Source organism: Pangasianodon hypophthalmus, chromosome 2 (genome assembly GCF_027358585.1).
Source record: "Pangasianodon hypophthalmus isolate fPanHyp1 chromosome 2, fPanHyp1.pri, whole genome shotgun sequence".
In the NCBI taxonomy this organism is placed as follows: domain Eukaryota; kingdom Metazoa; phylum Chordata; class Actinopteri; order Siluriformes; family Pangasiidae; genus Pangasianodon; species Pangasianodon hypophthalmus.
In genome coordinates, this window is record NC_069711.1 from 8339163 (window position 1) to 8446859 (window position 107697).

At 37.6% G+C, this 107697-nt stretch overlaps 4 protein-coding genes and 1 long non-coding RNA gene across 8 annotated transcripts; 3 read left to right on the plus strand and 2 right to left on the minus strand.

Annotated features, from left to right (window-relative positions):
* Positions 1–9319: 9319 nt before the first annotated feature.
* Positions 9320–83580, minus strand: LOC128317199 (uncharacterized). 2 transcript variants are annotated; one of them, XR_008300733.1, is made up of 3 exons: positions 83441–83580; positions 56803–57018; positions 9320–16530 (listed from the first exon to the last, which is right to left on the minus strand). It is a non-coding gene; the product is annotated as an uncharacterized LOC128317199 (long non-coding RNA). The 2 variants fall into 2 exon arrangements; XR_008300734.1 differs by lacking the exon at positions 9320–16530 and adding an exon at positions 53289–54074.
* lrrn1 (leucine rich repeat neuronal 1) lies at positions 25911–47633 on the plus strand. Of its 3 annotated transcripts, none has more exons than XM_026928421.3 (2): positions 25911–26399; positions 40651–47633. In XM_026928421.3, the coding sequence occupies exon 2, from the start codon at positions 40888–40890 to the stop codon at positions 43033–43035; it is 2148 nt and encodes a 715-aa protein (XP_026784222.1). In that variant the 5' UTR covers positions 25911–26399; positions 40651–40887; the 3' UTR covers positions 43036–47633. The 3 variants fall into 3 exon arrangements, with proteins under 3 accessions (XP_026784222.1, XP_026784294.1, XP_026784363.1); XM_026928493.3 differs by lacking the exon at positions 25911–26399 and adding an exon at positions 31184–34305; XM_026928562.3 differs by lacking the exon at positions 25911–26399 and adding an exon at positions 34408–35108.
* On the plus strand, positions 83504–91114 carry glyctk (glycerate kinase). Its single transcript, XM_026921820.3, has 4 exons — positions 83504–83847; positions 84346–84497; positions 84696–84871; positions 89948–91114. Exons 1-4 carry the CDS (start codon positions 83504–83506, stop codon positions 90830–90832), a joined length of 1557 nt encoding a protein of 518 aa, XP_026777621.2. The 3' UTR covers positions 90833–91114.
* A 56-nt stretch (positions 91115–91170) lies between these two features.
* On the minus strand, positions 91171–94254 carry tcta (T cell leukemia translocation altered). The gene is made up of 3 exons (XM_026921828.3): positions 93735–94254; positions 92186–92240; positions 91171–92058 (listed from the first exon to the last, which is right to left on the minus strand). The coding sequence occupies exons 1-3, from the start codon at positions 93943–93945 to the stop codon at positions 92016–92018; spliced, it is 309 nt and encodes a 102-aa protein (XP_026777629.1). The 5' UTR covers positions 93946–94254; the 3' UTR covers positions 91171–92015.
* Positions 94255–103235: 8981 nt separating this feature from the next.
* si:ch73-361p23.3 (tumor necrosis factor receptor superfamily member 4) lies at positions 103236–105910 on the plus strand. The gene is made up of 7 exons (XM_026913013.3): positions 103236–103407; positions 103505–103609; positions 103936–104070; positions 104174–104255; positions 104363–104577; positions 104689–104778; positions 104894–105910. Exons 1-7 carry the CDS (start codon positions 103314–103316, stop codon positions 104950–104952), a joined length of 780 nt encoding a protein of 259 aa, XP_026768814.3. The 5' UTR covers positions 103236–103313; the 3' UTR covers positions 104953–105910.
* Positions 105911–107697: the final 1787 nt, after the last annotated feature.

A 107697-nucleotide genomic window follows, 5' to 3' on the forward strand; every position in this document is an offset into this window, starting at 1 on the left:
ATGTGACACAAAGCAACTGCATGTGTCTGATATTCAATGTTCTATCTGTTATCTCTGTATCACAAAGAGACAATGAAGGGTTTAGTGTAGAAGGGTTTATGTTTGAACAGCATCATAAGCCTGAACTAAATGTGCACCAACCTAAACAACTGAACTGTGTGTGTGTGTGTGTGTGTGGATAAAGCAGTTACTCACACTAAGTGAGTAATGTATCATTCATTATATGATATATATATATATATATATATATATATATATATATATATATATATAATTTGCTTTTAATTGGCAGAGTGTAAAATTTATAGCTCAGTCACCTTTCTGATAATGGTGTAAAATAAAAACAGCTAATACAACCCAAATTATTTTACCAAACCAACAAGCTGTATAGGGTGAACATAAAACTAGCTTTATAGGGTGAACATAAAACAATAGTAAATGATTTAAAAAGTTAATATCTTACCTCAAACTGTTTTTTTTCCCTTATAAATCTGGCTGTGCTTGCTACAGGGTGCTGCTTCGTCACATGTTGAATAAGGAATAATCCGAGCATGTGCAGAGTGAATTATGTGATTGGTAACCTCTTCATGCCTATAACCCATGAAATTGAAAGTGTCCTGTGTTACAACCATCCCCGGTCTCACCTATTGTGGCATAGCAGCATAGCAAAATGGGCGATAGAGAATATAGAGAGAATTGAAAGTGTTAAATAAATTTTAAAAAGAGCTAGTATCAGTACTTTACAATCACGAAAGGATCATTATTATAAGATTAAAATAATTACTTTGAACAGATGAATAATTTGTGCAAATATGATGTACTCTTTTTTGTTTTTTTTGAATATGATGGCACCCCTACCCCCCACTGACCCAGTGTTAAAAGCCTTCACTAGAAATCAGAGATAAGCCTGTGAACAGCGTCTTTGTTAAATCCCTCCTGAAGATTTTCACTACAAACCTATTGATGTGTACTGTTTATTACTTTGTTAAACTGCAGCTTTGAGAATCAGCATGAATATTTTAGCACCCTAATTCTACCACATGTCTTCTTTCCCAAAGTAGTGTAACTTCAAAGCTGAAGAGTATTACAGTAAAACCCCAAATCACAGGCAGACCCTTGACGGTTGTCTAGAGATTATTTTTCTCCTACGCCATAAGTACTTTAGAGGTATTAAGGAGCCATGAAGAGAGAGAGGCTTTAGAGTGAGGAACCTGACAGGGCTGTGCTTACTGTAGTTATCAGATTGCTTCCAGTTCTCTGCAGCTAACTGAAATGTTGGGAGGCCAACCTGCACATGAGTGACACAGGGTGCTTTTGGCTAATGTCAATGGGTATTGCAGTAACAGAGATAAAAGAAGGTTGGGAGGTGAAAAGCAAATAGTTTCAGCTTGGGAGGTCTGTCAGATAAGTGGCAGGTTCTTTTCAGCCTCTTTCCTGAGCTACATAGCAGGAGTGAAAGGCCAGATAACAGAGCACACAAGTCACTGAAGCCTGCCATGGCCATGGAATACTGATGTGGACATAGTGCTAAAGCTGGCCAGATCACTCTCTCTGTCTGTCTGTCTGTCTCTCTCTCTCTCTCTCTCTGTATGTGTGTGTGTTCTGTATACACCATAATAGAAGCCTGCTTAATTAAATGCTATTTTACTAACTACCAGCTGCTGGTGAGAATAAGAATTAACTAAATTAATACAACATTAACACAGCAGTAATCCAATGAACCCAAACAAACAAACAAATAAAATTATGTAATTCTGTACTATATAGATACTATTTCTGAATCGTCAATATGCCTTGAAAATGCAGAATGGAAAAGAAAGGGACAGTGCAAACTGATTTATCATTGTTGGCCCTGAAATTACGCTACTGCCCCATTGTGTATGCGTGATTTTTAGTTATTTGTTTGTTAATGTATTTAGGGCCATGGAATTGTCACTCTTTCTTGCTAACTCTAGACATAACTGCCAGTTTTTAAATGTCCTTCACCATGAGTTGCTATGACATTTCATAAGTACCTAAAGTGGCATGCTTTTGGTTAGGCTTTCTGTACCAAATTCATTACACATACTTTAATGTTCAACTGCCAACTTTAACATAGGGCCCAACAGTGGCAGCTTGGTGGTGCTAGGGCTTTAACCCCTGACCTTCTGATCAGTAACCCAGAGCCTTAACCACTGAGCCACCACTGCCCTCAACCAAGAGCCCTGAAAGTAAGTGTGTGTGTGTATTTACATAAGGGAGACAGTGACAAACTGACCTTTTGAATTTCACACTTATGTATTCTGTCCAGATAATGGAGCATAGCTGTTTCTCTGCCCATCAACTTCTCTGTATGGGCTGTCGTTCACTGTCAGACAGTATTTCCCAGAGGCTCATAAAGAATGTCAACCCTTTGAAACACTAAGTCACAGCATATTTTACACTATTGTTCTGATATGGCAGGAATATACCAATAAAGCAAAGCAGGAAGAGCTGTAAATGTGTCCACACCAAAGTAATTCAAGTGCAATACATAGGTATTTGTGCAGTGGCACAGTTTTTGTTGTTTTGTGCTATGTAATCTGACTCTCAGTCAAATGAAACAATGATGTTAAAGTGGAAACAGAATGTATTTTGATGGAGTTAAGGGAATGGCTCTTGTTTCAAGTCCTATCTGATTGACCACTATCAGTTAGAAAAACTAATGACTTTGTTATATATATAACAAAATTAATATTTGATGGTAACACAAGGTTCTATTCTACGGACACTGATTTCCCCCTATATGTGTGCGGCGCTGGGAAACCCTGTTTGAGGTCACTGTGACTGAATTTTGAAAACCCTTTTTTTCTTTCTTTTCTGTGATGGAAATTTGCAAAAATGGGCTTTACTGCCTATAACATCATTTACATCAACCACAACTATATATGACACTTTTATTCTTACCTAAGCTATCCATCCCCAAAGATCATGCTGGATAAGGAGCCCCCTAGCAAATGCTTGGTATACTATAACAACAACCTTGCAACCACTTAGAATATGATACCAACCTACTTGCAAAACCCTAGCAACTGCCTGATATACCATATTTACCACCTAGCAACCATCTAGTGTACCACGGGATGACATAGCAACTGCTGAGCCACACCAAAACAACCACCTAGAACACCATTGCAACCACCTAATATATCATAGCAACTACCCAGCAACATCCAAACCCTAGCTTAATATGCCCTAGCCAACCCCTCATAACCACCTGACATATCACAGCAACCACTTAGCACAGGTGCACACTGTAGGGCCTCCTTCTCTCATTCACTCAACACTCTAGAAACCACCTGGAACATCATAGCAACCACCTACCAACACCCTAACAACCACCCATAATACCAGATCAACCATCTAGCACCCTAGCAAACACCTGGAAAACCATAGCAACCATCTGTCAACAGCTTAACAACTACCTTGATATCTGGGATATCGAGCAACTACCTAAAACCATAGCGGCCACCTAGCAACTACCTGAGATACCATGGCAACTGCCTAATGGCACCCTGGAACACCATGGTAAGCCCTTAGCAACACTGAGGAATTGCTTAACCTGCACAATCACTTGTTTTTTCTTTTTCTTTTTCTTGATTTTTCTTCAGCAAATGCACTTTTCTAGTAATTTTTTTTAACTCTTAAAATTAAACATTTTGCTTGTTTTTTTTTTGCTCACCATGATGAAATGTGAGAGGAAGATGTTGCCTCCATGAACTTAGACTGTACAGATTTAATGCAACTTTGATTTTATTAATCTTTTCTATGTACTTTTCAAAAGTCTTTACATTACACTCAGTCTACACCCTTTTTATGTGTTTGAGCTTTAAATATTCCAGAATTGGAGCAAGCGTACCTCATACCTAATGTCCTAGTTCTTTTTTGTACTGTTTGTTTTCTGATCTCATTCATTACATGAGCCTATTATATTTCAGTTAGGATGAAACCCAAAGACTTGACTGAGAGAGGTGTGTGGACAAACTGCAAAATGCTATATCAGTGGATAAGCAAAAGTAGCTGCTTCCTAACACTACAGGAAGCATTTTAAAACAGGCATAAATTCAGCACAGGACAGGGCGACTCTTTGCCTCAGCAAGATGCTGTCACATCCCAGTTCAGACAAGGTTTGACAAGGTTGTAAATTTTTTTTTTGTGTGTGTGTGTGTATGTGATTGTGTAGGTTGTCTCATAAGTTGAGTAGGGTTGAATTAGAATTGTACTATTTCTAATAATAATAATAATAATTATTATTATTATTATTATTATTATTATTATTCAGTATGTTGAGGAAAAAACAGTAAAATATAATACAGTGAACTTTAATAAGGTATATGAATAAAATCAGTATATGTAAAAGGAAAAATCATTGAAATCATTAAATATTGCTCCAATGTTAAAAAATAAAGATAATAGAAAAACTGCTTCTTTAACTTGCCTTTGCACATTTTAAATAGGCTTTTAGGATTTCATATGAACCCCATTTTTGTTTTTATTATTAATAAGGGTTATTAATTATTAGGGGTTATTAATTATTAACTAATTACAGTGATGCTAATAATAAATGTATGTAGTTACAGGAGAGGTGAATGTAAGTCTGGACCCACCAGCGGATTCTGGATTCTTATCACCTTAAACAAGATTTTATAATTCACACTGACAGGATGTTTTTATTTGTTTCGCATTCAGGTAAGAATAGACATGTTAGGAACATCAACATATAAGCTGTGTCTATGCCCTTTCCAGTGAGCATAATTGTGAAAATGCTGGCTGTAATCTCCAGTCTCCTTTAACACTGTCTGGCTAAAGGTCACATGATCAATAAACTGTCCTCCAGGCAGGCACCTACTGTATCGCTCTTCTGAATGCTGCACATACACCCCTGATATTAGAGCCTGTCTTTGTCATCTATTATTTTCTAAAAGTCCATGTCCCTCCCTATCATCTAACACACACAGATGAATATGGCTGCAGGACCAACTATGACACATCATTTATCTTGGTGAATGCCACAAAGAAGCAACAAGCCAGGTATCAGAGATCCAACAAAACAACAGAGTACTCAACAATAAGCCTATGTCCTATTGGTCCTTATTTACCTTGTGAGGTCATCTCACCTTTATTATGAACTCCCCATGGAGTAGGTTACCAGGTCAGGGAGTATCCCTGAGTGTAAACTTGCTTTGTTGCATAGACAGGGGCAAATATTTGGTGTCATCACTCCCTGCTTAGAACCCTCAGAAGCCTAGTGTGTCTCTGCAGCTAACAGGTTACTTGCAGAATATGTGTTGCAGTCTTTAGCTTAGTATAAAGGTTTAAAGAAACTCTAACTAAAAGCATTGATAGATGGACTCATGTGTAAAGGGCTTATTTGCAAAATTGCTAATTAAAATTTTCCAAGGGCAGCTCTACCTTAGCGGTAGATGTAAATTCATTGAACCGAACAGGTTTATTTTTCAAACATCAGAGTGACAAGCCTCAGCATGCTCTTGGCTTGCTGAATGGCAAACTTTGTGATTCATAATTGGTTTTGGCTTTAATGCTCTGTTAAAAAGTGAACTGTTTATATACTGTTAGCAAAAACTGAATATGTTTACTCATTTTCTGTTAGTGGTGTTAAACTAGAAAACTATTCAGCTATGTGGGTAGGTAGTGTTAGCTAGAAATGATGCACATGTTCAATAGTGGTATCAAACTAGAAAAAGAAAGGTACTTAGCTATATAATGTTATATAAATCATAAAACCCCTTAGCTGGCTAGTTAATTCTAGCAAACAACCTTTTCTATATAGCCTGATGGTAGTTTTAATATTTTGTTGGAGAAATGTTAAAGTGTACAGGTGTGTCAGCTGTTACATAGTGGAATGATGTGCGTTGAAGTTCCACCCAAATGTTGTTAATCAATCAATTTTATTCTGCCTCTGAGGTGGAGATAAACATCTGATGGATTGAAAATGAACCAATTGCCAAATGATTCAATTTTTAAGCAGTGTAAAGCACTGAAAATGAATTATTTTAATGACTGTTGAGAATTTAGTTCATTTTCCCAGTTGTTTAATATTCTGTAATTTTGTATACTTACAACTTACAAAAACTGGTAAGACTGATAAACCTTACTCCAGCATACTGAAACATTTTACTGAGTTAGTGCCAGGGGTGCTCAACCTCAAGTCAGACCCTGCAGTTTGATAATACTTATTAACAAAGTACAATGATTTCCACAAGTATTTTCCAGCCTAATACACAAGTGCACAGAGCACATGGCTTGGGCTAGACAGCACAGTTGCACTCAGTCAAATTTGTGGACTCCATGATTTCTTACTGTTGACCCAACTCATAAAGCACCATAAACCCTGTTGGCCACAAATGTAGGGCTGCAATGATTAGACAGTATAATCAATTACATTGATTATGAAAAATTATTGACATGGATTTTTATAGGACACATGAAGTCTCACCTGTTTGCTGATCACCTGACCTTCTGCCTGTTTATACGAGTACTGCCAGCTCTTTCTGGTTTGTTTGGTTTGATTACTTTTAATAAAATTCAAACCTGCACCTGCATTCTCCTGTCTGCACTTTTTTACTTTGCAGAAGTGTCAGTGAGGTAACCGTGGAAACTATTGGCAGCATGTAGAAATAATTGTCATAAGGGCACGATTCATGTCTTAGCTGCTTGGGTTGGTTCACTGCTTCAATTCATTATGTTAAGAATTTTCTCAAATGTCTATGAAGATGAATAATAAAATTATTTTCTCTTACCAACCTCTTGCAACCAAGGCCATTGAACGAGTGGGAGGCATATTCAGCTCTAGCATATTCCCCTTTTCCTAACCTAAAGTTAGTTAGCTAACCAGTAGGTAACAACTGGGTAAAATCTCAAGCACTAGCTATATTGACCATAATTTGGCAGAAATTCATACTGTATCTAGGTCTCTTCACTCTGTAACTACTTATTTTTTCACACTGTACATGACATATTTAGAATAAGTACAGCCAAGGCATTGCTGGATTTGAGTAGCAGCAGTTTCGACCAGGTCACAGAGCCCTGCTATCTCAGAGTATTGTGACCACAAGATTGAATAATGAAGGATGATTGAGAAAAATAAAACATGTATGTAGTACTAAAACTGATTTTAGTTTGTTGTGATGGGGCTAAAGAATATTTAGTAGGGACCAAAGGGGGCTTTTGACTACATAGTTTAAAGTGTGACTTTTATTTTCCTAAACAGTATTTGCTAACCCAAAAAAACCCCAGATGTATTAATATCAAAATTTGACAGCACTTACATACTGACTATATAGGAACTGTCTACAAATTTAAAGGATAACTTCTATATGAAGTTACTCACACTCAAAAAGTCTTATCAGAAAACCAATAATTCATATAAATGTAACTACTCTGTTACACTAGAGACCTGATGTCCTGTTCCAGTTGACAAGGGACACATGTATACTAGCATGAGCCACAAATGAAGTAGATACAGGTGTATATTTACAGATGTACTTCTGTGATTTCTCTATAAATGTGCATACAGTCTCAGTCGTTACATTATAGTTATATGTTTATGTGACTACATAGGTAATAAAGACACTTATTTTAGGCAGTTTTATATTTATATTTACTTATTTTTTTTATTCTTATGTCTAAATTAGGTCTACATTTATTGCACCTTTTAAATAAAAAAATGAACCACAGAACAGCTGCATAAGGCTTCCATGCTACAACAACAATAAAACAATAAATAAATTTACTTCAAGTTTGTGGTCATCATACATATACACAAGTGTACATATTGCAAAATGTGTTATACCTTACACTAACTGAAAATAACTTTGCTATCCCATCTTCCTCTTCTCTTGGAATGGCAGTATTTGTTGTAAAATACAATTAGTCAACATTAAGTTACTGTTAGGAACAAGAAAGAAAACAACACAAACCTGATACGTTTACACTTGGTTTATATTGCATTATATCTTGTAACCTAATATAAGCAACATTATGCTGACCAAGGTAATATTACATTAAAGACAGTGTCTTGGATTCATAAAATTAGACACTGATGACTCTGAAGAGATGATTAGAAGATTTTAGAAGATAGACTTTTGTGTTTGCATTTTACTTAAAAATCCTGATGTCAAGAACTTCACTTCGTTCTTTTTTTTGCCTCTGGTTCTATAGCCAAATCATTTTCATAAACACTATATGGTCAAAAGTTTGTGGACGCCTGACCATCACACTCATATGTGGCTGTTCCCCAAACTGTAACGACAAAGTTGGAAGCACACAGTTGTCTAGGATGTCTCTGTATGCTGTAGCATTACAATTTCCCTGCACTGGAACTAAGAAGCGCAAACGAATTCCAACATGACAATGCCCCTGTGCACAAATCAAGGTCTATTAAGACATGTCCTACACCAGCCCTCCTCACCCGACATCAGAAGCTGACCTCATTAATGCTCTCGTGGCTGAATGAGCAAATCCCTACAGACACACTCCAAAATCTAGTCGAAAGCCTTCCCAGATAAGTGTAGGTTATTATAACAGCAAAGAAAGACATAAAAGCACATATATATGTAATGATCAGGTGTCCACAAACGTTTGGCCATATAGTGCACATTGGTATAGTAGCATTTTATCCTCAAGAAACTTCCTTGTTACCCTTCAGTGTAGGTTTTTGTCCAGTAGTATGCATTTGCACTTCTTGTCATTAGTTCACAATGCAGTTGTCTAGCAAGCTCCATATCTCCACATTGTCTAGATATAATATGATATGTTTCCTCTCCTAGGGCAGGGATCTAGGGCACTTGTGATCCTCATACTCCCTTGGCCATACTTCTGTGAAAACCCTGTGCAAACAAATTACATGGGATGAGGCTGTTCATGAATAATTCAGTGGGTAATATCTCTCACTGCTGACATAGCAGTGGAGTGACTCTGAACTGTGATGTTCCATTTGTAATATGAGAAATGCTTGGGGCCCTGTTCTTAATGTAAAAGGCTAGCCCTTAATTAGGGGCTCTAATGTCCTTTAATATCTAATCTAATATCACACAACACCATTCTTTATCAACACCTATGATTATAGAAAAAAAAAAAAAAAAACTATAGATGTGATTATGTGGTTTTGGTATGGACATAGGATGTTTGTGTGCAATTGTCAAATCATTATGGAATGCATAAGGCAGTATTATGGAATTCCTATTTTACACATGTGGGAAAATGTTTTTTTTATTCCTTTTACACACACATACACACACACACAAACACACACACACACACTACCACCCAGGCTTCACCCATCTGCAGCTTCCTGTCAGCATGTCATATCCTGTCTGAACTACTGCCTGTCTCCTGAAGGGTTCCAAACACAAACATATGGTGTTCATCACACAGAGGAGAAACAGAAACAGCAAAGCCTGGATGAGACAACCCTGTTCTCTTTATGTTAGCCATAAAATTGCATATCTGTGGCCTTGCCTTGTTTTGATTAAAATCTCAGTGTTACCGCTGCTACACTTTCACAATATAAGAGTGTACTAAACTTTCCTTGTTGCATGGGTGGTATAATTAATATACCATTAAAGGTACACCATGTGTACCTTTCTAGCTAAAAGATACATACTAAAGGTACCAAATGTGTATGTTGAGGGTATCACCCCAGCAACAAGAAATGGTACAGTTTAGTACCTGTTTTTCTGTGAGTGTCTACACTTGTCAAATCCTACCAATAGGAGGACAGCGTACCATGAAGCAAAATGCACAGGACAGCTACAAATTCAGTAGTGCCAACAGAGAAACGTAAATAAACATGCTAATGGACAAAAAATATTTTTTTACCTTATTACCTCATGCTCAGTTTGAATAATGTTTCTGTTACGCAAACCCATTTTCTGCTTCACACTCATTGTTGACATAAACTTAGTAATTTTTGTTTAATTGCAGGTCTATCATTAGAGGATCTTCATTGTATAGTATGACATGGTGGACACATGATATGATGGAGGACACAGTTTGTTATAGAATTCAACCAATATTTTATTGGGATCTCATATAATATGACAAATATTAATCTTGAAAGACTGCTATAATCACATGTTCTAAAACTGGCTTAACACTTCCCAATCATAGTAAATAGATAAAAAATAAACTGCTACTCTCCTCTACACCATAGGCTATCATTTTTAAGATAAATGGCTCTTGTACATTTAAATAAAATGACTCTGGCTCTGTTTGATGAATGTGGTTGTGATGCAAACATTAAAGCATGTTTAACGGTAGTATTTATGAGAAGCCAGCTCATGTTTACTTCCTCCCCATTACCACCAAAACCTTAATGTCACTGAGATTGAAGTTAATCTGTTATGAAGTTGTAAATATAATTGCTTGTGCATTTAAAAGGCCTCAATTTCAATTTCAAAGGGACAAAGACTTTTTTTTGGGTTGCAAGTAACCTGAGCTCAATTCAGCTTAAGGATGAATGGTATGGAGCCATGATATTAATAGATAATAATACATTTTGCTGCAGAATGCATTTCTGAAAGCACAGTGGACATTGCTAACACTTTTACCACGCTGACCATACTGACTCGATTGCTTCTCACATTATCTTGAAGCTTTCATTTTTTTATTTTTTTTATTTTTATTGTCACATTTTGTTAGCAAACCCAAATATTATGCACATTGTGTATCATGACAATACACTCAACCACTCAGCTTAATAAGAACACATGTACACCTGCTCATTTATGTAGTTATCCAATCAACCAATCATGTGGCAGCAGCACAATGCATAAAATCATGCAGATACAGGTCAAGAGCTTCAGTTAATGTTCACATCAAACATCAGAATGAAGAATAAGTGTGTTCTCGGTGACTTTAACTGTGGCATGGTTGTTGGTACCAGATGGGCTGGTTTGAGTATTTCAGAAACTGCTGATCTCCTGGGATTTTCACACACAACAGTCTCTAGAGTTTACACGGAATGGTGCGAAAAACAAAAAAGCATCCTGTGAGCAGAGGGTCTGCAGGCTGAAACACCTTGTTGATGAGAGAGATCAGAGGAGAATGACCAAGCTGGTTTGAGCTAATAGGAAGGCTCACCAAAACCGGACAGATGAAGACTGGAAAAAGGCCAGGTGATTTTTTTTCCTAATCTTCAACTGTCCAGTTTGGGTGAGCCTGTGCCTTTAATAGCCTCATATTCCTGTTCTTGGCTGACAGGAGCAGAACCCAATGTGCTCTTCTGCTGTTGTAGCCCATCCACCTCAATGTTCGATGTTTTGTGCATGCTGAGATGCTTTTCTGCTCACCATGGTGGTAGAGACTGTTGTGTGTGAAAATCCGAGGAGATCAGCGGTCCTTACGAAATCAGACATTTTGATGGCATCACCCCTGTTTTATCCACATTACATTTGCACCCAGTAGAATTTTGCACTGATTATAAAATACTTACTGACTTACAAAGCACTGAATGATCTTTTCCCACAGTACCTGAGCAAACTTTTGGTCTATTGTTAACCACCATACCTGCTTAATACAGTTTATTTTTATTTATTTATTTTATAGCAATGCCAATAAAGATACTACATTTGAGAAGAGTTTTTTTAATATATATAACTATGGAATAGGCATGCTGTTAATGTTCAGAACTCTGACACGGTCTCAAATTGAAAAACTTTGTTTAGTCAGACATTTTGTTAAATAGAATTTCTCTTTTGTAAGTTTGCAGATCTGAGAATTTCATCGGCATAGAGAGTTCTGGTAAACTGGGATGTTTTGATGCTGTCACCCCTTAACAGGTTTCTTGATTCTAGCCTATGACCAAGACTCAGTGTTGGTACAGTGGATAATCTCAACTGCATACAGAAAATTCTGACAGCATTACACTAATTCATACTGTATTCCAGATCTTTGTGCTAACAAGAATCTCAATAACAATCAATAGATCCATAGAGAAACGTTTGCAAGTACACAAAAAACTTCAAGCAAAATGAATAAATAAATAAATAAATAAATAAATAATGACTTAAGGAGGACACTTTGATTTTGCCATGGACCACAGTCAGTCCAACACTATTGACATAAGTATAACCTAGTTCTACAACCTAGGTTAGTAAAACTGTGATTTCTAATATTGCCTGCAAGTTGTAAAGGACTGGGCTAGTGGTGGGGACTAGTGGATATACCATGGACGGGCATAGACTATTGTGGTGAACTGGGATGTTTGGATGCCGTCGGCCCCCCACTCGTACGCGTTCACTTAGGTTTGTTGACGGTGGAGTGGCTGGCCAGTTAATGTCCCAGGGCACCCTCATGTCTGTGTTACCTTCTGGCTCTCCCTTTTAGTTATGCTGTCATAGCTAGTCTTGCTGGAGTCCCTGCTTGCACTCTACACACCATGTACATTGTCCTTAACCATTACCCCCCCCTTCTCTCTGTCAAGCTACACATCCTACTCCTGAGATACCAGTGATCCTGACCCTTTCTACTCTCTGGACCTGCCTGATCCACCCTGATGCCCTGCTTCTGGTTGGAGTTCTCATCATTTGGAAACCACATGCTGCCCCACATGGACAGCCTAAAGATACATGAGATTACTGTGGATGGTACCACTTAGAAACCATGAAGATGGCTTTGGAATTCAATTGATAAGAACAGTTTTGCTACGATGACTTAGGACTACAATTGTAATGATAGTTTTAGGACTGCAATTCCCAAGAACAGTTTTGCACTCAAGTCGCCCTCAGTGAACAATTTGATAACTTCAACAAAATAGACTTAATGTGAAAACTATAATGAATTTTCCTGTTTACACAATTGTACTTTTTTACCATACAGTATACAGTTATAGACAGGAATTATTTATAATTGCACTATACAGTGTCACCCAGAAGAAGATGGGTTCCCTTTTGAGTCTGGTTCCTCTCAAGGTTTCTTCCTCATATCATCTTTTTCCTTGCCACCGTTGCCTCTGGCTTGCTCATTAGGGATAAATTCATATATTTAAGATTTATTTCCTGGATTTATATACTTCTGTAAAGCTGCTTTGTGACAATGTCCATTATTAAAAGCACTATACAAATAAAATTGAATTGAATTGACATCATGCTGCCTATTGATTTTTAGGAGTTTATCCGTTCCTACTACTCAGATAGACACAGACACGTTAAAGTCATTATAAATGGTTTTGTTGGAAACAATCTTACAATCTTACACAGTAGAAATCACAATCTTACATGGTAGAAATCTATATTTTGAAAATAGTCAGAAATGACTGTCCTCCATTAAAATATTGTGGAGCAAGTGGTAAGCATCTTTGCTATATCAGCAATTTCTTTAGAGCCTTGGAATAGGGAGAGCACAGCCTTCTGGACAGGAAGAGGGAAATGGATGCATCTCAAGGGAACCCTTGGCTTCATGCTGCAGCACCACTTGTCTAATTAGTGTGGTGTTTCTTCTGACCAGCTTAAATGCACCTACTAAATGTGATTTATTTTCTAAGTGAAGACTGAAAAATAGTAGGTTTGTACATCGTTACCAGTGTAACATGGCAATGTGAAATGAGCAAGCTTAAACAAAGAGATGCACAATATATTATTTCATGTCTATTTGCTTCAACAGCTGATGGAAACAAGCATGATACAGTTCTCTAGCTCCTACCTTTGATTGACTGGAATGAAGGCTAACATCCCAGGATGGAAAAAAAAATGTTGATTTCTGGGCCAAGGTGTGTCTTAGTGATTGAACTCATATGTGGGGGTTATTGAATATTAAAATGGGTGAGCCAAAAGCTCTTGCATGTTCCTAAAGGTGTGCATTAGTGGCAGCATGCCAAGGGAAACATGGCCTGTGATAATGAAGGATGTTACTCCCGCTGTGTTTGAGCCTTGCACAGCTGAAAAGCTGAATAAGACCTAGCTGTGAGACAGTGCATGTAGCAGCGTGACCCTTATCACCGGCAATCTGCTAAAAACTTTCTGATTTAAATAAAAGGTTGTTGATTGTAAAGATTCTTCTGTAGGGTTAGACTGAATGGCTAAGTGAGCACTCATATGTTTGTGCTAATGGGTATTCCCTTTGTCTATGAGGGTGGTAGATAATGCCTAAAATATAATGGTAAAAACAAAGACGACCAAGAGTATTTTTTGAGGGAAATCTTAAAATGTGCATGATAGCCTGAAGCCACTGGCTCAGATGAATAATTTTCTCTCCTCTCTTTTAACTAGCACAACTTGAGGGAAGGGAACCATTAACAAATGATATATTAAAATGTACATTTCCACATTGTGTTAGCGGACCTGCTATTTTTATCTTTCACTGAGTAATCTCTTGATGGTTGCAGTGGTGGCTACTTCTACTATATTTGCATCATCTACAATTAAAACTACAAACTACAACTGAATGCAATTCATCCATTCACATTTATGACTAAATATATTTTTTGAAACTTTACAGAAGTATCCCTTTGCTAATTGTCCATACTGCCTCACATCACAGAATGTTATGAGGTGCTCAGATGTGTGGTCAGATAATTCTTTTGAAATGGTAAGAGATCTTTTACCTCGCCACAATGACCAAGCCTTATTCTATTTTATTTTTCTATTTTATTCATTATATTCTTTTATTATATTCAGGTTTTATTATATTCTGTTTTATCATGTATCACAGTTGCACTGTGGGATGAGGCACTAAGGAAAAACATTTCACTACATTAATACATCACATGTATGTAATGTATGTGACAAATAGAGAACCTTGAACTTTGAACCTTATTTGACATGACAGGCTAAATTGGCGTCCTGCTTCAAGGACTGCTGCTGACATTTCAAACTAATGGAAAATGAACAATTGCACATGGATGCTATTTAACTCCTACTTATATAAAAATAATTTATGCTATTCACAAATGTGTTTAATTAGTCATATAATGAAAAATAGGCTCATTAGATTTCTAAATTTACGTTAATGGCACCTGCTGTCAGTAAAGTCCCCAGGCATGTGAATGTGTCCATTACCTTAACTATCATGCTAATAACAGAAATTAAGATATACTGGATTTTTAAATTGTAGATATTGTTTTCAATCCTTTCCCTGTCCCCCTCCCACTGCTCCTCAAGAAAGCTCACATCAAGGTTATGCTTCTTTGTGCACTTCCAGCTTAACTTCTGCTGTGCAGCAGTTCATTTTTGTATGGTGTGTGGTGTGTATAAGAATGACATCATGCTCTCGAATATCTACTCTCTAACATTCCCATTTGCAGACACTGCAGTGCTCAAAATGTGCCAGATATATTTCAGTAGCTGAGAGAGAAGACCATGACAATTTATTATGGTGACATCTTCCACACGGGAATCCATTTTGAGGAATGCAGTAAGCTGCAGTATGCATGAGGGAAACACTAATCCAAAAGTTCCTACATTGACATACAGTTCAAAGTCCTGCAGTTTGAAGTAAATTTCAATCTTTATGCTGTAATACTGAAGGCTGTTGTCATTTTCTATTCATCCTGGCCTAATTTGCAGTGACTGAAAAGGAAGTACAAAGCACTATAGTAACATAAATCTTGCCTTCCTTTAGGTTGCTACTGCTTCTGCCTAATTAGTGACATTTGTGGCCCACACAACCCTACCTTTTCACCATTATTCCTCTGTGTATAACTTCTGAGTGAATTATTACTTCATGAACCATTGCTGAATCTTACAATGGGCTACATTTACTTTTTGGATGTGTAAAACCAGTGTAAAATCTTGTCTTCTAATTTTCTCTCCTAATCCATTTAACCAATTTATTAAATCTATGATCAGTATGTGAATCTCTCACAGCCTCCTCTCCTCTCACCCTCAGCTTAATTATACTACAACGAGGGTAATACTATTGCTTAGTAGTGCACAGACTGACTTTTAGTCCTTGCTAAATTTTGGCATGGCTTCTCTCTAGCTAGTGCAAGCTTTCCGTAGTAGTTCCTTAGTCCAGAGCTTAACCATTTGATAAGAATGGATGTTTCTCACCTATAATCCTTTATTCCTTTCTTCCCTGATTGATCAGTTTTGTGATTTTGCCTCAGTCTACTCTCCCACCATTGTCTCCTTAGACTTCCTTCATTTATCATCCACACAACTTTAAGAAAGCCCCATTAGTGGGGCAGATGTTCCATTCTTGAGGGTCTTGCTTGAGAATGTGAGTGTCGTAATGCAGATTTGGAGTTGGGATGGTGGGGGATTGTTGGGGAAGAGGTTCTTCGTGTTTCCCAGCCTTTTGGATAATAAACATGTTCTAGGGGCCTTGCAGTAGCCCCAAGTTGCTTCTATTGAGTCCATGAAGAGAGCACGGATGGGGAGCTGGCGTCAGGGTCAAGGTGGCAGACCGAGGCTAATGAATATGGATGCCATGGCCCCATCTGCTGCCTTCAGTGCATGTAAAAAACAACTTTCTGGCTGGAAGAGGGAAGCCACACTCCTGCAAAGTGACCCTTGTTGAATATGCACACATAGGATCACAACTTTCCCAGCCCTGGAAAAGAAGAGCATGTGATGAGGTATGAAAAGCAAATACATGCTGCTTGTGCGCATTACACAAGGAAGCCAGGTCTACATTGTTTCAGCAATATTATGCAGTTCAGTATTATGATTTAGTTGACTTTGATCACTTTTTCCTTGTCATTTTCTTTTGTGTGATTGTTCTAATAAGGATGCATCTTTAAGAAATTTATTTTTACATGTATCCTGCCTGTTGATACCTAATACATTTAAAAAAAAAAAACATTTTGATCTGTCTTTGTACTGACAGTCTGCTACTGAAATTGATGCCGGTGAGGTTCTTGTCCATAGAGAAAACCTACTGTTATGATGTTACAATTTTAATAGTTTTTCAGTCTCAGAGAAGATGTGCAGTATAAAGTAAATGAGTTTAGTTATCATATGTAATTGCCTTCATCTGCACTGTATTATTGGTGGTTATTGCCATTCTAGACTAAATATATTCTAGACTATATATATAATAAAAATGTCAGAATGTGGATATTTAAAGGCTGTAGTAATTTAAAAACATATTGTAAAAATATGAGTAATACAATTTAGTGATGACAAATGTGTCTTTTTAATATTGCACACTTGTACAGAAAATACAGTTCCAGGGCACTATGTTGTCTTAATATTGTTTTGTTCTGCATTGTGCTTTGTGCAATGAGGCACACTGAAGGAAAATCAAGACAGTTCAGTGAACAGCCAATATTGTGTGCTGAATAGCAGTCAACTCTCTCTCTCCCTCCCTCTCTCTCTCTCTCTCTCTCTCTCTCTCTAGTTGTTGGTTATTATCTTTTCTCTACACCCTTCTAAAACCAAAATGTGTTCACTGAGTGCACACATGGAAGATCTGCTGAATATTTAAACTACATGTCAGGGCTTGTATATGAGGAACCATCAGTTATCCAGCAGAAGAAGTCATCTCTCAGGAGAACAGATGATGCACATTGAAAAGCTCCTGTGCACAAATAGAACAGTTATCCTTAATTACATTGCTATGTAACATTACTATATGTTATGTTGTAACCCTCTTGTAGTTTTTTTTTTATCTTCATTTATAAATATATTTTCATATTTAACTGAGATTTGATTTGAAGGATTACATTCTACTGGCAACATACTATATATATATATATATATATATATATATATATATATATATATATATATATATATATATATATATATGTATATACTGTATATATAATTACTAGAGAACATTTTCAGTCAAGCATTCACAGTTCACTGACTAAAGTGGTGTATTGCCAGATCTCTAGGGTTTCTGGTTTGAATATGGTAGATACAGTCATTTAGATTTATACTGTTAGCAGAGAGAGGGTTGTCTTCTGACATGATACTGATGGTAACATTTAAGACTTGTTTATGCAACATTTCTAACTGCTCTTAAAATAGAGGTTCCTTGTTGAAATGCTTACTTTTTTACTTGTTTGTTTTATTCAAATGTAGCATTTACACACTTCAAGGTCTCTTCCTTGGTTAATAAGGCAAACATGCATGGCTGCTCTGTGTATTTCACATACGTACATATACATACAGCCATCTCACTGTAAGAAGCATTAGTTTATCCATTAGTTCAGCCTAGTGAAGCAAGTCACCCCATGCTGAAGTCACATATGATAATACAGAGAGTGGGAGAAAGATATGTCCAAAATGTTTAAATATGCCATCATTAGGAAAGACAAATTTCTTCCAGCCAGGAAAAGAACTCACTTATCATGTAAAATCAAGCCAGCCAATCTTCATGGCAACAGATTCTGTCAGAGTTCAGTGCTCTGTGCGTGACTATGTATGCTGTGTGTGAGAATTTCTGTCCCTGAAAGCATTTTCCCTAGCTCCTCTTTAACCCCGTGTCACCACCCTGCCCTATCTTCTATAGAAAAGGTCAGCACTCTCTTTTGACCCCAACACAAGAGATATTGCCCTTGTCCCCTACGTTTCTATCTGCGTCTTTTTGGGAGGTGTCTGAATGAAAACACACATACAGCTGAGTGGAACAATAGAGTACCTTTTAGAAATCTTTCTCTTACTACCTTCCTCATACCACACAGAATTAATATAAATTTTAACAAGCCTAATCATTAGATTTCATGTGAATGTAGAAAATATTATGGCTGCTAAACATGGCCCTAGGCCTAACCATTTATAAATTTATATGCAAGTTGGTTCAGACATACTCTTGTAATATAGATATTATGAAGCAGCTATGTAAAAATACTCTGGAAAGTGAACCTTTTTTTATAATTTTTTGATGTGACACTATTATCAAGCACCCCCATTGTTTAAGACTATCAGCTCTCCTGTAATTATTTCCGGGCTGTATTTTAAACCTAGCCTAACAACATGCAGCTGTACAATTCCCGAATTGAACAAGGACTCCTGATCAGATGTATTTTATTACCCCATTTTAACTGACACTGTGCCAGTGCTGTTGCCTAGAACTGTGTCCAGGTTTTAGACATGGGGTGGTAAAGTTGGGGCAGAACCAACCTATGAGGTGGTACAACATAATTAGAGGAGTAACGATTTATAATCGTACATGTATAATCTGGTGTTGCCCAGATTATGGTTTCCCTTTTGGGTTTGGCTCCTTTCAAGGTCTCTTCCTCATGTCATCTCTGGGAGCTTTTCCTTGCCACTGTTGCCACTGTTGCTCATTACTGATAAATTAAAATTTTAAAATTGATATCAGGATGTCTGTAAAGCTGCTTTGTGACAATGTCCTTTGTTAAAAGTGCTATATAAATAAAATTGAAATGAATTGAATTATAGAACAAGGATGCATTTTCAGAAAATCTGATTTGTTTCTCGGTGCAAAATTAATGGACACAAAATTCCATTACAGTATAGGTTTCATAGCTCCACTCAATAGAAATCATTAATCATTGATGATCCAGAGCTGATCCAGCTAGACCTGATCCATTAAGTCTGCATGAAATGCATAATATGTAATAGAGACATATGTAAATTCTCAGACATGTGATGTGAAGACAGAGTTGGGGTGGCATAGAGGGTAGCAAAGCTTGTTTCCGGGGAGTCAGTTGTCAACCCACCCATGTGGTCATGTTGAGGGAAGTAGCACACCTTTTTAAGAGCTGCTCCACACTTTTGCCAGTTGAAAAGCTGAACCATTACCTTGCAAAGTCAATTCCATCAGCATCTGTAAACAGCATAATGATCAATGATCTTCACAGGTGGTGGGATGAGCTTGCCCTGGCCTTCTGAAAAGTGGAGTCACTAGCTGTCTTCAAACAAAGACTAAAGTATTAATTTCTCCCTAACAGGGTTTGAACTAGCATGATGGTATATTTTTGATTACAAAGCACTTCTGAGAGTCATTCTGGATAAGAACGTCTGCTAAATTGTAATGGTGAAATGTTTCTATTGCTTGTAGCTATTTATTTTGAGTACATGAATTTTCTCTTTAGACCACTGATAAATTTTTTTTCCAATAATAATATTTAAAAACAAACAAACAAACAACATCAACAACTGTATTCTTTATGTGTCTTTTGTAATGGTGGTCATGTAAAAAAAAGCTGCTCTTATTGTTGTAATGGCAATTAAATTGTCCAAACTCCCCCGACATCACCAGTTCTTGGGTCCAGATCAGTGGTGCTGGTTACTGAGATGGTTTTTCCAGCTATGTTCTAGCCCTTTTGTGGTGGAAATGTGCAGAATAGTTCGAGATTAGGAACTCGATCTAGGAACAGGACTGACACTGTCTTGCTTCAAACGGGTCATACAACTCATCATTAAAACCATCTTACCTGGCAAAAATTGTGTTTTTCTAATAAGTCAGTACCAAAGTTTGTTTTTTTGGTCTGAGACAGTAACAACAATGTAGGAGTGTGTTTTTCACAGCAGTCAGCTGACACACAGAAGCATGAAATTGCTTAATTTATGCACAGCTGCTTTAAAAGGTTATAATGATGTTAACATTGTTTTCATGCAGAAAAAAAAATACAAGCAAAACCACTAAAGGACAAATATTTCCATCTTAACCTCCTCCTTGGTCACTGTGCTTTTGCTGTGTTCTGAATGTCAGATCCACTATGAAGTTGCACGTGATGCATTTGTTATTTTACATAATGGTCAAGGGTTCTGCAGAAATACGAACCAGGAACCTGGAACTTTAGCAGTTGTTCAGGATAGTTCAGGAATCTTTAGTTCTGCCAGAGAGAATGTGCCTATAAATAAGCACTAAATCAATCTTGACCCAGTCATATTTAATCTTCTCCTCCATCAACCCTGAGTAGAGGGCACAGATTCCCACACCCCTTAATCCATCTTCATTACAGCCTGTGATGGACAGCAAGGGATGAGAGATCTGTGACTTCAGTTTCTGGTGTTTGGGCTATCTGTGCCACATGTCACAGAGAGAATAGCAACAGAGAACAAAAAGGGCTTTGTGTCTCTCTTTCTCTCTCTCTTTCTCTCTCTCTGTGTATGTGTGTGTGTGCGTTGGCATTATGGAAATGATGCAGCAACAGAATGAGATCTCATCACAAGAACATGGGGTACTCTGGTATAATGCATTTCTAACAATTAAATAGATCATTAGTTCAGTTATAAGAAAAATCTTAACTTCAACATTCTTTACTTCTATTTTTAATTCCGCAAAAACAAAAGGTTTTGTACCGAGAAAAGCATTTGCACCTGACTAAAGTCAGTTTTTCACTTGGCTTGCTTTTATCCAAATCGATGACAAGAGAGATAGAATCCATTTCAAATGTAGCATTGTTAAAGGAGCTATATATATTTGCCTGGTTTCATTTCTCTCCTATATATATATATATATATATATATATATATATATATATATATATATATATATATATATATAGCACTGTGCAAAAGGCACATGCAAAGAAATGCTGTAGAGAAAATATGCCTTCAAAAATAATTAAATTAAATGTTTCTACATTAAAAAAATACTATAAAGAGTAGTAAACAGTAATAAATGAAATAAAGTCAATATTTGGTGTGACGATCCTTTAAAAAAAAATTGTAGTCTCAGGTACAATTTGTGCAGTTTTATAGGGAAAATAGCTGTAAGTGTTACTGAGCATCTTGCAGAACCAGCCACAGTTTTTCTGGAGACTTTGACTGTCACACTTGCTTCTTATTTTTGCAGTAAAACCCAGCAGCCTTCATTATGTTTTTTTGTCTGAAAAGTGTCTCTTATGTAATATGCAGCTTTCATTACTGACATACAAACATTTTTCTATAATATTTAATTTTGTGCTGGAAAACTAATGTTTGGAAATCTAAAATGTTTTTGTACTGAATCAATAATGTAGAAGTCATAAAATAAAAATCTATAACAAATTTTGTGTGTGTATATATATATATATATATATATATATATATATATATATATATATACATATATATATATATATATATATATATATATATATATATATATATATATATGAGACAGAAATGAAACCAGGCAAATGTCACTTGGTGTTAAGATGTGTGTGGCATGGCCGTGTGTCTGTCTCACAGAGTTAACTATCAAACATGAGGTACAGTGAGTATATTTAAATTGCAATGCACCTAAACATCATTGTAAGGAGATGGGGAAGAGACACAAAATGCAGGATTATGGGTAATTTGCCACAACAAGTTGAGTGGCATTGTATGGTGGAAAAGTACAACTGGTGACCACAAACACTCACTTTATACTGTATTCTATGTTCTATTAACATTATTTTTCTCTGTTTATAGGAGTATCAATAGCCAAATATTACCTTTACATTTATATGAAACAGCAATTATTGCTGTTTAAATCTAGCCTATCAGGAACATTCTGATTTGGCAGGGGAATCAATTTGGTCGACTGATTACTTTCCACTATTTGACTAGGGCTTCTAAACCCCAGTGGCTCAAACTGTATTGAACTTTACTGAGGCCTTTTTTGTCTAGTCATGGTTAGAAAGAAATTAAACCACAGCACCCAGCTGTGAGAGATCCCTGTGGACTGATCAAGATGCAGTTTAGCATTCACAGGGAAACCTTCTCTGCGGATGAGAAAGAGCTTGATAAACAGCACTGTTTAGCCCTCATCTTATTACAACTAATCAATATCTCCTATCAATATGCTTAAGTGTAATATCATGGGCATTAATGCTGGGCAGGCTTCCAGAAGAGTCCATCTCTGCTATTTCAGCTAGCTACAGGTGGCATAGTTATGTGAAATATACACTATGTTTTATGGCTTTGTGTGTGGGTGTGTGATAGGAGACACAAGCTGAAGGCATTTTCCACCGCAGCACCTGCACATTAAAGCTTTCAGGTTATGCAGACACCCACTTTCACAATGACATCTGACAGGCTGCCCATCTGTCTCATTGTTTTCCACAGCAAAATCACTGGCATGAGGAGATAAGATTCAGATATTCATTTGGTTCTGATGTAGTTTGAAGAAAACTCCATGAAATTGCTATCGTTTGATAGTTCCTCAAGATAAAATGGTTAAAAAATATTTTAAAAATACTTAAAAATATTAAGTAGATTATGAGTAAAATGACTACATCTTGATACATCCAATATAACCAGAGGTGTATTGAGATAATCTGTTACTGTTGCATGTCTCCCACTTCATCCTTTTCAGACTCAGATCTCATCATTCTCATGAACTACTCATGTATATACACTCATAACCTAGCTAATATGAGGATCCTGGGTGTGGCTTGGTGTCTTCCTTGTGCATAATACCAGTGCGACAAAGGCAGTTTAATCTTCTAGGATTATTCACACCATATGCTCAAACATTCTTCACACTCCACCACTAGATTTCTAATATTGGCGCAGCATGTCTGATGCTTCTCATATAGTGTGCTGAGTAAAAGATGATACCACCTGCACATTCCTCACCACCAGGACTGCCAAGACTGGCTGTAATCCTGCCTTCCTGCAGATTTAATATACAGTGTGTCATGGAGCAATACTGAGTTCTCGCACGCTATAGATACTTAAAAACAGTGTACGAGTTTTTATTACTCATCTGAAAGCATGTCTATATTGCATATAAAAATTCTGGGGGAAAAAAAGACCATCTTCTGCACTTTTTTTGTTATTGTTTGGGTTTTTATTATTTCCTTAGCTAGCTGTATAATGGTGCCACTGTATAGGGAATGATTTTTGCATGTCAGCTTCTTTTCTCCATATTGTGATATAAGTTGATACAGATTGCAGCTTTCTGTCTTAGCCATGTTTGTCAGCTTTCAGAAATGGCTTGCTGAAGGGGAGAGTTTGGTGGTGGGGTGGTGTTGTTTTGGGGAATTCTCGACTCCTACACTAGCTGAGAAGGTCATGAATATTAATTAGGCAATGAACAGACAGAACATGTCATTGGCTGAGGCATTTCTGTTCCAACTGCTCCACGCTTAAGTTTGTTAGGTTGACTGACAGCAATCTCACAAGGGAAGCAAATGTGTTGCTGTGAAATAATCCAAAAGAAGAGTAGCACAAGGGCTTGTGTGAGAATTTAATGAGAAATTTGAACAGCCAGTAAACAGCTTTCAGAGAAACAGATGGTGGAGTTGTGTGAGTTGCTCAATGGAACAATGATACAGAATGCACAAGCTGGCAAATAACATTAAAAGGTTGTTTAACAGTAACAATAAAAGGGTGTCTAATCTCATCACACTGGATATACATAAAAGAATTATATTTTTTCTATAGTAATCTGATGTGAAAAATCAACAAATTCTTATGTCTATTTATTGTGCAAATGCATTACATGATGTATGTTCAATATATATTGTTAGAACATACTGCAGAAAAATATTTTGTGTATTTAATTTGACAAGAGAGCTGTCTCTGGGGCTTTCCAACAAGTCACAGAGGTCTGCCTGATATGATATTTTTTCCCTGAAAAAACATCCAAGAGAGTTGAGGAAGTACATGCATCTATCTAGTGGTTTCTTCAGTTTAGAGGTGACAAAAGCTCTTTCTATTTTTACATGCCATTTAAACAGGCTTTAGCTTCATCACACAAGAGATTCACTGAAACACTGGAATAATTCTCTGTGATTGGCTTAGCATGGTCATCACCATATAGCATAACTGACACTCGATAGGAAAGGCAGAGAATATCAATCTAAAACAATTTAATAAAAATATATAGACAGGGTAAAAATCGCTTGCGTTTCACAGTCACCCAAGACTAATACGAATGCCTATGCTATAGGCTTTTATTGACTAGCCTCAAACAGAACCTCACAGATTATTCCCAGTCTACTTCTGACACTTATATGCATCTATCTTGTCTTAATGAGAGTACAGCACAGCATGTGTGAGAACACATCCAGATTACTTCAGTGATTTTTGTGATATTTGGATTTTTACAGCATTATTATTTTTCAGTATTATACAGTATGCTATTATACATATATGCTATTTAAGTCAGTGACTCACCACCACCTAACTTTCAATAAGAGTGTTTATCATCGGTTGGCAGTGAATTTCCTTTTAACACTATCTGGTTCTATAAGTAGGTTATAAAGGTAGATTGGCTACACTAAATTGCCTCTAGGTGTGATTGTCTGTGGTGCCCTGCAACTGACTGGGGTATCATACAGGGTGTATTCCTGCCTCACAAATAGTGTTCCCAGGATAGGCTTCAGACCACCGTGACGCTGACCAGGATATAGAAGTTACTGAATATGAATGAATGAATTACTTTGATTACATAACCATAAATGTTTACACTAGATATCAAGTTTAGAATTGCCATACACACTGTTATACCACATATGCAGAAAGGATCTAATTATCTAGGACTTTCAGACTCTTTCAGAAGTTGAGATCTGGATTTGCGTCGTAATGATCGTAATGACCCAATCAGATAAATATTCCAAATTTAGCAAAGGTGGCAGTGTGAGTTCATCCTTACCTAACTTTATAACATTAATGCCAATAAGTATTAATATTAACACTGTCATTTACACCTTTAAACTGTTCGTTAAGTGATGTTTGGAATAAGTAAATGAAAATGAATGATTAAATGAATAAATAAGTAACTCTGAGGATCAATAACAAGGTTAGCCTTGAGGACACCTTTCTGTAAAAAGTGCTTTCAAAGGCTAAACAAAGAGAAGATGTCTCATGGGGACAGGAACAGCACGCAGTCTTCTTCCATCACAACGACTAGGAAAAGAGGGTGTGTGTGTGTGTGTGTGGTGGGGTGTGTGTGTGCGTGTGTGTGTGTGTCTGTGGTGGTGGTGGTGGTGGGGGGGGGGGGCGTTGGGTGTGTGTGTGTGTGTGTGTGTTTGTGTGGAGGAGAGGGGGGGATGGGGGTGTTGTGTGTGTGTGTGTGTGTGTGTGTGTGTGACAGAAGGCTTGGAGGACGCTCTCAGTAGATTGCCCTCTTTTCGGCATTATCCCCTCCGCGCGTCTTTGTTCGAATCCCAGCAATTCTCGCGAAACAGATGGTGTCCCGCTCGCGCTCCCCTCCGCCAATCGCGTGCGCCAGAATCAGCTGACTCGCGCGGACAGCGCCAGGTGCGCGAGCCCGTTATTTTCCTTGGGAAGCGCGTGCTGCTCCAGTGTGCGGAGACCACCGGTGGCATAGCGCTCTTCTCTCTAATCGGACCATGCGCTTTTCTACGGGGAATCCGTGTGGACATTACGAAGGGGTGCCAGAATAAACATATGGCTGAAGGGGTCTCGTCGTATGGAGCTCAGGAGCGACGTGATACAAACAAATACCTAATTCTCACATCGCCTTCTGGATTTTTCCCCTTGTTTGTTGACGTTTCGGTCTGTAAGGACACTGCATGCACTGAGGGAGGAGGCCGGTGCAACTGAAACCTGCACGCTGAAGAGGTAATAACCTCTATTTTTTAATGAATATAGACTAGTTCTTTGTACGCATATAATGTTAGTATTAATGTACCAAATGCACCAAAATCCACATAATATGCATGCGTACATATATAAATCCTTAGAGGCTTCATTTCGTTTACAGATAGGTTCGTTGCAGTAGGAAATGTGCACGGTGCAGTACAGCCTACATTACCCTATTAAATCACAACCCTATTAAAATAGCCTATATACCTATATTTTTTGCCCTTGCCCGCATATCCATCTCCAGTTGAGGAGCTGGTTTTCCCATGCAAGTTGACAGCGTTGCATTAATTATAGTTACCTTTGATCTTCACTCCTAATGTGATTTGCATCCAAATATGATGGCACTAGTAGATGTCTCGAAGGCCCCCTTGTTCGTAATTAGGAGATGCAAGAACTTTGGAAGAAAGAGGCAGACCATGTTAAACGTGAGAAGGCGTGTTTAAGTGCAAGGGAAGGATGCATAATGATAAGGGAGGATTGTGAGTTGTGCATATTGTCCTTGAGGGACGCCTCCGCCTAGTTGCAGCTGTTGCGTCTGCAGAGCTTGCAGAACTTCTGGGAGGCGGTGACGAGCATATTAATGAACCTGGCGTCCTGAGGCAGCTGGGCTTATATAAACACTGTCGGCATTAATTCCACATGGAAGCTGCTGTGTAGACTGGATAAGAAAAGTGAGAAGTTGCACATACGAGGGCATCTTTTTTTTTTTTCATGAGCTATTTTTGAGGACGTTGCTTAGTTTCTATACTTAACAGAAGCCAGTATGTGTGGAAGAAAATTCAAGAAGGCTATGAAAATCAATAGCATTTCTACCAATACCAAATGACTAATGAACTGTATAAATAATCATGTTTATTTGCATAGACTGAGCTACAACAATTGCTTATTTATTTATATTTTTAAAAATAATCTGTCAGTCTTACTTTTTTTTTTATAAATAATGGAGTAAATCTAAATTATTACATTATTCAATTACAATAACACATATATCACAAGCAGAATTTAACAAACTTAATCACAAAAGAAACTTAATTTATGAAGATTGAAATGTTTATCTTTTTTTCTAGCCTACACATAGACATTGCCTTACCAATGCTTACCATTTATCTTAACAAGCAAAAATAGGCAAAACCTAACATGCCTAAATAAATGATCCAGTTAGTATTTCACATATTTTACTACTTTGACCATTTGTTTTACGATTTTGTTGAAAATAGCTTTCATGAAACATTAGTGTGAGCATAACAATGTTGTGTTACTGTATACACTTCAGTTACAAAGCAGAAGATTTTTGGTGCATAACCTTTTAAATGTCCATGCATCATCAGTGTGGTGCTATGGAAAGAGTCTCTGCTTTACATACATTTCATTGCATCACACTTGTTCTTTTTGAGTAAAAAACCCAGGTTTAACATCTTCGGTAGTGCCGTCTTTGACTGCTCTCTTGATGACACTCAAATTGCACATTCAATGTGTGTGATATTCTGTTTTCTCTATGTTATGTATGTCTTTATGCTGATGGAAGTGGTCACAGTGCCTAGTGCTATATGGAGAAAAGAAACAACAGAAGCAGAGCCGCCGCTGCTCCCAAAAGCTTCAGTATTGTATTACATTCTACCCAAAAATAGAGGCCTGTGTGGTTTTACACTCTATCATGCAGGCCTAGTAGAGACATCGATAGAGTTAACTGATATCAGCACTACTGTACTGTGAACGCACGAGGATAGGATATGATGTGGTTTTTGTGTTTTTATGTATGATTGTCACAACTACACTTTTTGGGAACCTAAGTACCTCATAAAGAAAAATCCTCATGATTTCAAACCCTAAGAGTACAAAAAGAAGAGGTGACAGACTTCTAGTATCCTCTTCCGTTCTCCTTTTCACTCCTCTTTTCTTTCACTAGGGTCCTAGGAGTCCTTTGTCCACTATATGAGAGATACCTGGGTGACAAAGACCCATAAACCTAAAGTGTACATATTCATTAAAATGACTTGTGCATAGACATTAAAAGCAGCACAATACCCCCCACCAAAAGGTAAAGGCACAGTGTAGGAGGGGAGCAACAATCTGGGCTTTATTCTATTATTTCCCTAAAAAAAAAGGGGGTGAGGAGTTTGCAGAAGTAGGGAGTAGAACAGGCCAGGCAGCTTTTTGACTAATACTGCCACCATAATGTGGTTGAGAAGTCTTCCTGCTAAGTGTAACTCAAAATGCAATGGTTCTGGCAAGGACATGTCACTGCACAGTCAACTCCAGAATTAGTACCGTTTATTAAAATGAGCAAAACCAATTACATATTCAGTAAACATATGGAGGCATTGTAGTATTAGTTTAACACAATATGTTTTTTGGGGAACCCTTAAATGTTCTATATGCAGAATCCTACTACAGAATGTTTCTGTCTTAGGGTAAAAAAAAAACAAAGCTTCCAAAAGGCTAACAACCTCTTAAAAAATCCTTGCGTGTATATTATCAGCACTCCTACAGTTAATACTTGGTGAAGTCATCCTTGGAAAGAATACCCTTCCTGTAATGTCTAATAAAGTTAGAGGCACTTGTAGAGCGATCTTGGAACCTCCTCCATTTAACGTTGCTTTTCATGTTTACGTTTGCTTACGTGGACTGCCCTCGTCCAATCAGCTCATGGGTTTTATTTATTTATTTTTTTATTTAATTTTACTAGGGTCCAAATCTAGAAATCTAGAAACTGGGATGGCCATTCTAAAATGTGGATTCTTCTTGTTGATCCTTCAGCTACTTCTGTATGATTTGGATTTATCTTTGGTTTCATTATCTTATTGAAAGATTCATCTATGCACAAGTCTTAATCTAGACAGTACACTTATGCATCCTCTTCCTCGCAGTCCTGTCCCAGACTTTTGATGTTTTTTCCCCATTGTTAGACCAATGCATTGTGAATAATAATATTTATGTATTTTTTACAGTACAGTTTTTAGCAGTATTAAAGGATGCCAGTAGTTCTGGAGATAAGCTCAGTTCTACTGGAACTACATTACAAAATTCACCTTAGGAGTTTTCATTTATCAGATTACATCAAATGACAATACAGATTTTATACAGCCTAAGCATAGAATCCTGACTCCTTGCTTTTAGTAACATTTTCAGTATCTTATAATGTACAATCGGTGTGAAGACCTCAGGGATGGTAGAGCTGATTTTAAATAGCTAAACCAATATCGTGAAAAAGAAATTAGAGTTGGACATTTAGGGACCCTTGGGGCCTGCCTGTTCTCCACTTTACCCTCCAATTCTGATGGTTCCCCTGTCATCTGCAATCAATAATTTTATGCAAACTCCAATACTCTCAATTAGCAAATACACCATCTTACCAACCATAATCCTAGTATTTAATACTATAAAGTGTTAATCAATATCGTGCAAGCCTTGAGAATCACACATAGATACTCTATCTGCTCTATTCCCCATGGCAAAGCCTCTGGGATGCTGAACAGATTTCCATTAACATTCATTTCACAAACTACACTTTTCTGGAATGCTGGTATCAGCTTCTACCATGACATCCTTTTTTGTTCAGGATGTGCTGTAGATGTGCTGTAGATCTCCCCTGTATTTCATTTTATTTTTTATTTTCAACACATTTCTGCCTCCATGGATTAGTGTTTACACAGGCATGGAAAAATACTGCTTCCTGAGAAAGGTGAAATGTGTGCTTTTAAACATTATTTTTAGATCTGACTAGAGGATACCAGACCATGATTCCTCAGCACCTTTCTGCCCATAACTGCAGTGTAGTTTACAGCTCAATCTGCCAATCTATTCACAAGTGACTTACTAAAAATGTGCTTGGGGTATGTTTTCATTACAGTCTTCTTGCACAAGCTGTTTCACTTGTGTGTTATAGTTGACAGACACAGATTATTTGAGCCCAGTGTAACACAAAATCCATACCCTAAATTTGCTGATTTTACTTACCAAAGATAATCTGTTAAGCATTGCCTGTGATGTATTTCAAAATTTAGAAACATTCCATTGTATTGAATCTTTGCAATTTGGATGCATTGTATTTATACAATGTAATGAATTACGCATACAGCATGTATAAAAGTCTCCCGAAGTAGAGACTGTTGTAATTACACTTATATACTTATACTTTCAGTAGAAGGTGGTATTGTTTTAGTCCACTGCCTGCTGGGTCATTGTGTAATACGGAGATAACGTCAGCCGGTGAATGTAATGTTTCTTTTCTGCCTGTCATGCGGCTATTCAATGATGATTTGGTGTTCAAAGTGTTAGTACATGAAAATAAAGTAAGTGTTCTTTGTTTTCTTTAAGTTTTAACTGTGTTTGTGATGTATTGTTCAACTTTATGCGCTTGCATGGGCTTGCACGGACATGCCGAGATTCACACGTGATCACATGCTCGATAAATATTCATCAGATAATTAGTTAAGCTGTGTAACTTGGTCTGTGCTAAATACTGAGATAAATATCAGTTTACCTTGTAGTTTACCTGCCTGTAACCTGTGGTTAATCTGCATTATTTTCATTTGATGATGTTGACATGGATTTATTGATCATAACATCTCAATGCTGAATTCATTTCGGTCAAATTCATTTGCACATTCTGTGTGTATGAAGCTTTGACTGTTATGCAAATGTGAAACAGAATATGTTAGTATTCTGGATTGAGCAGTGACAGATATTTGTGGATATGTAAACATTCGTTCTTTATTTTAAGCTAATGTGTTTAAATGTTATTTTTTCAGACTGTTATTTAATACACTTTGGAAAGAGGCTAAAGTCTCCTCATTATTTGTGTCCTGACCGATACAGAAGAGTCTTTACAGCTTATATGAGTAGAGTCAGAGCCTATCAGTCCCTTTCCTCTTTAACAAAATGGTTGTTCAAGCTGGATAGCAGTGTTCATTCCTGGCACCTTCGAATTGGATGATGAGATCATTGGGGCAACCAGACCAAAGTGCCAAACACGTCCACCAATCTGACTCAAAGATTTTGAACATGCAATATGTAAGGGGCAGACCCGAAACTGAAAATGCTATCTCACCTCCCTGGGAGGCACCTGTCCATGTGACACCTCCCCAGTTATCATGGAACTATCCTGACCACCTCTACGGTGATGCTGCTCCTCACACAGATCGCCGGTTAGGTCCACCAAGCTTCAGTAGTCCAGAGCGCAGCGGAACCCTACATCAATCATTCATGTCAGCCCAGCAGTACAGTTACCCTGATCCAAGTGAGTTTGCCAGACTTTGAATAGCTTTGGAAAACCTGCTCCCTCCAGATGGGACTGAACTCTTTAAATATCAGATATTATTGGAGCACTTAAAGTTAGATGAGGCTAGGCTGATAGCGGATGCCTATTTGAATTTGCTTATCCCCTTTACTGTTATCATGGTGGCCCTCCAGGAGAAGTTCGGTCAGCCCCACTAGCTGGCTTTGAAGAAAATTGCAAGTGTCCTGGAAGCCCCTGATGTAAAGCGTGGGGATACAGTTGCATTCCATAAGTTCCAGAAACTCTTCAGGTACAGTCATTGGTGGGTTTGATGAAAACCTTAGGATCTGAGGTGACATTGAACTGAATTGTGGATCCCGTGTCGCATGTCTTTTGAGCAAGCTTCCTTCCGACCAGCGAGCTGAATTCCGCCGTCACATGATCTGGCAACCTGGAACTGCACCTACCTTATATGACCTCTCTAACTGGCTCCGCTATGAAGCCATAGCTTTGAAGTAGAGACTGCCTCAAGAGGAGTTCAAGACCGACAGACCTCTAGGTCTGAACAGAGTAAGAGGACTGTAGTCATTCTTCCTGGGGTTGGAGAGACTCAAAATGTACCTTCCCTGTCACCTCAGAAGGGTACTAATCAACAGATCAAGTCATTCAGCGTAAAACGATTCTGTCCCTTCTGTGATAGTACAGACCATTATTTGAGTCAATGCAAAGCATTTGTTTGTTTTGCATTTGCAAAAGTCATTATTGGGCAGTTGTGGAATAAACAATGGACGACCCAAATTTACCACCTGAGCTCCTCCAGTCATGGTGCATCTGGCAGAATGAAATTCAGGACCTACCCAATATCACTGTCCCTAGGGCATATGTCTCTCCTGAGATTGAGCTGGATAGTGCTACATATGACGTCCACACATCTTCAGATGCTTCGGAGCAAGCATATGGAGCTGTGACATACTTGAGGGCCATTGACAAGAAAGGCCAGATCTATTTATTTTTCATTGTAACTTGATCCTGAGTGGCCCCCAAACAGTCTCACCCCAGTCCTCGATTGGAGCTTTGTGGAGCCCTTGTGGCAGCCCAGTTAGCAAGATTGCTGAAGAGGGAACTGACCTTGCAGATAGAGACTACAGTGCTGTGGACAGACTCTACCAAGGTCTTTACTTGGCTGAACTCAGAGTCCTGTCACTACTAAGTCTTCACTGAAAACAGAATAGCTGAATAGCCGTCCAGGAACTAATAGAGAAGTGTTCCTGGCACTATGTGGATTAAGCTAATAATCCTGCCGATGACCTCACTAGAGGCAAACCTCTGAGTGCTCTTACCAAACTGAAGAGGTGGTCTCAATGGTCTCGCTTCTTAATCCAGGATCCAGCTATTTGACTATAAGAATAGTCCTGACAGATGACCACACTGGACTACATAAGTCTGCCTTCAGTGGCGCCACCACAGTGTCTCCTCAATCCAGCAACCCTGATGAATCTTAAGATTATTGCCAAGCTGAGATCCTTATTCCTAAGCAGGTTCAGCAGGAGTCCTTCCCTGATGACTATCAACGCCTGGTAACTGGGAAATCAGTGTTCTCATGAAGTCCCTTTAGCCCCTGAGATTGAAGGATCTAGTGGTTTTTATCAGAGCTAGAGGTTGATAAAGTAGAGCTGAGTCCACTGAAGTATCTACCATACACCCCATTGTCTTGGATGGTTATCGCATTATGATCGCAAACTGCATCATCCAGGACCTGGAGTGAGTGTTTGCCAAAATGCGGTGGTATTATTGGACCGTGAAGCCATTTGTCGGATCCACTTCCACTTCAACCCCCAGCAACTCCACATTTCTGAGGAGTGTGGGAGAGGGAAGTACGATCTGTAAAGTCAGCCCTTTATACTACAGTGGGAGCTCAGTCAGCTCCAGACAGTCCTTTTGACAGTCCTTCTAGAGCTGGATGCAATTCTGAACTCAAAGCCTTTAGGGTATGTGTCATCGGATGTTGTGGACAGTGATTCAGTGACACCTAACAGTTTGCTCATGGGGCAGCCATACAGTTCCTTGCCTACCCAGAGTCTGAACTGTTGATTCACAGATGCTGTAGGCGTTCACAAGTCTTAGCTGATAACCAGGTTTATTTGAAACTACCTTCCTGGCCTCCTGACACGGGAGAAGTGGTAGTCCTCTTCCCTGACTTAGCAGAGAAAATGGTTGTCATGGTTGTAGATCCATAAATGCCTAGGGTCTTCTGGCCTGTTGGACATGTCATCAAGACACACTGTAGTCCGGATGGATATGTCAGGTCTGTTGATGTAGACATAAAAAGGCAAGTTTACACTCGGCCAATAGCACGATGGGTGATCCTACCAGCTCTGCCAGATAATGGAAACAATCCTTCAAGCCCAAACGGAGTTAATGTAAGTTTCCTTGTATAAAAGGCTCCTGAAGGAGGGACTTCAACTGTAGAATATTCATGTAAGTTGCAATACTTATACTTCCAGTAAGGGGCAGTATTGTTCTAGTTTGCTGCCTGCTGAGTTATTAATACGGAGTGTAATACTGAGATAATATCAGCTGGGTGAATGTAAAGTTTCTTTTCTGCCTGTCATGTGGATATTCATTGGTGATTTGGTGTTCAAATTGTTAGTACATGGCCATAAAGTAAGTGTTCTTTGTTTTAACAGGTAATTGCTCACAAGAGTTTTAAAAAAATTTTAGAGTTTATTCTAGATGCACTTGGAGCCTGCTGCTGCTGTAAAGATTTGGAAAGAAGACTTATTGCCTAGTATTCATGAGTTTATCAGTCAGAAAATTCTGAATAAATCAGTCATAGGCACATACCATTTCATGAGTTAAAAACAATGGCACTGTACAGTCTTAAGAACCAAGAAATTATTATTCGCATTGTGTTGATGCTACAGATCAGATCACAGCCAGATTACAGTAGTGGGTGTCTGGACTATGTCTTACCACGAAGAAATACTTTACATATGAGAAGAATGTTGAGAAGGGTTGTAATTTTAGCTTGCATTAGCTGCATTGTTTAAATTACCATTAAGAATGTGCATACAGTCATCATTAGAACACAGGCACTTGGACAGACACTATTGTTCTATTTAGTATGAAATTTGGGACATCTTAATGAAAATACATGTTATTAGAGAGAGAGAGCCATATATATATATAAAGAGAGATAGAAAGTATGAATTCTTTGAATTCGTTGACTGTTTTCAGTCTGGCAGTCAGTATTTGGTACTATACTAGTCTGACAGACACAAGGCGGAAGCCCCCTCACCACCCCCCTGAGGGGGACAGAGTTTTGTCTCGCAATCAAATGGCAGATGGCGCCAGCAGATTTTTATGGTTGTCAGTTATGATTTAAGGCAGAAAGATGCAAAGGAAAATGGACAATACAGCAGGCAGCCAAGGTCTGAGTAAAAGACCAGCCTAATGAGGCTTGAAAGGTAACAATCATTTGCTCCTAAACTTAAAGATGACAACTTCTAACATTCAACAATTGACTGGATGATATGAACAGACACAGTGGCATTTTAGGTACCCTATCTTTATGAGCTGCCCAGTGATATAGAAATATATTATATGTATATTGTAGAGTTGGATAGTAACAGTGATCTGGTGTAGTTTATATGTGTCTTGTTACCTCAGGCTTTAACTACTTGATGTCACCAAAAATCTATGTTTACATTGTCTACTAACAGGTTTGGATTGAAGTACAAACAAATCAATAGCTCTTTCTAACAGAGCACTAAAAGCTTTTTTTTTTCTCTGGACTGCTGCCAGACAAGTCCAGCCTCCAGGCTCACATTACATAGCTCACTACAGATCTTAACTATATGTTTTATCATTACTATATATATATATATATATATATATATATATATATATATATTTTATTTATGCATTAGAGATCCAGACTAATCTGGCAACACTGGACTAATCTGGCAACACTGAACCGGTTGCTGTTAATGTTTAACTGATTCAGCAATGATTGGTGAAAGAGAGTCTTATTAACCATTAAACAGTGTCTTATTAACCTATTCCTATTTTTCTACTAAAAGTATTTGTAAATAATATTTGTTCTATTTAATTTTTTTAAATGGCATAATATTTTTCGTCGAAATATTCTGCATTATTAATATATACTTTGAGCCAAAAAGTATGACCGTTTTCCAACCAAAATTGTGTGGGATGCTTTGCTATTTTTCGTCCTTCTGTGTGAAGGTTTTATCCCCTTTTGTGGGAAATACAAGTGCTGAATCTGAGATTATCCTCACTATGAAGATAGCATGAAAATTGAAAATAACAGATGGTGCTGAACATGAAGGCATGCATACATTTTGTTTCGCACTGTAAAAACTGAAACTCAGATAGTTCAAATTCAAATTTTATTGGTCACATACACCACCATACACAGTACGACATGCAGCGAAATGCTTTTTTCGACTGTCCCTGACATAAAAATAGAATTTACATAAACAAGAATTTACTTCTATACAGGTAGGAAAGAAAAAATATAAAAATAAGAAAATATGATATAAGAGATACAAAGATTGGTGGCAGAAACTGTACGACTGTATTTTGAATAAGGTGCAGATATGTGCAGTTGTTTGTGCAATATATGCTGTGCAACATCAGGTTGAGGTAATGGGTGTTGTGCAAACAAGTCCAAGCTCAGTTAAGTATGTAGTCAGTGATTTTGCCAGATGGTAACTATAGGTAGCTGTATTGCGACTTAAAATTCAAACAAATACAGCCCTCATTTTAGTGTCCGACACCCCCTTTGAATGCTAATGAAAGAGGGGACGCTTTCTGAATTAACAGGCATCATTATTTATGGCTATGTAGAGACCGCCTCCTTTCTCTGAGTAAATATTTAGGGGCAGTCGTGGCCTAATGGATAGAGAGTCGGACTTGCAACCCGAAGGTGAACCTGAAAGTTGTGGGTTTGAGTCTCAGGTCCGGCAGGGATTGTAGGTGGGGGGAGTGAATGACCAGCGCTCTCTCCCACCCTCAATACCATGACTGAGGTGAGACCCTTGAGCAAGGCACCGAACCCCCAAACCCCCGGGCGCCGCGGCAAAAAAGGCTGCCCACTGGTCCGGGTGTGTGTTCACTACTGTGTGTGTGCACTTGGATGGGTTAAATGCAGAGCACAAATTCCGAGTATGGGTCACCATACTTGGCCACAAGTCACTTCACTTATATATTTCATAGAATGTGAGAAACTTGCCCAAATATTACAAGAAGTAATATTAACCTACCTATTAACCTGAAAAGGAAAGAGACCCCTCATTATCACACATCATTATTAGCTAGTGAGCTATCTGTAAATGTTTACACACTAAACTGCTTTTGTCCAACATCATGACTACCATGGCCATATGTTTTTGCCAAGAGCTTTCCCTAAATTCCTTTAATTGCTATGAGACTGAGTAGAACAGTTCACTGACACACTATATAATCTATTCTGACAGTGCTATAAAGAACTGATTTTTAGAATATTTGCAAAACATCCAATCCTCAACATGCAGAGGGAAAAAACAACCAAGAAAACACAGCAGTAGTCTAAAAGTAGCCCAGGAAATCTGAGGATCTGGCAACACTGGCTACTGGTCGGACAGCATCAATCAGACAGCTGCTATGGTTGACCCGGCTATGATTATTTCATGATATCCTCCACTCAGTGACGCAAATATATTTTGACGACCAGGGACATAACAGCGAGTGTATACTGTAGGTTGTTGCTCTTCAAGGATACAATTTGATAGGTTACCCTACAGAGGGATCACAGAGGGTACCAGGTAAACCCCCTCAGGATTCTAAAAACGCCTACTATTCAAAGAATACGAGTAATCTTTTTACCCCTTGCAATATTTTGCAAGTTGGAATAAGTAACCCTAGTTTGTAACCACACTAGGGTTTGCAGGATGAAGATCACCTCTTGCAGGCAGTTTCTGGCTTGTTGTTTTGGTTCGTACTGCAGTGTGACTGCTGTATTCACCCTTCCAAAATTATTTGCACAGGTTTCTTTTCAAATGAACCGAAAACAGCATATGTGCTATCACTTGTGTGTTCAGGTGTGTCCCTATGTTTGTGCTTCATAAGAATAAATGTTAGAAAAGGAGGGTCAAATCTTTTTTGTTTTCAAATCGTATTGTTTTCCACTCTCCAAAGGGACTCGCCCACAACTGCTGCATTATCTTATGTCCACTCGTTTGTATGGAAGTGTCTGTAAATCACTGTGTACTGTAAAAACATGGGAGTTAAGAGTTTAATGAGCATTTCAAGGGAGACTCTAAAGCACAATAGTAGATTGTAGCCAAAAGCTTGCTGGAAACTGCTGAAAGACAGTTTGATAAACTTAATGAAATATTAATGAGATTTAGGGGCAGGAACACATGGATCTCTCACTTGTTCCACAAATTAGGTACCAAATCAGTGACACTTTTTTAGTTTACTCTGTGCACTGCTTTCAAATGGAGCATTCATTTCTTGTTTTTTAGTTCACTGCTTTAGTAAATAAAACTTTTATCTGTGCTGACCATCACATTATTTAAACATGCATTGATGTGATGTGACAACATTTAGTATTTTTGATTTTTTTTTACCCCTTGCTATGGCAACACATGAAAATGATTCTTTTCTGCATTTTCAGCTAAAGCTAAGTTTAGACTGGATGTGAATACAATTAGCATGGTGGACAGGACGATCCACTGTAGGGGAAAAGGACATGGGACTTGAAATGTGCATTTGTGGTTGCCTTCGCTTTGACCTCTGAATTTCCCAAATCTTCATCTTGTGAGCCAAAAGTACACTTAAGGATGTGCATCAAAACAGAAGCAAGTACGGCAGTTAAAGTCTCCAGAAGATCTGTGGCAGATTCTCCAAGATGCTCAGTAAAACTTACCAACCAATTCCATTATAAAACTGCACAAAATGTACCTGAGACTACTGATGTTTTTTTTTTTTTTTTTTTTTTTTTTTTTTTAAAGCAAAGGGTTGTCACACCAAATAGTTTATTACTGGTTATTGCTTTTCATATTAGATTTTTTTTTTGTGTGTGTGTAGAAACATCTAATTTCAGTATTTTTTAAGACTTCTTTGCTTTACAGCATTTCTTTATCTATGATCCACAGTACATTAGTGACGCATAAATAGATGCTTTTCCCAAATGGCAAATGTAAATACACCAAGTATAAATACTTGGTATCTGCAAGAAGCATTTCATTCAAGTGAGTTTTCAAAACAGCAACTTTTTTTTTTCAGAATATCATCACACTCATCACAGATTCAGATTGGGAAAGTAACTAGATTTAAATGTTTACATGCCATGTAATCTTTTATTTAACAGATTATGAAATGGATTATCCATGTTGAATGATTGGGTATAAAAAATGTGTTTGGATTGGATTGGACACATTTTTATTTGGGCATAAGTCAGACTGTTAACAGGTTATTGGGTTGCATGTAAAAGTAGCTAACATTACAAGAAATCCCTCAAAGACAAAGAAGACCAGCAATGAGAGAAAAAGACCAGTACTGGTTTTTTGGTAGGCCACAAAATCTGTGTTGTTTAACTTTTTAAAATAATTTTTACTTAGTTTTGTACTTATTTATTTATATATTTTATCTATTGGTTACATTTTGGCCTGCATTTTCCCTATATTATTGTTTCTCTGCTGTAATAAAATAAATCTTGCTCCAATAGGCTTGAAAAAAATCCCTCTAGGCAAAATCTGATTCATCTCTAACTGTGTTTGGATATGATGTGCAATTCAGAGTAGGCAATTTTAAACAAACTCTCTTGGGCCACTTTGAGCTTGAAAATGAAAGCGTCAGTGGAGAAAATATGCAAGCCTACACTTAAATTTGTAAGCTAAAATCAGCTTGAGTGTTATCATGTGTTAGACAGACCAAGCACCTGGATGGTGAGCATGGACATTTGCTGTACCATATGGTGCTGATGCTGAGTCAATCATTTTAGCAGCAAGAGTATTAAGGCAGGAGTCCAGGAAGCATTAGAGAATGCCAAATGCTACTTGTGATATGAATAAACACAACTGTATTTCACTGAACACTGTCCCAAACCTCTTGATGCCTGCATTATATTAACAGTTTATTCTAAATCTGCAATCAGAATTTATTCAGATAATTTTTGCATATAAACATAGGCATTGAGAGATGACTCTTCATTAGAATTCTCAAAAGTGAGATTTAGTTATGTAACAATTAATAATTTTCAGATTTAATGAGGTGATATTTACTCATGGCATTTAAAACCACTTGGATGTGATATTTGGATGAATAGGATGAGCTGACAACCTATTAGGAAAATAAGTATCCATTTTTTATAGCACAAAAAAAGGAAACACCCTGACCTGGGATATTTTGTCTGATTTTGCCCTATTTGGGTCCCCCCTTTGCTGCTATAATAGACTCCACTTTTCTGGGAAGTCTTTCCATTAGATTTTGGTATGACTGTGGGGATTTGTGCTCATTCAGCCACAAGAGCATTAGTGAGGCCTGGTTCACAGTTCTCATTCCAGTTCATCCTAAAAGTGATCAGTGGGGTTGAGGTCAGGGCTCTGTGCAGGTCACTCGAGTTCTTCTACATCAACCTTGGCAAACCATGTCTTTATGGATCTCACTTTGTGCACAGGGTCATTGTCATGCTGGAACGTAGTTGGGCCCTTTAGTTCCAGTAAAGGGAAATTTTAATGCTACATATACATTCTAGACAATTGTGTGCTCCCAACTTTGTGGCAACAGTTTGTGGAAGAACCACATATGGCTATGATGGTCAGGTGTCCACATACTTTTGGCCATATCATGTATATTGATTTGATTTATTTTGATACATAGATGTATTAATATTTTGATTTGATAAATAGAAATATATAGAATATAGAAAATTCCATATAATCTGTCATGTCATCTATGCTGTTGTATCCTGTATTTTGACAGAACTTTTTCTTTTGCTTCCAGACCCAGTTGCACTTCCTGATATCAGACTGTGAGTCAGAAACAACCCGGTCGGAGTCTACAGGGAATCTACTGGGAAATTACTGCTTTGAATTTCTGTGCCACTGTTACTCAGTTTTTTACAGGATAAAAGGTTGATGCAGTTGCACTTCTGAACACTTGATGAAAGTCTCACCATACAGTCCAAATCTTTTTGCTTCTTTGGGAATCCAACCCATTTTTGATCAGAGTGGCTAAAAAATGGCTATAGGAACTGCATTCTGTGTTGTTCAGCCTTGCTTCATTTTTCTGCTGGCATTACTTACATTCTCTTCTGTTGAAGCTACAGAGTGTCCTCAACTATGTGTATGTGAAATCCGGCCCTGGTTCACACCGCAGTCCACCTACAGGGAAGCTATAACTGTAGACTGCAATGACCTTCGTCTTACACGCATCCCTGGAAATCTGTCAAGTGATACGCAAGTGTTGCTATTGCAGAGTAACTACATTGCCAGAACCAGTGAGGAACTGGAGCAGTTGCTAAACCTGACTGAACTGGATCTTTCCCAGAACAACTTTACCAACATTCGTGACATAGGCCTGACCAACATGTCCCAGCTCACCACACTCCATCTGGAGGAGAACCAGATTGTTGAGATGCCTGACTTCAGCCTTCAGGACCTTACAAACCTTCAGGAGCTTTATATAAACCACAATCAAATTAGTTCCATTGAACCTAATGCATTTGCTGGTTTGCGCAACTTGCTAAGGCTACACCTGAACTCAAACAAGCTCAAAGCTATTGATAGCCGTTGGTTTGATTCAACCCCTAACCTTGAGATCTTAATGATTGGGGAAAATCCTGTGGTTGGTATACTGGATTTGAATTTTAAACCACTTGTTAACCTTAGAAGTTTGGTATTAGCAGGGATGGAACTTACTGATATACCAGGCAATGCTTTTGTTGGACTGGACAATCTTGAGAGCCTCTCTTTCTATGATAATAAACTTGTGAATGTTCCTCAAAATGCTCTACAGAAACTATCAAACCTGAAATTTCTGGATTTGAACAAAAACCCTGTACACAAAATCCAGGAGGGGGACTTTAAAAATATGTTGAGGCTGAAAGAACTTGGTATTAATAATATGGGGGAGCTTGTCTCTATTGATCGTTTTGCCCTGGATAATCTCCCAGAATTGACCAAACTTGAGGCCACCAATAACCCCAAGCTCTCGTACATTAGCCGATTAGCATTCCGTGATGTTCCATCTCTTGAGAGTCTCATGCTCAACAACAATGCTCTAAACTCTGTTTACCTGGCAACAGTAGAATCTTTACCCAACCTGCGGGAGATCAGCATTCACAGCAACCCACTACGGTGTGATTGTGTTATCCAATGGATGAGTTCAAATAAGACATCCATACGATTCATGGAACCTCTTTCAATGTATTGTGCAATGCCACCTGAGGTCAGAGGCCAGCGCATGAGAGATGTACTTTCACATGAATCTGCTGAGCAATGTTTGCCAATGATATCCCATGATACCTTCCCTAACCATCTTAACCTGGATATTGGCATGGCTGTAGACCTTGACTGTCGTGCAATGGCGGAGCCTGAACCAGAGATATACTGGGTGACACCATTAGGTAACAAGGTCATGATGGATACTGTGTCTGATAAGTACCATCTGAACAGTGCTGGAACACTACATATATCAAACATTCAGGCTGATGATTCCGGTCGCTACACCTGTGTTGCTCAGAATACAGAGGGTGCTGACACTCGGGTGACTGCAATCCGGGTCAATGGTACTCTCCTGGACAGCACTCAGCTTATGAAAATTTATGTGAAACAGACAGAATCCCACTCAATACTGGTGTCCTGGAAGGTAAACTCCAACGTGATGACTTCTAACCTCAAGTGGTCTTCAGCCACCATGAAGATTGACAACCCCCATATCACCTATACTGCCAGAGTCCCTGTAGATGTCCATGAGTATAATCTGACACACCTTCAGCCAGCTACTGAATATGAGGTCTGTCTCTCAGTTTCCAATATCCACCAACAGACTCAAAAGTCTTGTGTAAATGTCACAACTAAACATTCCACTTTTGCTGTGGAAATATCCGACCAAGGCACCAACACAGCTCTTGCTGCTGTCATGGGTACAATCTTGGCTATCATCAGCCTGGGGTTCATCTCTGTCTATATTGCCAAGAGATGGAAAAGGAAGAATTACCACCACTCCCTCAAAAAGTACATGCAGAAAACCTCTTCCATTCCTCTGAACGAGCTATACCCTCCTCTCATCAATCTGTGGGATGTAGACACTGAAAAGGACAAAGATGGCTCCTTGGAGCCAAAGGCAAGCCAGGTTGACACTACAAGAAGCTACTACATGTGGTGAAGTCCATCAAACTGTTGTTTTGGAGCACAAAGACACGTTTGACTTATTTGTGCAAAAATGAAAGTGGATTTATTCTCTGCTTTGCTGATTGGTAACAACTACACTGCCAGTCAAAAGTTTTTGAACACATTTTTTTTATGTTTTATTACAGTTTTACAAAATTAAACAAGTATGTTAATTTTGCTTTATTATAATGCTTTATTGAAGGCAAGTGCACTTGTTTAGTGAACTACTTACTGCAAGACTGTAAGCCTATATAAGTGTGCATCGAGACTGGGATCCTGCAGAACCCAGCAAAAAAAAAAAGCTGTGGGAGCAGATGGTTTTTACTTTCATGTGCGTGGGAGCAGGCAATGAGATATGTAGCTCACAGGAGAAAGCAAGGCCACATTCCTTAACATGGGAGCATACCGAGTGCTCACGTGGCACAGTGTTCATTAATTTAGTTTATTAATGTTCAGTAACTGTTTTAATTTAGGGTGACGATGGTTTAAATGACTAATTTGTATATATATTGGGAAATAGAACCAACTAAGTTCCTTAGAAAATATTGTGAGTCAGTGCAAAAAATAAATAAATAATTGCGAAAACAGGATACATTGGTCTGCAGCAGCAGGCAGGATTAGTCACAAGTGCCTGCTGGATTGGTAAGACTTTCTTCAGGAGCAGACGGGAGTGGGATTAAAAAAAAAAAAAAAAAAAAAAGAAACAGTCCCCCAAACACCTCTACTACAAGTGCCTAATTAGAGTTATCCAGGCTTTTTTCCAGTTAGAGCTAAGTTTTTCCCAATAAAATAAAATGTTTTCAGTGTTTCTCAGTTCATTTATACATATTTCTTACTTAGAATTTCTAATTCTAGAGTATTTACCTTGAACCCTTTTTTTTTTAAGTTTAACCATAAGTTTTAATAGAGGCATTCAGAAACTTTTGATTGGCAGTGTAAATGGACTAACGATTCAGATATTTTAGTAGAGCATATTACTTTTTTCTTCTTAGCTCAATATTGCAGCTTTGTTTAGTTTCTGAGAAATGTTAGTAGCTGTGCTTTTTATGTTCAGTATATTTTAATAGCACAGCATAGATATTGTCAAAGATTATTTTTGGGTCAGTTGATGCTGTAGCAGTTTGATCCAGTACTGTACAAATGTCTTTGGCAGTATTCACATAGAATGTAAAGTTTCTTTCTTTCTTTTGTAAAACAGTTTATCTGTTGTGCACTGAAATATATTAAGAATTTTGTCCATGGACTACAGTGTAAGCTGACAAAATGATTTTAGACTTGAGATACTGTCTATTAAATGATGTTAGCAATTGTTCTGTAATGTTGTATCAACTATAATTTTAACTTTTTGGTTTTTTTTATTAAACATTAAATTTTGATTTAGAACTTAAAGGAGTAGTTCTACATTTTGGATTTTTTTTTTTTTTTACATTTTCAAGACCTAATTAATTAATCAGTAGCATTTTCTACTTCTCTGCATGTAGTTTGATTATCAGAGAGGCCTAGTTCTGCTTCCACCAGGGTGCTTTCTTTCTGGAACTAGTGCTCATTTCCTAGAACACTAATAGCAAATTTGTCACCTTGTTATCATGACCTCACAGATGTAGCCTATAAAATCCTATAAAACATCACAGTGACATCATGGTAACTTTAGTATTCATTTATTGATATTCATCACTGACTCAGAGGGCAGTAATGTGGCTTTTTTGTGTTGGCATGCAGCAGCTTGGAGTTAGTCTGGATTGATTAATAGCATAACTTTATAAGTTCATAAATTTTAACTTGTGAATTGCTTATTTTTTCCAATTTCTTAATCTCCTGTATTTAAAGGCACAGTGGTGAGCTGTTTGTGCAGCTGAGCCCTAATGGAGTTGGATGATGGACATGAACAATGAACAAGCATCTTCAACAAACACTTTCACACCCTTGCCCTAATTGCAGCATAATGCCAATTGCGATACAAGAAACATGCCTCACAGGCCATGGAGGAACTGCTGCCTATTCAGCAACCTTCCCCAACACTGTAGGAATGCAGATGTGACTGCAAGGGTCACTAGGAAAAGAAAGACAAGCTTTTTTGTGGCACAGTCAAATGAAGAACTGCACCCAACACAGGGTTCACAGCTGCTTACCACCATGGAGAGGAGAGCGCTCTTACTGTATTGTAACATAGAGTAGAGGAGATGATATCAGGCATAAGCTGTTAGCGGCAATGCAAAAGTGCAGAGCACTGTGGACCTTAGTACAGCTGCCTCGTATGTAGAGCCAGACCCTGACGTACTTACCCTGGCTGCATCTCATTCTCTAAACTTGAAGACCATCTTGGAGAAGAGTTCTGACAGACCACATGAAGGTCAGAATGTGACCCCAGAACATGGCACATCAGCCATTAATGTGCTGAGAGCTGGCAGCAAGGCTGCCTTGGCAAATCTAAAGCTTGATCCTCTACCTAATGCAAGTATCTTGCATTACCTTGAGTGATGTTCATCTTCAGTAGGTACAGAATGAATAGATTGAGAAATTGTCATCCTCAGTAAAGTACAGTACCTATAGATTAACTGAACAAGGATCAGCATCACTAAAATGACTATCATCTTTAACAGGGAAGAATATCAGTGCTTTGAGCAGGCATCATTCACCATAAAAAAAGGATCAGCACTTATTTTAAGTGCTGTCAAGGGTATACATTTTAAAGGGAATGCTTTAGGAAGTGTTAGGAACCATTGTGATGACTTTGATATGTTGTTTACGCAAATTCCAAATGGAAAATGTTCTGGTTGTCTGGAGCATAAGGAAGTAGAATAGTAGGTTACATGTGTAACTGTGGTTCTACGACTAAGTGGAGGACTGTCCAGCCACCTGAGTCAATCAGGTTGATAAGAATGGCCAGAGGATTTGCATAATGTAGCAGGGGCCTTTCATAGGCTACACATGTGCGGGCACAGTCATAGTCAGGAGGTGATCCATCATACCATCATATTTGACAATTTTGCCATTAGAACTCGCCTAGGAACACGCACACAGAAAAACTCTACTAGTTCTGGAAATAAGCCACCCTGGTGGTCCTTCACATATAGAAACCACGGTTACATTCATAACCTACCATTTGGCTTTTTAGCTTAGTTCCCCTCATAAGTGTAATTATGAGTTTAGCTTGTAGCAAAGCAAAGACGCAATTCATATTTTATGAGCAATTTTTATGCAAAGTTGTACAGTATAGGTTATGCTGGCATTTCATAAAATTTGTCATAGTCACTACAGAGGTATCAACACTTACAGTTGTTGCTGTAGCATTTATGATACAGGAGACATCTGAAAACTATGCTTTTCTTCTAATGCTATGCTTTTTTATATTTTTTTAGCGATACCAATGTTCAGACCAAACAAATAATATTCAGCTAGTGGAAAAGGCAATTCACTGAAGGGGAAAGGATGCAGGACAAAGGATGTTTCTGTTAGTCATTAATTTGGTGTGAATTTTATGTAGATGAACTTTTTACCTGTGAATTTGAAGACCTTTTTTTATTTGAGGTGGGACTGTTGTCTTTCTAGTTGGTAAGAAATGGAGGCGTCACTAATTAATAAGTAGCGGTCATACCAGACATTTGCCTTGTTATTTTCTTAGGCTAGGTATCCAGTTGCATGTTTATGGCCACATGCTCGGCATGCATCTCTCTCTGCTTGATGTCATTTCTATAACATTGACATGGATTTGGCCAAACAAAAGGATTACCCTTCATGAAGCTCTTGCCATTTTGGCTAAACCCAATGCAGCAGCCACACTCATTTGCATAATGTTCAGCTTTGCTGAACTTTTGCCATCACACAGTAATCCAGGATTCTCTGCAATGTAACCATCATGTACTGCACAGATTTGACAGAACTCTCCACTGTAATGAATAGCATCCGGCTCAGCAAAGATGCACATGGACATGTGCCATTATAGTTGCATGGCACACATCTAGGAAAAAGACAGCTAGCTATAATTACCCCTACATTGCACTTCTGTATCAACAGACAGATCATTCAATAATAAACGTGCAGGGTAGGATATGTCATGTGTCACCATTTAATATTTTTTTCAGTATGTAAGCCATCATAATTTTCCTATTTAGGCAGACAAGTTTGATATTTTCCTTTCATGCCAGTAATAAAAGTGTAAATACCAATTTTTATACTGTATCTGATGCTCAGATCTACAAATGTCTACAAAAAAGTGAGTTTATGAACAGTAAAAATCTTTCACTACAGTTGTAGACATTTTATTATTATGTGTAATATCTGCCATGGACCGGACTGCAAACTGGACATGTGCTTCTGTTAATTTTGTAACAATTGTATAAAGTAAGCTTATACACTCAGCTGGTTGCTTATAAATCCAAACATTATAAATATCAGTTCAACCAACTTATGTTTTATCAGTTACGCTGTTAGCATAGAGCCGTCCTGTCCGCCGACATGCGCTAAGGTTTTTGTGGTAAATTTTTTTCTATTTGCCTGCTAGGATTTTCTTGTTAGCAATGGTGGCACCTCTGCCACTACGTAGTACTTACTACAGTTTTGCATACCTGTTAAATAAAATATATAATTTGGTTATATTATTGTCAGTTTTTGCATTTAAATAACTGCACACAGACAGAAATAGTGTCATATTTCAACCCTGAATACATGGGAAAATGATTAATTTAGAAATGTATTTATTAGTTCATATTTGCAGGTATTTTAAAACAGCAATAGAAAACTGACTGTTTAACAATTAGGTGAAAGTACTGCTTTTTACTTGTTTTTTTATTTGCCAGGGTTAGTTATTGGGCCCTTGATTTGCTGTGATTTATACATGCTTGCATATTAAGGTGCATAAAACAAACAAAAATAAAATACTGTTTTGTTCAAATATTTTCATACAAAAATGTTCAAATGAAGTGTCTTTTTTTTTTGCTTTATATCATATTAATCATTGGGATTTACCTTCATTCAGTGCTATGGAAAATGGTCCCACAGTCACCAGACCTCTCACCAGAGAAGCTGCTGCTAGATGAACTTCACCACTTAATGAGACTTATAATGCCAGCATCATACCTGCTGAAACCTAATGAGGGAATGACTTGAAAATGTCATTAAACCTGAAAGTGAATATCTTAAGAGTATGCTTTTGCTCCAGACATTTTGTGAAATCATTTAGGTGAATGTCAGTAAAGGACACCTATTTTGTTCTGATATTTTTGTACAAACAAACATTAATTTGAAGTGAATTTGATACAGTACAAAAGTATTGACATTCTTTACTGCTCACCTAAAATAGCACAGCTCCTGTGTGCTATGAAGGAAGACAGCATACTACAATTTTTTTAATCTTCATTAAATATCATAATATTAAAATAAAGCAATAAAAGCCCAGTGGCTGCTTTTAATGTATATCAACATTAGTTGCTCATGAATTCAAAAGAACTCCCATTGTTCAAGTCCTGCCCACCAACATTCTCCTTTTGATGGAGTTTCATTATGGTTGTAGAATGGAGCATTTTAAGCTTGACATGAGAAATAATGTAATACTACAGACAATGTCACTTAGTTTATGCAATCATCGATGACAATACTTAAAGAATTCTCCCAGTGGAAACACCCAAGATCTTTGCTAGAACAGAATATAATCACAACTTAGCAATGGAATATGTTTAAGCTGTTGTGGAAGACTTTTTAGATAGGAACAATAACCTTTACTTTATGCCAAGAACAAGAAAGCTTTCATACAGGCATTGATGTCTTCAGATAGCTGCAATGCAGCACATCTATTTGAAGAAAGGCAAATCATTGGGGAAATACTTGGCAGGAACGTGGTGCTCTCTTCTTGCTCTTTGAAACCTGAATGCTTTAGTGAACGCATAATTGAGCACTGAATAATTTCAAGAGTACAATTACTTATAACCTGCTGCATGTACCAGATTGGCAGTAATGACTTGGAGTAAGTACATTGAACCTGTCCACTAATGTAAATAATCCAAATCTAGACCAAGAAGAATTATTAAAGAGTGTGACCAAAATATTGCAAATATTGATAAACCTACCATAATTGTCATACCAAGGAGTTATGAAACAGTTTTCTGCTTTTGTTTCAATAGTAATACATTAGTACTGCTTCTGCACTGGGGCTGATTTTGTGCCTTTTCGCCTCACATTTGAGTGTCAAACTAGTGAGAGGTTTGAAATGCTACATTTGCCCAAGGGCTTTGTTAACATTTGAACTAACACCTGGCTGGGCCTGAGAGGTACACTAATTGACAGGTTATCCAGGCTGTTGTTTTGTAGTGCTGCCAAAAGAAAAGGAAAACGGGTTCTTAATACAGCTGGATGTGTAGGACGTGACCTCAGGGATTCTTGCTGATTTGTCTCAGCTCCACTGTTATGCTGATGTCAATGTTCTGCAACACTAGATTATAAAATATTCTGTATGTTGGGCATATCTTACCTCACATCTAAATGTCCATCTCTTAATAAAAATAAATTAAACACACACACACACATTATACAGATTATAAGACGCAGGGCCTTTTTGTTGTCATGGACCATAAGGTCCCACAAGATAGAAGATTTGAGTATTTATAAAAACACAGAAATTAAATCTATAAGCAGCATTGCACATTAACGTTCTGCTGACAGGGCTTTGCTGTGTATGTCCACCCTAGTTGCTTTATGCGTCTCTTGATGGTGCTGGTTGATACTCACAATTGCAATCAGGACTGAAGCTTACTCTGAATATTTCTAGCATTCTGCTCATCATCCTCATTCAGTATATCATCAAGAGCTTGTAGTGCTACACTATAAACAAACACACACAAAGTTGTGTATGATATCAGCTTGATCAAGATTATATACTGTACGCATCAGCTGGATCGAGGAAAGAAGCTTACCCATACATGTTCATTTCAGTACAGTTGGTTTTTTAGTTGCAGGAGTCTGACAACGACAATATCGTTTAATCATGCTGTTGGAGACACACACACCTGACTGCAACAAGAAATCCCTGATGTCAGCCAGGAAGTGTCCACATAGACCTCATCTTGTCACTAATCTCAGGAGAGATCTTCGTCATGGCTGAATGTCTTTTAGAAAGACTTTTTTAAATCCCAAGCTCCAAGAGTAGGACTATAAGTAGTTGCCATTCTATAGAGGCTGCACCATCATTTAATGTGGTACTAAATGTTATGATAATTGTGCAATTGAAATGATGAATTGATTTCAAAGAAGTGGTGTAATGTATTACAAATCACACAATTATGCAGCTATTCATTAAGAGGCATTTCAAGAGAAACAGTAGGCTATAGGCCATTTGGTGAGGGCCAGCTTTACATACAGTATTATATACAACAATAAACTTTTGAGAGCCTTTAAATAAGTGTACTGCCTTCTATTTTTCTCATTCATTAATAAACTGAGTAGACATTTATTAATTATCCATTAATAAATTATTCATTATTCATTAATAAATTATTAACTATTCATTAATAAATTGCAGCAATGTAGTCATATGAGTGGATTTTGTAAAAGCCATTTGAGAATTAATCATGAAACATGCCTCCAGCGTTGTTACCAGATATCTGAATGTTTTCTTCTAAATGTTTTTTAACATTTCTTTCTAAATGTATTAGAATATCTAAAATTTTTTGAACATTTAACAATGCGTTGAAATACCAAAAACATTTATCATGGATTAAGGTATAATGATAAATTAATAATAATTTTGCTGTCTTGTTCATTATAATGTGACTAAGTTTATCATCAAATGCATTCTACTGTAATTCACACCTTTGTGTAGGCTTATGTCAGGTAAAGTGGGCCACAAGGTCAAAAGGTTGGAATATCTTAAAATTGAAAATTGTCTTAAAATTTAACACCTAAAATAAGGTACTGGGAATGCTATCTTGATGATCTTAGAAAAAAAATGTTGACACAGAGGGGTTTCTGACATTTCTTCAAATCTGCTAGCACAAGACAAAATATAATTACAGTATTTTAAAAACATTGATAACTGCTTATATCAATACTGTTTGCAATGTAAAAAATTATTTCTCAATAAAACACTGGTGTGTAAATCATCAAGAACATTCATAATAATATAAACTTTCATAAAAATCCATACAATTTGTACATAGATAAAAATATAAACCATTATAAATATTTTCCTGTGCATCCACAGATTTTCCCCCAATTTCAGTCTAAGCCACCTAGACCTACAGTACTTAAGGGTGACGTGTGCCACATTACTAAATCAAGACAAACTAAAGAGTACCTGTACCATTTCAGTGAGGTGAAAATGTACACCGCATTGTTTTATGGTGGCAGGCTAAGGAACACAAAGAAGGTGATAATTCAAAATGCCTATAAAAAAAGATTATATTGACATTGGTTATTGTTTTCATATTACCTATGAAATGCAATGTTGTAATCATTCCACTATTTTGACAGACACCGTTGGTGGAAAACAGACCCCCCTCCCTAAACCAACAGCAGAGTGGTGGATGAAGCAAAAAAAGTGCACAGTCCAGAAAAAGCAGTAAATTCCCTGTTATTAGTGTATAATACAATGCATATAGTGTATTAATACAAAGCGCCTTCTTCCAATAGATGCAAGTGTTGTGTTTGAACAAGTTTCAAACACTGGACACCAAGAGAGAAAATGTGGTGGAGGACTTGAGGCCTGAGCTAGCGAGGCAGAATGCTGAGATTGGGGCCCTGAGGTGGGAGTTCCATGTCTGTAAGGAGGCATATGCAGATGTAACAGCAGCTCTTGCAGATTTAAAAAACGACACACACCGGGCTCGTCCAGGCCCACACACTTTTGTGATGCAGCTAAGAGAGGCACACACAGCAAGAGAGGCAACAGAATTGAGGACTCAACTCGACTGTGCCTGCCCCCCAACATCAGACTGTCCGACTGAGGTCACTGCTAGCCTGCGTGGAGATGCAGACAATAAATAAACAACATCTTCTGTTGTCACCGCGTGTCCAACGCCAACAAAACCAGCTGGAAGTTGCCATCCAGAACTCCAGTTTTCTTGTCCCTCAGCAGAGCAGCTAGAGATCCTAATGATGCAGAGTCAGGGATGGCTGGCTCAATATGGTTGCTTGCTGTTCCTTGCCATTTTACCAGAGCAGCAGTATAAAGAGTGGCCATTGACCACCAACTGGTATGGTTCGAGGGACAGATCTGCATTGCTAATGAACCTAAGGCACTTTATCTTGAAGACTGTTTCCCAGATGTTATCGCCTAATGTGTCTTAATGGATTAAGTAAATATTTAATGTAAAAATTGACAATGTAATTTATCATTTCTACATTTTAATTATTGCTATGTATTTTGGTAGTGTTGCTATGGATATTCTCCAGGCACCATGATATTTTTAAATGTCAGAAAATATCACAAATCCAGCTGGGAGAAAAAGAACAGCTGACCAAGGACTAATGTCTTGAAGTATTGTGCATACAAGGATAATCCAGCATGGTGTAAGGAGGCTTTTGTCAGGGGCCAAACTTTTTAGGTTTAGGCCTCCAGTAGATTCTATGACACTAAGAAAAAAAATCATCCTCATCATCATCATCACACAGTCTTAATGCCTTGTAATTCTTACATTTTGTTAATCTTACTCTTTTACTCGTTCTTTTTCTTATTCGTAATTGTAATTCTTACCGTTAGTGCTTAAGAATGAAAAGGACATTGGCTTCAACAACAGTGCAACAGCCACTAATGAAAACAATTCAGTATGACTGTTAGAAAATCACCAGCCAGTGGACCAACCACTAAGAAAATCTCTTTAAGGCCCATTTTCGCCAGAGGTTTCAGCATTTGAGCACCACTTTATTTGATCATATAATGCATGTCAATATTAATGTGGCAGTGCTGACATTTGCAGCTCCTATTTACTTCCCCATTGTGATAAAGCATGGAATTGGACACTCCACTTTTTTTTTCATTGACACAAAATATTCAACTGATTCGAATCACTCTGCCATTGAGAAGAGGTTAACAAACATAGCTAACCAAATTAGCATGTATCCATTAAAGCAGAAATGAAATAAAACTCTCAGCCAGACACAGCCGTTGGCTATATGTGTAAAGCAAAATATGCCATAGGCTACATTCATGCTTTCAGTTAGTGATATTTTTGTATCTCCGTAATGCCTATAGTGCCTTATCACCATGGAAAATCCCAATCGGAAATCAAAACACAATGGGTTAATTCAACTGTGAATTTGCAGTACTAAAACCATTGATGGTGGTAATCTTATTCTAATCTTAAATATCCGACTCTAATTTGTAATTTTAGTCTAACTGAATAATTTGACTCCAATTTATAAAGTTAATGTAACTAGTTTCAAATATGTTGGAAAAGTATTCTTAAACATTATACTCAAATCACAAAAAACAAACAATAAGTAGAAAAAAAAAACTTTACCACAGCTTATATTTACTATATATACATAGATATATATATATAGTCAGGTCTGGAAGAATTTGGACAATGACAGTTTTTGTGATTTTGCCTTTATACACCACCACAATGGATTTGAAATAAAATAATCAAGATGTGATCGAAGTGTAGACTTTCAGCTTTATTTTAAGAGGTTCCACAAAAATATGGCATTTACCATTTAGGAATTACAGCCATTTTCAACAAAGTACCTCCATTTTCAGGGGCTCAAAGATATTTGGACAAAGTGACATAATTGTAAATATAACCATAATTTTAATACTTCGATGAAAATCCTTTGCAGTCAATGACTGCCTGAAGTATGGAGACATCACCAAATCCTGAGTTTCCTCCCTGGAGATGCTTTGCCAGGCCTTCACTGCAGCCACCTTCAGTTGCTGCCTGTTCGTGGGTCTTTCTGCCTTCAGTCTTGTGTTCAGTAAGTGAAAAGCATGCTCTATTGGGTTGAGATCAGGCAACTGACTTGGCCATTGAAGAATATTCCATTTCTTTGCCTTCAAAAAGTCTTGAGTTGCTTTCACAGTATGTTTAGGGTCATTATCCACCTGCACTGTGAAGCGGCGTCCAATCAGTTTTGTAGCATTTGACTGAATCTGAGCAGAGAGTATAGCCCTATACACCTCAGAATTCATCTAGCTACTTCTGTCAGCAGTCACATCATCAATAAACACCAGTTAGCCTGTTCCATTGGCAGCCATACATGCCCATGCCATAACACTGCCTCCACCATGTTTGACACATGATGTGGTATACTTTGGATCATGAGCTGTTCCTTTCTTTTGCCATACTTTTCTCTTCCCATCATTCTAGTACAAGTTAATCTTGGTTTCATCAGCCCAAAGAATCTTATTCCAGAACATGGGAGGCTTTTTAGATGTTTTCTGGCAAAGTCTAATCTGGCTTTCCTGTTCTTGAATGTTACCAGTGGTTTGCACCTTGTTGTAAACCCTCTGTATTTACATTCATGAAGGCGTCTCTTGATTGTAGATTTTGACATGATACGCCTACCTTCTCCAGAGTATTCTTGACTTCTGTTGATGTTGTGAAGGAGTTTTTCTTGGCCAGGGAAAGGATTCTGCGATCATCCACTTTAGTTGTCTTCCATGGTCTTCCAGGCCTTTCAATGTTGTTGAGCTCACCAGTGCTTTTTTTCTTTTTAAGAATGTACCCAGCTGTTGATTTGGCCACACCTAAGGTTTTTGCTATCTCTCTTATAGATTTATGTTGTTTTTTGTCAGCCTAATGATGGCCTCCTTCACTTGCATTGAGATCTCCTTGGACTTCATATTGGTAGCTCCAGTCGAACAGCTGCCAAATGCCAACTCAACTCCAGACCTTTTATCTGCTTCATTTGTCTTGAAGTAATGAGGGAATGGACCGCACCTGGTCAATTAACTTCTTATCAGTCAATTGTCCAAATACCTTTGAGCCCCTGGAAATAGAAGTACTTTGCTTAAAATGGCTGCAATTCCTAAATGGTAAATGCCATATTTTGTGGAACCTCTTAAAATAAAGCTGAAAGTTCGATCACATCTTGACTGTTTTATTTCAAATCCATTGTAAAAGGATTTTGTGATTTTGCCATCAAAAAATAAAAAAACTCTGTCATTGTCCAAATACTTTCAGACCTAACTATATTTATATACATATATATACATATTTCCTTATTATGACAAATTAAGGAGATAAAAGTTCTGGAGTTGATTCCAAGCGCTGAATATGCATTTGGTATCTGTTCATGGGAACTCTCAATATACGGCCCAAAGAGGAGTCAATGCAAATGAAGGAGGCCATTATTAGGCTGAAAAGACCTATCAGAGAGACAGCAGAAACTTTAGGAGTGACCAAATCAACAATTTGGTACATTCTTAAAAAGAAGGACTGCACTGGCGCAGCAACACCAGAAGGCCTGGAAGACCACGGAAGACAACAAAAGTGGATGATCGCAGAATTCTCTCCTTGTTGAAGAAAAACCCCTTCATAACATCTAGCCAAGTCAAGAACACTCTGGAGGAGGCAGGTATATCACTGTCAAAGTCTACAATCAAGAGAGGCCTTCATGAATGTAAATACAGACAGTTTACCTCAAGATGCACACCACTGGTAACACTCAAGTACAGAAAGGCCAGATGAGACTTTGCTAGAAAACATCTAACTATAAATCCTGCCCAGTTTTGAAACAAGATTCTTTGGACAAACCAAGATTACACAGAAGAGTATGGAGAAAGAAAGGACAGGCTCATTATCCAAAACATACCACATCATCTGTCAAACATGTGGAGGCAAAATTAGCCTGGACAAGCTAGAGTGCGTAGGATTTTTTTTTTCTTACTTGTTAAAAATAAAAAACATGATTACTGAGTCAAGAAAGTCAAGAATTGCAAATGTTTTCACATCTTCATTGACGTGTAGGTAGAAGACACAGGTAACACTGCCAAATTAAGAAAGACCTTCTTGGAAATTACCATACTTTCAACTATATTGGTGACACTGATAACATCACTCTATAGAAAGTGGTATACTTGGCATACCTTCAGCTATATGTTGACATTTGAATGAAAAAATGGAGGTCTGATGAAATTAAGCTTGTCTAGCATCCTTATTTATAAATGATCCAGAATTATATTTATGTGGTTTAAATTGGTTTTGTCAGGAGAGAACACAGCGTGAAATGCTTAGAATTTAATTATAATATTTTCTGACGTTATTATGGGCTTTTTTCTTTTTTTTTGTTTTGTTTTCTTTTTTCTTTCTTTTTTTTCTTTGCAGTTATTGCTGATCCTCTCACTAAAAATATCCCACTGAAAACAACAAAAACTAACAGGACAATGTTATGTCATATGTCAATGTCAATGTTATGTCAATGTCAGATGGATTTTAAAAAATACTGAATGTACTGTATTTCCAGGCAGCACTGAGGGCAACTCCCCCGATTTTCGTAAAATTTTGGTACTGTCATTAAAACATCTATATTCCTATGTTCAGTACATTTAATTCACATACATTCCTATAGTCCAGTTCATTTAATTCACAAGTAAATAGTGTCAAAATAAAGCCAACTTTGCACTTTGACCTCATTGTATCAGTTCAATTTTAAGTCCTTTGAGTACAGACTTAAAACAAAAATTGTTACTGTAGTATTTCTTGTAATTACCTCATTTTGCAGACATTTCTGTGGATAAAACGTCTGTACTGTTTATATATGCATATGCATATGTATATTTAAAGTCATTTAATAAACACATGATACCAAGATTGCCATAGCAGTTTTTGTTTACCTTTGAAAATGATGGAAGGTGTTTTGTGTTCCAAGAATCTGCTGCATGTCCCTTTTCCAGAGGCCCTGTTTCCAAGGCAACCCTTCATGTCTCCACTTGCCAGAACTGGCAGCAATGTCTGCAGGATGCCCCCAGGTGCACAGACAGAAATATCACTGACAAGGTCAACTTGAGCCAGGTAAGGAGCTTCGAAAATCACCAGGTAGCCTTTCAAAACTGTGAAAAAAAAACCACATTCACAGAGGAGAGAGCCTGAATGGCAATACCAAGAGGCTAATTAGACATTCTAGCACATGTCATGTCCCTATGAACAGTGAATAGAATTCCAAGGGGAATGTGGTATATGGTACAAATGGCATTTCCTGGGGTTGGCAGGTGTGTTAGAATAGGAATAGTCTAAATATGCACCGGGGTTGGGATTAAGAAACACCATAAGTGTACATACACTCAAAACCTCTTACAGCTTATGTAAGCTGATATAACCATTCAGCCTCCATGCCATAATGGAACAATAATTAATATAATTATTCCAGCAAACATTTTGACATCTTAGGGAAGACCACAATGTCTGGGTGGACTATCACTTATCATATTAGGCAAAAGCTTATCTTCACATGCCTCATTTTTCCTCAAACTGCATATATCAGTAGTATAGACTTTCATAGACAAGCAGGGTTTAGTTGACCTTCTGGCTCCACTCCGGATTACAGCAATGCTATCATCATCCCTGAAACTAGGCTGGAGCCACCGGCTGAAGATGGCAGAAATTAATCAAAATTTAATCTTTCTCCACAGTGTGGGGTGGGTAGGGGGGAAGAAGCTAAGACTCCAATCCACAGCCTGAAACCTGAGAGAGCTGTTCTCAGGTCTCTCTCTGTGTCTCAGTGCTGTAAAGATGGAGAGATTGAACAATTTTATGAAATGCAATACTGTAGATACAGCAAATGAATGTACTTTAATGATCCTCAAAGACTGTGGCACTGCAGTAGCTGAACAACATGGGACTGTAAATACACAGGCTACATACACCTAAATACATAATCTATACATATTTCCATAAACACGCAGTGCAAATCCATTAATCCACAACCAAGACAAGTGCAAAGGCACAACACCACAGCTATTTATGTTCAGTACTGGTCTCAGTGTTAGTCATGTTTCATTTTGAAATTATATGGTTATGGAAGCATATGAATTGTTTAACCTGATGGCCATGTTTCAAGACCACCAGAAAAAGTCACTAGGAAACAGACTTTAAATGTCTCATTTAAACTTTGATTAATTTAATAATGAAAAATTATTATTCTCCCCATGTTCTAAAAAAGTTTCTTTTATCAAGCTGTCACCCACACAGAAGTATTCCTAAAATTAATATAAATAAATAAATAAATAAATTTTAAAAATCTTAATTATTTTATAAATGTTATTCATATTATATGCAATAGACAATTTAAACTTTTATTCATGAAATTTGATTTTCATAAAATTTGTTTACTATGAATTATATAATGTATAAATATGGCTCAAACATAACCAGTCTATAATCCCAAATTATATGTTTATATAAGCATCATATACATAAACAATATGTATATCATATACATTTTAGCATTTGTTTCAGAGTCAGCTAGAAGCATCTCTTTCTGAATATACTTAAAGATGTATGTCCCACACTGGGATCTGGATTCGGTGCTAAGCCATTTTGTGCCACTTGTCATTTGAATCCATGAAACATACATGTGTAAAATGTCTCTCAATTAATCCTTTGTTTAGTAGTGTTTATAATTAATTATAAATACATATTACATAAGGAAGAGGGATAAAGAATGAACTGAGGCTAAAATACTGAAACAATAATATGCTAATATCAGTTAGTTCCAGTATGTCCAATAATGTAGTATTTCATCATCTCCACCCATTTTAGAATTGTAATCAACAAGATCGAGGTATGAATTTGAAGCATGGCTTTTTCATTTCTTGCCCAAAAGTGTTAGATAAAATGAAGAAAACATTTTTTCGGATCCCTCTACCTGCACACTGTAATGTTATCACTGTCACACCATTTGATGCACTCCCCTCTCTTCAGCTTTCCACTTCTGATGAGGTAACTCAATATAACAATATGCATCAGCTTGCAGCAAATTATAACTCCACGAATGACTGCAAGTTTTCCTTTCCAGTGTAGACATTAAAAGTAAGACCTCAGAAAACATTATTTTCAAGCAAAGGCAATATCCTGCAATTGCATGATAAATCATACAGTATACAACAGTGGGTTACACAACAGAACACCCTGAAGGCTGGGGCATTTGTTGCATTAAAGTATGTTTAATGTGTATAAAACCTTAAATGTAATATTAAAAGAAAAACTGAAATGTAATATTAAAAGAAAAATGTAATGTCTAATTGTCTAAAATATAGTTTGTGACCAGTTGCTGTTTTCTGTGAGAAATGACATCAGTATATTGCGGCTGGGTCAGTGAAACGCAGAGCGATCAGCAGAGGCCACTGTGGGGTCTAGACAGTTAAGACAGCTTTCTTCCTGGCTATCACTATGGCCAGATAAGTCTGTGTATAGCTTGCCTTATCTATCAGCACACACTGCCTGTGTTGAAGACCAGAGTTCAATCATGTCACACTGTGGCTAAGCTTTCCTGGCACCACAGCATGTTAATAAACCTATCAGCTTTTCCAGGCCAGCCCTGAGTCCAGCAAGGGCCCCCAAGTGTTATGTAGAAGTGACTGCCAGCTGGAGGTTCAAAGACCAGCTGTTTCTAAAGACAGGTTAGGCCATTGGTTAAAATAAGTGACTGTGCACACAAACATGAATACAGCTCAAGAGGCACCTTTTCCCATTAAATTCTACGTGCACAGTGGCCCCGTTGGCTGCACTAAAAGGAACATCTCCAGATTTTCAGACTGAATGTTGCTTCATCGCTTTGTGGTGAGTTTGTTTGTTTCTCCTCCACAAAAGAGTAGAGTATCAGGCGTTTGGCCAATTCTTATCCTTAGTAAAGAATGGTATCAGCACCTTGAGCAACCTATACCCAATGGAGAACAATATCAGTATTCCAAGTGATTTTTATCCTCAGTAGAAATAGTATCAGAACTTTGAGCGATTCTCATCCTCAATAAAGCACAGTATCAACACTAGTTCTGAAGGAAACGGTCCCAGTTTGTTTAAGAACAGTAGAACATAAGGAAGTACACACTTAGTTGTAGAACCATGTTTAACCTTGCGATATACTGCACTAGTAATCGATTGTAGGTGGGGGGAGTGAATGACCAGCGCTCTCTTCCACCCTCAATACCACGACTGACGTGAGACCCTTGAGCAAAGCACCGAACCCCCAACTGCTCCCCGGGCGCCGCAGCAAAAAAGGCTGCCCACTGCTCCGGGTGTGTGTTCACGGTGTGTGTGTTTGTGTTCACTACTGTGTGTGTGCACTTGGATGGGTTAAATGCAGAGCACAAATTCCTAGTATGGGTCACCATACTTGGCCACAAGTCACTTCACTTCACTTCAATACATATGGAGGAAAGTGGAGAATTTTTGGAATATACAGTAGATTTTGTTACATTTACACTACAATGAACAACTTCTGATATTACAATGAATGTCACCTGTTAAATCTACTATTCTCTACTTCTATAGTGAAACTGTTCCACATTCAGACACATAATCTGTAATCAACACTAAATTAAAATCAGGCTTACAATGAGCTGGCATTTAAAACTGCTAATCTTTATTAGCAAGAACAAAATGTATTATAGTGATACAATAACTCCATTTCATACAGTGAATGGATTTAAAAGTTTAAAATTTTCCTTGTGAAAGGTTTTGATTTTGTAGTGCCTAACATGATGACAAAACAAATCCTTAAATGTTTAAGGAACAATTATTGTGATTGTGCTTTTGAGGTAATCTCTCCAGGGGTCTAATTAAAAGTGGCTGTGTGTTTTTCCTCTCCCTGCTAGTACACTTAGATTAATCAAGCATTCATACACAGCCTGTGGTTAGACAGCCTAATTTATTCCCATCCAGTGTGAAAAACTTTGCTCCCCTCCTATATAAAAAAAGACAGATTTAGTGTTTTGTGACATGATCATTTTATATTTTCACACTTCACAGTGTAAATATACAGTACATGCAAAACACTGTTTCCTCTGCTGGGTGGTGAAATGTTGTTTACTCTTGCCTGTCAGATCATGCTGATAATATAAACTGTGCGAGTAGGTTTATTAAATTCATATGAATAATTTTGCATCTCACTAGAATGAATTAATAATGAATGAAACTAAATTTGTCTAAGTTAGGCTACATATTTGAAAGAAAATGTAATGATTTTGAATAAATGTTACAGCAAGTTCATAACAACAAGAATATTACATTATATGATCTTTAATTCACACCAAATGATTGGGTTGGGCATACCATGATTTTCATTTATTGCTGAATAATATGCTTATATCTGAAAATAAAGAAGATAAAAAAATACATGTATGCTAATTGTACATTCAAAACTGAATATTAAATACTGCTGCATTTAGGGATGTAGCATAATTGAATGAAGCATAAAGTATGAAAATCATATAATTTCACATTTTCAAAAACATTTCAGCATCAGGTTGGCATGGGAAATACTAATATACTGTAATATATTCTTATTAAGAGGTGTACTCTCTATTAGGGGTTGTAGTCAGGGACTTCTTTAGCTCTAAAAAGAAAAAAAGTCCACAGTCCCAGATTTATTTTTTGAACTATTCAAATATTAGGCTTATTATCAAATACAAAGATACAATGATATTCTGGCTATTTATTGGAGCTTTTTTATTCCTGAACTTTCCACGACACCTTAGGTCCAAGGTTGCTATTATTTATAGATTTGTTTTTGAGTTATTGAGGTTTGCATTAAACCCATTCAATTAAAGTGACCAGTCAAATATGCTAATAACTGTAAGAATTTATACAACTTTGATAATTATGGGAAGTGATTTCCACCTCTGTACAAAAGTTAAAAAGTCACTGACACCCTGGCTCTGCTTCATGGACTGCAATTTGAGAACCACTGGTCTATATTTTATTACTTACATCACAAGAAAAGACCTCAAAGAACTATAAAGTTAAGACAGTGTCTATTTGCACTAAAGACAAATAGCTGCCCTTGCAGGCAGCTGTCAGTTACACTAAGTCGGTCACCATTAGTCAGGGGGGTTAGATAATTGTTTGTTGATATTACAGCTCATCGGCCCCATTAATAGAAGGTTATGTAAAATGGAAGCCAAACTTTTGAAATATATTATTCAGTATTTTAATCAACAGAACATAGTTTACTCTTAACATCCATTTGTATTAAAATATTTCATGTGAATGAGCAGGTCACTGTTATTATGTGTGTGGCTTATGATAATTATACATGCCACTTTGGTAAAAATTCTTTTAAAAAATTGCATTTTGCAATTTGCAAAGACGAATTTATAAATATTGTGACATTTTATGTTTCTTATGTTTATTTTAGAATTGTGATATTTAATGTTATTTTACTTTTCTTTATTTTTTGATATTTTGTGTTCTGTTGTGTTATAATTGCGATGTAATCTTGTAATCACAAATAGCATTTAAAACTTGTAATCACAAATAGCATTTAATCTGTCTTTTCACTTACTGCAAAATAGATACTGTCTAAAGTTGACTCTATAACTATTTCAAATTTGCTCACCATAGTATGCTGCCAAACCCTACATGTAATACATAAAGTACATTTCATCTTCAGTTTAGGCAGATAAAAAAAATAGGCAGATAAAAGACATTGTTTGAAATTATACATTAATTAACAAATCAATGTATAATGCAATGTATCAGCAATTTCTCTGTTATTTCTGTGATCTATGTCTAATATTGATCCGTGAAGTTTCAGTAAAAAAATAAATTTCTGTAAGACAGTGAGTATTGGTCAGTTTTCATACAACTCATACAGACCATACAGACAGTAGCACAGAAACATTACTTGCTGTACCACCAATTGGATACTCAATTATCCCCAGGATTATTTTTGTTTGCAGGTATAAATTATTATCATAATTAGAGATTAGAGTGAGCAAGAAGGTCACAAGAGAAGTAATTAGAGGTGTTTTCATATTTTGGACTGATAGAAACAAGAGTGAGAAGAGACTTTCTCACTGGTCGGAAAGACAGATGCATTTAGTTTATTTTATACCATATTTCTGATTCAATGATGATACAGATAATTTGAGGTTTTCTGTTTGGACTATTACTTCTGGAAATATTCCAGAACTCTTACATGGCCAAGGCATGTCTCAGAGCTTGATTATTGGATGGGGAAGTGAGTGGGAAAACCTTTTTTTTTTCACAAGCCTTCCCTTGATGATGAAACTGCCAAAATGTAGGGGAGAGTCATCAATCCTCACCTCCCACCTTCCTGAGAAACTGTCATTCACACCTGTTCTTCTTACTGCACTGCAGTATTTATGGGCTAGAAGGCTGAATGAGAGTTGGCTCCACTCCATTACACTTTTGATTCCCCAATTCCAGAGGGAACGCAGGAAACTTTTAATGTCACTTATGAAGGAGATGGGGAGAGATGCGTCTTCTTTATTTTCTCTCTTATCTCTCTCTTATCTCTTCTTCTTCTTCTCTCAGTTTCTGAATGTCTGTGTTTTCAATCATGGTATGTGCAGTATCTGTGTGCCTTTAATAGCATATACATGTCAGGGTGTAGCTTTGAAAGAGACCATGGAGTGACTTCTTTGCCCTAGTTTTGCTTAATGAACTGAACTCTGCATTTGCATGCCAAGTCTGAGAGCTTTCTGACAGATTACTTTGCCTAACCATGGATGCAACTGGTTACAGTGAATAAAGGCAGGCAGTTCCAAACAAGGATGAATAGCGAGGAAATAGCAGTAGCTAGCATCATCCATACCACACTAGACGAGTTGTCTAGTTGTCTGCCACAGTTGATCCCATTACCATCATACCATCCACTCCAAGCCACATCGTCAGGTCAACACCCAAGTGTTCCAAGTGAAGTGCCACATTTTTCTCCTGCAATGCTCACTATCTTTGTCGTAACAAGATCTCATGTCAAAATTGCCCAAAAGATTACTCATAGGCAGGGTGGTACATGGGCTACTGCAGTGTGTTATGCTCTTCTGCAGTGTGTTTGATCATCCTTCCGAGGGCATAGAAGCTGGTGAGCAAATATTAACCTTCTAACGAGGTCAAGGTACACTAGCAGAGCTCACCCTTGAGTTCCAAACGCTAGCAGATGTAGATGGTATGAACCAGGTTTAGAAAGATGTCATTATTGAGTAAGCTTGCAGAGATAGCCATTTGTCACTGGACTCTCTCATTGACCTGGCCATTTGTCTTGATTAACTGTTAATGGAAAGAACACAAAGTGCCATTACTCAATGCTCCTTCCTCCAAGAAGAGAATCAGACTCAGAAAACCCATGGACATTGGTCACACTCAACTTATTCTATCTGAGCACCTACAATGCCCTGAGAGGGGTCTATGTTTTTACAGTGTAGAAGCAATCCATATCAACTCGCAGTATTCTACAGTTCAAGAGGTTTATCAATATGGACTGTGCTTGGTGGTCAAACCACCTGCTAATGTAATGAGTCAATTTTAGTCTTCACCTGCTAAACCTTTTCTACTTAATGTGATATTGCATCCCTCATAGATCAAGGCATGGCTCAACAATTTTGTTTGAGCTGCAAAACTGGAAACATTCAAGCCCTTGATTGTTGACCCAAAGGAAATGGAGTCATCATTTCCTACACTCGACCAGTCATTCTGGAAACAACTGCATTATAATAATTTCCCTCCTTGTAATCTTATCATCCTAGGATTACCCTGGATCCAGTCACACAGTCCACCCAGAATAAAAAGGACGTTGGCCATGTAAAGATTATTGAGGTCTGAACCAAATAACTATATCCCATGTCCTTTTCCCCCGCCCTAGCACAGAAATCAACCTGTGTATTCACTATACAGACTGCGCATAAGCATAAGTCCCTTAAAATCCTATCAACTAAACTATTTTAATTCTTCATTTCTAAACATCCCTGGTCACACATGGCCATAGATTTTGTCACAGACTTGCCCATGCCATGTTCTCCAATTGGTTATGATTAATTGCCCTTCCTTCAGCATTTGAAACATCTGAACTCCTATTTCAGCACATTTTCAGACACTTCAGCATTCCTGAAGTCATTGTTTCAGAGAGAATAGTTGCAGGTTTGAAAGGTATTCATAGAGAGCACCTTTGCAACAAATGTCTCTAATTAATATTCAATAAGAAGGATGCTGAATGAGAACTTTGGCAAGTTTATACAGAATCAACTATAGTGTAACATGCATTATTTAATATAATACAATAGGTTTTGACTTAATGGAATACATGTTGTTCGTGCATTTGTTCATTCATCCTCAGTAACCACTTTATCCTGGTCATGGTCAAATTGGATCAGGAGTGTATTCCAGGAACTCTGGTCATGAGGCAGGAATACACGCTGGATGGGACACGGGGCATTACAGAGCAGCATGCATGCACACCTTTGCACACTCCTTCATACCTATGGGCAATTTAGAGTAGCTAGTTAAACCTGGGACCCTTGGAGCTGTGAGGTGACAAAGCTACCCGTTTCATTGCCATGCCACCCATACTCCAAGGTTTTTCAAGCTAATCTCTATCAATTGCATCAGTAACATGGACAATTAAGTTAAAAACAAATAGAGTTTTCTTGTAATATTTTCAACACCCTATTATGACCTTCACATTAAATGAAGCCACATTAAACACATTAACATTACCTCAAAGTATATTCTGTGCTACTGTAAGCGGAACAATAGAGAACAATGAGAAGCACGTTCACAATGCCCTCAAACCCTGCAGCTGTGTCCTGCTGTTTTTGCTGACTTCGTCATGATAATTTACACACTATCCTTGGGGAATTCACACTTGCTTCAGCAAAATAACTTTCAGTGCTTAATGTCAGCAGTACGCCAAAGTATGCCTTCATATGTGCTTCATAAAAGCTCTGTGTGGTCATTTAACCAAAAATAGTGGACATGAAAGGCAAAAACTTGTAAAAGACTTCCTCCCTGAGTCTGTAGGGGTTTCATCCAGTTCTCTGGTTTCCTCCCAACTATAAGCACCCCCACCCTCCACCCCAACCCCATAAAAAAAAGAAAAACATGCCGGTAGGTGGATTGGCAACACTAAATTTACTTAGAATTATTTACCAGCCTCAAATTTTGTAAGGGATTGTGTACTTGTGCTACTGTGGACATTCTCATTTGTAAGCCAATTGATAAAGAAAATACTAAAAACGCATTTGCTTTTCATATTTCTGATGAGCGTATGAGGCTCTTCTTTGGACCCAGTGCTGCACAGCATAACATCATACTTCTTAAATTTTATGTTCTCAAATTTCTGACATTAATTTGTGTAAATTTTAGCAGCTATAATAACATTTACAACTCTTTTATATTCCCTGTATGTAGTTGTGTATCATTATGCTGCCACAATTTCAGTAAGCCTGTAAGTAAATATTATTGACTCTGCTGAAGGACAAAACAATTAAGAAACTTCTCTTTACAGTCCTAAACTGTTAGATAGAGATCTGCAATGCTTTCAGTGCAATGTAGATTAAGAGATGTTGGGGAATAAAGAACTGCGATCTGTGTCAGAAAAGGTGAGAGAAAATAAATGCAAATTCTTGTCAAATGGACATCTATAGTGTGTGTGCGTTTTTGCAGCTCTACATTAAGCAAGATTTATAGACATTCTATCAGGAGAAAAGTAGAAAAGCATTTTAAATGATTTCCGTCCTAAGAAACCTCCCTTTTCTACTCATATTGCTTTGTAAACTTTCACATAATTTATTACATGAATTTTTTTTTTTATAAAACGTCAGTCCATGTGTGTTTTTGTGTTTTGGTGCCTTTTTCCCTTGCAGGACAGTTTTAACATCATCGTAAGAGCGGTTTTTTAAAAGCTATTTTTTGACCGTTCCTGTCATGGGTTTCTCCGCTGAGTAAAGTGATGAATTTTTTAACCGCTCTCTGTAGATGAGAGTATCCTGTACACCAGCTGCTGAGAATGAACCTCTCTAGGGGAACTTAACACCACGCACTGGCATAAAATACAATGTAGTGATCCTAGGTTTAATTATGGACTAACACTACATATTTTACGCTTTAGAAAACTTACTGTCTCTTCAGATCAATGTGAACAATGTGTTACATTTATGGAGACCATGCTATGAATTTCTGTACTGCTCCAGACATGATTTTGAGCTGCTCTGAGTGCAATGATTTGGTTGTGATTGACTGAGTGTGAGCATGCTTCACTAATCATTAAGAGTGTATTAAAGGACATTTTCTAAGTAACACTGTTACTGCCTGTTGTACTTACAGTTCATTACAAACAGACGAGGTCTCTTCTTCCCAAAAGTATCATAATGTTAAAATGGTAATATTATCTTATCTATTAGAGTGTGTGTAAAATAATGCCAGCTCCAACTTATGATTTACTGCTTTGTGTTATGGCAGTTCTTGGAAGCTAAGATCACCATAGAATTAACTAAAGGTGTTCAATCTTTGGAGAGAATGTGGGGCAACACCTTTTACTAGTATATAGTTTTATATTACTTTAAGTTCATTCATATTCATGGGGCCTATACAACCTTTGAATACATTTTAAATAAAACTGCTCCTATACTTGGCAGTCTTCACTGATGCATCACTTGACATGAGTTTACATTGTGGCAATGTCAGGTAACCCTACTATATAGGTCACTTTATAGGTATATACATGTAATTAGTGACTGTAACCCATGTGTTCCTATGAGAAGAGCACATGGAAAGGGATCACCATAGGACCACTGCTGCCCAGATATTATAAGGACTCTGATATGGTATTGTGTATTGTGCTGGTACACTAGTGTATTGTGCAGGAGCATCTTTGTTGGAATTATTAAATACTATGTTCTTATTGGCCACTGTATTAGACATACCTACCTTGTTAGTCCACCATGTAGGTTTATAGTTATAGACAATAACTGTAATTTTTTCCATGCAAAATTTCTGTTACTTCTAGCACTTTATCAGGGTCAGTTTCTGACCACAGGACTTCAATTGGCTGGATATTTTTTATGTTATATGTAAAACAATTGTTAATTGTTTTAACATGCCTTTTCTTTTTTTCTTCTTTGGCACATCCATAATAATGTAAAACTGCAAGTTGAACTACGCACGATGACAACGAATGACCTACTAAAGAGTGCCCATGCTGACCCCTATCCACTGCCGAAAGTGGCTTAAACAGGCACGTGAGCATCAGAACTGGACCATGGAGCAATGGAAGATGGTGGCCTGGTCTGAAGAATCAAGCTTTCTTTTACATCATGTAGATGGCTGGGTGCATGTGCGTCGCTTACCTGGGGAAGAGATGGCACCAGGATGCACTATGGGAAGAAGGCAAGCTGGCGGAGGCAGTGTGATGCTCTGGGCAATGTTCTGCTTGGAAATCTTGGGTCCTAGCATTCATGTGGATGTTACTTTGACACATACCACTTACTAAATCTTTGTTGTAGACCAAGAACACCCCTTCATGGCATCAGTATTACCCAATGGCAGTGGTCTCTTTCAGCAGAAATGCACCCTGCCGCACTGCAAAAATTGTTCAGGAATGGTTTGAGGTACATGACAATGAGTTCAAGGTGTTGTCTTGGTTTCCAAACTCCCCAGATCTCAATCTGATCAAGCATCTGTTGGATGTGCTGGACAAACAAGTCTGATCCATGGGGGCCCCACCTCGCAACTTACAGGACTTAAAGGATCTGCTGCTAATGTCTTGGTACCAGATACCACAGCACACCTTCAGGGGTCTTGTGGAGTTCATGCCTCGACGAGTCCAAGCTGTTTTGGCGGTACAAGGGGGACCTACATACTATTAGGCAGATGGTTTTAATGTTATGACTGATGGTGTATATATAAAATATTTTAAAAACCTTCAAAACATTAAAAGTTAAAAGGACCATTCACCACTGCACATCAATGTAACAACTGTGGAGAGAGTCAAAACCTCCAAGACACTGAGGAACTGAGTTAGTTACTGCCTGCCTAATTTCAGCTATCCTGTGATAAATAGAACAAACATTAGAACATCCCTGACCAGAGGATGAACCATCTCAGCCAAGAGGAACAAACCTGTTTATATAGGCCATTGGCCAAGACCGGATGGCTGGTCCACAGAATAACACCCAAGGACCCTCAGCCATAAATCTGAAAACCTAAGGCCAAAAGGGGAGTGATTCACCCAGGGAGATCTCAAGAAAGAATCAATGCTGGCTGGCTTTCTGGACTGAGACCCTTTGTTCTTTCCCCTAGGAACACAATTATCACCCTGTTCTCACCACCAGTCACACATTCCACAGAACCCACATTTAAAAGACTGCATCAGGTTACTTCACATCTCCTAAAAGGGCAATGACTCTTAAAATGGTGCACCATGGTTTGACAACATATTGTCTTTTAATGTCATGCCTTATTTGTATCATGCTTATAACCACAAGGTTGCCATTATTAATTTGATTACTTAGCATGCTTTAGCGTGGTTGAGTATTACTATGATTATTGTGGCTGATTATTAGCAGTCTACAGCTTATAAATGTCTTGTTTGGTATGTGTGTGATCGTTGTGTAAGTTCCTAAGAGTTGGGATAAAGTAATTTTAAGTATAGTGTTATATCCATGCTACAAAATTCATAACCAAAGTCTAACTTTGCCTTGTGAAAAGTTTGCAAAGCACATAACTCAGAGACCAGTATGTTAATTAGTGTCAGAGGAGGAGAATGCAGTTTACACCCCACCCTAAAATCATGCTGATTGGAACAAGCACTTTGGGGTCAGCCCAGCTAGAAAGAGTTAAAACCCCCTGACACAAAGGAAACTCAGAGCTCTCTTTTACAGACATCTTCAGGGAGTTCTCTTCAACCAACATCTTGAGGGAGTCCTTGTCCACTAACAACTTGGAGTTCTCTTCAACCAACATCTTGAGGGAGTCCTCATTGTTTGCACAACACCCACTACCTCAGCCTGATGTTGCACAGCATATATTGCACAAACAATTGCACATATCGGCAACTTATTCAAAATACAGTTGTACTGTTTCTGCCACAGATCTTTGTATCCCTTGTATATTCCTTCTATATTTTTACATTTTTCCTTTCCTACCTGTAGCGAAGTAAATTCTGGTTTGTGTAAATTCTATGTCATAGACAGTCTATGGGAATGTGCTGATCAACTTGCAGATGTCCCTACAGACACCTTCAACATCTCCTTGAGCCAAACAGTTGTTCCTGTGTTCTTCAAGATGACCACCATCAGAAATCATCAGTTAATCAACATCTCTTAATGTTGATAAGACAAAAGAGTTGATTGTTGACTTCAGGAGAACTCAAGTGGACCATTCACCACTGCACATCAACGGAACAATGAGAGAGAGAGTCAAAACCTCCGAGTTTCTTGGTGTGCACATGACAGAGGACATCTCTTGCTCAGACGCTGCAACAGTTTCTTCCCTGAGGCAGTCAGATTACTCAACAGCCTGCTGCCTCCCAACACTCACCTGGGCTAGTCAAACACCTAACCTCGTATGACTCAAAAACATTGCACACCTGCACTTCACAAAGCTGCATCAGACACTTTCTATTTATAAGTCTCTTTTTTTAACTGCTAATATTGCTGCTACATTAGTGCTGCTACACTATTCAGTAGTTTACAGCCCATTGTTGCAACAGCTTTTGCACACTGTTCCTTTGTCACTGCACTGTGTATCTGTTGTACTGTGTATTCACTGTTCTGCGTATTTACTGTTCTGTGTGGTTTGTTCTGTGTACTTATTGTCTCGCACTCATCTCACACTGTTGTGTATTTGCAATTTATGTAGTCTTTTGTACTGTACTACTGTTCTGGTATGTGTTGCACCATGGTCCTGGAGATACAACATTTCTTTCCAGCTATATAGAGGAATAACAATAAAAAAACTACTTGACTTGACTTGACTGAACATAAGGGCAGGCTAAGTCCCACTACGAAGAATGAAGAACTGCATCAATCAAAGTCTACAAGGCAATATGAAGAAACAAATCATAACATAACCAGTTAGATATACAGTATACTGCATTTTGATTTTTGGTTATAAAGATCATTTAGTCCTTTAATACTCAAATAATGAATACACATTTTACTATAATTACTGTTATTACAGTTGACTTTGTAGTTGTTTTTGTTAGTTCTGTGCATGCTTAGTGTCAGTAAATGTCTGTCATTAGTGTCTTCTGTCTAGAAAATATAGTTGTTTTCAGGGAGTGAGATCTCTTAAATGTCTTTATATTTACTTTGGTTGTGCTTGTGGATAAAAATCACAATGGGCAAACCAATTTTATTATTTATGTATTTAACAGTTTGGAATGACATGATCCACAAATATCAAGACAACTGTATCAAACAGAACCATAATAAAGGAGAATGTTGAAACATGACCTATGAAATGGCCCATTGAAAAACATTTATTGTCACTCAGTTTTATCACAGTTTTATCATAGAATCTGATTTATTCAGCTGTGTTCATGATATCAGTCAGTGGTTAAATAGGTTTGGGTTGAGAACTGTGATATCCTGAGGCTCTGTCTCCACACTCACACAGCAGAGGAAATGAGTCTTAAAGCCTCTGGCAATTTCAAATGTCAAAAAAGCTTTGTGATACTAAAGATCAATCATTAAATAAGTATTATCAATGGGAGAAAAATATATACCTGACTACAATTTAATTATAACTAAAAGCTACAAACCCCCCTCTTTTCTGCCTGATCAGAACTGTGTGGGTGTGTGCGTGGATTGTATACTGACTGACAAACAGTGTCTTCTTAGCAAAGTAAACGACTCACAGAGTACTCATGTTAGAAAGTTCTAGCACAAGCACCAGAAAAACATGCAGAAATGACAGAGTGAAACTTCCAAGTAGTGCTCTCAGAAAGCAGCAAAATATTGTGGGTTGTCTGCACTTTACCAATAGTTTGTAGCTACAGATCAACAGCTACAGATGCAACATCCGCTTCTGGGCCTTTTTTTTAAAAGCACATCTATCTATCTATCCATATACCCATCTATCTATCTATCTATAAAACTCTAAATTCAAGTAAGTTCAAGTGATTATATGACAAAGTATCAAAGCAGCACCCTCTATAGCATATCATTACCATTCGTTAGGCATTTACTCCGATATCTTCAGCAAAACCTTTAACCACATTCTGTTGTCTAATTTACTTTTCTAACCCTCTCATTTCAGCAAAGTTCATGGATCTTGTTTTGAAAAACATCGGAGCATGACCAACTTGTCCCAATTGAACAGTCTGAAAATGATGTCATATGAGAAATGATGCATTAGTTGCTTAGCAGCAGATCACCGGAGGCAACCACCTAGGCAGATATCAGCCTCGGGTGTCCCCTGTTGGCACTTCTAAAGCAATGGAGCAATTTTGTAATGTGTTTTATTTATTTCTATTTTAAAACAATTGATTTTTATGCTCTTGCTCTTGCTCTCTGTATACCTCTCTACTTTCCCACTTCTTTCATTTGTTTCCTTGTTTCCTTTCTCATTGGCTATTTCTGTCTTTCTTTCTTCTAATTTGTATACATTTATTTGCTGTTAAAACAAAAGACACTGTGATCAGCTTTGGAAAGCTTTAAAACAGACCTGATGCCCCCACTCTTCTCCTGCATGATCAAGGTGTGGAGTAAGTAGAACCTTTAAAACACTTTGTCTGTCATTCAGTGGTGTTTTAATAAACTTGAACTTCTCTTTTGTACCTGCCAATCTCTCTAGTATAGACATCATTTTAAGCCTTCACCAGTAATAATTCTGGGTTGATACTCCCTGTGGATCACCAGCAGAGGATCCAGGTTCTTTGAAGCTCTTGAAGGAGAGGCTCCACAGGAGGCTACTAAGAAAAGCTAGAGTAATTGGCAAAGGGATAACCAATGTAATCAGCCTCTCAAGCTAATGAGGACAGACAGAAACCTGTTTGTTCTCCAATAGCTCTAAGATCACTGAAAACAGAGAGGTTTTGGTTTTTAGAGATTTTTATAGACAGAGTGCCACTGGTAATTTGTGGTTGAGTCAATCAGCATGGGAAAATATCCTGGCTTCTGAGTGCTACCAGACTTTGATATCCGTCCATGGAGATGAAAGTATTCATCCTGCTTTAGTGTTCAAATGATATTTTATACATGTTGATTTTAATGAATTTGTATCTGTCAATTCATTTGCAATAACACAAACTTGACATCTTCTTGCTTTCATCTGATTCCTGAAGCTATAGTCCACAAAGTGCTTACAAAACATATACAGGATCTTATTGTCAAATGGTATTGATTAGGAGAGGGATAGGGAGGAAAAGACTTTCCAAAATGTTAGATGTACCATGGAACACTGTGAAAGCCATCATCAACAAGTGGAAGAAGCGGTGCACCACAGTGACATTACCACGAACAGGATGTCCCTCTAAAATTGACAAAAGAACAAGAAGAAAACCTATCAGCCATATTAAAGAAGCTGACAAGTACTCATTACTCTCTGCATGTGAGAACAGTCTCACATATTCTTCACATGCCTGGGCTATGGGGTAGGGTAGCTAGACAGAAGCCCTTTCTCATAAAAAAAACGAAAACAAACAAACATCCAAGCCCACCTATATCACCCCAAACCATGTGGCAAATTGTGTTATGGTCTGATGAGACCGAGGTAGAACTTTTCGGGCATAATCATAAAAAATATTTTTGATGCAAAAACAACACACCCAAAGAACACTGTACCCACAATGAAGCATGATGGTGGTGGCATCATGCTATGGGGCGGCTTCTCTTCACCTTGGACTCTGGCTATAGTCAAGATAGAGGGAATCACTGATAGCTCCAAATTTCATTCTCTTTTGGCACAAAACATGCAGGCGTCTGTTAGATAGCTGAAGATGAAGAAAAATTTCACTTTCCAGCTCAATAACAACTCAAAACACAAATCCAAGTCAAGAAAGAAATGGCTTCAGAAGAAGAAGATCAACATTTTGGAAAAGCCCAGTCCAAATCTAAATCCTGTCAGAAACCTGTGGAATGACTTCCAGACAGCTGTTCACAGGAGATCCCCTTGCAACTTTATAGATCTGGTGTATTTTTGCAAGGAAGAGTAGGAAAATAAATGCCAAATCAAGATGTGCTATGTTGGTAGACTTTTACCCAAAAAGACTGAGTGCTGTACTACAAGCAAAAGGTGCTTTAACAACTTATTAATTAAGGGGTGTGCAACCAGGTTATTGTTTTTTTTTTGTTTGTTTTTCGTAAAACAGTTCTACTTGTTTTCCACTTAAATTTTGTTGGTTGTTATAGCACACTAAAGGTGGAAAATATCTGACATGATTTATTTTGGGTTTCATTTTCTACATCATAAAACCTGCACTTTTTATGTCCACTGTATCTTCTGAAACTCTGACAGAAGCGATCTGGCACTCAGTAAATTCCCTCTTCCCTGAAGGCTGATGTAATTTATTTAAGAACAAAATGACTTTATATCTTGATAGCTATCAGTAAAGTAAATGGAATAAGATGTCTCTGTCACTGTCCTGGCCTCTGTAATCAGCTGTATTAACTATCAGGATTATCAGGAACTGTCTCTGCATGGAGTTGGTCCTCTCTTCCCGTGAATAATTTTGTGTTTAAAGTTATTATATATTATTAGATTCACTAGATAGTTAGTAGGTGCATTCCGACAGTAAAAAAAAAAAAAAAGGCTTAGATTAGACTGAATGCTGGTTGATGCTGGTTTTGAACTGGTTTAATGGGTTAGCCACCATGGCAATAACCAAGTTAGTTTTGTTAGTTGCTTGCTTGCAAACAGCAAGCATTTTTTCTCGTATAAGGAACACTGGATTTTCTAGAAAAATTACCAGCAGAATGACACCCTGAGGTTTATTGAGATTTATTGATTAATTGGTTTCCAGACCCCAAACCATCCCCCACCCCTGACTGTTCCCATTACTCTGGTTATCATGTTCTCAGTTTTGTTCTGTCCTCATTTTTTGTTTCCTTAGCTTTAAAACACCACAGTGCAATTAATGTGAAACAGGAAACTCTGTTTATTCTTCACAATGTGTTTATTAAAATAAATCACACCTAGAAGCTTTGGAATAGTCTGAACACAGCCAATAAGGGCACCAGTGGAGAGTATTATGAGCTTGCACAATTTCTCTGTTATGCTGTAGGCTAATGGAATAACAAGAGCAAACTGGTATCATAGAGGAAAACCCATGAAGATGAATCTTAACCTGAGCATGACAAAGTGCTAGCAGTGGCTAATTCTGTTTCCATCCTTTCCAGTTACCATTATTCTCCATAGCCGTTCTAATGAAAAAGAGAGGAGATCTAATTGAACACAGGGAAGTGATACATCTTTGTCATTTATGGAGAACAAGCACTAGGCCCTTGCAGAAGGGGAGCCAAGTATAGCCCCTTACTGATTTGGGGCCACTTTTTTTCTGAGAGTTCATGGCTCACAGCTCCATCTCTGTCAAGACCAGCTAAAAATCAGATGGCTCTTTGTCCTATCCGTATCTTCACACCACAATCACTGTAAAGCCAATGCATTACTGTTTACAGACAGAGAAATCACTCTGTGAGGAAGAGGAACTTATCACTCTACTAATCTTAAATCAAAGAATACAAGCACTGTGTGAAGCTGTGGTTCTGGTCACTGCTGCTAGATCTATAACATTCAAGAACAAGTTGGAGCACGTGAGAATGTCAGACCCTAGCGATGTAACATCCCCTCATCTGCGTATCAAAGCAAACTAAGAATAAATCATTGTACATTATGTATCCATGAGTAAGAAACATAGTGCAGCAGGGAGACTGGCTTCAAACTCATAACATGTCAATCCAAACATGACGTTTTGCAGGCCTGCTTCTTCCCAAATTAAATTAGGTTTATTAAGGTTATGGCTGAAGCTCACATAAGATTGCTAAATCATGTTGCCAAAATGTATTGTCTTAATGTATTTGAATTGATTTTCTAAGAAATTCCCACATATCATCTGATTACTTTTATTGTCTATAACCTTCGTCCATTCTTCATTTATCATTTATCTTCAGTAACCATTTTATCCTGGTCAGGGTTGCAGCAGATTCAGAGCCTATCCCAGGAACACTGGGCGTGAGGTGGGAATGGGCCACCAGTCCATCACAGGGCACCATCCTCAACACACATTTACAAATTCATTGACACCCAGGGGAAATTTAGCTCATTTAGGAATGAACTGAGTGTCATGGAGCTGTCAGGATTGTGCTGCCCTCTCTACATATTGTACAATAAATCTTTATTATACATTATTTTGTGCTTGTTTATTTTCTTACTTTGGATATTCACAAACCCTGACAGTTATTAAACAATTGCTGTGTAATTGGTGTATATGTATCTTGCTTTAACTGAAGAGATCTGTGACAGCTACTAATAATAATTTGTAAAATAATATGAAGGCTGTAACCAGTGGATATTGAAAATGCTTGATGATGTAATAGCTCTTGTCAAAACATGACAGTCCTTTCACGAGGTTCCAAAGTTGCACAATTGTAGATGAGCTCTTTCGCTCTACATTGCCTCACTTCATTGCTCCCATAACAACAACCAGCAGTCCAAACAGAGTTGTTATCATCAATTCAATTCAGTTTCATGTATATAGCACTTGGATGGACATTGTCGCAATGGACATTGTTGCAAAGCAACTTTAGAGAAATCTGGATACAGATTTAGATCCTTAATGAAAAAAACAGAGGCAATGGTGGCAAGGAAAGACTCCCTGAGACAACAGGAGGAAGAAACCTCATCTGGGTGACACTGGATAGTGCGATTAGTCAGACAGTAATGATTGTCTCGAAAGGATCTTCATTACAAGAATCAGAGTTTTTTTTTTTCTTCTTCATTAGAGTTTTTAGCTTTAAATCTATAGTATCCAAGTGAAGTTATCCATATCTTTAGGCTAAATGTGATTCTCAGGTACTGTGCAATAGGCATAAATCTTATTTAAGGGCATCTAAATATATATATATCTCAAGCACTATGCCACATCAAATATGCAGACCAATGATCCACTGTGGTGACCCCTAACGGAAGCAGCTATATATATATATATATATATATATATATATATATATATATATATTATATATATATTATATATAAACTAGGGTTGCACAGTATACCATACTGTAGTAGTATCATGATACTAAAGCTTCAATATACCAATATTTTTTTTAAGAAGTAGTATCGTCAATATGGTAGTACCATAAGTAATGTTGTATGTGCGGCAGATAATACTATTTTCGCTAAAATGACACATCCCACTGCTTTTGCAGAATACACAAAGGCTAGTGACACTTCATTTAACCTCAGTTATTTACCTTAATCATTAAAGATTTCCTGTTTAAAGGTAAGCAAGCTAACGTTACCCTAATTACTGTGTGTAAATGATTAAATTAGCTGTGTTTGATAGTAAGTGAGCTAACGTTCCCAATTTTATGATTTTTTTTTTTTTTTGGAGTTCATTTCCAAATTCAGTTATTTATTCCTAATGTTGTGTTCATTCTTAATACTCTGAGGACAGTTTCTATTTGCATGATTTCATTGCTCTACAGAGAACAGCAGATGAAATATGTGTCATGCTGAATTAGTTGCTTGCTAATTGTATGATTGTTCTTGAGTTTTTCCAATAGCCGGTTATTCATTCTCAAAAATATTCATTTTGTAGATTTGAAATATGAATTAACTCAATATTGCATGGTATCGTGATACTACTTAAGCCTGGTGTCATGATACTTCAGCTGGTATCGTATCGTAAGATATGTTTATGGTATCGTGACAATCCTAATAGAAACATTTCATTTCATTATTTCTGAGGGCCTCTTTGCTACAGCATTTCTTTGCATGTGCCTAAGACTTTTGCACAGTACTGTACATTGTGCGCAAAGTGTAAGCAGGGACTCCAGCTGCTGAAGTGTCTCGCCACTGGAAAGGAGAAATCTGTCATTCTTAAGGTAGCAAACTGACAGCAATGTATGTATAGGGAGGGCCAACATAGCCGCCCGAAATAGATGTTGGGCCAACATCAGTTTGCTACCTGGGAAAGTGCTTGAAAAAAAAAATAAAAATCAGCCCATGCACTTGATTGCATCTGTTACAGGAAAGACAATAAATAACTCCTGTGGTAATGCATGAGTAGTGACAAAAAATCTATCCTTTCAGGCCTGGGACTTTTATGGCTGTGTTAATAAAGTTGATGTGGACCATCTTTACCGGTTGAATCACTGTTTTATTGACTGCTGGTCTTTAATGTTCAACGTTTAAGCAGGTCTTCAATGTAGAAGATGTATCAAGGCTTCATTCAAAGGAAAGCAGCCTTGGGATCGTCCTGAAGAATTTAGAAGTTTTTAAGTTTGATCTGAGCCATTTTTTATTAGTAGGTTTATAAGTGTGCAGTAAAGGAATTCACTCTCTGTCCTAGCAGTGGATTGTTTAAAGGTCAGCACATCCATTCTCTCAGCAGTGCTAAAAAGGGCCATGGCATGATGTATGACCATGGTAAGAAATCCACAATTATGAAATGTAGTAATAATATCCAGTTACTTCCTTTTTTTCTGGAAAAGTGTCCACTCTCAATGCAAATGGTTTTCCAGGCTTAGTAGAAGCTGTTACATATACATTACAGCACAGTGAAATTCTTTTCTTCACATATTCCAGCTTGTTAGGAAGCTGGGGTCAGCCATGATACAGCAGCCCTGGAGCAGAGAGGGTTAAGGGCCTTGCTCAAGGGCCCAACAGTGGCAACTCAGCAGTGCTGGGGCTTGAACCCCCAACCGCCTGGGTTAGTAACCCAGAGCCTTAACCATTGAGCCACCAATTAGTAACGAAATGAAGTGAGCTGGGAATGGAAATCCATCCCATTCTGAAGTCAAGTCAGGTTTATTCACATATGTTTTCAGAATATGGAGCATATGAAAATAAATAAAATGCACCTGACAGTAAAATGCACGTACAGCTAACAGAGCAAATGACAATGTAAGGAGACAATTTACAAGACAGCAACATGGAAACAGTTGCACATATGTGGGGGAAAAGGGATTGCACAATTTTGAGTATACAGTGTAGTGCAAACAGTGATGTGAAGGTACATGGATCATCTGAAACATCCCTGAAGACTCCAAAAAGGTGCATTCATAATATGTAGAGTAAAAATATCTCTTTCTATCTGTTGTAATGACCTGTAATGGGCATGCAATACTTTCGGACATCACTTAGGAATTATTATTAAATATTATCTGAAAATTATTTAGTACTTAAAACGTACAAAACGCGCCATCATTTAGATGACAAGTTTGACCTGAGTGTTACAACAGCGCCACCTCGTGGTCAATATGTGTTACTGTTCAAAATGCCTAGAACACTTTCCACTTTTCAACACTGGTATATTCATACGTTTACGTCTTTTATATTACCATATTTAATTTTAACGTAATTATGGTCACTAAATCCGATACAAAACCCATCCCAGTCTGACCTTTACCTTCCACGATGTTGAAAAGTATGTTAAAACTTTTATTTTGACAGTGAGTGTTGTTCCGGTAGTGACGTCTATTTACAAACCGTTCTCGTGCAAACAGATGAACGGATGAAAATCCTACAGGTCAGTTTGTTAAGCTTTTCTGCTTAAAGCTGCATCACAAAACAGAAAACAGCAACACACACATGGTTGTATAAGCAAATAGTATATAGTAATAGTAAAATATAGAAATACAGTGTGTGTATATGTATATATATATATATATATATATATATATATATATATATAGAGAGAGAGAGAGAGAGAGAGAGAGAGAGAGAGAGATACACACACACACCTTACATATATATATATATATATATATATATATATATATATATATATATACACACACACACACACACACACATACATACATAAGGTTATGTATGTATGTATGTATGTATGTATGTATGTATGTACACTCCTGGGCAAAAAAAAAGAATTAATCAATTTTAAGAATTAAACAAATAGATAAAGGAAGTTAGTATGGGAGAGCTTTTCCCTTTGATTTCTTTAAATGTTTAAGCCTTGTGGCTGCATCAGGTGTGGCAGATAACCAAATAATCACTAATCTTTTAAGAAAAAAAATGGTGCAAATGGTGAAACATGAGCTCTCGGGAGTGCGTTTGTTTAATTCTTGCTCATTTTCTGACCAATGATTTGTCGTTAGACCATTAAAAGCTTAATATTTGCCAATTCTTTTGCCCAGGAGTGTGTGCGTGTATATACGCCTGTACACCTGCTCACTCATGCAGTTATCTAACCAGTCAATCATGTGGCAGCGGCACAATGCATAAAATCATGCAGATACAGGACAAGAGCTTCAGTTAACGTTGACATCAGAATGGGGAAAAAAGTGTGATCTCTGTCACTTTAACCGTGGCATGGATGTTGGTACCAGATGGGATGGTTTGAGTATTTCAGAAACTGCTGATCTCCTGGGATTTTCACAGACAGCAGTCTCTAGAGTTTACACAGAATGGTGCAAAAAACAAAAAACACTGAGAGAACGACAGTTCTGTGGGTGGAAATGCCTCACTGATGGTCAGAGGAAAATGGCCAGATTGGTTCGAGCTGCCAGGAAGGATATAATAACCTATATAGTCACTCTTTAAAACCATGGTGAGCAGAAAAGCATCTCAGCATGCACAAAACATCGACCCTTGAGGTGGATGGTGGATAACTGCATGAATGAGCAGGTGTACAGGTGTTCCTATTAAAGTGGACGGTGAGTGTATATAGAAATAGTAATGTAGTGCGCAATACTCTTATCGTGAGACCACACATTTTACAATACTTCCAAAAGGGCTTGGGAATCAAAGTCATGTCACGTTGTATTATGGGAACTTTCCGCCATTTCAGTTTTAGGTTTAATTACCTATACACACACAGTGAGGGATTAACGGAGTCACTGAAACCAGTGTATGCTGCTAACATTACAGTTACACATTATAGTTACAGTGACAGTTAAACTAGCATATATATTTCAGCATATATTAAATATAAGAGAACAATATTTCATACACTTCAGTAATCTGTACCCTTGACCTTTTCTCACTTAAAAAAACAAGTAAATAAAAGAAGTTAAATAATAAATTACACATGATGGTCATGTATTAAATATAACCTGGTGGGAAAACATTTTTTATCTTGGCCAATTCACATCTGTATACAAGTTAACTACTAATGTGAGGAAATGTATTATATAGAACATAACAATGTATTAATTAAGATTTATTTAAAAGAATTATTAACTTATAATTTCAGTTCACTGTTGCAATTACTTTCAGTCAAAATGCATTTTGTTTGTTTGGTTGGTTGATAAATTTTACATAGCCCAACCAATCATCACAGCCTGGGTATATTGGGTAATCCCGTGATATTCATTAAAGGCCCAAAAAGCCAATATACTGTACAGAATACCATTCTCTAACATTACTTCTGAAACTTTGCTTCTTTAGTTTTTATAGTGGATTGTAGTCCATGGATGCTGTTATTTTATTTAACACAAGAATAGCTTCCCACCTTAATGACACTCACAACACTCAGTTTGTATGAAAAATCTTTGATTATCTAAACTGAATAGATGACTGACTAATGCCAGTTTTAGTGCCATTGCAATCAAAAACAGCTGATGACAAAGTTCTGGCAGTGTCATTCATTTTATTTTTATTAAAATATCAGTGTGACTGCTACATGGTACAAGGACAGCATAGGATGATGCGAAACTCACAGGGCAGCTACAAATACACTAGTGGCATTGGCGAAACATAGAAACGAAACATGGTAATGAACAGAAAAAAATTATGCTTATTACTACCTCAAGCTCTCTGTGAAGATTGTTTCTGTTGGCTATATTTTCTGTACAAGCCTGGATCGCATGGATTGATAACATAAGCAGAATGTATAATTTGCTTTAATCACAGGTCTGTTGTTAGGGGAGCTTCACTGTATAATCTGACATGGAGAACACATGTAAAACTGACTTAACCCTGCCAAAATGGTGGATCACTCATAAGACACTGCATCATGACTTCACATTCCCAAGCTCTATACACTCACTGGCTCTATAATTTGACCATCATGACCATCACTTGGCTTAAACCTTATATAAATTCCTCCACTAAAGTTTACTTCTTAAATATTTAGTAATAATATTTAAATATTATGATGCTAGCTGTATTTGAAAATTCAATCCATGACCTTCCATTGCAAATATAATATTTAAATATATAGAGAGATATAAGTATACATTTAAATATAAATAGACTGATAGCACTGTCTAGCACAAATGATTAGCCAATGATTATAGGTACCATGTTAAATATAGTGTTCTGTCCCTGGGCCTTTATAACACAAGCTTTTTTGCAGTGACTGCCTGTGTATGTCCATCAATCTCTCTGTCTAGTGCGGTTGAAGAGGCCTTCAAAGATGAGGTAATGATTCAACCCTCCTGTTTGTCCTCAATGGCTTATGGCCAGCACAAGTCAATCATTATTCAAACAGTAAACAGGTTTAGTGACATGCAGTTTGGACATAGCCAGATAGATTGAACTGTTTGAGTACAGAGTCTTACTTGTATGTGTCACTTAGAAAAAAGTGCTTTTCTTTACTCCAGGCAGTGCTGGTAAGTGCCTGAATGAGACACTAGCTTCTGTTTTATGAAAGTCGATCATACTGTCTAGGTCATTGTTTATTAGGGTGCTGTCTGTTGTTTGCATTTATTAATCACTGTTAACCAGTATGTCTATTACATAATGAAGCTTAATAGCTTGCTCAGCTGCTCAGTAGGAGCTCTACTGCCTTCATTATTTAGAAATCAAAGTGTTGTTTTCCTTGTATGAATGTCTCCTCTAATGATTTATAATCCCATGATCCAGTGTCACCCAGTAGAGAAAGGGCTCCTTTTTGAGTCTGGTTTCTCTCCAGGTATCTTTCTCGTGTCACCTCTGACTTGCTCAGAAGGGATCTATATCTACATCTGATTTTCTGTTTTGTGCCAGTGTCTATTGTTAAATGTTCTACAGAAATAAAATTTAATTCATCTGAACTTTTATGAAAGTGAGCTGGCTATGATTTATGTGCTTGAAAATGAACTTCAAGCAAAGTAACCTGGCATCGTTTTATGCAGGGTGATTAAAACATGTTAAAACATAACCTTCAACATTTTCTTTATAGTTTTCTTTTCTTTTCTTTACAGTACTGTTGTTCTTTTTGCAACAAAGCAATAAAGTTGTATTTTACATTCCATAATGAGTATCTAATCTCCTTGAGTTGCAATGTTTCCACTACAGCCGTACAGTGTCATATAAGTGTTAACATTATTTGAATCACCCTCACATCAAGTGCTACAACCTATGTAATTGCTATGTAATAATTTTTTTAACATTTCTGAATTTTACCTTTATTGTTTAAAATGTCAGGAGAAGCCTTTTTCCAGCCAGTGTGGATGAACTGATTGGTCCATGGCCCAAGTCCTAACACTCTGTCGCTCTGTTCTTCACTGGAACCCTTTATGGGTCAGAAGCATGTGTTCACTAGAAGAGCAAGGTCGTGCCATCTTTGCTGCCGCTGTGGAGGGAGTGCAGCCGGACAGTGTGGTGCGCAGAGCTCTACAGCGACGGGGCGATGAGCTGGTGGTAGCTGGGCACAGTTTCAAGCTCCATCATAACCTGCATCTGGTGGGTTTTGGGAAGGCTGTGCTGGGGATGGCTGCAGAGGCAGAGAGGATTGTGGGAGATCACCTGGTTCAAGGGATAGTTAGTGTGCCTCATGGAATTCAGGAAACACTGCAACGTCACAGGAAGCTGTAGGTATCCAGTGTATACCTTGTGTTTTATGGTTTAAAAGGTGGATCTAGAGCCCACCTCAATATTTTTCAGGGGCAAATGTACAGTTTTTAAGGGGAAAAACAGCTCATTTGTCATTTTTTCATGCAATTATACTGGTATAAATTCATGACCAGTTAAGTGGAATAAAAAGTATCATTTTCTTCTGCCTTTACTATTTTATATTGATATTATGGACACTATTCCGGTGTGTATTTTTTTCCCCTCATTTGTATTATTACGTTTCTAATGTTATGTTTCTTTTTCCAATATAGTGCTTCAACCTACATTTTGTATGATGTGTTACTATTATTATTATTATTTTAACAATAAAAGATATGTATATATATATATAATATAAAGATATTTTTATAAGATATTTTTATAAGATATATATATATATATATGTATAAATAATCATAAAAATTGCACTTAAAATTGTTAATATAACCATTGATATACCTGTTCTGTAATTTTAGGAATATGTTGCTAGACACCAGCAGTAAAATAAAAGTGATGGAAGGAGCTAAACACAACCTGCCAGACACAGATGCCCAAAGATCAGCGGAGAGCATCCGGGAACTCGCCAGCAGTCTTACTGATGGAGATCTGCTGCTTGTCCTCATATCAGGTACAATCTCAGTTTTATAATCAACAGCCAAGCTTCAACCAGAGCTATACATAAATGTGACTAACAATACGTTTGGCACTCAAGTGGAATTTTATTTTAAAATGTGTGCTCTACATGGCATCCATTTTTATTTTGCAGATGAAATAGAAATAGACATTGTAGACATTTTGTGTTTGTTTGGCACAACGTTTTTTGTAGGTGGTGGCTCTGCTTTACTACCTGCTCCCGTCCCACCAATAACCCTACAGGAAAAACAGGAAGTGACACGTTGCCTAGCGGCTGCAGGGGCCACAATTCAGGAGTTAAACACAGTGAGGCGAGCCTTGTCACTATTGAAAGGTGGAGGCCTGTCCCGTTGTGCATATCCTGCCCAGGTAAGACTATGTAACTCTCTCCACTTAAAACAAAGCCATTAAACAGAGGCTGCATTCATATAACAATGTTAAATTGATTCGATTGAAATCTTTTTAATTCATGTTTGAGCCCCTTTTATGTGGTCCTAGATCAGATACATGTTCAGTACATGCGGCCATAAAGAAATTAATTTGGGTATTTTCATCACACCTCTGGGGCAAATGAACTTTGCAGCAGCTTGTATTTCATTCATTTACTACTATTACTTCTGCAATGATGGATTGCCTCATAGATGTGACTTGTGACTTGTTCATGATGCAAGTGAGTGATGTACAGTTGGGGTCATACGTTTATATACACCTTGCAGAATCTGCAAAATATTAATAGTTTTTTAAAAAACATATAACAGATGTTTACATATAGTTCAGAAGACACAATAATAACTGAATTTATACAGATGAACCGGTTCAAAAGTTTACATACACTTGGTTCTTAATGGATGTCAAGAGCCATCTTTTCACACTGAGGACAACTAAGGTGCAAACATTCAATGATGTCCAAGAAGGCAACACACTACATTAAGAGCCAGGGGAATGTAAACTTTTGAACAGGATGATCAGTGTAAATTATTATTTTGTTTAAAGATCTTACTTTTTTCATTTAGTACTGCACTTCAGATAGCTACACAAGATATTTACATATTTCCCAAAAGACAAAATAACAATTTACACCAATCATCCTGTTCAAAATTTTACTCTTAATGTATCATGCTGCCTTCTTGAGAATCAATGAATGTTTGCACCGTTTGTAATAGTTGTGTACTCAGTTGTCCTAAGTGTGAAAAGATGGATCTCAACATCATAGAGCCACTGTTGGAAAGTATGCAGAAGATGCTGAAAAAGCAAATAATGTGCAGTACCTGAAGGATTTTTCTGAAGAACATTGGGCAGTTTAACTGCTCAGGACAAACAGGGGACTCATGAACAACTATCACAAAACATAAAAACAGTTGCTGATCATCCAGGTAACAACACACAGTATTAAGAATCAAGCATATATGAACTTTTGAACCGGTTCATTTGTGTAAATTCAGTTATTATTGTGTCTTGTGGACTATATGTAAACATCTGCTATGTGAAATCGCTTATTCAGGGCAGTACTAAATAAAAAACAAAATACAAGTTTATGATCCCTGTTATTATTTTAAAATGATTAACATTTTGCAGATTCTGCAAGGCATATGTAAACATGATGACCCCAACAGTATGTTCCACTGTTGATTTCAAAAAAGTGTGCATGCAAGTCACTTCTGGGCAGAGGTATGCTCACAACATTGACAGATTTGAGTCACTGGCACATGGTGAGTCAACAATGCAGAAAAAACAGGATTGAGAACTAATACATATCACTGTCACCAGCTACAAGCAACTGGTACTATACATTAGCAACAAAGAATTCAGAAGGACCTACATTTAGGGTGAAATTTTGCATGTACAGCCCACCTAGTGTTATCCTAGATTTTTCTGTTTTTCTGTCGCTGCACGAAGTATCTCTCTCTCTCTCTTTCACACACACACACACAAACACACACACACTGTGTGTACATACATGTGTGTGTGTGTGTGTGTGTCTGTAGTATATATGTGTACATACTTACATACATACAGTGAGAGTAAAAAGTATTTGATCCCTTGCTGATTTTGTTGGTTTGCCCACTAATAAAGAGATGATCATTCTATACTTTTAATGGTAGATGTATTCTAACATGGAGAGACAGAATATCAAAACGAAAATCCAGAAAATAACTTTAAAGAATATATTTTAATTGATTTGTATTTCATTGAGGGAAATAAGTATTTGATCCCTCTAGCCAAAAGCACTTAATACTTGGTGGCACAGCCTTTGTTTGCAAGCACAGCGGACAGACATTTGTTGTAGTTAACCACAAGGTTAGCACACATATCAGGGGGAATTTTGGCCCACTCTTCTTTGCAGATCCTCTCTAAATCATTAAGGTTGGTGGGCTGTCGATTGGCAACTCGGACCTTCAGCTCCCTCCATAGATTTTCGATTGGATTGAGGTCCGGAGACTGGCTGGGCCACTCCATGACCTTAATGTGGTTCTTCTTGAGCCACTCCTTTGTTGCCTTTGCTGTATGCTTCGGGTCGTTGTCATGTTGGAAGACCCAACCACGGCCCATTTTCAACTTCCTGGCAGAGGGGAGGAGGTTGTCCCTCAGGACTGCACGGTACATGGCTCCATCCATCTTCCCACTGATGCGGTGAAGTAGCCCTGTGCCCTTGGCAGAGAAACACCCCCAAAACATAATGCTTCCACCTCCATGCTTGACGGTGGGCACAGTGTTCCTGGGGTCATAGGCAGCATTTTTCTTCCTCCACACATGACGAATAGAGTTTAGGCCAAATAGTTCAATTTTGGTCTCGTCTGACCACAGAACCTTCTCCCAATCACTTTGTACATCTTTGAGGTGATCATTGGCATACTTTAGGCGGGCCTCCACATGTGCCTTCTTAAGCAGGGGTACCTTTCGGGCACTGCAGGATTTTAATCCATTGCGGCGCAAAGTGTTGCCAATTGTTTTCCTGGTGACTGTGGTCCCAGCTGCCTTGAGGTCATTCACTAACTCCCGCTGTGTAGTTGCAGGCCGATTTCTCACAGTTCTCATGATCATTGCCACCCCACGAGGAGAAATCTTCTGTGGAGCACCAGACCGAGGTCTATTGATGGTCATGTTATACTTCTTAAATTTTCTCACAATTGCACCAATGGTTGTTACTTTAATACCCAGCATCTTGCTAATGTTTTTGTAGCCCATTCCAGATTTGTGCAGGTCAACAATCCTGTCTCTGAGGTCCTGAGAGAGTTCTTTGGTCTTACCCATGTTGGAGAGTTTGGAATCTGTCTGATTGTCTGATTCTGTGAACAGGTGTCTTTCATATAGGTGATTAGTTAGAACAGGTGTCTTCAATTCAGGTAACAAGTTGATTGGGAGTGTCTAACTGGTCTGTGAAAGCCAGAACTCCTAATGCATACTAGAGGATCAAATACTTATTTCCCTCAATGAAATACAAAGCAATTAATATATATTCTTTAAAGTTATTTTCTGGATTTTCTTTTTGATATTCTGTCTCTCCATGTTAGAATACATCTACCATTAAAAGTATAGAATGATCATGTCTTTATTAGTGGGCAAACCAACAAAATCAGCAAGGGATCAAATACTTTTTACTCTCACTGTACATATATACTTCTCTCTATTCTGGAGGGTACCTCAAAGCATTTAAGATCAGAACAGCCTACTAGTGCTTCATGTCTAGGTGGGTAAACTATCCCGGGGTGTATCATCATCTCAGCTATCAGCAATATCAGTAAACTAACAGCAATTCTGCCTGCCATGATAAACCTTCCAGTCATCTCATAACTAGCAATCTAGCTAACATACAGTCATGGAAAAAAGAAAGTACACCCTTTTTCAATTCTATATTTTTATTTATCAGGGCCTAAGTAAGAATTGTGTGGTCCTCACCAGTTTCCATAAACAAAAAAATAACCTCAGGTGACAACAAAAAACAGTCATTTTTTCCCAAAAAGTAAACCAACATTCAGAAACCAAGTGGGAAAAAATAAGTACAATAATTAGCAAATAATTAGTACAATAATTATAATTATTATTATAATATAAGTGTGTCTACTTCTGTAAAAGCAGAACTTTTGATAATTTGGTGTACTGGAGCATTCAGGTGTGCGTCTACATCATGCCACGAAGAAAAGACATCAGCCATGACCTCAAAAGAAGCAACTGTTGGTGCTCATCAGTCTGGGAAGGGTTATAAGGCCCTCTCCAAACTATTTGAAATTCATCATTCTAAAGTGTGGAATGTTTACTAATTGAGAGCCTTCAAGACAGTTGCCAGTCTTCCCAGGAGTGGGTGACCCAGCAAGTTCAGTCCAAGATCAGAATGTTTAATGCTCAGAGACATAAAGAAATCCCAAAGAGCTACATCAGGTGACCTACAGGCCTCTGTAAGCACAATAAATGTTTATGTTCATGACAGCATAATCAGAAAAAGACTGAATAATTATAGCTTTCATGGAAGGGTGGCTAGGAAAAGGCCCCTTCTCTCCAAAAAGAATATGGACCACGACTTAGCTTTGCAAAATTGCATCTGAACAAACCACAAAAGTTCTGGAACAATATCCTTTGGACTGATGAGACCATGGGGGAGAGGTTTGGTCATCGTGCACAGCGCCATGCTTGGCAAAAACCAAACACAGCATATCACCACAAACACCTCATATCAACTGTCAAGCATGTTGGTGGAGGGGTGATGATTTGGGCTCGTTTTGGAGCCACAAGACTTGGGAAACTTGTAGTCATCGAGACAACAATGAACTTTACTTTAAACCAGAATATTCTTGAGACAAATGTGGGGCCATCTGTCCAGCAGTTTAGTCTTGCTGAAATTGGGTCACGTAACAGGACAATGATTCCAAGCACACCAGCAAATCGACATCTGAATGGCTAATGAAGAAAAAAATCAAGGTGTTGGAATGGCCAAGTCAAAGTCCAGACCTCAACCCCATTGAGATGCTGTGGTGGGATCTTAAGAGAGCCGTGCATAAACTAATGCCCTCAAACATCAATAATCTGAAGCAATGCTGTAAAGAAGAATGGGCCAAAATTTCGCCAAAACAAGGAGAGATACTGATAAAATCCTACAGAAGATGTTTACTTTAAGTTATTGTCGCTAAAGATGGTTCTACATGTTATTGAATTATAGGGTACACTTATTTCTTCCCACATGGTTTCTGACTGATGGTTTGCTTTTAAGTAAAAAATGACTACAAATTGAAATCTGTTGTGTTTTTTTGTTGTTGTTGTTACCTGAGGTTATTTGTTTATATAAGTTGGTGAGGACCACACAATTGTTATTTAAGTCCTGATAAATAAAACCATAGAATTGAAGGAGGGCGTACTTTCTTTTTCGCATGACTGTACCTACAAGGCAGCATGACAAAAAGGGTTGTAGTCTTTGTCCAGTATTATCTAATTCCATTTTGTCCCTTCTGTTAGGTGGTTGGTCTGATTCTGTCTGACATCATTGGAGATCCAGTAGATCTCATAGCCAGTGGCCCAACAGTATGGAGTGAGACATCACTGGAGGAAGTTTGGGCCATCCTGTACCGCTACAACCTCTATGCCACTCTCCCGTTATCTGTGCAAGAGGTTCTGAATCAAACTGGTTCCCAGCAGAGAAGCAAGCTGAAAGATCAGCCACAACAAGACAACATTCTCAACGCTGTGATTGGCTCCAATGCTATTGCTCTGGAGTGCGCCAGCCGTAAAGCACAAGAGTTAGGCCTTCGACCAGTAATTCTTTCTCCAGGGGTGTGTGGTAATGTCCAAGCTGTGGCCCAACTCTATGGCTTGCTGTCTCGCTTTGCCTGTTCTCCAGGGAAGGAGCCTCCAGAGCTCAGAGATCAGATTCTCAAACTGGGGCAAGAGGTTGGGGTGGGGAGCTCGGAACTTTGTCGCACAATGAAACATTTGGAAGAGGGCTGGCAGGAAAGCTTGCATGCCACGTGCCTGCTGGCTGGAGGTGAACCCACTGTCCAGCTACTGGGGAAAGGCAAAGGTGGAAGGAACCAAGAGCTAGCCCTGAGGGTGGGACTAGAGCTCAGCAGGGCAGAGGAGAGAAGCACGACCGTATTCCTCAGTGGTGGAACTGATGGTCAGGATGGCCCTACTGAAGCAGCTGGAGCAGTTAGTGATAGGAACATAGAGACAGAGGCCCAAAGTCAGGGACTGGACATTGATGTATTTCTTCGCAACAATGATTCATTCACGTTTTTCTCCTCCCTTTCCAAGGGACAGAAGTTGCTTCTACCAGGGCTCACAGGTACCAATGTAATGGATGTTCACCTGATGATTCTGCCTCCACCACCATCAGCAGTGTAACTGATCCAAAAGATTTTTTACTTGGTATGAGATTCGTTCTCAGGTTTAGGGAAAACAATAAGTTTAAGCATGAAAAGTAGATGTGTCTATTAGGATTGAGAGCATCCAACAGGATGTTCCTAGTGCCAGCAAGATAAGAGGTTCTGGCATAATATGGTAAATGCTACATATGATTGTTTTGTAAGACAAATTTTGTATATGTAATATATTCAGAGCTGTGTATAATTGCTTTAAGACAAATTGTGAATGTACTAAATTCAGCTCTAACAGTGACCAATAAACTCACTCTCATCACAAAACAACTTTTATAACCCAAAAATAATAACAGAACTCATCTGTAAGAATGACCTTTTATTGTTTTTCCACAGCAGAGTGTCAATGGCTTTCACTCAGAGTGCAGTGGCATATGTATAATGTGGTAGACAGTCTGCTCTTCTACAAAAACAACTGCCTGGTTAGTGTGCAGACAAATACATTAGTTATTTGCTTACACCTGTGAACTTGCTGTTATTTTTATTCAGTCAACTATGGAATAAGAGCTGCTGGTGAAATTAGGGTGAAGTCCCAGTATTTTCTGTAAGACTTACAAGACAACACTGCATTGTTATGTTTTTCTGGGTCATCTGTTGAATGCAAAGTAGCTAACAAGTTCACTTTATTTTATTCGTTTTATTATTAGAATTATGTATATTGTTGTAATTGTAGCCAACTTTATCTCTCTTGTGATATACAGTTCAGGTTCAGTTGGTAGGTTAAGTAATGCTAAATATTTTGATATAAATAAAATGGTAATGTAATAGTGGCTGCTCAGAAGCTGAGCAGTCTGAGACTAGGAGAGCATGTGCTATGTGTACAAGCTTGCAACTGAAAGGATGGACGTGAAGCTCAATCCACATCAAGATTCATATAAATTAATTATTACAACGAGTCTTTCCAACAAAGAGCTGCTAGCTGTCTCAAAAGCCAGTCACGGTTCTTCGATCACCAAACCACAGTACCAGTTCCTTGTTTGTTTGTTTTTTTGGATAATCTTGTGTCAGATATTACAATGACCTCTCAAGACCTTCATATGAGCATCTCCGGAATGTTTTTTTCTTCAACAATGTGGTTACGAGACGTCTTAGGTCTTATTAGTCACCGTGGTCCCATCTCAAGCCAAAATATGAACCAGGCTGGTGTCTGATCACTCATGGTGTGACTTTAGGATTTCTCTGGCAGCATTCTCCCTGAACAGAAAAAAATCAAATCATTGTTCTGCCATGCAGCATCAAAGCTAAATAAAAAAATAAAGATCACAAAGACAGTTAATCTGAGAATACGTGTACCTGGAAGCAAAGAAGTCTGGACACCTACCATCCACTCAGGTGAGGTGCTGTATCTGGTGTGCCACCATTCTGTCCCCCAGTTCCTGATTAATGAAAAAGAAAGATGATTGCAAAACAATCAAAAAACATATCCACTAAAGTACGTTGTATAATCCAGAGTTTCCTTGAAAGGTTTTAAGGTCGGTACATTACACTGATGAAGAGAACATCACTTGTCATTTATAACGTTTATAATCAGTGACAGTCATGATATGAGATGGGAGGACTAAAATCTAATATCTATGAATATCTCAACAGTGAAACTATTAGGGTTGAATAATGAGTTAATTCATGACATAATGGCATAATAAGAATGATGTGGGGCAAATTACACACAAACACACACATTTAAATGCAGATAGACAGCTGCATTTGTGATTTCAATTTTTTCCTGTGTTTCAAATCGGTAACATTCTACTGAGTTCGTGTCATGTTTACTCCAAAGATTTGTATTTTGATTGGACAGTGTGTGTTTAGTCTGTCTAATCGTCTCCAAAGGTATTTGGGGTGGGGGAGGGAGACAAGGTAGGGAGACAACCTGGACAGGGTGCCAACTCATCGCAGGGCACACAGATGATGACAGAGTAGATAGTGAACCTCTTTCATTACATGTTCATTACACCTGTGACATGTGCTGTCAATCACTCTTAATGACATCTTAAAGATATGTCTGCAAAATGATATATCATCCCAAATGGAGATCATATCTAGGGGATGTTTCACTCCGTGTAATCACTTGATGTGAATAGTACTGATAAGCTGCACGAATCTACAGTCTGGGCTATCAGCCCAACCTTGCTTCTTCATCCCATTCTGTTCCTACAACCATTGGTGGTGCTGTTGCACTTGGGTCTACCAAAGTCCAAAACAAATGCGTTAAAACATTTGCTGACAGCAAAGAATCTGATCTGGATGCCAAAAATGAAACCTTTTTACATATTTTTACGTCTTGTACAGCTTGTTCTGACCAACTACCAAAACAAAGGCTAGAAAGGAAACTGAATTACTGTTACTAATACGACATAGTAGACAAATTGGTTTCAAGGACTAACACAACAATAAGGCAATTAAAAAATCTAAAACATTTACTGATCATTTTAGACCAGTAATAAGATGGTCTACCAGCTTGAGCATCTGTGATTTGGCAGCTGGAGTTTTCATCACTTCTACAAAGCTGGCCTTGTCTATAATATCCATATAATGGCTATTTGCTATGAGACAGCTGACCAGTCACTGCACAATGAACTAATTCATATCAGGATGATGTATTATGCTGTAAATATTCTATTAATCTGGTATATTACAAATCGAGATTTGTCAGAATTATGTGGCCACTATTTTGAGCCTCTATTTTCAGTAAAATAGTGAAACAGTTCCATTGTACAGTCAAGAAATATATATAGTCGACCATCTCATGTTTATTCAGTTCAGTTTTTTTCGTGTACTACAAACCATAAATAAATAAATAAAATAATATCTGAGCTGTTTGCTTCCCTGTCAGAAACACAATGCACTTAGCTAGCACTTAGCTCTCTCACCTTGCCTGTAGTACATGTCGTTCACCGTGTTACCATAAACTTTCCAAGCGAAATGTATGGCGATTAAACTGAGGACAAGCCAGCTGAAAAGTATTTTGAACACGGCGACTCTCATGTCGTTGGCCAGCCAGTCGTCCACAAATTCAGCCAGAAAAGACACTAAGCTGTCAACGATGCGAGAAAGGAACTCGAAATCCCACGGTTCCTCCATGTTAGTCCGGAGAGCTAATGCTAGTTAACTAAACCCTGTTCGCTAGTTCACATAGCCAGGTGAAGGGCGAGTGTTACAAAAACAAACGAGTATTAGAAAACAGGGCATTAAAACAAGGCCTTAAAGCCATTTTGCCGTTTAGAAAATTTGTTAGACAACCAACGTAAACAAAACTGAAGTCTTATTCTTCTTCGGCGAGCAAAGATAGAGATATTCTCAGGCTGTGGCGCCTCCTGTCTGTTGTTAAGGGTTAGACGGTGTTTCCTAGAGGCCTTGGGATTGGGATGTAGGATCCGCCATTTTAGCAGAGCTAGTTCACTGGTGTTCTGAGTGTGACGTCATTCTGATGGGAAGCTGTCATTGTCTTAAACTAACACAGCAGCAACTATGAAAGTAATATTAAAAAAAAAAAATATATATATATATACACACACACACACACACACACAATGGACTGTAAATTAATTAATTAATTAGTTTATTAAATGTTAATTAAATAGTATCATTGCTTTAAAGTCCAAAGCACTTTTTTTTTTAACTGAGGGTATTGGAGGAGACAGTTACTTCCCTGCTGGAAAAAAACTAAACAATAGAAACCCTCGCAGAATTTGTAATGGTTTTAAAGGTTATAATGGGAATTGCATTGGTTTTAACGGAAACTCCAACGGTCCCTGTGGGTCTCTACTGGTAATTTGTTGCCTTCTGTTGGTGGCATGTTACGTCTAGTGGATACCATTAAGGATGAGAAATGGTAATGATTTTAATGGTTTGTAATGGTATTTGTATTGGAAACCATTAGAATTTCTGTAATTTATTTATTTTTTAGCAGGGTTGCGTTTAAAGGCAGTGGTGTATTGAAAAACACCATCCACAACACTTGTACTCAAAATAAATCAACATCAGAGGTGCAGTCCACATGCTGGTAATTTGCATAATCTGAATGAGGAGCCCAGAAAACTAAATTATGCATAACCAGTATCTAAATACGCATAAATCATTTCTCTGTGTAAATACTGAAGTAACTTTTGGACTTAAGTCGCCAACTCTAAGATATTGCTTATTTTAAATGTCAGTAATACAGCAGGGCAAACATAAATAAACTCACCGTGGAGAACAATGAGGTAATTATAACTGTAATGGTTGCTGCACACATTGGTTTGAATGACTGTCTTACCAGATTATGGCTTCTTGTAGATCTGCAGGTCTTGTCCACATTCATTTATTGAGTGGCTTGACATTTTTGAATTGCTCAAAATAAAATTCAGTCACGTCACACCCCAGATATGAAAAGATGCAAGAGGACTGGAAGAGAATGTCGTATCCAGAGGGAAGCATATCCAGAGCATTACTCAGCATTGTTTGGGAGTTCACAAGGATCCACTTGGTCAGTAAGACTTCCTCATTGCTTGACATCCATCCGCAGTTTGTTGTGATACAACCCCTTCTCCTCCGATTCTGTTTTAAGCATGTCAAGTCAGAAAACCAAAATAAAACACAATCTCTTAAACTCTGAATGTATTTGTAGCATGTGGACAAAGAACTAACTCTACCCAAATGGCAAAACAGTCCTGTAATGCTAATAGTGACATCAGGTCCCAAGCCCTATTTTTCATTTATCATAATATTGGTATTGGGAATGAGATCTTAGACTGGGGATGTCAGATTTCAGTCCTACAGAGCTACAGACTGAGTTTAGATTTCAGTATCATTTAACACACTTGATTCATTTCACCAGTTATTCTTAAAGGCAGAATTTGGTGTAATAGAATAGCGTAAAGACAAATCTCTTGAAGGTAGTGTCTCTACAGTGCCTGAGTGTCTCCTGTGTTAGAAGGTCACAATATGGAAATGAGCACCAAACTACTGCCCTGTGGGGGAAAAAAATAAAGCAAAAAAATAAAGAAATTTCAGAGATTTATCGTGGGTCCTAATGGATTTGAATGCATTTCTGGTAGTCTGTAATGGTAGTTTAATGGAATGTGTTGTTCCTAATGGCTTCTCTAATTTTATTCTGATGGTAACCTGAATAGTAACCTGATGGGATTTCCCTCTGATTGTGATTTATGATTGTTTTTAATTTTAATGTTATTTTCTCAGCATAATGATCTGTGTTGTTAATAATGGTTTATTGTTCCAATGCACAATACTGTGCTTAAGATATAATTCATCACTTCTTAAAATGTTTTTTTTTTTTTTTTTTTTATGTTGGCGAAGTGTTATATTAGTTGAGTAACTGCTGAGGTTATCATGGTCAGGGTGGACTCAAAGCTTATTCCAGGAACACTGGAAAACAGAGGCGAAGCTAAAGGGGGAACTTTCAGGTTTGTTACTAGCATGATATATTAATAATTTTCATTGGATTTTTCATCTTTCATCATTTTTCATCTTAATTCCATAATTAAATAACAAACTACTATTCCCCCCTATACCCTTCCCTGAATTTACTTCCTGGATGTGCCATTGTATTTTTCACATGTAGCATGGCACATCATTTTTTTTTTCACTTGTAGCATGACACTGCATTTTTTTTTTCACACGTAGCATTTAAATGCTTTAAATAAACAACAGCAAATGCACCACCGCAGCCTCTCAGATAGCTAAATATATTTATTATTGAATTATTATATATATATATATATATATATATATATATATATATATATATATATATATATATTTGGGTACTTATTGTACTTTGTATTCATGATCATTTATTGTTGCAGAGAAGAAGAAAATTCTCCTGATTCTCTTCACACTTCTGCTGAGGACTCCTCCCTCAACACCCACATGGAGCTTTCCACTGCAAAACTGACAGCTCCAGCTACCCCTCCCCCAGAGAATCCAGAGAAGAGGCAGCACTCGTGTGTCATCTATTTGAGCCGTTAGGAGAGCCAGTGCGCCTCTGTCTGCAACACAACCTGAACAGGACAGGTGGCACAGTATTAACGAGGATGATGTACCTCTCGTACATCACTTTTTTCCTGCCCACACTTCAGGTATGTACCTGTATGCAGAGTACAAGCAGAAGAAAAGCATGTAGACACCATGGAGTCCTGTAACTAGCCTGAAGATGCGCAAAATCCTGGGCCTAGTCATTTACTGTGGCCTCCTATAAAACCACCAAGAGTCTGAGATTTGTGGAGAAAGGATAAGCTCCATAATTTTCCATTCTCAACCTCCGTCATTGCAGGCTACAGATTTGAGGCAATATTCTGAAACCTGCACGTGAGCAACGTCAAAGACGATGAGCAGAATGACTGGCTAAAAGTCTATGGCTAATGACTGGCTATGATTGGCTCTTTCTTTCAGATGAAACTAAAAGAGCTACAGTGCAATAGTAGCCTAAAAGCAAAGTTCAAAGATGCTGCAATCACTGACGTTTACCATCTCCTACCTAATTCTTTGATGCCACAGCTCCAACATCACACTGCCCATGTCCTCTCTATGTTTAGAAGCACCTACCTGTGCGAACAGCTGTTTCGGTAATGGATCGCAACAAAACAAAACACCGATCATGCATTAATGATGACCACCTCCACTCTGTTTTACGGATTGCTACAGCACAAGACCTAAAGCCAGACATCAGAAGACTGACTCAAGGAAGCACTGTTAGTCATCTGGACAGAAGAGCAGTAGGTAAGCCTTGGTTTTACCCTTCACACATACAACTTCACACATACAACTCATGAAATGCATAACTTTTTCAAGCAAGCTAATATTTACAATATAACAAGGGACCATTGTAATGATTGTGTATTTTGTATGTATTGTATTTATTATGTGCAGGGACTAATCCACATTAGAATGGTGTGTGAGATCCAGGGTGATCACTTGCTGAAGAGATCAATTTTAAATGAGGAGTCAAGGCAGCACTCTCCATTGGCCGCCTCACATGTCTGAGGAACCTGAACAGTAGCTATCTGCACACCTGACACTACCACCTCATTTACCTGTAAGATATCATTTTTTATTGTTTTAATTTCATGTACCTACTGATATTACAAATGTAGAGCACTCAACCATTTCATTGTTAAGCAAATATATGTTTTGGTTTTGAAATGTTGCTTGTACAAAAACAGAAGCAAATGTTATTGTTACAGCTACCTTACTACACTACATTTACATCTATTACTTTGTAATATATATATATATATATATATATATATATATATATATATATATAATACAAAGTAATAGATGTAAATGTAGTGTAGTGTTATTGCATCTTACCCATATATACAATAATATATATGGGTAAGATGCAAGTGTGACAAAGTCTCCAGAAGAACTGTGGCTAGTTCTGCAAGATGCTCAGCAACACTTACAGCTCATTTCCTTATAAAACTGCACAAATTGTACCTGAGACTACAAATTTTTTTTAAAGCAAAGTTTGAAAATTTGTTTCATTTATTACTGTTTAGTGCTATCTGTAGTATTTTTTTAAATGTAAAAACATTTAATTTCATTATTATTATTATTATTATTATTATTTGCCTAAGACTTTTGCACAGCATTGCGTATGTGTGTGTGTGTATATATATATTTATTTATGTGTATGTGTGTGTTATTACTAAAATTAATAATAGTCTGAAGAAGAGGCACTTCTGAATGAGTGATTAAATTAGTCTTACATTTTCAACCTGCTCTTTGAGGGCACACATAAAACCTGAAGTGGCCTGGGCTGAAATTGAGTTTGACATTGAGTGAAGTGAAGTGAAGTGAGTGGTGACCCATGCTCAGAATTTGTGCTCTGCATTTAACCGATCCAAGTGTACACACACAGTAGTGAACACACACACACCGTGAACACACACCCGGAGCAGTGAGCAGCCTTTTTTGCTGCGGTGCCCGGGGAGCAGTTGGGGGTTCGGTGCCTTGCTCAAGGGTCTCACCTCAGTCGTGGTATTGAGGGTGGGAGAGAGCGCTGATCATTCACTCCCCCCACCTACAATCCCTGCCGGACCCGAGACTCGAACCCACAACCTTCAGGTTCACCTTCGGGTTGCAAGTCCGACTCTCTATCCATTAGGCCACGACTGCCCCCTTTGAGTTTGTTTAAAGGTGATAGATACACTATGTGATGGTTATGTGCCACTGTAACCTTGCGACTGCGATTATATTAATGGACCTGTTAGTTGTAAGACTGAAAGTTATTTACTTAGAAAATGGGGCTATCCTGATGCTTGACTGCATAATGGTCTTTTTAGGCTTATCATCTTAAAGTTAAGGGAGTGCTATGATTGCTTTTCAGTGTATTTTTCATTACATTGCTTATTCAAAATATTGTTAGATTTCAGATGGCAGAAATTTGATTCGTTAAAGGATCATTTCAATAAGCAACTCAAACTGTGTCAATGAGAAATCCATTAAATGAAATATCAATGCTTTGTCAACTTAACTAATACTTGGCTAATACTTGGGTCAGAAGCAGTGGGTTCTCATATAAAAATCTTTTATTTCAATTGAAGAGTTACATTCTTAAAAAGCAACACTGTTCATTCATTCATTCATTCATTCACACAACACGCCCAAACATCTAAGATTGCATCTCTTAACAATGACAGTTAGACAAGGACAGGCTCTTGTTCTCCAATAGAACAATTCACTTTCTGTAATTAATTCACACACCCAGTGCACTCACACAACCACCTCCCAAGGAGCACGACACCCGTGAAAGAAACACGGCACCAAGAAAGAGCCTCGGTTCCTGCCAACACAAGAGATATGAGTTAAAATAAAATCAGAAAATCAAAAACAGTTCCAGAAAAGAAACACCGAAGCTTAAACAAACAGAATATAACTAAAAAAAAAGAAAATTAGCTAATCTTAACAAAAATAACAAAAGAAAAGAAAAAAAAATGTAGAACAGTCAACACTAGTACTGGAAATTAGGGCACATTAAAACGAACGTTAAGACTCGCTACTGGTTATTAAGGTTTTACACAAACAGAACGAGTTCGCTTTTTAAAGCCAACGTGCCAATTCACGTTTATTTATCAAGCACGTTAAACTCTATCCGCGGATCGATTAAGTAGCAGCACATGCACTAAAGCAGCATATCAGATGGAAGGTGATGCACTCCCATGCGAAACACTCTTAAAGAACGCTCAAAACACTGGTATAGAACCCTTATGTAGAACACGCATATGGAATGCGGATGTAGAACGTAGAACGCAGGACGTAGAACGTGGAGCACCCAGGTATGCGTAACACTCGGCCCTTGCACCCCCGTTGTGCGCTTCCAAAATGCACACTAAAGGACAGACAGCAGGCTCCTCTAGCGTGAGATAGAGTGCAATCTATTGCCTGAACATGCAAGCCCCCTAAAATAAACGTCTCTCGTGTCCACCAGCGATTTCCAGCACAACAATCGCGCGTCGATGACGTCACGATCCACCAATGATGACGCATACGAAACCACATACCCTTGCAGTTTTTATACCCTCCAATGCTTCTTCCGATTGGCTAAAACTTAACAAGGAGAGTAATCACCTCTCCTGCCACATTACCTTATGTTCTGATTTACGGTGCATAAGTACAGTTGATTTTGAGAATGGTATTAGAAGGTTGTAATATTCAAATGTAATATTTGCTTGGTAATGGTAAAATTCAGACTTCCAGAAAATCCTGAGATTTTCTCAGTTAGTGAAAATATTGATAATAGTAAAAAGGGCTCTTTTATGAAAGAGTTTCCTGGTCTTCTGCTAAATAATTCCCACTGGTTATTTAGTAAAATCTAAAGCTTTTTTACTGCATGTTTTTGGACAATGATAGGCAACTAGAGACCCCAGAGGAAACCCATGCTGACACAGGGAGAACACAAAACTCCTCAGACCGGTACAGAAGTTTATGATCATTATGTGAATAGAATGGATTATAATAGGGGTTAAAAGCTTAAATTTAGAACCCTTAAGGCTTCTTTAATTTGTCCCACCATACAGGTTCTATTTACAAACCTATGTTTATCTGAGATGGTTCCAAGTAGAAACCGTTGAGTAAGCCAAAACACTTAACTTTCCAAAGAACCATTTTCATAAGAGAATGCCATCAATTACCGTTCAGTATGTTTATAGGGGTAATTTGCTGACTCACCATTCAGACCATCAAGTGATTTCAGCCATGTAACATCACATGTCTTTTTTGAAATATTGTAAAACAACAACAATGTCGCAATAAAAACACCAAGCCGTATTTGTGCAGCTCCAGTTATATTGCTCTGGATGCGACCTAAAAAACACCAGAATCAATGCACCTCAAACTGCTTATTAATAAGCACATTATTGGTTTCACAGAAGTGTATTTATAGTGGAGAAACTGTAACAAACCAATATTGCAGGTGTCAGCAACGTCAGGATCAAGACTGAAACAGTGAACAAACTGTGAACTTAAATTGCTATGAAAGTGTGAGAAATAGTTGCTATTGTTAACAAAACCTTATTTCTAATCTCACTGTAACCAAAATAGTTGTATTATTATGTTCTATATATATATACTTATATATACTAATACTAATATATGTATTTTTATGAATGTGCTACATTAAGAAGTGGAACAGAAAAAAATTCTTCAGATAAAATCTACAAAGATGAGGATATATTAATCCATCAAAACATAAATGGTTTTTCCCTTCAAACATAACCATTGTTTTCCATTTCTGATAACCGACTTTTGTCTTCCACCGTGAAAAGCCTACACATTAGCAGTCACCATAAGTTAGTGCAATAACTGACTATGAATTTAAGAAATATATACTGTTACACAACATTTGTAACCTGTTAATAAACTGTCCTAAATTCCCTGCCATTTCTAACCACCAAAACAAGCTAAGGACGGAAGCTCTGCAAGAGTGCAGCTTTCATGATGTCGTGCTGTTTTGAGTAAAGAGGCGTGTTTTTTTTCTTTTTTCCAGTAGTCTGCGTGTGACTTGTTACAGGGAAATGGGGAACCTTCTAAATGTTATTTTTATTATTGAGGATACACTGGAAACAACTAAAGTTAGTTAAAGTAAAAAAATGTTAAAAATGGAAAACTTACCTTGAAATACTCATATCTTAAAAACTTCACTTTGGAAAAAAATAAGTGGTGAATATACCGTTTAAGATTTAGTTTTTGGTCTTTTTTTACCGTAAGGCACAATTTGTTTTGCATGCTGAAGATTTCTTCTGTGTTAGAATGAATTTAGTGTAGTGAATTATTTTTGCCTCTTTGTTGAAAAGGGGAAAGAATCGAATACAACTCTTAAATCTAAAGTTTTAGCCATTATATTCCACTAGCACTAGCAGATTATATAAAACTTACAAATGTGTATAAAACTTACCAATGTGTCACTCTCTCAAAGGCAGAATACTAGCCTATTGGTTGTGAGAACATTGAGAAATTCTCTTTTACAAATTTGCATTCAAAAGAACATGATGTTATTCATGATTCATCATATTCTGCAATCCAAAAATAATCTGTATGTATTTTAAGTTAGTCTTATAATTGCTTAGGAATAACTGGTTATTAAGGTTTCAGTCAGAGAGTCTGATTATTTCATTTGTGCAGATTTGATAGCAATACAGTAACCCTTGCAGCATAATGAGAAAATTGGATATTTGAGGCAAGAATTTGGCCATTAAAAAAAAAAAACCTAAAAACATGTAGAATGATGGAATGGAATGGTGAAAGCACAAACAGGCCAAACAAGCACTGCAACAATTTTCTTAGAAGTATCATCCACTGAGATACTATAAATGAATTTTTGAAATGAATATTGATTGAGTGAGTGTGGGAGAACACTGAATGAGTGCCTGAATTCAGTCAGCTTGCAAAAGAAGTCGTGTTTTCTCACTGTTCACAACTTCTGTGTGAAGGTTTGTAAAATTAGAAGCAAAAGTAGCATAATTACGGGAACTCACTTTGAACTCGTGTCAGTAAACAGATACTGATACACAGATACACATAATCAAAAACAGATCAGGGTTAAATTAGCTTTAGAAATCTGAGACTGAATGAAGTATACATAAGATTATTATATGTCTGTTTTTGTTATCTAAAGGTTCAGTAGCCTACTCTTTTCGTTACTTCATCCTGTGGCTAATTTCAGCTAAACAACTTTGAAGTTTTAAAGTTAGGTTCATTAGGTAACATTAGGTAAAAACCACTTCTTTAAAAATGAACGTCATTATTTAATTACTAAACACATTTATTAACTGTAATCATCTCATTATCTTTTTTCTGTGTGGGTGGATGATGGAACATTTTTCTGTATGAACGTTTTCTCATAAAGAGCAAGTGATCACTCATCTACGGATTTGATTCACTGTTTCTTTTTGAAACAGGCAGCACACCTGTGACTACACACAGCGTGCCACTTAACCAGCGCTGCCATGCTCTGGAAAAGCTGTTACATTATCTGGAGCTTCTTGTGGTTGTTAACGCTTGATCAAACTCATGTTTCACCTGGAATCATTTGTAAACCAGGTAAATCTGTGATATGATTTAGATAGCTGTGATCCGTTATTACCTCTGATGTTGTTTCTGATGTTGTTTTAACTGATTGGATGTGTGTGTCATGCAGGTGAAAAGGCCACATACTCAAGGGACAGTTGTGAACCCTGCCCAGCTGACCAGTACAACCCTAAACATAGTGAAAGTAAAGAGTGTCGAAACTGTGATCCTTGTGGTAGGTAATCGTTTTTCTATCCAGCAAGTGCCACCAGTTTTTCCCAGATGGGATACGATTGTTTTTAAAAATGAAATAACTGCAACTGCCTGTAATTCGCAAACCTATTTTAATTTAAAACCTGAAGTAAAACTTAAAGCCAGGTATTTGTTTCTGTTACAAGTGTATGCTCATATCAGAAGCACCGAGAATGTCTGTGTAAGGCATTGCTATTTGGAGCAGCAATAATAATGAATTTGGATTATAGTGAAATATTGTTTTCATGATATTTTTTCTCTCTCTTCTATTGCACTAATGCTTTGACTACTTTTCATTCTCTATTTTAGGATCGTATAGTGATGAAGTTCAACCCTGCACACCAACAAGTAATACTAAGTGTCGTTGCCTTGAAGGCTTTACTCCCTGGGACGAAACACAAAAAAGATGCAAGTGCGAGATAGGTTCAGGGATAAAGAATTTAGGTAATAATATATTCATCATATCTCATCAATGTATGTTTTTTTTCCACTGAATTTTATTGGCTTGTATTGTTTTGCTGAAGTTTTTGTTTGTTCATTTTTTAAGGAAATGGAAAAATGATCTGTGAGAAATGTCCACCTAAAACCTTCTCTGACAAAATTAACTCTGCATGTCAACTACTGCCACAGTAAGAACTTTTAAGACATCATTAACTTTCTAAAAACTAAAAGGTGCAGGACTAAATGAAGTCTGACAACTACGTGTTCATTTGTACCTTTGCGGTTTCCTTTGCAGGTGCATTCAGAGCAGTGAGAAAATTCCAGGAAATGCCACCTCTGACGTCAATTGTGGAAATGAAGCGAAAGCAGTAGTACCTCCTTCCTCCCCCTCTCCTTTTTCTCAGACATCCTCCAGCACAACAACCATCACTCCAACCACCAGCACATACCCCATCTCTACCCCCACAACCTCCATTCCAGGGCCCCAAGACAGCAAGAAGCATGCCCTCTGTAACTTTCACTGCTCAACTGCTATAACATTAACAACATTTTGAAATACACTTATATGTTGAGATGCTGAACCTTCAGTAGTGAATTTTGATGGTAAATTTTCAATTCCAGGGCTGGCCTCTCTCGCAGCTTTTCTGCTTCTCATCCTCATACTAAAGCTCAGCAGATGTCCTAAGAAAAGGACAGACATAGTACGACAAGGTAGGGAACGACTAAGCTGGTGAATTGAATGACGATTGTGTGTGTGTGTGTGATTGCGTGTGTGTATGTATCAGATACAGTCTCCCACTGTGTCTCTGTTTGTCTGTTTCTCTAGGTAGTGCATGTGGAAAGCCAGTTGAGGAATCTGGCGAGAAATTCTTTCCTCCTGTCTAATCCTCCTCTTCACACGCCTGTCTTTAAAATTGCTATGACTGAAAATCAGCCGTAGGTATTATATACCAGTGACACCCACAGTGTTTTAGCTGCACTTTACATTGCTTTAGTCCTGGAACATTCAGTCTGTTCCGTGACTAAAATAAACTGAAACTGAAATTGTCCTAGAGGTGTTTTTTTCCCCCACTTCATTTAAATGTCTGGCTTGATCTTTGTGTTGGGGCTGAGACATTATGATTACATGTTATCCTTTTATAGGAACTATTTAAGTGTTATATTTTTGAGTTATGATGAAACAGTGCTCATGGAATGATTTTGAATCATATATTAGCATTGGATCATTATTTTGTATACAATCTGTTTGGTTTTCTTTCATTAAAAAAGGCATTTTTTTGTCTTTTATTTTACATATAAATGTCACTAGAAATGCATAGGACATTAAGCCTCATTGGAAGATGTTGACTGTTAGAGCCACCATCGAAACTAGTGTGTAGCTGCTGAAAAAAATATTACTGTGAAGCCATGACCTTTTACTGGCGTTTCCAAAATGCCCTTCTGTTTTACCACCGAAATGGGTCTATGCCTTGTGATGACTTATAATCTCCTGAGGTATCAAACCAGGATAATGTGTGGGCTTAGGACAAATTGAGAATGCTTATTCCGTTTATAGTTTTTTTTTTTTTTTTTTGTCTTATTATGTGGATACAGATATTAGTAAAAGTGGACTGCACAATAGACACATATAAATGTTTAAGAATACAAATAGGTTCAAAATACTTATTTTGTTTTTTGGAAAATTAGGCACAGTTCAAGTAGTCTTTGGTATTATGTTGTATTTTATTTCTTGTCATTGCTCTGACATCATTTACACATTATTTTACTGTTTATCTACAAAAGAGAATTCTATGTTTATTTAATATTTCTTATTAAAACTCATTAAAACATGGCCTGTATTACATATTGTGTGTGTGTTTAAGTGTACTAAATGATCATTTTCCTTATTAGACTGTCTAAACCAGCCAACACACATTTCCTTTGTTAAGACTTATTTAAAGTATGGAGGACTCAAACAGTTTGCTGTGAGCAGTCGTGTTAAGAGTCAGTGGGATCAAACAAACAGCAATCAGACGACATTAACAAAAAATGTATATACTGTACTGTGCAAAATTCCTTGATCGCCCAGAAAATTGTATATTTAGGTGGGCAGAAAGCATTTGTACAATTGCTTTATAACATTAGAATAATTGGAAATACGTTAAATATTGATAAACACGTGACAAACACAGGTTTGGTCCTAAACGGTTGCCACCAAACTAGATCTTCAAGATATACCGTTCATAAATAATTGAATTAGCTGGGTACTAAAAATGGGTGAATTTACAGGTCATTTTCCTAAATGTAGGATCAGTGATTTATTAAACCAAAATTTTTATTATCATTTTTATTTTTGTTTTTATATTTGGCAAAATTCTTACCACATACCAGTAAAATATCTGCTGATGAGAAGAACATCTGGTCTCAGTGGAGCCCCAGGCTCTGTAAACAAAAGATACAATTTTGTGGACCACTATAGCATCAAACCAATCAGGGCGAAGAGGTGGTTCTACTTGCCTGTCAGTTTAGAAAGCCTCTCTCCTGCTGCATCTATTATGAGTCTGTTATTAAGTTATGGGTCTATGGCATTTTGGTTTACAAAGTCAGAAGAGGAGCAGGTGAGCAGTTGCAGGGTTGCATGTCTGTAGCTTTCTGTGAAACAGGCCAACAACTCGGACATGATTTAGAATGCAGTGCTTTAAGGAACCTAATGAAAATGAATAGAATATAAAATTCAGATAATATTGAAATAAATTGATTTAAGATGCTATGCCATTGTGAAAAAGAACTGGTTGGGAAAAGATTACATTAACAAAGATGTTAACAACACTAAATAGAGGTTTTCTTAGGAAGGCCACACTAACTTCACATATAACTTGAAACTCCATAACTCTGTCAGTGTCTGCATAACCATATTTCAGACTCAACTTCCCTGCAGAAAAATGAGTTCTAAGCAATAGTGGGAGTGCTCTGTGACTTCAGGTAATATCCCCTCCTACAGTAAGATTTTTTTTTTTTCGAGTTAATGACCTCCCTTTTTCAAAGCGCAGAAAAAAAAGTTGATCATGGTTTTAGATCTTGTGCTCATAATTTTCCAGCCACATATGTAGTCACGTTTGATTGTTCAAATATGAATAGGTGTTCACTTCTCTTGAAGCATCAAAAGATCAAGATCACCAAATCCATCAAATTGTTCTGTCAATCAAGCTTAAAAAGCACCCTACCAATGCTGATTTGATAGTAAAAGGCACAGCTTATCAATATATATTATTTTATTTTACATTCTTTCACCAGTGGTACAAGAAAAGTATACAACTATGCTACTGCGAGATATACCAAATAACTCATAAATCTTTTAACTGTGATTTTCCTTTATTTTACAGTTAAGAACTCATTATTTTATCCAATCAAGATGTTTAATCAATAAATCATTATGGGTGGGCTTTCATTACAGGATGATGTTGATGTAGTTAGTAATAATTATACAAAAATGTCAACTTGAGTATACTTACCGACATATGATGCAAGAAACCAGTGGCCAACTCCAGAAACGCAGAAAGCTTCTCCAAAAACAAGGCATAAAGTATTAAACCAATGGTAGGCCAACTGTGCATGCAACAGACATAGTTGGGTTTTTTTGTGTTTTTTTTT

Coding starts and splice junctions, on each gene's coding strand:
- lrrn1 (XM_026928421.3), top strand. CDS start 40,888: ATGGCTATAGGAACTGCATTCTGTGTTGTTCAGCCTTGCTTCATTTTT.
- glyctk (XM_026921820.3), top strand. CDS start 83,504: ATGGCCCAAGTCCTAACACTCTGTCGCTCTGTTCTTCACTGGAACCCT. Junction 84,498..84,695: donor GCTGCTTGTCCTCATATCAG/GTACAATCTCAG, acceptor CGTTTTTTGTAG/GTGGTGGCTCTGCTTTACTA. Junction 84,872..89,947: donor GTTGTGCATATCCTGCCCAG/GTAAGACTATGT, acceptor CCCTTCTGTTAG/GTGGTTGGTCTGATTCTGTC.
- tcta (XM_026921828.3), bottom strand. CDS start 93,945: ATGGAGGAACCGTGGGATTTCGAGTTCCTTTCTCGCATCGTTGACAGC. Junction 92,241..93,734: donor CGACATGTACTACAGGCAAG/GTGAGAGAGCTA, acceptor TTCATTAATCAG/GAACTGGGGGACAGAATGGT. Junction 92,059..92,185: donor GCACCTCACCTGAGTGGATG/GTAGGTGTCCAG, acceptor TTTTCTGTTCAG/GGAGAATGCTGCCAGAGAAA.
- si:ch73-361p23.3 (XM_026913013.3), top strand. CDS start 103,314: ATGCTCTGGAAAAGCTGTTACATTATCTGGAGCTTCTTGTGGTTGTTA. Junction 104,071..104,173: donor TTCAGGGATAAAGAATTTAG/GTAATAATATAT, acceptor TCATTTTTTAAG/GAAATGGAAAAATGATCTGT. Junction 104,256..104,362: donor GCATGTCAACTACTGCCACA/GTAAGAACTTTT, acceptor TTTCCTTTGCAG/GTGCATTCAGAGCAGTGAGA.